Source organism: Cantharellus anzutake (assembly GCF_015039405.1).
Source record: "Cantharellus anzutake strain C23 chromosome Unknown EI90scaffold_7, whole genome shotgun sequence".
NCBI classification, from domain to species: domain Eukaryota; kingdom Fungi; phylum Basidiomycota; class Agaricomycetes; order Cantharellales; family Hydnaceae; genus Cantharellus; species Cantharellus anzutake.
In genome coordinates, this window is record NW_024066957.1 from 1,619,473 (window position 1) to 1,745,236 (window position 125,764).

Below are 125,764 nucleotides of genomic sequence, written 5' to 3' on the forward strand. Positions count from 1 at the left end.
GGTCGGTCGTGTAGTTGTAGGCATTGAGCCAGACTTGGTCGCCCTCTCGATACTTAGGGGCCGGGTCACGGTCCCGGTCGTAATATCGTGCCATCTCGTCCGCTGCGTGCTCTAGGGCTGCCTTTGCCTCCTCTTGCATTTTCATCATCCTTGACGAGAATGCATCGGCGGCTTCCACCTCGGATGTGCGCGTGGGTTCTGTCCCCATCCTGGGGTGTTGGCCGGTGTCGAGTTCAAAGGGGGTTCGGTGAGTGGAGGAGTGAACGCGGTTGTTGTAGGAGAATTCTGCTAGCGGGAGCCAGTCCGCCCAGTCGTCTTGGCGGTGGTTGACGAACACCCGGAGGTAGGCCTCGATCTCTTGGTTGACCCGCTCCGTCTGTCCATCCGTCTGGGGGTGGTAGGGCGTTGAAGGGGTCAGCTTGACACCTAGGAGGTCTGCCAGCTCCTTCGAGAAGCGGGAGACAAAGGCGCTCCCTCTATCGCTGAGGATCTCTTCCGGGAGCCCATGGTGTCTCCAGACATGCTCCAAGAAGAGTCGTGCGATACCCTCCGAGTCCACAGTCGTCACGGTGGGGACCGCGTGGATGCGTTTGGACAGCCGGTCTACTACGACCAAGATGGCATTATATCCTCTGGACTCTGGGAGCTCCCCTATCATGTCCACTGAGATGACCTGCCAACGATGGGTGGGGATCTTATTCGGGGTAAGTTTCCCAACCTTTCGTGAGGGGAAGGGTTTGACGCGATTGCAGGTGTCGCATCCGCGTACATATCGTCCGACATACTCAGCCATCCGGGGCCACCAGTAGTCACGGGAGACGAGTTCCAGGGTTTTCCATCGCCCTGGGTGCCCCGTCGCCCGTGAGTCGTGGTGTAGCCGTACCAGATCATGGCGGAGCTGGGGATCTTTTGGGACATACACCCTTCCCCGGTACAGGATCAGGTCACCCTGCTTCTCCCATTCGTCCGACCTTAACGTCCCTTCACCCAGTTCTCGCATGGCCTTCACTACCTTCTCATCATGGTCCCTTGCCTCACGTATCCTTCCCAGAATACCCGCCTCTTCACCTTCTACCGAAACTGCCTCTGTCGCGTGGGCTTCAAACCAGGCGGGTTGGAGAAGAGTTAGCCCCTCGTTGTCGTCTCTCCCCTTCGGGTGGTCAGCACGACGGGAGAGTGCATCCGGCTTCCCCATGAGCTTCCCAGGACGGTGGACAAGGGTGAAGTGGAAGCGGGAGAGGAAGAGGGTCCATCTGGCTTGGCGTCGATTCAGCCTTTGGGCCGTCCGGAAATAGCTCAGGTTGCGGTGATCGGTGTAGATCTCAACCCTCTCTTCAACGCCTTCTAGGAAGTGCCGCCACTCTTCAAGGGCTCGGACGATCGCCAGCATTTCCTTGTCGTACACTTCGTAGTTGCGTTCTACGTCCGTGAAGCTTTTGGACATGAACGCTACCGGGTGAAACTCCCCATCCGACTGGAGCTGGGAGAGGACTGCACCGGTTGCGAAGTTCGAAGCGTCGCATTCGAGCTTGAAGCGGCCGGAGTCTGAAGGGAAGGAGAGGACGGGTGCAGTAGTGATGGCTTCTTTAAGGGCTAGGAAGGCACCGTCCTCATCCGGGCCCCAATTCCAGGCTTGGGTTTTCCGGGTCAGCTTGTGGAGGGGGCGTGCTTTCTCTGAGAAGTCCTTGATGAACCGGCGATAGAAGTTCACGAACCCTAGGAAGGACTGCACCTCCTTCACTTTGGTTGGGACCGGCCAGTCAAGAACTCCACGGACTTTCACAGGATCCATCGCCACGTTGCCCTCCGAGATGACGAGGCCCAAGTACTCAATCCGTGTCCGCTCAAATTTACATTTTTCGGGCTTCAGGAAGAGCTTCCTCCTTCGCAGTGTCTCCAGGACCTCCCGTACTACCCTCCGGTGTTCCTCTAGGGTCGCGGTGAAGATGAGGATGTCGTCCATGTAGCAAATGACGACTTCCCGGTCGATGAAATCCCGAAGGATGTCGTTCATCATGGTCTGGAAGGTCGCGGGGGAGTTGCACAGGCCGAAAAACATCACCATGGGTTCAAATAACCCCCGGTTGGTCGCGAACGCTGCCTTCCACTCGTCCCCATCTTTGATCCGGACGTTGTTGAACCCCCAACGTAGGTCCAGGGCCGAAAAGTACTTGGCGTTGCGAAGGCAGGCGAGAACGTCTGAGATGAGGGGGAGCGGGTACGAGTTCTTGACCGTGATTTCGTTCAGTTTCCGATAGTCTTGGACTAAGCGCAACGACCCGTCCTTCTTCTTGACGAAGAAGACTGGCGCCCCCATCGGGGATTTGGACGGGCGTATACGCCCGTTCTGCAGGTTTTCCCGTAAGAACTCGTCCAGTTCTTTCTGCTCGGGTCGCGAGAGAGGGAAGGTCTTTCCTCTGGGTAGCTTCGCGTCTGGCACCAGGTCTATGGCGTGGTCCCAGGGCTTCCGGGGGGGTAGCTGGTCAAAGGCTTCCTTAGAGAACACGTCCCGGAAGTCCTGGTAGTGCTCTGGTACCAACATCTCGAAGGGCACGGGCTCTGCCCCCGGGTCGTGGGCCTCCTGGGCCATCCGCTGGGATGGCGTCGTGGTTGCTCTCAGGTCATGTCCCCACCCCGGGGGGAGGATCGCAGCATAGATCCCGTCCCCGGGCTCTACCGTGAGGTCTTGGTCGTCTCCCACTCGCGACCCCCTGCAGGAGGATGGGCAGCGGGACATGACGACCTTCTGTCGTGCCCAGTCCACCTCTGGGTTGTGATGCAGCAACCACGAGTGCCCTATGATGAGGGATTGGCGTCCCAGGTTTGCAACTGCAAAGCAGGCCCGTTCTGTATGTCGTCCGAACGTCAGGAGGGCTTCTAGTTCTTCCGTTATGGCCCCATTCTCGTTCGGGGTGCCATCGACATTGCGGACGGGTATGGGCTGTGGGAGCGGGGTGGTCTCGAGCCTGTGCTTCCGGATGAACTCAGGGCTCACGAAGTTCCCGGTGGCCCCTGAATCCAGGAGGGCTGACACTGATACGGGGGCGAGAGAGGTCAGGGCGGTCAACGTCACCGTGAGGTTGAGTGACCTGGGGGATTGTTTGGAAAGGACGTAAATGGCGGGTGGAGACACCGCTACTTCGGGTGTTAGCTCTGGGCGTCTCTCACTTCTGTGGGTAGAGGATGCGCTTTTCCTCTTTTTCTTTGCGATAACTCGATGGAATTTCTGCAGTGGCTTTGACTCGCGCACGTTGCGGTATTTACACGGGTTATCTTCTACAGGCGGCCGGGGCGCATCCCTCACCGGTCGCCTTCCTGAAAATCCTCTTCCTGGGGGTCTGGCCCCATCTCTCCCTCTTCTGCCTCTGGTCCCTCACCCAATTGCCTCTTCAGCCCTTCCATCAACGCTCGTAGGTCCTCTGGATGCAGGCGTCGGACTCGGTGGACCTTAGGGTGCGGGCACTCTCGTGCGACATGGCCTGGGGCGTTGCAATTGTAGCACAACCCCTTCCGTCTTTGGTCAGTCCTCGATCGGTCGAGGTCCATTGGCTGTGGACCTGTTCCTGGCGTGGGACGGGTTGTGGGCGTTGGGGGTGCGGGTGCGGGCGTAGGTCGCGAGGTGGTGGGTGTGGGCCGCGCGTAGGGGGGGTGGTGGCTAGAGGGGGTCTGGTTGGTGGGAGTGGGGGTCTAGGTGGGGGTGCTCGTGGCTGGGTGGCCTGGAAACGTCGCCACTGGTTGTCGAGGAGGGTGGCCTCGCGTTTCCATTCAGCCCAGGTGGTGGGCATGGGGCGGAGACGGTAAATGCTCTCGCGGAGCCGGGTGTTGATCGCTTGCTCAAAGCGGTCGACCAGCCCTACGTCACCCAGTCTTGAGGCAGGCCCTAATATCTCGAACTCCTGGATGACCTTGTCCACGGAGTCGCTCCCCTGTCGGATGGCCGCCAGCTTCTGCCGGGCGGTGGCTTCCCGATTTGGGTCCTGGAACATGTCGTCGAGTTCCGTGTTGAACTCGTCCATGGTGAGTGCCGGGGACCCTGCCGTCAACAGCGAGATCGTGCGTTGCGTTGCCCATGCTCCTGCCGGCCCTCCCTTCATGTAGGACAACACGAAGAGAATCTGGGAGAGGGCGGTGGGGAACTCGGACGCGCGGACGTGGAAGTAGATTCCACATTCGGCTTTGAAACGGTCCAGGTCCTCACTGGCTCCCGAGAAGGGCGTGGGGGGGGCGACCTTAGGTGGCTTGGGTCTGGGGGCAGGTGTGGGAGCGGGTGCGGGGATAGGCGCGGGTGCAGGCGCAGGAGCAGGTGGGGGGTGGTTAAGGACTTGGTTTTCCACAATAGCCTGCAGTTCCTGGAACCGGGCTAGGAGGTCATCGTACTGTTCTTCCGTCACCATGGCAGGGGAGGCAGGGGAGGCGGGGGAGATGAAGTTGAAGCCTTCTTCTGCTGTCAGGGACTCGTCCAGGGTCGAGGGGGTCCGGGTATAATGTCCGGGACCGAGAGCCTGGCGGGGGGCGGATCGGGCGTGCGTACTGACAGGCCCGATGTGGGACAGCGGTCCCTGGCCACTTAGACTGAAGTGGAAAGTTGTTATTATTATTAAAGGAGAAATATTGTACTACTTACCTGAAGTGGAAAGTTGAGAAGAAGGCTACTTCTTCGGTTCCCACTTCAGGTTCGTTTATATACATGCGGCTTGGATCACATGACGGGTGCCACGTCACCCTCGCACACAGCCGTAACCACCCGGGTGTCTCCGTGGGAGATCCCGAGGGGATCCGGTGCAGGCGCGCGTGCTGGGCACAGCGGGAAGTCGCCTGAGGTGCCCGGGCCGGGTACATGGTGGGCGCGCTGCAGATGGGTCAGTTGTACATTGATACAGAGAAAGTCGTCCGTGTAGAATAAAGAGAGAATAAAGGAGAAGTAAGATAAGGAGAAACTGAGGAGGGGAGGATGAGGGGGAAGAAGGGAAAGGGGGAGGAGGTAAGGAGGGGTGGACCGGCGGGGTACCGGGTCAGGTTGGGCCGGGTGGAGCCGGGTCAGGCGGGTGTGCCCTGACACAAAGACAGAATGGGCTGTGCTATAACTGCAATGCACCGGGGCACGTCGCGCGAGACTGCCTGCAACCGAAAATCCGCCGAGCCAGGTGAATGCACCCAGAGGACCTTAGGGCACTCATGGAAGGGCTGAGAAGGCAGCTGGTAGACGAACCAGAAGCGGATGGAGGAGATGGGCAAGAGACAGAGCCCCAAGAGGATTTTCAGGAAGGTGACCGGTGAGGGACGCGCCCCAGCTGCCTGTAGGCGATAGTAGTAGCTTGTGTAGATACCGTGAGGCACCTAAGCCAGTGCCGACGTCCAAATTCCACCAAGTCATTGCCAAGAAAAAGAGGAAAATTGCGTCCTCGAGTAGTAAGGGCAAAGAAGCCCCAAGTACAGCGCCGAAGGTAGCGGTCCCACCACCCGCCATCTACATGCTGTCCAAGCAACCCCCCAGATCCCTCAACATGGCTGTAAAGCTGACCACCCTAACCTCCCTCGCCACCGTCTCCGTGTCAGCGCTCCTAGACTCGGGAGCCACTGGGAACTTTGTAAGCCCCGAGTTCATTAGGAAGCATAAGCTCGAGACGACCCCGCTCCCCCAGCCCATCCCCGTTCGCAACGTCGACGGAACCCCAAACGAGAACGGAGCCATAACTGAGGAACTGGAGGCCCTCTTGACATTCAGGCGGCACACAGAGCGGGCCCGCTTCGCCGTCGCGAACCTTGGGTGGCAGTCCCTCATCATAGGACACTCGTGGTTGCTGCACCACAACCCAGAGGTAGACTGGACACGGCAAAAGGTCAGTATGTCCCGGGGCCCATCCTCCTGCCAGTCGGTGCGAGGACAGGCTGACCCAGACCCTGTGGTGGAACCTGGGGACGGGATTTACGCTGCTATCATCCCTCCAGGGTGGGGACACGAGCTAAGAGCGACCACGACGCCATCCCAGCGGATGGCCCAGGAGGCACGCGAGCCAGGAGCGGACCCGTGTCAGGGCACACCCGCCTGACCCGGCCCCACCCAGCCCCACTTCACCCGGTACCCCGCCACCCAGTCCTCCCCTACCTCCTTCCCCCCTTCTTCTTTCTTTCTTCCTCCATTCCACTCTCTCTTTACTTATCTCACCTTCTCTTTATTTTCTCTTTATTCTACACGGATGACCTTTCCTTGTATCAATGTACCATTGACCCACCTGCAGCGCGCTCACGACACGCCCAGCCCGGGCGCCTCGGGCGATCCCCGCTATGTCCAGCTCACACGCCCACAGCGGACGCCCTCGGGATCCCCCATGGGGACACCTGGGTGACTACGGCTGTATGCGAGGATGACGTGGCACCCGTCATGTGACCTAAGCCGCATGTATATAAACATACCTGAAGTGGGAACCGAAGAAGTAGCCTTCTTCTCACCCTTTTCCACTTCAGTCTAAGTGGCCAGGGACTGCCTCCTGAGCCGGGCCCGCCAGTACGCGCGCCCGCTCCACACCTCGCGAGGCTTCTAGTGTCGGGCGTCTCACCTGGGCCTCCTCTACCCTGGACGCGTCCCTGACAACCCGGCACCGTTCGAAGTGCTAGTCCCAGAACAGTACCAGGACTTCAGAGACGTATTCTCTAAAGAGGCCTTCGACCAGCTACCTCCGCAGAAGCCCTGGGACCATGCAATAGACCTAGTGCCGGATGCCAAGCTCCCAAGAGGGAGGACCTTCCCCCTGTCACGGCCAGAGCAGAAGGAACTAGACGAGTTCCTGTGTGAGAACCTGCAGAACGGGCGCATATGGGCGTCCAATATTACCGAAAGCTCAACGAGATCATGGTCAAAAACTGATATCCCCTCCCACTCATTTCGGACGTCCTCACATGCCTCCAAAACGCCAAATACTTCTCGGTGCTAGATCTGCGCTGGGGATTTAACAATGTCCGCATCAAGGACGGCGATGAGTGGAAAGCAGCGTTTTCGACCAACAGGGGATTGTTTGAGCCCACCGTCATGTTCTTCGGCCTGTGCAACTCCCCAGCGACATTCCAGACAATGATGAACAACATCCTCCGAGACTTCATCGATCGAGAGGTCGTCATCTGCTACATGGACGACATCTTGATCTTCACAGCCACCCTAGAGGAGCACTGGAGGGTCGTCCAAGAGGTCCTAGAGATGCTGCGGAAGCGGAGACTCTTCTTAAAGCTGGAGAAGTGTAAGTTCGAGCAGAAGTGGATCGAGTATCTCGGCCTTATCATCTCCGAGGGAAACATCGCGATGGATCCCATGAAAGTCCACGGAGTTCTTGACTGGCCAACCCCAACCAAGGTCAAAGAAGTACAACCCTTCCTGGGATTCATCAACTTCTATCGCCAATTTATCAAGGACTTCTCCGAGACAGCCCACCCCCTCCACGCGCTGACCCGCAAAACCAAAGCGTGGGCCTGGGGACCAGACGAGGACCGTGCTTTCCGCACCCTTAAAGACGCTGTAGGCGGGCACAGCCGGTACTGCATAAACAAACCGAATATCGCGATTTCCCCATCCCTGCACATCCCCACTTCACGAAACACATCACACACGTCCTCATATACCATTCCTACTCTTCCATGATTTTTTCCTATTTTTCCAGACCAAATTCCCACGCCCACCCAGCAGCGCGGCCACACTCAGACTGGATTTCACTTATCTCAGCAACCACTGCACCGATTTGGACGATATTGGTACCGCTGGAAACGCGTCATTTAGGAGTATTAGGATCCGTGATTAGCGGGAGTTCATTGGCGATGGATAGAGTTGGGTATTTTTTGGCTGGAAATCATTTATTGCTTTATTGTTTTCTTGATTATTGTTTTCCCTTCTTTTTTCCGATATTGTTTGTTACCCATATGATCCACCTAAGCACATGGGGCACATCGGATATTTTTTATCATTTTTATTTGATCATTTCTCATATATACCTGTACATGAGGATGTATCTACTTTTCCCCTTGGATTAGAAACCACCGAGTTTGCCCCTCCCAAGCTAGTAGGGAGTATTACGACGAAGAACATCAGTAAGAAGACCTCTAGATCAGTCCTCGCCTTAGTGTCACCCAGAGAGGTGGGGTGAGAGACTAACTGGAGTACACCACGCACCGTGAAGAAATTTCACGTTGCCCCGCGGGACTTACTCCGTGAGATCCAACTGAATGATACAGTTAAGGTCACAAGACAAGGACATAAAATCATGGACAAGCCTGGCATCGAAACCAGGACCTCTCAGTGTGCTACCATTACACAACTCGCCCATTTGACCATGCCGGTATAGGCTGTTAAACTCTATACCGATGGGAACAGATATCCGTTCTCCAACACACCGTACCACACCGGACCATACCATATCACCATTACCATTACCCCTTTTCCCTGACCTGTTGGATACCAATTCGGTCCCCGTCCTTTCCTGTTTTCCTAGTGGGTTAGATCCCGAGCCCGCTTACAACGCCGTCACCTCCACCCCGGTCCTCGCCTTCCCCACTGATACAGGCCGCTTCAAGCTTGAGTGCGACGCCTCTAACTTTGCAACTGGCGCGGTCCTATCCCAGCTCCAAACAGACAGGGAGTTCCACCCTGTAGCTTTCATGTCCAAGAGTTTCACAGATGTAGAGCGCAACTACGAGGTGTATGACAAGGAAATGCTCACAATAGTGCGCGCCCTCAAGGAATGGCGGCACTTCCTACAAGGAGCAGAGGAGAAAGTGGATGTCTACACTGACCACCGCAACCTAGGGTATTTCCACACCGCGCAACGGCTGAATTGGCGCCAAGTGCGGTGGTCACTCTTCCTCTCCCAGTTCCACTTCACCCTCATCCACCGCCCCGGGAAACTCATGGGAAAACCCGATGCGCTCACATGCCACGCTGACCACCCAAAGGGTAAAGACGACAACGAAGGGCTGACTCTCCTCCAACCCGCCTGGTTCGAGGCCCGCACGGTGGAGGCGGTGAAGGAGTGGAGCTGGATCACCTTATGTAACCAGTTTCCTACGTCCAATAACGATATTAGAGTTTGTGCTGATTTGCGTACTGACCGTGTTTTGGTTGCCAAATATATGATTGTTCACTGTCTAAACAACAATAAACACCCCCCAACGATCTCACCTGACGTATAGATCGTCTATGGATAAAATTCTATATTGACTTTACTATGATTTCTAGTCAATATTACACCTATATTTACCACTTTTCAGTAGGACGTGATTTTCCTGATAATTTACTGAAGGAAAACTGCTAATAAAATAATTCCGCAATAAATGTTACTCAATACAGGAGTGACCAAACTGCTCTTTCTATCGCTTAGAGTGCATGCTAGTTATCTAGCAGGTTCAGGATCGCTCACTTTTCTCCTGTGGTGTGATAACCAAGTATTGCTGAGAGATTATTCAATTAAGAAGTCCCTCCACCAAATTCTCATTAATTCTCACTATGACACTTTTGTTCAGCGGCGTCTAACTGACCCTAACTCACGCTTAGAGTGACGTGTTAGTTTTATATTAGCTAACAACTAATATTTGCTTTTATCTTTTGGAGCAAACGAACCAACCACTGGTGAGGAGAATTAAACTTTTATTTCTACCTGAGGTTTGAGAGGGGGCAGAAGCGGTGGCCTTTTATGCTTTTCAGAGGCCTCTCTACTCCCACGCCTTGCACTAGTTACATGTGCTACATTTGTATTATAGATAGTTCTAGAATGATATAGGGGCTTGGGCTGTGTAAGCTTAATAATGGACTTAGGACATGACTCAGCAATAAGTAATTCATTTCTTTGTCTTTTGGGCCGATCTCAGCGGGATCTTGTAGCGCTGAAGCTATGCTCTACACCGCCTTAATTACGAACGGTTATCTTTAGAAATGACTCGGCTATAAAGGAACTTTCTAGACTGTTCTCTAATTGACCCCCTTTTGTGAAGCCGCATCATTACTAATGTTCTAGAGCCTTCCCAATTAATTAACTGATCCGCGGACTTCTGAATCACTTCATGCTTATGATCCGAGATCCAGATCATCAATCATTCCTTTGTTCCGATTTATTTGAGCTTAAAATCAAAAAGTTTTGATGAATCATGGGAAAATATACAAGATCCGTTTTTTTAGCATTTTCTCCTCTTCTGATGCGATCAAAAACTGTCCGCCCGCGCCGGGGAATACTCTATCATATGGTATTCGGTCCGCCAGACTTCCGGGCGCCAATATATTTCCCTTGAGTCACATTACTTTTTGTAAGAATTAGCAAATAAATATATATGAATTATAAGGTGTTTCGCCTTTTGAGCGATATCTCCGTCAGTTTTGAAGCTTTTAGAATGAAACAAAACCGTGTATAAAGTTAAGAAACAGTCCTTTCAGATGGTAAAAAGATTACAGTCAAAAGTTTACTGGTTCCCGAGATATTCACATTTCTTTCCCAATGTTCCTTCTTATTCTGCCATCTATGTGCTATTTTCTTGTTGTAGGGTTATATTCTTTGAATATTACACCTATGCCAAGTTCTAGGCATGATTGTAGTAGATTAAATCTCATACTACATGGGTGTAGATAATTTATAATGATCTAATGTCTGTCCAGTCTCATAAAGATCATGAGATCTGTTAAACGTCTGAACTTGTCACCTGTTCGTTGACTATTCTGATAGATCATTGTTTTATTCTTTGAATATTATTTCTCCTACAGCGGTCTTAGTGGAAGGCGAAGAGATGACTATCCTTGAGAGGATCAGCAGGGCAAAAGACCTAGATGAGAAGGTGGTGAAGGCGATGCGAGAACTTGGGGAAGGCACGCTGAGGTCGGATGAGTGGGAGAGGCAAGGAGAGCTGGTTCTGTACAGAGGAAAGGTATACGTACCGAAAGACCCACAACTCCGCCATGACTTGGTGCGGTTCCACCATGACACGCGGGAGATGGGGCACCCAGGGTGGTGGAAAACCCTGGAACTCATCTCCCGCAACTACTGGTGGCCACGGATGGCGGAGTATGTCGGGCAGTACGTACGCGGATGCGACATCTGCAACTGTGTCAAATCCTTCCCCTCCCGTAAAGTGGGGAAGCTCACCCCGAACAAGATCCCCGCTCGCTGCTGGCAAGTGATCTTGGTGGACATGATTGGAGAACTCCCCAAGTCAAAGGGTTACAATGCCGTGCTGGTCGTAGTGGATCGCCTATCCAAACGCATCCACACAATCCCAACAGTGACAACGGTGGACTTGGTGGGAATCGCACAGCTCTTCCTCGAACACGTCTGGAAGCACCACGGCCTCCCGGAAGAGATCCTCAGTGACAGAGGGAGCGCCTTTGTCTCATGCTTCTCGAAAGAACTCACGGACCTCCTCAGCATCAAGCTCACCCCTTCGACCCCCTATCACCCCCAAACAGATGGGCAGACGGAACGAGTAAACCAAGAAGTGGAAGCCTACCTTAGGGTATTTGTCAACCACCGCCAAGATGATTGGGCAGACTGGCTCCCGCTAGCGGAGTTCACCTATAACAACCGCATCCACTCCTCTACTCGCTGTACCCCTTTCGAGCTCGATACTGGCCAACACCCCAGGATGGGGACAGAGCCCACATGCACATCCGAGGTAGAAGCCACTGATGCCTTCTCATCGAGGATGATGAAGATGCAGGAAGAGGCGAAGGCAGCGCTAGAGCATGCAGCGGACGAGATGGCCCGCTACTATGACCGGAACTGCGAGGCGGCCCCTACGTACCAAGAAGGCGACCGGGTCTGGCTCAGCACCCAGAACTATACAACTGATTGCCCAACCAAGAAGCTAGACCATAAATGGACTGGCCCCTTCACGATCGTTAAAGTCATCTCCCCCGCTGCCGTCAAACTCCGGCTCACTGCCCGACAGAGAGGGATCCACCCAGTTGTATCCGTGACGAACATCAGACCGCACCGCCCTGATGAAATCGCGGAATGCTGTAACGGGGATTTTCTGGTGTACCATAAACAAGCCAAATCCCGTGATTCTACCACCCTTAGCCAATGTTCCCTCCTACACATTTCTTATTTTTCCTGATTTTTCTGACTCCATTTCCACCTGATGTTTCCCCTTCTTATTGTTCTTTCCTTATTTGTCATTACCGGACTCTTCCGTGATACCGTGACCAGCTGTATAGTTAGCTAGACAGTGAGGAGTAGCGGAATCCACACCCAGTTAACAAACCTGTGCATGCGACCACTCCAACCCTCCCCCTCTCTTCTGTCTCGAGTCTAGTGGTGATAGACCCGTTACAACGCCCCGCTGACCCCCGCCCGGGCCCAGACCTCATAAATGGAGAAGAGGAGTATGAGGTCGAGAAAATCCTGGACTCTAAGTGGCTATGCCAAAAACTCCGGTACCTGGTAAAGTATACGGTGAAGGAGGAGAACAGAAATCCTATAAAAGGCTGTTCTTTCTTCTGATACTTATATGTTAGTATTGGTACTTTAACTCAACCACTGTAGCGTTTTGGTTGCTTTGTGTATTGATATTTGTATGTGTTACTAATTGTTTGTGTGTCTATGTAACTCTCAGGGTTCAATTCACTTGTCTACCTGATTGTTCCACACGAAAATCGCGCTATAGACCTACTATTTTTAGTCGTTTCACCTCTGTCTTGTCACTTTTAACTCGGAGCGACTCCAACCGTCTTGACTCAACGTCACTATTTCTTAACTTCTTCTTAACTTTTTACTGAGGGTTGATCACTTTTACTCAGATGTGATCTGAACTGCACACTTATACTAATAAAACTTAATTTTTATTAGGACGCCTTATGACCTATGAGCCAGAGCACGTAGGGGAGAGGAGTAAAGAAGGAAGAGGGGTCAGACCAGAAAATGCGGTCTTTTATACCTTTCCTAAGGGCTCTGTTTTCACATGTCACTTTACTATTTACATTGCTGAGTAATCTTATATTGAGCTTAGCAATCCTCTTATGTAAGTGATCAGCATCCCATTCTGCTTCTAGAACTTTCTGGAAGTTTTGGTGTGGGAATTAGCCAATTGCATTGCCTAACACCCATCATGACCTTGTTTACCCTTGTTTACTCACTTTATTCTAGGTCACATGTCATGGGGTTATTTGTTAGCTTAAGGGTGTAGCTTTCCGTCGGTATAAACAACAGTAAACTACGAGGATTATTTATGAAGATATGAATTTTTCAAGATTTAATTTTGAGGTTCTCCAGATTGCTTTGGCATTAGCTCATCCATTTTCTTACAATTAATTCTGGATAAATTATGCCTCGTTCCTGGACTCAAACTATTTAATTTCGCATTTCTAGCTCATCCGTTTTAACCACAAACTCAGGATGTTTGAGCCAGTCTTCTCTGCAAGTGTGTTTTAATCTTGTTAAATCCATTTCTCCCTCAATTCTTCAGATTTTAACATGAAATCTTTTCGTACACAGACCTATACTTCAACTCTTTAAGACCGACAAAGATTCATATTTTTTTCCTATTTTCCCCGTATAGATATTTCCAATTCTTTCATCTTTTCCTCGTACCCGACCATTTTTCATTATATGAATGCCTTGATTTCCTTCCGATTTCTCTTTGTCATTCGTTTCGTACGTTCGTAAAACTATTTTCCCACGTTACCACGAATTTCTAATATTTTATTTGATACAGGAAACCTTGTTTTTGTTTTCATGTGAGTTTATTTGCTGTTTTTCTTCATTTTCTGAACCATCTTTTAATCCCTAGACTTGAAAGTTCGCGTAGATACTCAATCCATCGACTCTGTTCTTCATTATTTTTCCGATATTTTATTTCAATTCATTTTGTTGAGTTATGATTTTATTCCTATTTTTATTTCTGGTCCGTGGAGGTTGTATGATTTTTATCCAATTTTTTGTGATGGTTTCTGGTTGTTTTAGTGTTGTAACTTTTATATTCCTACACCGTGCGTCCGTCGATCTATAGCATAGCCCCAATGTAGTATAAATACACAATTAGCTAGGCTTAATAAAGATCATCTTTTGGTCTTACCTCAGGTCCCTTCGTTATAGCACGAGTGTAGCTGCAAGCACTACGTCACTAACTGACTAGTCTTTACAACAGAACCCCAACCTCAGAAACTTCCTGTGGAAACTTGTCCATGGAGCCCACAAAGATGGCACCTACTGGAGCAAAATCCCAGGCTATGAAGACAGAGGTCAATGCGTTAAGTGTAACGCTGTAACAGGGATTTGCCGGTGTACCCTAAACGAGCCAAATCCCGCGATTCTACCACCCTCAGCAAGCACCTCACATCCATCACATGTAGCCTATATCCCCTCACACTCTTTACACACATTTCCTATTTTTCCTAATTTTTCTGTTTCCATTTCCGATGTCTAGAGGCCGATGTTTCCATTTTCTTATTGTCATGTGATATTCTTTCCTATTTTGTCTATCAGACTCTTCCATGACCCGCTGTACAGTTTGGTAGAGAGTATCAGCACCACACCCGAGAGGACCAATATACCCCACTTCAGACCTGACTTGTAGTGAGATCCTTATCCCCCCTCTTTTCTGTTGTGAGTCTAGTTGGATAGACCCGTTACAATGCCCTAGAATCGATGAACCACATTATCTTCAAGTGCCCACACAACCAGGGCCCAAAACTCTGGTGTTATAAAAATGGGGCCTAATTGGCCCATTTCTATAGCGTTCGGGTGCAGGAGGGGGCCGTGACATTGAGAAGATGTTACAATTAATGTAACAGATGTTGTAACAGTGGTGTTTACAATAACATGGACATCGGGTGTTTTGGGTGATAATAGTTGGTTATCTTGTTCTTATTTACATGTCACGTGATATTGTACTGCATAGAGCCCATAAGAGGCTAAAAATGGGAAAATCCCATTTCCATAACATCGCCCCCCAGGCTCTTATGGGTCTCTGTGCAGGACATCAACAAGAGAAAAGAAAAGAAAAGAAAAGAAAGAAAAGTTGTGAGAAGCCCCACAATACAGAAAAATTCCCTTGGCCAGCACCAAAACCCGGTGGGAAAGCTTGGCACAAGGTTTAGATTAAGAAATAAATTTTATGAAAAATTTTAAGAAAATATAATAAAAAAAAAAGGGGTCCCAGCCCCCCCAGACTCCAATGGGCCACACAGCAGCCCCCCACAGTCCAGCCTCCAGGGCTCTGAGAGTGGCAAACGCGGACTCGGGGGTGGTGGCTCACCCGGTGGACGCAGACGGCTTGGAAGGCTGGGAGGGGGAAGTGGTACCGGGTCCGTGCGTGGCTGGATGGGCGTCAGACTCGCCCATTTTGACGGTGGGCACGGCTGAGGGGCTCCAGGACGCGTCTGTCGTGGTACTGGACGCGTCAGAGTCGATAGACGCGCCAGATTTGGCGCGGGAGGGGGCGTGGAGGGGGACGGGGACGATGACGACGGGGACGACGACGACGACGGCAACGCGTTTGCCGGGCGCGCTGGAGTCGAAGATGGATGTGGGGGAGGGGCCAGACGTGGTTGGAGGGGCGAATGACGCGTTGTGAACGACGCGCACATCGTGATCGGGCGCGAATTCCATGGGATTGAGGGTGGAATGGCCAGGCGCGGTTGGATCGGGCGCGAATGCCATGGAATCGACGGTGGGATGGCCGGACACGGTCGTGGTGAGGTCGTTGGACGATGCAGAGAGGTGGTGGGAGAGGGGGGTGGGGCTACCGGGCGCGAATGCCATGGAATCGGTGGTGGGATGGCTGGACACGGTTGGGCAAGAGCCAGTCGTGTTGACTCAGGAAAGGCACACGTCGCAACGAGCTGACGTGGCATTTCTTGGGTGCTACACGACGCAGGGGCGGCTACGGCTACTTGGCGCTCAACGGGCGAGCGTACCGTGCGCGTGGACGATTGACGCTTGCTGAGGGAGCGGTCCATGGCTGAGTCACCGGTGACTTGGCGCTCGCGAGAGCGTACCGGCAGCGTGGGCGTTTGAGGTTCCACCAGGGAGTGGCCCAAGTGCAGGCTAGCGGGTACTTGGCGCTCGAATGAGCGTACCGGTAGCGAGGGTGGTTGGCGCTCTCTGAGCGTGCGACCCGGGGGACAAGAGTCCACCCCGTTAAGGAAAACGCCAGGTGGCAGACCTGGGTCAGGAAGGGTGGGGTGTAGGAGGGAGACGGCCTTGCTGACGCGTTCGAAATGTAAATAAAATTCAGCGAATTTCCTGATCAAACATTCCAAACCCAGTCGAAAGGTACTTAGCTTCGACAGCCCCAGAGTCGCCAAACGGCTGCAGAACTTCCTGCCTGGGTCTATCTCGAAAGAACCCGACATATACCCAAATAACGATGCGGTTCGGGTAAAATCGCGCGATGCTTGCAAAATCGCGTTGAACTCTCGGGCAGCCTCCAGGGTAAGGCGGTATTTGGGTAGAAACTCAGTGGTCCAGTCGATAACCAACTGAGCCTCGATGTTTCCCGGACCCAGTCGCCTCCATTCTTGCAGTAGGTCGAGAGAGGGACAGGCGTGGTAGAAGGACAGGCGTGAGAACTCGTCCACTGCGCGCCGCATTTCCTTCACCATGTAACGATACTCGGCAGCCTTGAGGGCCTCAGCTGCTGAGTTGGATGGGGTTAACTCCTGCACAGAAGCCCGCATTGTCGGTTGCTGGTCAGAAGCGGAAGCGGCTGCGACACCATTGTTATAAAAATGGGGCCTAATTGGCCCATTTCTATAGCGTTCGGGTGCAGGAGGGGGCCGTGACATTGAGAAGATGTTACAATTAATGTAACAGATGTTGTAACAGTGGTGTTTACAATAACATGGACATCGGGTGTTTTGGGTGATAATAGTTGGTTATCTTGTTCTTATTTACATGTCACGTGATATTGTGCTGCATAGAGCCCATAAGAGGCTAAAAATGGGAAAATCCCATTTCCATAACATCTGGGCTGCCATAAAAACCATGAGCCTAATAAAAGGTATAGACTGGCCCGTTAATATGGGAATATACCACATAATGGCTGCCCCACTAACCGTTATCAAAAATCGTAACGGCACTATAAACCACGGCGCATCCAGATTCCTCGGGATCGCCATCACCGAATGCACCTGGCAAATATGGAAACTGAGATGCAAGAGAGTCCTCAGTGACAATGAGACCGGGCAACCAAAGATCTCACTGAACGAAGCCATGAACACCTATAAAGCTGCCATAAACGAAAAACTAAATCAGGACAGGAACCTCACGAATATAAAGAAATACCGCAACAGAGCCCTCCCCGAATGGCTCATTCTACACACTTGGTGCGGCACCCTAGAGAACGAACTAAGCCTCCCTGAGAATTGGCTGAAGTGCAATGGGGTTTTAGTGGGTATACTGGACTAGAGTGCGTGCCTTCGCACACGCTGACCTGCACTGCTTTTCAACACCCTAGTCAGTTGTACAGAAAAAAGTGAACCATGATTAAATCATTATTCCACACAAAAAGAGTGCGTAGATGTTCTATGCTCAGGAGAGATCCCGAATCATGGCATCAGGCTATGTCAAGTGTGTGGAGACAATAGCGGAAGTGTTCCGGATAATAGGAAACAAATAGGAAAATGGGGAGCAGAAAGAGGACATCAGAACAGCGACTTGGGGGGGGGACAAGTGTACAAATGAGGATAAGACAAGTGCACTGAAAATTGGTCAATAGTATCGACTAATAAATCTCCTTCCCTTGCCCAAAGCGCCCATGCGGCAGGGCAAGTGGGGGTGCAGCAACAGTGGGGGGGTCAGACCAAGAGCTGTGCAGTTGGGCATGTTGTTAGATACTGATCCAGGGTCGGGCACCGAAGGTCGCCGATGCGGACCGCTAAGGGCCGCGATGGCCGCGATGCCTCAGACAAGGCCCGAGGGTAGGGCATTTGGCCTCAGCAACTCTAAAGGGAGTGCTGTGCCCCCTAGTTGTCTCTTGGCCCTCATTTCGAACTTACTGGGGCTGCCTTGTTGGGGTCAGGGCTTGGGGTCGTGGTCAAGTCGATATTAGAGCTAAGGTACTATAATGTAGTATACAGGATATATATATGAAGGTGAAATGAATAGAAGCGGACCCGGGCCGAAGGCCGAAGGGTCCGGAAGCAAATAGGAACAAAGAGCGGGGTTGGCCGCACCGCGGCCGGCAATGACCGAGGGTCAAAACAAACAATAACAGATAAATAAACGAAGGGGTGTAGGGCCGCGATAGCGGCGATGGTATCATAGCGGAGTAGGCGATGTCGCGGAGTCACGCTAGGTCGGTACCAGAGGCGGACTCGGGGCAGGGAGGTCGGCGTGGCTGTGGGGGAGTCGGCCAGGTGCAGGGGAGCCTAGGGGCAAGCGGGGAAGTGAGCAGGGGGTCCTCAGGGAGGATAGGGCTGAGGTCGGGGCTCGCGCTCACGCTCGCATAGCGGTAACGGGCTCGGGCGGCATTGGGACGGGCGGCTAACGGGCCGGAATGCACGGCCGTGACACATGTGTCTGCTGCATCCCTTCAAGAATGGGCTACATCGCAGGCTGACATGCCAATTCATGAGTACAACACAGGATTTTAGCAGATGCAGGCTGTGGCTGTGTCATCGGACGCAGCCTAGCACGATGAGTAAGGCAGGTAGGGGTGCAGATATGTCAGGGAACACACCCTGACTAGCCCGGACCCGGACCCGCGTCCGGACCCGCTTCCACCCGCCATGCTTCCCACACGTGCGCATGCTCCACGCGCCGCATGCTCTGGGCCCGGTTCCTACCCCTTCATGTGACTTCCGGGTATCCCCAGAAGTTTTCCTGATATGGTGGCCACTGTGGGAAGATGAGGAGTTAGCTTCCTTCTCATCTCCTTACCCACAGTAGGATTGTGCCCTGGATAGGGCTGGCCAGACCAGAGACTGTGGACCATAGGGGAGGGTCATGGGGACCCAGGAGTCATCCCCTGACAAGATACAAGTAAGGGGAATTTTGGCCAGGTAAGCACTGGGCATGCATTCAGGTGTGCTTGGACTAAGCACTGACATTGCGAAGGGCAGAGTTCTTCATATTAACTCCTGAAGTAGTTGGGCATTCACCCCTAAACTCGGTACATGGATAGATCTACTGTACATACATGACCAACTACTGGATGGGGTTGGAGCATCACACCGGGAGAGTAAACCGGCTGCTCCTGATGAGGTGTGACAGACAACCGGTGATAGCGGTGCATGTGTGACATCTGCAACAGCGGTATGTGTGTGAGAGTGACAGTCTCCAATGGTGAAGTCAGTCTTAAATGCAAATGAATTTCCCAAAAATTGAATCAAATGCACAGCCACACCTTGGCTCCCAAAAAAAAGCGTGACAATGGGACAACAAACCGGATCCCCGGTGTCATGCATCACAAACACGGACTTACACCCGGACCGCAAGGCTCGCGTCACGCGTCACCGGTAGTTGGTCATGTACATACAGTAATTCTCCTCTACCAAAAGAGCCCAAAATCAAGCCTCAGAGATTTGTAGGTGACGCTCACGTTGGGTTTTGCCAATCTCACTGGATTTTCAGCGTGACTCACTTGATTTGTCTACCAATTGTACGTTATAAATATAAAAGTCACAAGGTCATGAAACCTAAATGGAAAATGACAAGTGGCAGAAAATGGCGTAATTTCACCCGAACGGCTGTGCAGGTAATACAATGCGGAATACAACACGTAAGCAAAAGTGGCACGTTTTACATAATTATGGGGGAGGCAGAGTGACCTGCAGTGCAGGTAACCCCCCGCGGTCACGGGAGCCCCACACAGAGCGATAACCACTTCGCCAAGTGCGGAAACGCATTTCCCCGTGGTGGCAATTCCCGTCATACAGAGGTACCCATCATCACTGCCCTCTGGAAGGCCCCGCCCTTCCCTACAAACCTTCAGGCATCCTGCCCGCAAAAGCTACCGAAGGTTCCACCAAAAAAAAAAAAAAGAAACGAAACGAAATAGGAAGAAACAACGGGAATTGCCGAGGAAAGTGGGTTGTTGACGCGTGATTAGGGAGACAACAGTGCACGCGATTCAGTTCTCACGACCAATTTCAGTTGTTTGGGCCAGTGCCTGGCGCTTTATCCCGCGTCGCCGCTTCATGGAGGCCCTCCCGTTTGGTTCTCACTGATCGCTTCGGATGCTGTAAGCACCTCACTCCTTGGTGGCCTCCCTGCCGAAGAATTTGGAGGTCAAGGTTTCACCTCTCTGTTGGCTTGTTCGTTTTTTGCCACAAATCAAGAGGCGGATCTCTCGCGGGTTGACTTACCATCTACGCTTCGCCTTTCGACTCTATGAATCCCCATTATTGTATCTTTCCGTCCTTTCTATTTCTATCAACGTGCTCTCATCCACACACTCTTGGGATCCTTATTCGCAGCTACCTCTCAAAATCTGTTCCATCTGCCAACTCCGCCCCGCGTGAAAAGGGCATTCTTTATACACCGTTTTGATTCTTCGCGACCACTGCAATTCGGACTCCCAGGATTATGGACACCAGGCCCGCTTACATGCAGGCCCTCTGAGATGAGACGAACATACCATTAAACCGAGTCCATAGCCACGTGTGATCAAACTCCCAGCGACGGAAATGAATGGTTCGCGTTCCGGACTGGCGCCAATTCCTGAAGCTCGAAATCCTCTGAACATTCACCACTCCACAACAACCCTCCATGTCACTTGCAATATGGCATGGTCTGACTTACGCACTGCGACACTTCATCCAAATTTAAGATCCGTGGACACAAGTATGTCTGTCTTGCCCCATTCGGCGCTTCTGTGATTCAGAGGCTAACCAGACCGATGCGTACTGGATACGGTCTCACCACACTTTCTGAATCTAAGTATCGTTTTGCCGCTGAATGTCTATATCTCCCTTTTTCCGTCTGCCACAAGTACTCGGATCAGACATGAAGATCAAGAATATGGCTGATCTTGAGACGCCTTACTGACTACCTGTTTGTATCCTCCCGCACACACGGTATCGAGTGTCTAATCTGGATCTTCGGTTCATGCCGGATGCTGTGGAAAGCGGCGCTGGCGCATTCTACTATCACTTACTTGGGCAAAACTTGCGCCACCAGGCGGTCAATGAAACCTTGCATTTCTGAACTCCTCGCGACTTTGCCGCTGAACTAACTCCCCAGCTGACCAAACACACACGTGCCATGCGGGTATGCATTTTGGGTTGCTGGTGATAATATTAACGCTTGACGATATCGATAGTAGCATCGAGTTCCTGTATCACGGCAGCCGCTGCTATCAGGCTGTTCCTGGTTGCTACAATATGTACAATTACCACCGAGGAGGGATGTGAACAGTGAGACCCGGGTGTTTTCGATACAGGCCGGAGGAAGGCGCCGCTGGGTCGGAGAAGGACCCGAAGATGTTTTCTCTCATCCTTAGCTTATCTCAGGACGGAAGTTGTGTCTGAAGCAATGGTATTTGGCATTTCCACGAGCAGGGATGCGATATAGTTTTTAAGGTCGTGCGTACTGCACCCCGCACTTCAGAGGCATCGCTTTTGTACTCAGGCCAAGAAATGCGAATAAGTCTTAGGTGCAGAAAGCTGCTTAGCCACGCTCTTCGGTTGTCTACGTTTGAAGAGTTATGCTTATCATCGACCGTTGGGGCACTGTGCTAACATTAGCCTTGAATTACACCAACATCTATGTGTCTGGCAATCCAAGCTCCAAGTTGTCCAGGGGCGTTGTTCCACTGTCAAACCAACCCACGTACTCCGGCAAGGGCGCGTTTGAAACGTTCCGTCCCAAATCCGTTGTTCCGTTCAAAACAACCCCGCAACGTGAAAGTAGCGTGCCCCAATTGTACCAGCACCTACGGATCCTCTCTTCTATACAGAGCATGAGATGTGGTAGGACACTAGACTGATCCTGCAAAGCTGTATCCTGCGGCCAAGCTAAGCTACGTCGACAAGCAGCTGCACATATCACTTTGATCATAACGCATACTTGTATTCGAACCAGAAACAGGTGCTCCATCACTTTTGGATCATTACGATACCTTCACCCACTAGCCACTAGCCACTTGGGCCCCTTCGTGGAATCGATACTGGTTGTGAGCCTATAGTTAGTCCCTGTGGTTGCTCGTTTAATTTGACGTTAACACGATAAGCTTATCGGGATATGTACCACTGAGAGGATAGCGCCAGATATAGTTACGAGCTGTGTGCCATCATGCATTAATGACACCAAGTTCTCGGCCGTCTGCTTGCAAATATATGCATTCAAACCAGGTGTTATAGGGGCGTATGACGTTATGACTTCAGCGCGAAAGCTGGCGTTGGTCTCCCAAGTTGCACTAGGTTTTCCCATAATATTACTAGGGACTCTATGGTCTGCATCAACTCGAGAGTGCGTGAGATTAGCAGGAGAGGACGACCAATGTGAAACACATAGCCTCAGCCGAGAGAAATTGTTATCCGATGCGAAACGACCCGAGAAGTAATGTTGTCACACGGTGATCCGGGTGCAATCAGTGAGCTTTTAAAGCCCATCCTCCAGAAATTAAAGCAAGGGTCCCTCTTGGTTAACGACCATGTCACCATGAGAGCTACGGACACGAAAAGATATATTAGGTTAGTACCCGTACAAAGTCGGAGCCAGCTCTTGCACTTCAATGAAGATGCCCCGATATCGGCAACACATACTAAGTATCACAAAGATTACAAGAGGAAGAAACGACTAGGAAGACGCCACAGTTACAATATGGATGGGCGATTCATTTGTTGCACCGACGGAATGCATGGACTTTCGCTTGGTGGTCGGTACCAAGCTTGCGCGCGCTCATAGGTTCCTCCTTGTGGGGAGGTGCGAACCTATCGCGCCAAAGGGGTTTGGGCTCCGGTCGCGAACGGCCGGAAAGTACGCATCACCCTGACCGATGCAACCCAGTGTCATTTCAGAGATCCTTGCTATGATAGCTAGACAAGATTTAACTCACAGAGAGGTGATGAGTCCATGTTCTATATTCGACCACATGAGGGGTTTGGATTGGAGGGTCGGCAGAGGTCGTGTTGGCGGTTGTAGTAACGGCAGCGGTGGTGGTGGAATGGGAAAGGGTTGTAGCAGCGCAGGCCTCGTCCATGGTGCAGCAGGGCCTGGCTGGACCCAGGAAATTGGTGTGCTTGCGTGCATTCCATGCTGCCCATGGACGTGCAGTGGCACTGTTACCGCTCCGGGGAGGGGCTTGGGAATCGGAGGGTCTGGTCGGAGGGGGACAGCAAACGTTGTGGAGGGGCCAGCATGGCATCCTACCACTGGCCGGTGGCCCTCGATGGCAGCCTTGACCGCCTCCCTCGAGTGAAGGCCCATAGGGTGTTCACTGCGGGTGACCGTGAGTGTTGGCCCTTTCACCCGCTTCGAGCGTCCTTGCACTCTTGCCTAGATCCATCAATTTGATAGCCGTTCAGCTTTCCCGCATCGAATCGAAGCGTCACTCACTCTAGCGGCAACGTTGAAATCCCACAAAAGAGGGAAGGGCCCGTGTTCTTCTACAAGCTGCTCTAAGAACTCGGGATTCTGTTTCATACATTGATTTATCAGTTGCTTTTGCTTGTTCAGCTCCTTTCGTGATAGTTCTTCGACTGGAATCCATTTGAGCTTGTGCATTGTGAAAGGACGGGTGGAACGCAGTTGCAGCCAGAGAAAATTTTCTCAGTTGCTCACTCGCTCATCCGCTTCCTCTCAGTCTTGGGGCGTTAGACGGAAGGAGCCGCCAGCAATAAGCATGTAATCAATAAATGAATCAATGTTCGAGTTCGAAGTGTAAACAAACAGTCGGCACCTTCCTTGTCCTGTTGGTGTCGATTGCACTGACCTTCTTACAGTCCATGATGCCCTTCTCGAGTCTCCGTCAGCATAATCTGTCAGTTCACTTGTCATAAAGATGCAGAGCACACCTACGACGATATGGGTGAAGGAAAGAAACTCATTGAAGAAGCCACTGTCCAAGCGCTCACGCCATCTTCTATTCCCTTGCCTCTGCGATTTGACAGGATCGTGGAGACCAGGCCCACTGACATGTAAGCCTTTTTTCATGAAATGGCACACTATCTAAGTCGAATATGTACGAGCCCACTCTTGAGTGCACTCTCAATTGCGGCTCTTCCAGCTGCAGAAATGAATGGCCTCGAATCCCAATATTCGCTTTGATGCTTAAGTGAACTGACGTCAATGCCATGAATCCCTAAAGCTCGAAATCCTTTGGACATTTGTCATTCCACAACAACCCTTCACGCCACCGTCAAAATGGCCTGACCCACCACGGCAACACTCCACCCAAACTTGAGACCTGCAAATGCAAGGGCCTGTCTCACCACATCCATTGTACATAGACCTCTCCGAGTCCAGGTATGGTCTTGTTACACTTTCCGGATCTGAGTGTGGTTTTGCCGCTGAAGGTCCGCATCTCCCTTCTTCGGCCTACGACAGCGGCTGCATTCCAAACACTACTATGACGTGGACGACCACGAGCCATACTTGATAGCTAATATCGGGCCCCCCTATTAGCTACCTCTCGCCTCGATTGTATCCTCTCGCACTCACGATATCGAGTGTCTAATCTGGATTTCCGACTCGTGCCCGACGCTGTGGCAAGCGTCACCATCCTTGCTTAATTGATGTAGGGATCTCAAGCTATATATAATCGAGAAGCACCATTGAGATATATACTTTACCTGCTTAGGCAAGGCTGGAGGCCAATTTGGATTCTATAGCTATTGGATGATCTCGTACTGGTCAACGGGCTGCAGCAAGCCCTTGCATTCGTGAACTCCTCGCAACTTAGCCACTGAAATAATGGACTTTCCCAGCTGATTAGCCATGCATGGTACCACTGTTGTCATGCGGGCACGCGTTCTGGGTTCCTGGTAATAATCTCGACACTCGACGGTATCGATACCGGCACCGGCCTCTCTTTGACTTCCCGCGGTGCTGCTATCGGGCTGTTCCTGATTGCCACAATGCATACAATTATCACCGTGGAGGGACGCGAATGTATTGAACAGTGAGGATCGCATGTTTTTGATGCAGGCCGGAGGAAGGCGCCGCTGGTATGGAGAAGATTGTTGTAGCGGAGGGACAGGGTGGTTGGAATGGTGCGGGAGGGCGGACGAGTGCAGGTGGGAGGGATATGAACAAGGCGGTCAAGTTTATATTTCGTAGGGGAATAGGGCGAGGTTGAGTATTTATCCTCAGTAAGCCTTGTTGTTCGTTCTTATGGAGGGGCTAATGATGCCGATTTTGGTTAGGTTGGCCCAAGCGACTGATACAAGAAATGAGTGTGCTTTTTTTTTTATCACTTACCGTTCGCTGAATGCCTCTGAATCCAGGTTGAATGTTCCACATGCTATAGAGCCAATTAAGGTACCCAGATGCCTGGCCCCTCGCTGACCAATGGTCTTCTCGAAGGGATCGTCGACAAGGGTCCATTCCTTCAAAGGCTGGTATACCCTCCTAGTCTCCGTATCGAAATTTTAGCGCCTCATCTTCTAGCCACACGTCGAAGAAAAGGTATGTATAGCTACGGATCAATCGAAGCGCTGGTTTGGGGATTCTCTCATTCTAGAAGTCGCGCCATCGATACAGTGAGAGATTACTGTCAAGCGGGGATCGAATCTGTCACGCTCAACCCCATTGTATTCTCATGCTGCGGCACGGATCGGAAGAACCAAGGGAGTTCTCCAAAGGAGCAGTCTATATTTTACTTGGTGGATTCATGGTAACCACTCGCAGGGCTGCATATATCCCCAATGCCTCGTTTTCGAGATGCATTTATGCAAACTCTGAGGGTTCAACTAGGCGAATGAACTGCCGACTCGCAGCTTGTGCCGCTTAACGCATCTAGGCACCGCTAGCTATGTCAGGCTGACTCATATTCCATGATTGGGTTGAATTCTCCCCTCAAAGCAATGCTGCTTGTTCTAAACTGCGCAGGGATGCGATTTCGTGTAATTGGTTTTCGCGACAATCTTAGCGGGCCGACACTCCTACTCATCGTTTGGACATTGGGGGAGCTGTGACCAAAGGGAAAGTGGATGACTGTGTCACAAGGACGACTGAGGCTGCCGCCATTAATCAGTCCCTTGTGCGAAAACTAATGACGGGTTCGAAGACAGGTGAACAAGAAGGTTTGAAACGGGTTCAAGTTACACAAATGATATGCAACAGCTGGCAGCATCTTTACAGCATTCACGGCGCAAGGTACGATGGGGGCAATGCTCATGGATGAGTCAACCTCGCACACATGCCTGGATCTATGGCCTGGATCTTGATACTTTGTCCCTTGGTTCTTTGAGGGGTGGGATAGGTGAAAGCGGTTCAGGCTAGTCGCGAGTTCACAGATATCATTGGGCCGGGCGGCTATGACACAAGGTCAATCTTACCTATGTCCCTTGTTTGGATCGAAACTTGGGCTATAACTGGAGTGAACTACAATTAGAGTCACCAGGTTTATGATGCTATCACTAAATAGTTTCATTCGTCATTCGTTTGTTTGCCACCTGTTGAACTGCAACAACAACACGTCGAATGGAACATATCCGCTTCAAACTTTTAGAACTCAAAAAAGAATACTAGCAGATATGTCGCCCAGTTCCGTAGTACGCGATCAATTGAGGAAAGATATGAAAGAGAATTTTCTCGCTTTATAAGGGACGCGCTCTGAATAGCGCACAAGCATGGTAATGAGTTTACCAAGAAAGGTAACCGCCTCAACTCCGTGTCGAGTCGGGTCACAGTGTACGTCGATATCCACAAATTGCACCCGACACAATCCGGATAGGTTGTTGCCGCAAGGACTCGGGAAGTAGTCTGCACACATTCTGGTTAACGGTGGTCTGGCTCGCTGTGTTGCAGTTTTAACTTTGCGCCCTGCCAAGCTAGTGGCTTCATACGATTACGTCTTGAGCCAAGTAACACAGATATTTCATCGCCTTCGGAGATGATGCTTATTCGGAAAAAACGGATGCATTCTGGTGGTCTACCTTTGAATTAACGGTCATTCTATAATATAAGCCTATCTCCTTTTAACACATGTTTCCCCCCCAACTCCAGTTTCCGCAATAGTTCCCTTCGCGCTCAGTTTGCTGGTCATCTTGTTCGTCCGGGATAGCCTCCTCATCCGTATCATGGCAATTCCACATCCCTCCCGTTCTTCAAGTCATGTTCGCAAACGATGGTATCATGAACAAGATCACCGTTCACGTGTAGTACACCCTCTCATTATCTGTCCGTTGGTGAGTTATTGAAAATGAGGAAGTGCCTAACCGCATCCAGTTGTTGTGAGAGCGGAAGGATGGGCTAGTTTCTTCCGTGCTTGTGGTACAACTGGTGGCTTCATGCTGTACGTTGTCGAGACGTCTTCCTGGGCTATCGGCCATTTATCAATATAGGTATTTGTTGCGTGCATATATCTTTGTGTTGGATTCAATCTGGCCATTGCAAGGCCCACGATCAGTTCTACGGATCCTTGCAAGCTGAGTTGTAAGGTTTGCTTGTTAGACTTATAAGCAATGTGCGTCATACAATTGTGATTCTACACACACCCTCCGCTCCTGCCCTTTCCAATGACTCCATTTCTCGAGGTGGCCCAATGCCAACCAGTTAATTTACCTGCCATGTATACAACTGGCTGCGTTTGCGAAGTTGAGTCCGACGTGCTCAAGCCCGCCGCTCTTGATGGCATCACAACCTATCGATCTCACACATACCGGACTTCTGGCTCCCTTCGAACACCCATAGTAGTAATTCATTCGATAGGAGTGTATATTGTTTGTCCTCGAATCGAAGCTTGTTGTGTCTCTTACATATTGGAGCCCAAGTCACCCCACAATTGTCAACGTCCACATGCCCCTCATGGTACATCGGACGATGTGGACCTGTCGATTGGGTCTTTTCGTTGCACCAGCATTCATCACCCATCAAACCTTAATATGATGATATGCACAAACAGTACATCGGCGATGAGCGACGGGAAGAAAAATTGTAGATAAGGTACATATGAGTATCGCTGTTAGTGTTCTCCATGAGCAGGTAGCAAGGAAACGCAATGACAAGGGGAAATGAGTGGAACCGCGGGACTTGGGTGGCTCAACTGTGAACCACCTGCGCCTCAGAATGACGTCCGAGACCGGAAAGAGCGTTGCGAAGATGCTTGAGTGAAATGGCCAGTTGTGGGGTGTACGCTCCTGGGTTGATTTCGACCAGCTGGCGCCAGAGTTTCACGCTCTCTTCGATGAATGGGAGTGCCTCCGAGTGCCGTCCGAGTTCGGAAAGAGCAAAATATAGATTGTTGAGTGACGTGGCCAAATTCGGGGTGTATGATCCCGGATGAACTGTAACTAGCTGGCGCCGGAGTGTGACGCTTTCTTCGATGAATGGGAGTGCCTCCGAGTGCCGTCCGAGTTCGGCAAGAGCAAAATATAGATTGTTGAGTGAGATGGCCAAATCTGGGGTGTATGATCCGGGTGGACAACAACCAGCTGGCGGTAGAGGCTGACGCTTTGTTCGATGAATGGGAGCGCCTCTGAGTGCCGTGCGAGATTGGAAAGCGCATCACATAGATTGTTGAGTGACATGGCCAAATCCGGGGTGTATGATTCCGGGTGGACAGCAACCAGCTGGCGGTAGAGGCTGATGCTCTCTTCGATGAATGGGAGCGCCTCCGAGTGCCGTCCAAGATAGGAAAGAGCAAAATATAGATTGTTGAGTGACATGGCCAAATCTGGGGTGTATGATCCCGGGTGGACAGCAACCAGCTGGCGGTAGAGGCTGACACTTTCTTCGATGAATAGGAGCGCCTCCGAGTGCCGTCCGAGTTTGGAAAGAGCCCCATATAGATTGTTGAGTGATATGGCCAAATCTGGGGTGTATGATCCTGGGTGGACAGCAACCAGCCGGCGGTAGAGGCTGACGCTTTCTTCGATGAATGGTAGCGCCTCCGAGTGCCGTCCGAGTTTGGAAAAAGCGCCACGCAGATTGTTGAGTGAGATGGCCAAATTTGGGGTGTGTGATCCCGGGTGGACAGCAACCAGCTGGCGGTAGAGGTTGACACTTTCTTCGATGAATGGGAGCGCCTCCGAGTGCCGTCCGAGATTGGAAAGAGCAAGATATAGATTGTTGAGTGAGATGGCCAAATCTGGGGTGCAAAATCCTGGGTGGACAGCAACCAGCTGGCGGTGGAGGCTAACGCTTTCTTCAATGAATGGGAGTGCCTCCGAGTGCCGTCCGAGATTGGAAAGAGCTGAATAAAGAGCCCCAAGTGACTTGGCCAAATCCAGGGAGTAGGACCCCGGGTTGACAGAAACAAGGTAACGGCAGAGTACAACAGAATCGGTTGCTGCCTCATATGCTTCCTTGAATCTTGCAAAAAATTCCAAATTCCATACAAGCCGGACAAGCACACTGACCAGTGTGCAGACAGCACCTTTTGCTCTGTGGCCAACAGCCAACTGAAAGATCATGAGTCAATTAGGTAGTTTCATTAACACAACTGATAATCCACACCTTAGCCCACTCAGGGAGTGATGAGATGCTGATATAGCCCTCCATTCTCACACAGGCTTCCACCCAGCGAGTTGCTTGCTGACTGAGAAACACGCAAACTGACCCATCAAGCTCCTGTGATGGTTCCTGGACTCCACTGAGGTGATGGACAATATGGCGACATGCGTAATGAGAGTGCTCGGATAACCCTTCCGGGCAAATGAGCGGCAGCTCGTCTTTTTTGGACACGTTTTCAATCAGTCCTAAGCCCTTGACAGAGCAAAGATCCTGATTCAGAATCTCGGTACATCGCAGGGCAACTCTCGCATTCTCCGTCCCTACATCTACTGGGATGCAACAAGGGCTGATTGATGGGGGATCGATCCGATCGACAATGAAGTCGCGGAAAGATTGGTGTAAGATGCGAACTGGAAAGTGAGAATCCTCGACCCCTGAGAGTAGAGAAGCAAGTTCAGCCAATGAATATCGAACAGGGGACTTGAGGAAAGGTGACAAAATTGCATCCCAGGCTGTGATGGACAGAGGCTGCTGTGCGACAAAGATTGCTCCCATCACAATTGGGTAGTCATGGGAAAAATCTTCATCCTCCCAATCGCACTTCTTCAGAATGCTTGTATATAAGCGGTCCATCATTCCCTCGGCAGGAACCTTTGATCGTTTCGTGCCAGTGTTTAGCAAGCCCTCTAACGTCCTCATCGGATCTTTGTTGGCTGTCTTCATGTGGCGAAAGATGGTGCTGATCCAAATAAACAAGCCACTTGCAAGTTCCAAGATCCCCTGAACTGTTTTATCCTCATCCTGAAGATGACGCCGTAAATCAGGATGCCAATTCTTCAGCGTTTGCAGCTCGAAACGTATATATGTAGCACAGTCCTGCACATTTGGGTCATCCAAAAGGTCAATAGTGAGACGTCTAACAGGGAATTGGGGTGAGAGGGAGCGTCTAACAAGATCAGTATGTCTCGATGTGATAAAGAATTTTATGGAAGATGGCAGCCTGGGCACTTCCTCCCGAAGAATATTGGCAAAGGACTCGAACACTCCTTTGTCACATTCATCTAAGGCATCGATGATGACCACCATGGGACGGTCGGGAGGTGGAGGTTTATGGAGGAGAGGCAAAGCCACTAAATTCCTGAATTGCTTTGCAAGTGGGGCCGTTGAGAGGGAAGGGTCTTTTCGAAGGGAAGAGATTATAAAAGTGCGGTAAACCGGGTCATGGTCTGCTAGAGTTCGAGCTATACCACTGAATAGAAAATCGGGCCGCGACCGTTCTCCCGCTTTGAAGAAGAAGTGAAGTAACAGCGTAACGTCCCCTTCACTGGCACATCGTTCTGCTACAGTGAGTGCAATTGAAGTCTTGCCAGCACCAGCCACAGCAGTCAGGAGCATTAGCCGGTTCTCATTCTCCCCAGTGTTGCGACACCATGTCATGATACGCTCCGTGAGATCAATCCTAGTCCCTTCTAGGCACGCGTGAGTGAAATCATCGTAGGCGATATGAGGGTATTGGAGACTATCGAGGATTTTGTCGTCCTGTAGACGACGTTCTATGGCCGCTAATTTGGCACCACCGATCAGATTCGTCCTAAGCTGCATCGGCCGGAAATCAGGATGGCCATGAAACGTATACTGTAAGGAAAGCTACCTGAAACGACGCCAATGCCTTGTCAAAGTCTTTCTTGAGGCCATCAATTCTTCCTGGGTCTCTCAAGTAGGACACAACATTTAGGACAGCCGGTCGCTTCTCTATTTTTTTCAGCCTTCGTTCGATTTCGGACTTAATCTTCTGTAGCGCGCTGAGACTGGATGTAAGTAACGATATCAAAAATGAATATAACTTACCTATCGAGCTTTGTGACGCTCTCAACCCACGGCTTTGCCTCTTCCGCCGACGCATCATAGGATTTTATAGCTGAAACCACCTCGGCTACAGTGTCGACCACGTATTCCCCAAAACCAGACCATTCCTGCTTGTTGTCCTTGAACTTCTACATAGCGCAAACTAGGGTAAGCTTTTATTCACGGCCAGGCAAACATTATGGCCAACCTTAACCTCGTCGAGGATGGAGAGTGCACTGCCAGTCGCCATCTTTAGAGGGGGACACCAATCAGCCGTAGCATTGACGACCTTGAGAATTGGGACGGCGATGTCAACTCCCTCCACGAGGAGATCGTCGATCTTTTGCCTGAGAGCGCCAGCCTTTTGCTGCACCGACATGGTCGATAGCGGACAAGGTGATGGAGGAGAGGAGCTTTGGGCACGTGTGGGCGCCTACATGCTCAGAGCCACAAGGCCGTCTGATTATGGAAGGATGAGGAAGGGCATAGCATATACATTTGGTCAATATAATCCAATATCAGCGGCGAATTCAATGGACTCCGCGCGGTGACACGACCCAGGCGATGACATTACTTAAGTCCTGGCTTATCTATTGCGAGAGAGAACAGGATGAGTGACGATGACGAACTTCATACCGAAGGCCGGCGGTAAGCGCCGGTGTGGCATGGAATCTCTATCTTCTATAGGGGCTGGGGCCCTGCCTGGCTGGAATCATGCCCACGGTTTTATCATGGAAGCGCAATCAGATTCAAGTTTTCTGGATGCAAGGCAGTAATCGTCGGCTGTGCGTCAAAACCTATCGGAGCGTATAATGGCTTAGCTATTATTAAAAACCGTTCTCTGCAACCCAATTTTCCTTTCTCTATGGTCAAGCACCGCGCCGACAGCAGCCTGAAATTCTAGAAGGCTCATGACCCCAGTGCGCTGCACACTCAAGCGTCTCGCAGTGCCTCATCCTATTCAGTTAGGAGCATGATCTAGGCTCTAGACTGATTTTTATTACCTCTTTATCTATTCCGCCTGCCTTTGGCACTCCCAGGAGCAGCTTGAAGTCTGTGAGGCAAATATCCAGAACACACAAACACTCCAATCAGTTTGGCCGTGGGGCTGTTCCAGTGCTGACCGGCGTGGCGCCAACACCGATTCACTTGCTTGCACTGGATAAAATGATGTTTGAGGAATCATCTCCCTAATTCGACTGATGTGTTGAGGGCGAGGGGTAAGATGGGGATGGGACGAAGTTTAGTCTGGGTCAGTTGAATATCCGGTACATTTTCTTTTTCTCCCTCCCATTGGCGTATGCCAAATGCTGAACTCCCCTTTTTTTTCCTTCACCTGTCATATTTGACGGGGGCGGTCAACGCTCCAAGCGTAAAAATTGGATTCACTGTTCCGAATTCGTCACCTTCATCATCTTTTTGCGTCGCGCTATTGGAATACGATCTACCATTGATCGAGAATCCTACTCAGAATTAGATTGCCGGGAAGGCTGTAGCGGAGGGACAGGATGCGGGAGCGGGAGGAGTGTGGGTAGGAGTGTAAGTGCGAGCGGAGCGTGAGAGGTTTAGGAGAGCTGTTAGAGAGTATCTCCCCGGAATATACGGGCGGGAGGGGTATGAACAAGGCGACCAAGGAAAGTTTTCGCAGGCGAATAGGGTATTTATCCTCACCAGGTTTTGTTGTTCGTTCTTATTGAAGGGCCAATAGTGCCGATTTTGTTTGGTCCTTCTAGCTTGACCCAAGCGACTGATACAAAAATGTGCGTACTTTTTTTATCGCTTGTTGTTCGCTGAATGCCGATGAATATCGGTTGAACAGGGTATTGAGCTAATTGAGAATAGCGAGAGTACCGACATTGCCCCAGATGACTCCCCTCCTCTTGCGCTGACCTCTTTTACCCGTTTTGCCTTCTAGCTAAAACTGCTTCGCCTCTCGACTGTCTCCAACAGTTCGATCCTATCTATCGGGTTTCTCCAGGAGGCACTTTCCCGACGGTCTCGAAGGGATCGTCGACAAGGGTCTAAGGCTGGTATATCTTCCCGTTCTAGCTACACGTTGAGGAAAAGGTATGTAGAGCTACGGATCAATCGAAGGGCTGGTTTGGGAATTCTCTCATTCTAGAAGTCGCGCCATCGATACAGCGAGAGATCGCCGTCGATCGGGTGTCGAATCTGTCCCGTTGTATTCTCGTCTGATGGTTCGATGGTATTCTTATCATGCTGCGGCACGAATCGGAAGAACCAAAGTTCTCCAAAGGATCAGGCTCACTCAGTCCATTTTTTTACTTGGTGGACTCAAAGTAACCTCGCCATCCTATGGCAAAACAGCAAGAATCTGTGATGTTGCGACCGGAGAAGAATCGAGGGCCTTCCAAGGACACTTTAATGGCGTCAACACAGTCTCATTCTCACCTGATGGATTTAGGATGGCTTGAGCGTCCCATGATCAGATATGAGATTCGGTGACCGGGAAGCACTCAAGATTCCCAGAGACGCATGCACTGGGCACAATTATACGATCTACCTGGGGGTTCGGTAACCCGGAACTCAATGGCAAGTGGGCCTCCGGCCATCCTGCCTCTGTAAGAACTCATTTTCCGACCTAATTGCCAACCCCCCCATGATTATTCATTCGCCAAAGTCAAATGCGACAAGCTTAACCTCATCCACATTTTTCATTTCCCAAGAAAAGTAGAACCCTTCATTTCATTGAACCACTCCTCAAGGACTAACCCGCGGGGGCTGTATATATCTTCAATCCCTCGTTTCGAGATTCATTTATGCAAACTCTGAGAATTCAACTAGGCGAATACATAACCTGTCGACTCCCAGCTTGTGCCGCTCAACGCATTCAGGCTAGCTATGTCAGGCTGACTTCATCCAATGATTGGGCTCCCTTCGAAGCAATCCTGCTTGTTCTAAGTTGCGCGGGGATGTGATTTTGTGTAATTGGTTTTCGCGACATTAATCTTAGCGGGGCCGACATTCCTGCTCATCGTTTGGACGTTGGGCTCGCTGTGATCAAAGGGACGGTTACAAGAAGTCGATCACTATGTCACGAGGACGACCCAAACTGTTAATCAGTACCTTGCACGAAAACTAATAACGGGTTCGAGGACAGATGAACAAAGAAGGGTCGAAACGGGCCCCAAGATGCACACATGATATATATGTATCAGCATGCGCTCTGGCAGCATCTTTTCAGCATTCACGGCGCAAGGCACAATAGGCGCGCGATGCCCCATGGGCGAGTCGTCCCACACATCGTACATGCCTGGATCTTGATACTTTGTCCCTTGGTTCTTTGCGGGGCGCTTGCCTCCTCCTGACCAACCAAATGGATTCTAGGATAGGTGGACACGGTTTAAGCGCCAGCGGCTGCCGGCCGCGAGCCCGACGACTCGGTAATGGTATATATAACATACTCACACGATCATTATTACCTATGCATGGCGTTTGACTATAAACAGAGCGAACTAAAATTAGGGTCACCCAGATTTATCGCATCAGTAAGCAGCTTTTGCCTTACTGTAAATGTCGACAGTTTTCCGTGGTCGGGAATATCCCTCATCATCTCCAAATTCCTCTGAAACTAGAGTTGTCGTTGCTGTTTCCCCTGTGTTGGGGTAGAATTTCCATCATAGCTTTTCCAATGTGTTATTCCCCTTATTGTCTTAGATTACATCTTTGTGTTGATTAATTATTTTGAGGGGTCGGAAAGCGCTGATAACTGGGGAATGCCGAATTGCCAAGTTCAGGGGAACAAAATGAAATTTCATCCGTTTTGTTGTCGCGTGACACAGCCACGGCGCCTGTCGAAATGCAAGACAACACGACGAACGGAACAACGCCGCTCCAGATTACACTCAACACAGTTCGGGATAAGGTTGGGGGGGGTGGGTTGCCACAAAGTCGCAGGGAGTAGTTCGCGCGCACATTCTGGTTAGTAGTGGGTTTTTCAGCTTACCCTGCCAAGTGGCTTCACAAGATTACGTCTTTAGCCCAAGGTGTATTCCAATCGCCCTATGGAGATGCTCGCTTCCCGGATTCAATTCGGCAGACTGAATACGTTCTGGTTGTTCACCCTACTTTAGGAACGTCACTCTTTCAATGGGTTGAATGACCACTTATAAGCCTCTCCTCGGACTAAGCTTAACACAGGTCTCCCCTCCCTATCCCCCCCCAACCCAGCTCCGGTTCCCGCAATGCTTCCCTTTGCGCTCGGTTGGCTGGTCACCTTGTTCCTCTGGGATAGTAGCCTCCTCATCGGTGTCGTGGCACTTCCACATGCCTCCCGTTCTTCGAGTCATCTTCGCAAACGATGGTATCACGACCAAGATCATCCTGTTCACGCTTTGTTCAAAAGGCAAGATCCGAATTCTTATCCCCCGGTTGGCTCTTCAGGTGCGTCGGGGGAATGTTACGCATGTGTCTTGTTTGATAGGTTTCGAACGCTGATCGTCTCACGGAGCAGAATGGAAGTCCTCCTTTCCGGACCCTTCCAATTTCCCACCGCGAACTCTCCCAAAAGCCTGGACAGACGCTCTGAACGCATCCATCGCAGCTGGGAAGATCCCTCATATACCTATATCTACGTTAAGTACGAGCCAACTGAGTCCTATCTGTTCACTCGTTTCAGCGCTCATCCGGGTTGTCGGATTGAATTAGCCGGGGGAGGATCGATAACGTACCCCAGTGGTAGTGGCAGTCCCACTGGTCCAACCATCTGTTCAGCGTACTATGAATGCCGTGCAAAGGGTGATTTATGGGATGCGCCAACTGGACAAGTCGCTCTTGCATTCGACGACGGCCCACTACCTACCAGTCCACCGTTGTATAACTTCACAAGTCAAAGCAACAACCCGTCACGCACTTTTTCATTGGGGGCAACATTTATCTCAATTGGAAGATCTTCCTTCAAGCGTTCCAGGATAACCAGGATGATATCGCTGTCGTAAGTAATAATTGTTTGGGACACGTGTGTGTCGTGCAGGGTTCGATCATTTCATCTCTCAGCATACGTATACCCACCCACACATGTCAACACTGTCGAATGAGCGGGTGAGTTGTAATTTGCGATCCAACCCGGTTTATCATATCGAACTCTCCTGTCCACATGATGGTAGGTCCTGGCAGAACTGGGGTACACAATGCAGATTATACACGACTCGACGGGTGGCCGGGTACCGAGGTTCTGGAGGTAAGATTCTTCTATCTATGATGCCCATTGCAATGTGGAATGGCTTATAATCGCCCTTTGTCTAATCTATATCCCTTCTTTGCAAGGCCCCCTTACGGAGGTATGTTTTTCCCCCTAAACCTTTATTTATATCGAAGAAGGGTTTTACTTATCTCATTACGTCTTTAGATTGCGATAACAGAGTGAGGGCAATTGCACGTGAGATATTTGGTCTCACGACCGTAGTATGGAATCACGACACATCAGGCAAGTGGTGCGGTCAAGCCTCATGCACATTTCAATGGCTGATGAGCAGCCATTTCATGGTATGATCTTTAGATTGGCAGCTCACAGATGGCACTATCTCCTACACCCAAGTCCAGAACAGTCTAAAATCGTTCTATAGTTCCCCCAAATCGCCAGGATTGGTCATCTTGGAACATGAGCTCTCGGCTCTATCCGTTCAGGCGTTCATCTGGTCTTGGCCGCTTATAGGGAAGAATGGATGGACGCCTGTCACGATCGCTGACGCTGCAGGGACGGATTGGTATCAAAATTCACATAACGATACGGCGAGCCTTACGCAGATGGGTATTCTCCCTGGGACGACCGTATCGGGTGGGGGGACGAGTACGGCGATTTCAGGCAGTACGACGGGTAATGGTGGTGGTTCTCTTACTACGGGGCCGGAGGTACAAGTGGAGTCCCTTCGACGACGGCGGCAACAAGGTCCACTTCGCGGCCCTCTGGTGCAGCTACGACTATCCGACCTTTCATGTATACTACTATGTCGGTCCATCCCGTTTTATTCGTCTTCTTCTCGGCTGCTTTTGGAGGACTTTTGGCTTGTTGGTCTCTGTGATGTAGTAGGGTGGGACACATGCACCTTGACGATTTTTTTGTTGTGTACTGCTGTTGGACGGGCTCTCGAAAATTGTCTATTTCCTTCTGGGAGAAGGTGGACAAGTAGAGCCTCTTAGATACACGGACACGAAGACGATGCCCTTTTTTCATGACATGACATTGCGACACCTGTTTTTTTTTGGGACCATTTACGAACATTAATGTTTTCGGACTTTTTAGAAAGTACTTTTGATGAATTCACTAGCTGTTCTAGGTGGTAAGGATGACTTTTTTGTGTCGTCCGGTAATGATGATGGATATCGAGTTTGTTGGGCACAAGGGATTTGCGGCAGCGAGGCAGGCAAAAAAAAAAGAAGTGATGAGTTGTTGCAGTTGTTGAAGTGGAATCGAAAAATGAAATCATTCTTTATGTAATGTCGAGGTCCAACGTATGGCATGTCAAGGTGATTTAAAGTAAATGTAGGTAGGTAGGTAGGTAGTAGGATCGAAATCCCAGTGTAAGGAAAGGATTAATCGTCGAACAAACAACGAAAGAAAAAAAAAAAAAAAAACAAAACAAAAAAAAAGCGAAAACGAAAACGAAAACGAAAAGAAAAGAAAAATCAGTAGAACTTTCACCGAATCCTCTGTGCCAAAGTTCTTCCTTCTCCACCACCTAGCCCTGAACTACGACTACGATCCCTATCCCTATTATCCCTCACTGGACCACCTCCACCCCCACCACCAGACTTTCGTCCATTCGAGCCTCGTACCCGAGGATTATTGGTAGAAGAGGAGGAGGGGAAATCTCTATCCCTATCTCTATCCCTATCCCTCTCATCGCGAGGACGGTCCCTTCCATCCCTAAGCCGATCTCTTTCAAGGGAAGAGGCGATCTTGAATGGTCTCTATCCCCTCTTTGTCTCCCACCACACCACCACCGCAGTACCAGCTACCAGCTCCACCACGTTGATAGTGATTTACATTTCTGCCACTTGCATCTCTCCTCCAATCGCGAGTTCGTGTCCCCCTGGTTGGTGCATTATTGTTATTATTGTTATTATCATTATTTTTATCGTCCCGTTCGTCCGCTCGAGAATTAGGATTATCGTTGGTATTTCGTGAACGGGGTCCGCTGGGTGGTTCTATGGAAGCGGTAGCAACATGAGGATGAGAAGTGGATGTTGGTTTTTCTTGTTGTTCTTCGGTGGGTGAAAGTCCTGTTCGTGGACGCTTGTGGGCTCGTGGAGCTGTTGGAATGGGTTTTAGGGTGGAGGAGGAGGATGTGGAGTTGGTAAGGACGCCTCTGCTACGGGGCGGTGAACGGGAGTGTTGGTGTTGGAGTTGGTGGACGGGAATGATGAGGTGTCCGTGAGGGGGGACGGGAGAAGGAGCGGGAGCGAGGACGAGAAGGAGAGGGAGAAAGGGCGGGCGAGCGTGAATGTGAGCGTGGGGAGGACCGGGGGGACGGGAACGGGAACGAGAACGGGAGGGTGAAGGGGAACGAGAGTGAGTGATATTTTGCGAATAGGAGGGCGCGGAGGAAATACGACGGGCGCGTCTCGGGGAGAACTTGGGGAGGCCAGCAGAGATGGTCTTGTATGCCGCTTCTAGTTCGGAGCTGTAGACGAGTGTGCAAAGTATAGAAGGATTTTTTTTTGGTGGTTTAGCCAGCGCACTGCTCCTTGGAAAAAGGCGGTGTTTATGACACGTACGATAAGGATTCTATGATCTTATGTGACTCTAATCGTGGCATAGAGGAGGAGATTGTGATGTAAACGATTGTGCACGCGAAGTTCTGGCAGCACTGTGTACACACCTCGAAGGGCGGTCTCTAATTTCGTCGAGGAATGTCGAAGAATTTTTACTTCTTCATCGAGTTTCGAGACAACAGAGGAGCTCATCATAGCGTACAACTCATCGTTCTCCTGTTGGAGCGTCGCTACTCGCGCTTTCAGAGCTGCAGTCACGGATGCAGAAGCGACGCTGGATTGAGGTAACGGATTGCGCACCGCCAATGGCGCTAGGACGGAGAGAACTGAGTACGGTATTTCAAACTTTTGATTTGGATCTGAGATGGCTGTCGTAGGAAGATAAGCCCTCAAGGCTTTAATATCGTTCTAGCGGCGTTTTCATTAGGTGAATAAAACCCGAACTCAGTTGAGTTTAATTGGAGTTGTTTTAAAGCAAAAAGTGTTTCAAAGTACTCACGGTGAGGTCTACAATGAGAAGATCGCGTTCACGTAGTTTTAGTTCAAGATCTAGCTCCCGCGTTGTTGGGACATGGTCTGCCATCGTGGCGTTTGTGACGAGCGCCCTTAAGGTCCTTGACTTTCAAGGTTCAATTCAACTTAATATCGCACGTGTCATTGTGTTGTGTTCGCGCAAGGACAACTGCAACGTATATTTCGTTTCTTTGGCCCTCAGTCCGCACTGTTCGCTGTTTCTAAAAGCTACTTGCGGAACAAAACGTCCTTTCAAGTTTATTTCACGGAGACTCCTAGGGAGCCGGATTTTGGAACACACTAAGCACAAGGATTGCTCTTGGATCTTGCGTGATAGCAATCACTTTTGACAACTTCAAGCCCCCCCCCCCTACGGTTTTTTTTTTGGATACGAGTACACATGCGCACACGACATACACTTCACACTCTGCCCACGTTTCCTGTTTGGTCGGCTGGTTTCATATCTGACACGCGTCTCGTCCTTGGTGGCGGTGGTGGGACTGGGAGAACGGGTGTGAAAAACAAACTTGTTGAGTGTAGAAGTTTAGAATAGTGTCTTTTTTTTTAGTTTTGCTGACGTGTCATTTCGCGTCCGAAATGCATGAATTTGTGATGGGTGCATTTAATGATTTTTTGTAGAGGCTATACGACGTTCAAGATGGGGGCGAAAAAATCGAGCTACTCAATGAAAGCCTGATGGAGAAGGATGAAGATGCTCCGATGACTCTAGCTGTCAATCCGCAGGTAAGCGCCAAAATGGGATCTCGCACCCTTCGTCCCAGTGGTTATCCAAGTGGATTTGGATCTAGGACGGGTCGCTTGTGTGTGGTGTAAATGCAAGCTCCGAGTCGATTGAGAAGGGTGTCAATGAGCACTGTCGCCTCTACAGAATGAAGGGAAACGAGTTGAGTCAAATCTGCGTGATATTTTCCCCTGCCTTGATTGTATTTATGCGGGGTTTGTCGTTCGTCAGGCTTTCGTTGGAGAATCAAAAGCAGTTTATCTCGACGAATGACGTTGAAGTGTACCAGGTAGGGTCTGGATCCATGTGGCGTTTTTGATTCGGTATTTTGGTGCTCAATGAACTAGACGCTACTGCGTTTTCACCGGATCGTTCGTTGGTGGCTGTTGGGACGACGGATAATGTGGTAAATATATCAGACAATGTCGGTTATGATACTGTCCTCAGGTTTCCTCTTGGTTAGGTGTCCATCGCATCGTATCCTTCTCTTGCTGCTATTGCCGCTCCTTTTCAAATACCGGAGGGCAAGCTTTATGCCTTGGACTTCTCTGACGACACCGTTGGTTCCTTTCTTCCCTTAAACATTCAATGATGAAAAACTGATCGGCTTCTAGCTACTTATTACGACTGATACTGCCCTCTATCTGTACCACTCCCACTGGCGAATGGCAAGGAGAAAGCAGAAGAGACTGATGAGGAGGGCACGCTCCCTGAGCTTGAAGCCTCACAGACCATGCCAGTACCGACATCCGACCTGCGGGAAAAGTCACCATATGATAAGGTTGCATGGACGTTCCGCTCTGCCAAGTAAGTCACCCCTGTCCAGAATTCCCATTGTTGGGATGGAAGCTTGACGAACGGATATTCCGTGGCTAGATTCAATCCGAAGAATCCCAGAGTGTTTTGGCAGTCGTTAATAGTGCACCGTACCGTAAGGGGAAGATGAAGCTGGATCGAAGATCTTACTTGATCCGTTGGGAGCTTCCTGGTGCCACTGTCAAGGGGGCCGCTCTGACAGCTGGGGAGATGCTGTTCCAACAATTTCCCGTAAAATAGACGAGAAATGGACAATACGGAAAGTGCGCAAGATAGGAAACAGAGCTATCACTGTGTTTGAGATCAGGTCCGTTCATACCTTTTGACATCCTTCGTGTTAAGTATATATGGAATGTAACAAACGTATTTTTTTGATTTTTTTTTAGCGAGGGTGGTAATCTGGCCGCATATGGAGCGTCGGACTCTTCGGTGGGGATTGTGGATGCCCATGTCCTATCGGTGCGTCGTGGAAGCGAGGTTCAGCCCGGGGAAGTTATGCTGACTTACTACGTACGCATGATAGCCGATAGTCACATTCTGAAGGCGCACGATTTCCCGCCGACAACGCTCCAGTTCAACCCGTCATCGACGTTATTAGTGTCAGGAAGCGCGGACGCGAGCATCCGCGCTATCGTTGTACCTCCCTCGTTTACATCATGTGCGTCTGTTTCTCGGGTGTTGGCACGATCCGGCTGATTGCTGATATTGCAATTCTTCAGCTTCTACTCTTCAGATATGCCTCCTTCTAATAGCCTTGTTCATTCTGGTAGCTGCCATCCTCATCCAACGGTGAAGGTAGCCCGTGCTTCTCTACTCCAGTTTCTTCTGTTGTGTGTTATCGTGCATGTACCGTATCTGCCGATTGAACGAATTGAGTTTGCATCCGGTGGAGACTTCAAGGAACGTCATACTCTCGGGTTCATGAGACTCCGGTCTGCAACCTCGCCCCATTTACCTTGCCACATTTCTCCTATATGCCAATAGCCTCGGCAGCTATGGACGCTTTCAAGAGTGAGTCCATTCCATCCGTTTCCGTGGATATTTCGGCCGTAATGAACAACATGCCGTCGGTGACGTAGATCTAATCCGACATGGGAAACATGCGCGAACGGCCCCCGATCCATCATCATCCAAGCCTCCGCAGCACCAACAGCAACAGCAACCTCAACCCCAACAGCAGCAACAATATCGTGAGCATGCAAGGCAAATAGAACAAGAAGCTCAGCATCGAGCGGAAGAATTAGCGCTCCAACAGAGTGCTCAACAGAGGCAGTACCGTGATAATCAGTTTTATCAGCCTCCAGCTGCTATACTTTCGCCGCCAGCATCCACAAAGGAGGCAGCTGAGTATATCGTGCAGGAGGAGCGCCAGGCAAAGAACAGAATGCCTCAATACCCCGGTCTGGAGCAGTTCAGGTTGATTGACAAGATGGGAGAGTACGTTTTTATGTCATTTTTTTTGGGGCGATCTCTATATTTTTATCATTGCTGTCTCCTTTAGTGGTGCATTTTCCAATGTCTACAAGGCGATCGATCTCAGAACGGGTCAGAAAGTTGCAGGTGCGCTGATTTCTTTGTCAACTTGATTGGTCGTTTATAAATGGACGATGGCAGTCAAGGTTGTCCACAAGTTTGAACTCAATTCGTCTCAGGTAAGGGAATTACCTCAATCTTCCTAGGCGCTCATGCCGTTGGCCCTGGCGATTCCGGATGTCGATGCGGCATCAGGCATTATTTTCTATTTCATATTTATACACAATGGACATCTCTCACGTCTTCTTTGGTGCTCTTGGCTTGCTCGATTCTTCGTCGCGGCCCTATCCTTATAGGCGGGCAACAAGCACTTGAATGAAAAGTTCAAGAAGAAACCGCGTGCGACAGAGGTGAGGGCTGCGACGTTTCCTCTTTTCTGCCAATTCCTTTTATCTATGTGGGACGTCCCTTACATCGTTTTGAACACCTCCCGCCCGGCTTCTTCGCAGGGTGTCCATGAACGAGGAGCTGACATGTTCTCTCCTAGCGTGCGAATATCTTGAAAGAAGTTCAAATTATGCGGGGGTTACACCATTCATCCATAGTCAAACTACTGCTATTTTCCGAATCTGAGGAATTTTTCTTTCTTATACTAGAACGTGCGTATTGTTTTACTCAGTCTATCTTGACCGAGTTTCGCTAATCATGACGCAGTCATGGAAGGCGGAGAGTTGTTCCATCAGATGTGAGTATCGGTGACTGTTAGCTCTTGATGGTGGTTGCTAAGGGTTGTCATTAATTTCCTGACTCCTAAGTGTAAAATTAACTTATTTCAGCGAAAACCTTGCGCGGCACGTCATTCTTCAAGTCGCACAAGGGATTAGATATTTGCACAAAGAACGCGGCGTAGTTCATCGGTGCGCCTGCGGCCATTTCGTTCACTGCAGTTGAAGTGCTTATTGTTCCCTCCAGTGATATTAAACCGGAGAACCTGCTATTCGAACGAATACCCTTAATTCCGTCCAAGTACCCCGTCCATCGTCAGTTTGATGAAGGCAAAGCGGACGAGGGTGAATTCATACTCGGAGTGGGAGGGGGAGAGATCGGTCGCGTGAAGATTGCCGATTTTGGCCTCAGCAAGGTCGTATGGAGCGAGGAGACAGCTACACCTTGTGGGACGGTTGGGTATACAGCCCCAGAGATTGTCAAGGACGAGCGGTATAGCAAAAGTGTCGATATGTGGGCGCTTGGATGCGTGTTGTATACTCTGCTTTGCGGTTTCCCTCCCTTCTACGATGAGAGTATTAACGCACTCACAGAGAAGGTGGCGAAAGGACAATATACATTCCTCGAGCCATGGTGGAATGACATCAGCGTTTCTGGTATGTGTTTTATCCGTTTTAGTCTTTACTTGGATTATTCTGAACCCACGCGCAGCAAAGGACTTGATTACTCACCTCTTATCTGTTAACCCCGCCGAACGATACACTATCGACGAATTCCTAGCCCACCCATGGTGCCACGCTGTGGCCGCTCCCCCACCACCGCCTACTCCGGCCCAAGAGCTGCTGGCCATGGATTCACCACTCCTTAGAGATGTACGTGGACGGCCGGAAGTTCGATCGCCTGGCCTAGCAACGCTCAAGGAAGCCTTTGACGTCACCTATGCCGTGCATCGCATGGAAGAAGAGGGAGCGCGAAGACGAGCCTACGCTGGCCCTCGTGGTGCTGGTGCCCGAGGATTTCTACTTGGGTTGAACGAAGATGATGAAGAAGAAGAAGAGGCACAAGAGCGTGATGTCATCGACAGTGCAAGAAGACGGCATCAACAAGAGACAGTGACAAACATTAACGCACCGGCATCGATTATTCAGTTTGATGGACGAGCTGGTGCTAGGGACGTGGGAACTGCGACTGGACGATCTCAAGGTGTGAGCGGGGGGCGAGGCCGGCGCACAGGGCAAGTAAATGGCGGATTTGAACTGGACATTGGGGGCGCGACACTCCTTGGGAGGAGACATCGGCGAGATGAGGTTGAGCCGAGTCTGCTAGGACAGGCGACTCTATTGGCCGGAGGCGAGCCGGCTTATGGCAACTTTCCCGGAAGTCCTATGCGGGGTCTTGATGGCACCCGTTAGGGTGGGATGGATACTCACGCTTACAGGCACTCAATACGAGACGAAACGATCACTATCAGTCTCCTTACCGGGCCCCGGTCACGTCTTGTGGTGAATCCCGATGTGATCCCCTTGTGTGTCGTCACCTCTGAGGCCTTGCGCTGGGAAGAGTGCATTATCAATATTGTCCCTCGTAAAGTAAATTTGTACTCCACGCCGCAGAATACTTGCACCTTTTTTCCCCCTCACAATCCCAAGTTTTGGGCTTTCTTTCCCTGTTCAAAAGCGAAACGCGCATGATACGCATGGAACCTTCATGGAACCATTCCACACCCTCTATTGCACCTTTTCAATTGTTTGTATTAGCAGTGTTGCTGTTGTTCATTCCTACCACAGGAATCTTAGCTTGCATTGATGATGATATATACTATTGGCTTGTCATTCTCCTCGTGATGGGCCTATGCATATTTGTTCTTCAAGTCATTTGGGATGGGTGCGAGCTGTTTCTCAATCTACCGTGCACCTCAGACCCAAGAATGGATTTACCAACGAACACATTAATCGGGTGTGGTAAATTGATGCACGCCCATTAAAAATTGGATCGGCTCTAACCGTATTGCAGTGAGAGTTCGGTTCGCATCTTGGGTGGAAACATTCAGCGAAGGTAGAGATTCGGACCGGGCCTGCGCGCGTTGGCCTTGCTCGCCGAATGGAATGTGGCTTTTGATCGTAGCTAGTCGCAGGGCACGGGAGTGTGGAGAGGTTGCGAGGGGTATTATGGGCTGTGATAAGTAATTGGGCGAGGTTCGCGAGAGATCCGAGCGGCAAGCGTGGATTGGGAGGGGGCTTGAACCAAAACCATCATTGATGTGTTGAAGGGTGGACAACTCCCTGAACGTTATTTCATGTCAGTCCCGTCTCCAGGGGTTTCTTCCCATATTTGGTTGGTTGGCGATAATGCATCACATTCAAGGGTTCTGACTTTGTCCAATATGCACCGCCACTGGAAGGATGCGCATTTTTGCTGCGCCACATTCAGGCGGCGCTTCGTTTGGATGCGGCTATTGTACAGCCATATCACCAGCTCTGTGATCCCGCATCCGAGAGTCCGATGTGTCTCAGCACAACCTCAAATGCTCAAATGAGAGCCCGAAATGAGAATTGGCACATGTTGTTATTTGATCGGGGTTTTTGCAAATTACCATTTGTATTGTGGTGAGAATTAAATTGATGACTGATTTAGGGAAAAAGTGCATTTGCATCCGAAACTCCAGCCGGCGAGTGAAAGAGGTTTCTCTCTTTGGTTACGGACTGAGCTCCTCTTTCTCTCTCCCTCTCTCCCCTCTCTCCCTTACTGCATTACACTTTCTCCTCCTTCCACGGGCACTATCACATCTCCCTCTGCTCATCTCTGTTGCATTGGCGGTTCTCCCACACCGACAACGCGACAACGACAGGCACAGACCATACCCCACAAAGTATAATCCATAAAAACTTAACCCTCACGATTCCTCATCACGAACTGGCTGGTCTTGAATACCACGCATTTTGACACAATTTGCTAGCCCCCCCCTTCTCCCGACCCCCCAGGATCAATCATGTCCCGCAGCAAAGCCCCTGTCATTTTCCTCACTATTCTCGCACTTTTCCTCCTTGGGACTGTCATCGTTCTCAGTACAGTTTCATATCATCTCGCTATCGACCCCACCGCGTATCTCACAGATATTGAAGTCCCCCCCTCGGCGGGCGCCGATAACTCGATTGAAGCTCTTGAAAAGGAGAGGATACCGAGGATCATACACCAGACTTGGAAGACCGACGTCCTGCCGGACAGATGGAACGCCGTGTCTAACACATGCCGCAAGTTGATGCCTGACTAGTGAGTCTTGTCTTGTTCTTGATTATGCGGGCCAGCCTCGTTTTTGTCTTATCTGAAATACGAATTTCTTTTACTGATCCATGTGCAAATTTCCTGTTTTTCTATCGTTGTTTTCCATCCGCTGGTTGCAAATCTCGTGCGCGTGTGTTCGGGCTGCGCATGGCATTGTGTTTCATCCTGGCCTGGATTTCAACCCTCCTCACGGTGGTTGGATGCGCAACATCAACGTGTGTGCTCATGTGAAATTTCACACCTTTAGCGAGTACATGCTTTGGACGGATGAATCCTCTCGGGACTTCATCGCTCGGGAATACTCCTGGTTCCTCCCTACCTTCGACGGCTACAAGTACCCCATTCAACGTGCAGACGCCATTCGGTATTTCGTCCTGCATCACTATGGAGGGATTTATCTGGATCTCGATGTGGGATGTTTGCGGCCTTTGGATTCTCTGCTTGTCTACCCCGTTATCTTACCCAGAACGATTCCCGTTGGAGTTTCGAACGACCTCATGTTTGCCGCCAAGGGCCATCCATTCATGGCCCAGACGATTCATAACCTCGTTACCTTTGATCATGACTATATCTTGAATTATCCGACCGTCATGTTCAGCACTGGGCCGATGTTCATTAGCGCTCAGTATGGTATTTACACGGCCAGTCATCCGTCCGGGTCGAATGCGGCTTACCCTGGAGGGGAGGTTAGGATTCTGAGCAAGGCACTTTATGGAAAGAACGCCAAGCCGGGGGAAGCGCCTCATGCCTTCTTCAGCCATCACTACGGAAGCAGTTGGCACGCCGATGACGCTTGGTTCGTCACCTTCCTAGGCAAATGGGGTACGATACTTATGCGTTTGGGGTGTGTCGTTCTCGTTGTTGGATTGGTGCGAGTTTATTGGAGAAAGAAGACGAGCAAAGGACAGTCGAGTCTTAGGAGGAGGTTGCTTAGCATTCGGTATGATTTCTTGTTACCGAGGGGATACTTTTGGGATTCGACAGTGTTGCCCACCACTGCTACTGCTGGTGCTCCAACTTCATCATCGACTTCGACGAGCCATCATCGTCGTCATGGGCATAGTCCTTCAGATTTGGAATACTTTTCGTATCCTCCACGACCGGTTCACGTCCCGATCCACGATTCATCCCGTTCGTCATCCCCAAGTGCGTCTTGTGGTTCAATGACGCCATCATCATCAGCGCCTTCGGACCCACCCTCACCCTCGTCAGATGATTCGGCACCAAGTCATCACGCCGCTGCCGGTTTCTTGTTCCCACTACCATTTGATATTCGAGCTACCGCCGCCTCTTCTTCGTCCACTGTCAGTCTTCCGAATGGCACCGAGAGAAGTAGGACGGAGAGAGCCAGAAATAGCGTGGTGGGTGCATTCAGGAGAGCTGGGACGTGGGTTGTTGGTGTTCCTACGTACTTGTTTGCTTCCACTTCTTCCTCTCCTCGGGGTGTTGGAGCGACGGTGACGAGAACGAGGACAGGTACTATCGTCCGCTTACCGGCTATTTTGGCGACTACTCATGGTGGTACCGCTGCGGGTGTCTCGTCCAGGAATAGTGGCCATGGTGGGATTGGAGTCGGAGTTGGCGCGGCTGCTACCGCGATTGGTGCTTCAGCTGAAGCGATAAGTGCTGCTGCGTTGGCGAAGGCTCGTGAGGCCGGGTTTATCTTGCCTCTTTTGAATAATGCTGGGCTTGGGGTGGGGTTTGGAGTGGGTGGTGGTGGCCGGTCGTCACGCTGGCACCCACATACAGATTCGGACGTGGAGTCCAGTTCAGAAGGTTCAAGTACACCTGTTTTGGAGGCTCGTCCGTCAGCGCCGGCTGGGGGTATTGCGGACGTCGAAGCTGGGCATGGTATCGGTAGCGGTGCGGGCGTTTTGGGGGTTAGTGATACTGGTGGTGGAGGGGGGAGTGGAAGTGCGCTTGAGGTTGTTGGAAGTGATGCGTTGGGTGTCGGAGGCGAGGCGAGGCGCACGAGGAGGATAAGCACATGTGCTGGGACGGATTCTCCGCCTCCTTATGGGTCGCCTTGAAGTTTTTTCTTGGATCCTACTCGTGGGGTTATCCTATCATTAATTCTTGACGGTGATCCTCTTATCCGACTTTCCTCTTCTCTCTTTTCACACCTGATATCATCATTGCGGCTTGCGACTTCTGCCCCTTGCCGCGTGCACATTTATACGCTTTGCATAATCTAACGGCGCGCATTTCTCTTTCTTTTCCCTTTCTCCCGCCTTCCCATCCATCCATCCATCCCCTCCCCTCCTCTCTCTCCCCCGTTCTCTCCAGCTGACAGGACTACATACTGGATTTGAGAGTCCAGGGGGCAATCCGGATCCGCTTTTCAACGCTTGCACTAATGCATTTCAACGTCTAATACTTGCATTGCTTACATTAGATACGCATCCATTAACACGCGTGCTCACGAACCTACAATCCTCCGTCATCGTCAGCTCAAAAAAAAAAAGACAAACAGAAACGTTGCCCTTTTGCTTTCCGCTTCCCCCATCTTCATTTATTTGCAACCATACTCCCCCCCCCCCCCCTTTTTTTTTTGATTGGATTTTATCGAACACTTAATTCCAAGGAAGAGATAGTAGAGTTTATTATGAGTCGCGAGCTGCGAGTTGGGGAATCTTTTTTTTAAACTCTTGTTTTTTCCATCCTTTCATCATCCTTTCATCTCGGCGTCTAATTCCAGGAGATCCACACGATCACCCCTTCACGTTTATTCATCACATCTACATCGTATAAATTGTTCATTCAATTCTCCTTCGTCACCCATCTCAGTTCTCTCACATGTCCGTTTGTTATCTTGGTTTCGCCGAGTATGATTTTTTTTTTCTTTTTGGTGTTTTTGGGCATTGATGTTGCCTATGCCTTTTTTCTCTTTTCTCTTTTTGTCTCGACCAAACGCTTTTAACATTCTTAACTCTACAATACTCGTAGTTCCCCCTCGCTCGGTTGTCTCTTCTGATTTGGTTGTTGTCGATGAATCGATCTTGATTGATGTTTATTTCTAACCTCGGACGTTTGTTTTTATTTTCCCCTCCTTGGTTTTTTCTTTTTCTTCTTCTACACATACGCTTTACGCCTTTTGGAGGAGGATACCAAGGGTGGGCAGACCTATGACCTTTACATGTGGCCTTGCATAGTGGTTAGCGAAAAATGAAAAATTCTTTAATGTGGTGGTGATTAGCCCAAAGGCCACTCCGAGCTCATCATTATATGGGTGGGATGCAAATATATGATACAGCATGAGAACATGTATGTGAGGGGCCATGTATACGAGGAAGGTCCTCAAGGAAAGTGAGATCGATCGAACGCTGGAACAGCGCTCACTATGGTAAAGGAGGTGGAGGTGGGATGTTTGAGTATAAAGATGCGGTTTTAAGTGCTGCGGCTGCTGCTTGCGCCTGCGCCTGCGCCTGTTGGGCTTGTCTACGTTTCTTGTGCTCTGCGAGACGCATGGCGAATATTTGGCGGTGGAGTGTGAATCGTGGATGGGAGGGAGAAGAAGATCGTTGTTGTTGTGCGCTTGTGCCTGCCGTAGTGGCAGCGGCAGTGGCACTAGTGGTGGCGGAAGAAGAGGATGGGGGAGGAGATTTCCCGCCGGTATTCGAGGTCTCCTTTTTCTCCATTTCCTTCTCCTTCTCCTTCTCCTTCCCCTTCTCTTTCGTTAGCTTTTGTTTGGCCTCCCATTCTTCTTTGATCTTTTGGATGTCTTGCTGGGATACTTTAGGTATTGTCGATACCTGTGGTTCAGGAGTCATGGGGGTCGCGAAACCTGGGTCTGTCAAATGTGTGGCGCAGGTGTAGAGGAAATCCGTTGTGTTTATTGTTGCAAGGACGATAGTAGTTTGGCGACGGCATATGTAGCTTGAATTTAATTTAATTTAATTTTTTTTCATGGTGAGGAGTGGCCGCACAAGGGATGAATATGAGTCGTTCCAAACATGCCAGAAAGAATCAAGATGTCGTTGTAGCTAGATTGTCGTAGAGGCAGGAGAAGAACGTTACCATGGCTTGGCCGTCCCTACTGCCTAGACAACATTGGGAAAGCCTCAGCACCGAAACCAATAGACGAAGGTGAGGGATCACTTGCGCGCTGATGATAGAGATTCTGAAAAGGCTGAGCCATTGTGAAGCTCTCTTGGATGTTTAGACGCTATATAATGGTCCCCGGGCCCTCTCCAAGCTTATGGACCAGTAAGAATGCTCAATCTGTTTGCGAACGACGCCGCACGGTCTCGGATAGTGTAACTGATTCAATTCAGTTCTCACGACCAATTTCAATTATATATTTGGGCTTCCGGATTTCGCGTCTATCTATCATAGCAATGACCTCTGAAATGATACTGGGTTGCATCGGTCAGGGTGATGCATACTTTCCGGCCATTCAGAGCCGGACTCCAAACCCATGTGGTACGATAGGCTCGCACCTCCCCACAAGGAGGAACCTGTGAGCGCGCGCAAGCTTGGTACTGACCTCCATGCATTCCGTTGGTGCAACAAATGAACCACCCATCCGTATTGTAAGTGTGACATCTTTCTACATAATCATTTCTTCCTATTGTGATACTTAGTATTTGTTGCCGATCTCCGGGCATCTTTGTTGAAGTGCAAGAGCTGGCTCCAACTTTCTACGGGATTTTGTACCGGTACGAACCTAATTATCTTTCGTGTACGTAGTCCGGCCGCGGGTACGTGAGCAGCTCTCATGATGAAGTGTGGTGCGATGACCGTCAAACAAGGGGGACCCTTGCTTTGGTCTCTGGAGGATAGCGTTAAATCAAAGTTCACCGGGTTGTTTCATGTCAGATAACAATTCCTCTCGGGATGGATGAATAGTATTAGCTTCGGCTGTGTGTTTCACGTTGTCCTCTCCTGTTGATCTCACGTACTCTCGAGATATGAGTGAGGCAGACGCACAGAGTTCCTAGCCGTATTATGGGAAAACCTAGTGCAGCTTGGGAGATCAACGCGCTGCTTTCCCGAAGTCATAATGTCAAAGCCCCTATAACACCTAGTTTGGATGCATATGTTTGCAAACAGACTGCCGCTTGATGCCATTAATGCATGATCGCACGCAACTATATCTAGCGCTATCCTCTCAGTAGTACATATCCTGATAAGCCTATCGTGTCAGCCTACCGTGCCAACGTCAAATTAAACGAGCGACCACAGGGATTGATACCGTGCATGTTTGATCAGCTGGGAAATCGGTTCAGCGGCAAAGTCGCGAGGAGTTCAGAAATGCAAGGGTTTGCTCCAAGCCCGTTGACATGACCAGCACGAGATCGCCTGGTATACGACTTGAGGTCCCTAAACCAATTAGGCGGGGATACGGCATAGTACGCCAGTGCTGCTTTCCACAGCATCAGGCACGAACCGAAAAATCCAGATTATGCACTCGATACCGTGTGCCCCAAGATCAGCCATATTCTTGATCTTCATGTCTGATCCGACATGAGCAAGTACTTGTGGCAGGCGGAAAAAGGGAGATATGGACCTTCAGCGGCAAAACTATACGTAGATTCAGAAAGTGTGGTGAGCCCGTATCCCAACTCGAAGAGTACGGATCTCAAACTTGGGTGAAGTGTCGCAGTGCGTAAGTCGGACCATACCATGTTGCAAGTGGCATGAAGGGTTATTAGAACACGAGCCATTCATCTCAAGGGCTTCCACGTAAGTGGGCATGGTGTCCATGACCCTGGGATTGTAGTGGTCGTGAAGAATAATAATCTATCAAGAATGGGCACCCTTTTTAGAGCTGGAGGATGAAACAGATTTTGAGAGGTAGCTGCGAATGGATGTTGATAGAACTAGAAAGGACGGGAAGATACAATATAAGGGATTAATAGAGTCAAAAGGCGAAGTGTAGACGGTGAGTTAACCCGGGAGAGATGTCTCTCGATTATGTGGCAAAAAACGAACAAGTCAACAGAGAGGTGAAACCTTGACCTCCAAATTTTTCGCCGCAGGGAGGCCACCAAAGAGTGAGGGGTCCTTATATACTTCTAGCATCCGAAGCGATTAGTGAAAACCCGAACCTGAGCGGGAGGGCCTCCATGAAACAGCGACGCTATCCGGAAAGGCTGAGGACACTTACAACAGCATTTCCATCAAGTTTACAACATGTCATACGGTACGGCAGTGAACAGACTATCGTCGAAGTCCAGATTAGTCTTGTCTTCGCGCTCGGGACAAAGTGATGTACGCGTTAAATGGTCAGCCGGCCAGCCAGTATTTTGACCCTTCGCTCGAAGTAGGTAAAAGCACTATCCAACGTCGCTTGTCGGCGCTGAACTTTTCGTGTGATCGGAAACAAGGGAATGAACCCACTCTGCAGTCCATCGAGGTTGGTGTTGCTCCGACTGAGCTCGGGAAGCACACAGCATGGTGGTTCCATATCTGGAACTGTGTTCTCCGTCCTTTTAGCCTGCTCAGCCCAAATCTGTATATACTGGACATATCCATGTCCGTATCGATATTGGTGGTGGCGTAGTACGCAGATTGATAATGTTTGCTCAACGCGACACCGTTCTAACGAACTCTTAATTCTCTTTCATCTGAACTGACCCGGAGACGTGGGACGTTGTCCATTGACGACAGGGCCATCTTGGCTATAGGACTTGGGAAGCACTGCATCCCGTTCGATCTGTGAAGTTAAGTTCGAAAGCCGCTTAAGTAATTCGATGTCCTTTGCAAAACTTCATGAAGAGAGTGAACAAATGTGAACGAGGAGAAGACGAGGCGTGTACACGTAGATTTCTTACGCTAGAGTTTTAAGCTCCGGGGGGATTTCTCCAGTCCACTTCCGAAGGGGCTCAAGCACCGAGTCTTGTACTTTCTGAATCACAGCGCACAACTGGTTGAGTTCCTCTATCATTATGTTGCCGCTGACATTATACATACATGTAGTTTGAGAAACGGCCATGATCATGGTCGTTGTGACGATTCACAGACCTCAGATTTTAATCCATGCCAGAAGAGTGTTTGGGATCCGATCAAGATTGGCGATGGGGACAAGTTTGAAAGCAGTGGCCCCTATTTGGAGGAAGGTTTTGGTGCACCTTCTTCCGATCGCCGTCGGATCAACGAGGTGCCAGTGAAACTGGCACCGATAGACTGAGACTGACGGCCCGATATCTGCAGGTTCTTGCTGCGTGCCGACGCCATTCGTGGGAAATCGGTACTCAGTTTGGTAGGGAGGAAAGGTAGTAGTGGTCGTAGATCGTTCGGGGGTCAGCATATGACATTTGGAATGGAATGCACTTGATTGGTTGAAACGATTGGGACCGGGACTGGGGCTTCTCTGGGATAAACTACATATCTCGTCTCGAAAAGACGTCCGTTGCTCATGTGAAGTGCCACTGGAATGTGCGCTGTAGCAGCAACTGCAAGGGTACCAGGTTGTCCTGCGGGGCCGTCGTGATTCTACAGGTCGTCTCATAATCTGCGGTCGATCTGGATGTTGGAAGCAGGGGGTTGGGACCTGGGGCCGATCCGGCCGTAGCTAGTGATCACAAAGACGTAGGAAGATGACCAGTCTCTATACCAGTATAGACCGAAGGGGGCGGGTGGCAGCTACTTTCGCGTAAATGTGGTTGCTCGCCCTTAGTGGCGTAACAAGCAAGACAACGTTGAGAAGCTTAGTAAATGAGTGGACTTCCTGCGACCAGTGAATTGATCGTTCAGGGCTTCCTTGCTCGGGAGTCACCGGAGATATCCGGGGCGTGGAGGACTTTACCGGCAGTCGGCAACAGGTGTTGCTTTTTTTTTAGTGGAACCCCAGTAGCTTTCGCGATACAGGTGTATTTGGGAGACATGTTCCCAAATGATAGGGCTTTTCCGGGCTGCCACTGTGTCTTACATAATGCATTCCTTTGCGTTGACCCAAATCACTAGTTATATTTCCCGCTTCTATCTTACCTCTGGGCTTCGAGTGACGCGCTGCCTTATCCGGAATGCCGTTTGCAAAACGGTATGCACGTTCGTGCCCGCCAGGCATTGGAGCTAGCCCAATTAAATGACAGGAATTCTCGTGGAATCCCATCATTTCCTGCGTTAAATCTATATTCTCTGGAGGATGCGGCAGGCTGGTATCCTGCCTAGCTCCGCGGTAGATATTGGTCGTACAAGGTGAGTTAAGACCGATCCATGGCCATCGGTCAATGAGAAAGCAGGTTTTTCTCGTTTTACTCTGATTCTTATTTCCCTTTCAGATATGCGCTCCCAAAAATACAGAGTCATTGTGGGGAATTCTTAGTCCGAAAGTATTGCGACTCACCACGAGATATTACCACAGGCGACGTTAGGGATGAATCGCGGACATTCCCTCGTGGCCCGCAGGGACAGAAAGGGATAAGAACGGGCCTCTCACTGGTAGTCGCCCCCTGCATCTGCTTGTTACGGCGCCTCCTCCTCTTTCAAGCCAAAATGAGGTTCACCACACCTCTCATCGCTGCTTCTCTACCTTTCCTGGTGCTTTCCTGTCCCACCCGCATCCGCCTTAATGAAAAAGGTCGTTCAATCCCGATTAGCAAGAGGGGTTCCACCTTCGCCAATGATGGCGTTGTCAACATAACAGCTCTTCAGGCCCACCTTGCTTATGTCGGCGCGTAAGATTGGGATTCCGATGGGGCTTCCGTGAATTTTCAATATCTCTACTTCTCCTAGCAAATACGACGTTGGCATGAAAAATTACGAGAGGAATACCGGCTCAGTCCATCCCCTCGCCCGGGACAGAGTGACCCGCCCCTCGAAAAGAAGTACCGGCACCAGTGCCTTGACAAACCATGAGGGATTTTGGTGCGGCAACATCTCAGTCGGGAAACCTCCTGTTACATTTTCCGTCGGTCTCGATACGTGAGTTTCCTCTGGATATTCAATGAGAGGAGGTTGGAAGTGACTGCTCCAATTCGACATAGCGGAAGCAGTGACTTCTTCATTCCCGATGTCACTTGCAAGAATTGTGGAGCACGTAGTGCACATTACGACTCTAGGTATGTTCGTCCATTCACAATTTGTGATGCTGCATTACATTTATTATATTCAGCTTGAGCTCCACTTCCTCGCGGATGGGGAAAACCTTTTTTATCCGTGATGCCGATGGTTCTCTCACCACCGGACACCAATATACTGACGCTGTCACTGTGACCGGGCTCACCGCCAGGGGTCAAACCCTCGGATCTGCCGACAGCTTCAGCCGGTTCGTCTCCAATCATATCCAATGCTGATCATGGTTCTCATTCATCAGTTGACTCGACAGGGCACTCCAGACTGGGCCGGATGGCTTGATGGGCCTGGCCTGGCCAGCCCTTTCTAAGTTCGGTGCTACGCCTTTCTTCAACACCCTCATGCAACAGGGAACCGTTAGCCAGGGTGTCTTCGCTTTCTACTTCTCAGAGTCCGGCTCGGAACTCCAACTCGGCGGAACCGATGAATTGCTCTACATTCCTCCTCTTAACTGGATCTCTGTGACCCAACAGCGTTGGTGGCGGGTTGGCCTCGATAGCGTCAATGTTGGAGGAACGAAGGCGGTCAGCGGTGGATCAGCCATTATCGATTCAGGTACCGCTGTTATTATCGGTGATTCAGATACAGTTTCGCGGTTCTATCGACATATTCCCGGAAGTGCTGTGTTTAGGACCAGTCGTGATAGTACCACCTACTCTTGTACGTCCCCATTCGTACCTCTACCTTGTCTGTGAAAACCTGACCAACTATTTCATTTTCCCACAGACCCCTGCAGCTATGATCCTCAAATCTCCTTCACGTTTAACGGAATTCCGTATCCCATTGCTTCCAAATACTTCAACCACGGTCCAGTCTCCGGTGGGTCGAGCAGCTGTGTTGGTGCCATTTCCAGTCGAGGTGAATCCGACTTCTGGATCCTTGGTGATCCTTTCATGCGGAGTGTTTATACTGGTGAGCCCTCTTTTTATTCTTCCCGACGATATGAGTTGAGCAGATCTTGGTTTCTCCAGCCTTCGACGTCAACAACTCTAGTGTTGGATTTGCTAAACCTAGATCCCCGTGTAATCCATGATGGAAGGCATTAGTCAACACTCAGGAATGGTGTCCACACCTGGCTGCCCATCGTCAAGGCTTTCATCCCTTTGGGTTGAACCGTGTATATCTCCGTAACATTCCTGAATCCTGATGATGGACAGTTGTTGAGTGAGATGAAGGTCAATTCGGTTTTCCATGTTTCAGTTTGTATTTGCCTTGAACATTATTCGCTATGAAAATGGCATGAAAGTGAAAATTTTGGGACTTTTGGGGAGGATATGTTGAATGTAGGCTACCGGTGTCTTCCCTGGTTGATGGTGCTAGGGTGTGAGAGCTGTGTGTTACAGAGGAAGTTTGTTGTGTTGATTGTCATAGCATGCAGTTTGGGCAAAGGAGCAGCGCCAGATGGGTTGAATAATGGATAGGTCATCATATCAGGAAGATGAAATCTTGATTTCGGAGGCTCTCGCAGCGAATGGTCGATCTGATAGGTCACCGATGACCAATTGCAAGGAGCTCCAAGTCGCTCTTGGTGAGATCAGCCAAAATCTGACGTCATAAAGCCGTAACTGGAAATGATCGTGAGAATTACAAATTCGTCAGTCGGCACATCGCCATTTGGAGGGATCATGTCTGACACTTCCGGCAAGGTTAGTACAAGGATTTCTTTTTTTTCATAGAATTGTCATATCCACAAGTTGAAATAAATCGCATCCCCGGATTGAAGCCTATCAAGTGCAAGGCCGCCATTGTTTGGGTGGGTACATCAGTATACACCAGGGGCCGATATGTGACTTCCGATCCAACGGCATGCGGCGAAATCTAGGCTGCGAAGGAACCCCCAGTTGTCGAGGATGTTGAGGTTGACCCACCAAAAGCGAATGAAGTAAGAATCAAAATCTTATACACTGGGATTTGTCACACGTATGTTGCAGCATCTGGCCCACTTATCAGACATGAGTTCATAGCAGGATGGGTTTACAGGGACGAGTACACTCGAAGTGGGAAGGATCCTGAAGGTGTCTTCCCTGCGATTCTGGGTCATGAAGGGGGAGGAATTGTAGGTTAAAACGTCTCTTATCTTACTGGAACCCTGGAAATATTATGCCCCTAGGTAGAATCCGTTGGACAAGGCGTAACAGACGTTCAACCGGTGAGGATATGTTGGTACCACAGGATCGACGTCATTCTGACTGCTATCTCAGGGAGATCATGTCATTCCTCTTTACACTGCTGGTACGCGTCGATATCTTGGTTGTTCGCGAGTTTCCGCTAATATCACTCGTTAGAATGCAAAGAGTGCAAGTTCTGCACAAGCGGGAAAACAAACCTCTGCAGCAGCGGTATGCGTCAAGTCCCCAAGCCTCTCCAAGTTTAGTTTACCCATTCGAGTACTCCATTGTGCCAGTACGTGCGACTCAAGGAAAAGGCTTGATGCCAGATGGGACAGTTCGTTTCCATTCCAAAGGCAAAGATATATTCCATTTTGTAAGTCGCGTAATGGCTTTCGCCACAGGAATTTGACGGTACTGGATCACGTCGCATAGATGGGCACGTCCACTTTCTCTCAATATACCGTCGTTAGCAAATACTCCGTCGTCAAAGTCAACCCTCAGGCTCCCCTCGAGAAGGTATGCTTACTCGGTTGTGGGATTACAACTGCTTGGGGAGCGGTCACAAAACTTCCCAGTGTTGGTGCGCCTTCTCCAAACCTGAATAACCCCCTTTCCAGCTCTTTACCATTTTCCGGATCTATCAGTGAACTCTTCAGTGGCCGTCTTCGGGTGCGGTTGTATCGGTTTAGGTGTTATCAACGGCGCTGCTCACCTCAAAGCCTCTCGTATTATCGCAATCGACACGAACCCTAACAAAGAATCATGGGCAAAGAAGTTTGGCGCTCACGAGTTCATAAACCCTAATGATTTGGGCGCAAAGAGGATTCAGGATCATCTCGTCGAGATTACGGATGGCGGTCTAGACTTCACGTTCGATGGCACAGGAAATGTGCGTCTCTCTTATGTAGATGAGTATTCATAGCATCCTCAGTCGGCTTCGACAGGTGGATGTAATGCGTGTTGCCCTCGAGGCGTGTCATAAAGGCTGGGGCATCTCGACCATAATTGGCGTGGCGCCTGCCGGGGCGGAGATATCTACTCGTCCTTTCCAGCTCGTCACTGGTCGTACTTGGCGTGGTACCGCTTTCGGTGGCATCAAGGGCCGTACGGAGCTTCCTGGTTTGGTCGAAGACTATCTTGCGGGAAAGATGAAGGTCGACGAATACATTACACATCAGCGAACTCTGAAGGATATCAATGAGGGGTTCCATGATATGCATGTGAGTGTTCAGGCCTTCTGGTGCAGGTGCGAATTTGATTTGTTTTCCTTCTCAGACCGGAGATTGTATCCGCTGTGTTGTTGATATGTGGGTGGTATGAATATTTCACCAAGAACGATTTGTACATTATTCCGACGTTACGCCAAACGAATCCACTTGTGCCCTGCCAAGAAGTCCATCGGTTTGTGGCTATCTAGGAGTAGAATTCACCATTGATATGTAGCATACTATACGAGAACCCATGGTGCACAGTATCCATGGGGCCGTTATGTGATCCGACGCAATGATTCCCGCTTCTCCGACGGTGAGGAATTTATGTTTTCTTTCGAAGGTTCTGTGGCGTATGTGCTTATTGTAGAGGGAATAACGTACTATGTCGCCTGCGTTGTCGGGGCAGGTGTGACGGGTGTCCGATCAGCTAGCTCAGATGAGGTCATTTCCCTCCAACGCCATTTAAGCCCTCCTCTTATCAGTTCATCTCTCTGACTAATGGGCTTGCCTAGTGGAATATCATGAAGAGTAAATTCAAAGAGTATTTTTCATGAGCGCCAATATGTCCTACGATTTTTGACGCTGCATGCAGCACACACACCTTTGTATACAAACATGCCCCATGCTTTCCCATGCCTTCCATCGTTCTTTAGTTTGACTCGCGTGATCATCCAATACGTGTCGTGTCGGTTGAGTCTGTCCCATCGGACCTGACGGAGGTGAGAGCCGACACCATCTTGTGGCAGGCGGGATAAAGTTTGGTAAAGCGTTTGGGTCTGCTTGAGATGGACAGAACCAGGGAGAATTTGGTTCAGAAGCTTTTGTGAGAAGGAAGACATGGTGGGGAAATGGAAAGTGTTGACGCGCTTGCAAGCGCTAGCGCAGTGGTGGTGGTGGTATATTACCCCGCAGCCTCGTGATTACGTGGCACCACGGCTATATGCAGAGGGATTATCTGGCGTGTAACTTCCGAAGTGTGGTCCTCGAGATTGTGTCGAGCTAAAGCGGAGCGAATGATTCAATAGAGACTTTTTGACGTTGTTTACTGTACAATTGTTTCCGTCGAGGCTGCAGAAGCTCAGTCGATGCGATACCCGGTTTCGCCTCTTACGAATGCATCAAGCCGCCAGTGCTCATGGCGTCTTGGTGGAATTTCATTGAGAAATACTCATTTTCTGAGAAACTCCGCAACTCCTCTTTCGGATGTGGTTGATGCACGAGATGATACCCTGAAGCGCTGCATTCGCCCCACATGGTCTGTTCACGAACTATTGTCCACCTATCCAGCACCCAAGATATCGGATGCGACGCTGGTAAAGCTTCACCGGGTTTCTGCACTCATTCCACCCCCTCTCGATTCGCACGCCTATTCTGAGCGCAAACACCAACTGGAGGAACTCATTCGTCTCGTAGAAGCGGTGAAGCTTGTGGACGTAAGCTCCACCCGGGGCACTAGCATTCCTGATGGACGTGTATGGACACAAGGCCGGCCAATCGATGCCCCAGACTTGAATAACGAGTCGTCTGCACCACAAGTATCGGAGGAACGAAATATATTACAACATGCTTCTAAGTCTGTAGACGGGTACTACGTTGTTGAGTCGCCTTCATTTAGGGCATGAGGGGGGCTTCGTTTGTTCGCTGGATTGTGGCTTGCGTGGTATGTACTTTTCCCCAGTCTAAATTGTGTGCTCGTTGTCGACTAACTAGCCTATGGTATTGTAAGGAATCCGTGGTGGATGCAGGAATGTTCATTCTTACTGTAATGTACATAAAACAACTGTATTTACTTTGAAATGAATACATCCATTCATCCATCCGACGCGAACGGACAGATTTACACAAGTAGCCCGCCGCGGAGGCCTCTCCGTGGCGCGCCCGAGCCATTCCAGTTGACCCAGAAACACTAATGGAAGAAGAACCTGTGCACATCGGAGGTTTGTCGGTGGAAGCCACCTTCGCGGAACTGGGAGTACCTGACGCCGAAGCAGCGACGCACGGCGTGGTACAAGTACAAGACCACGATGGATTTTCAGGAGACCCCCCCCAATTGACGCCTCCCCAGCAACATCCGCACGGTAGTCGCAAAATTCAAGTCTCGCTCTCAAGTAACGTATCTGTGGATCAGACGAAATCCAATTTGGAGGTTGGGCCGCCAATGGGTGAGCCCTCCTCTAAATATGCACCCATGGCGACTCTCGCGGTTCGTCCCAATGTCCTGGACGAAGCTACCCACGAAATGCTTGACGCACGTGTCGTCGAGTTCGTGGGCGATTTTGTCAAACTTCCCCGCGAAGACTTTCGTCTTCTTCTTCTCAAACAATTGTCAACCAATCAGCCGGACTACTCAACTCGAAAACGTTACCGACAGTTTCAATCACACATCCGGAGTTGGGTCCTAAGTTAGATGATGCATGGAACGCTCAATCGTTCAAGGAGATACGAAACTTGGGTATGAACCAGAAGGTTTGGCTGTTATTGGATGGTTCTGATAAACTGTGATCGTTACAGAAATTCTTCGTCCAACTGTCCAGCCTGTGGGTTCTGCCAACCCTGATGCGATACTTGATTCTCAATCATCTGAAGATGGTGGGTGGAGCGTTGCTTGCTTGTGTTATTCTTTTCCGAACCCGTTCCAGCGTCGGTCAAGTCGTGGTCTTCCAGTTACAGAGGAAACGCCGCCGACATTCTTTACCAGTACATGACGGGACAAAATATTCCTCATGCATATGCTCCCCTCTTACCAATCGTACAGTCCTCTGGCATGGGAAAATCGCGAATGGTCGACGAGTTCTCCAAGCACAACTTTGTTGTCCCTTTCAATCTCCGTGTGGGATATGGAGGTGATATTCTCTTCTTGTATTCTTCATTTGTGTGATTATAATGTTTCAATTTAGGATATCCGGCTCCTGACGAAAATATCTTGCTTTGGTTCTTAGCCCCTGGCTTCAAAGAACATGAAAACGATGCTCGTTTCAGCGCATTTCTCACTGCGTTGTTCGAGAAATTATCCGACGTCATTGGAACACTGCAATCAAGTATCCGCGACTCTTCTGAGCTCTCGGAGGCCGAGAAGTCGGCCGCATTATTGGAGTATCCTAGTTCCCTTGCCGGGCAGTTTCGACTTTTTATGACAGTTGGACAGCGGTTTAGTAAACAAGCTCCTCTACGTGTAAAATTTTACGACGACGTGGTGGCGAGAGCGAACGAGGCAAGTCTCTGTTCTGTGTCGCCACTATGTCACTCACCATCGAGGCAGCTATATAACAGGCCGATGACTCCTACAGAAAAGAAAACACCGCCCGGGAAGTTCACAAGCACAGACGGTCTTTCCCGGCAGGTTGAACTTGATTCTGTCGTCAAAACAGTATTAGCGAAGATCGACGGTGAATTCGAGCTCAAAGCGCAGCGTACTCCCATATTGAGTTTGGCGTTCGATGAAGCCCACACCTTGGCGCTTTCATATACTGGTAGAGGGCCGACCCAATTCACATCGTTGAGACGCGCATTGCGGGGTTTATGGTCGTTCCCTATCTGGAGCCTCTTCTTATCTACAACAGGAAAATCTGACCAGTTCTCCCCTCCACATTCCCATGATCCATCGAGCCGCATCCTCCGAGGTCAACTTGCCAGTGTCAAACCGTTCAGCGCACTGGGTTTCGATCACATGGCGATGGAATTTCATGAGGGCATGACTCTGAATGATGTCACTGCGTTACCTTGTACGTTCTCCCAGATCTTTCTTCGCTATCATGGCTTCATGTCATCGTAGATGGATAACACGTTACCAAGAGGGCGGAAAACACGTCAAAGACACGATCACCGTATTTGCTATCGAAAAACTTCTCTGTCGTGCATGGAAAAGGGACGACTTGGCCCCTGAGGAACGGTTTGCCGTGATGTCTCGTCGTCTTGTGCTGGACTTCGATACGAGCATTTACGTTGGTCAGCATCGACCGTTGGCAAACAGGAACCAGATGACTCAAGTCGAGAAGCACATGCGCGTATGCTTGAGTGTCAAGGAAGGGTTTGAGTCTGTCGTCACGGTTGCAGCGTCGGAGCCGATCCTCACTGAGGCCGCGGCTACCATCTTGTGCACCATCCGAAATAAGGTCCCGTCCTGTCAGATGTTACGAGACATATTGCAGTGGCCTGGACTGAGTGAGGGAGATCGGGGAGAACTCGTTATCTGCAACATTATTATCGACACCCTAGATGGCCTTATGTCTAGGGAAGGGGAATGGAAGCCAGGGGGGGTCCCAGTGACCTCGTTGTTCAAGGCTCTCTTTGCCCGCGGGATCTACGACAGGTCGATCAAGGATTCTTTGCCCTCAATGACATACAGTCGCAAAAAAACATTTGCTGCGACATTCAAGAACTCACGCATCTACGTTACGTATTTTATCAAGGTTCATGATTTCAAGGTACTCTCTGTTCAGTATCTCTTTAAGCTTGCTGTTCGGGGCGTCGGAGTTGTCTGTGCGGATAATCAACGTGGCGTTGATGTGGTCATCCCAATTCTCTACAAAGGCACGGTACTGCAAAAGGACAATATGACTGTCTTCATGATACAGTCGAAGAATGATCGCTCTTACAACACCAGACCGTTGCAAGACCTATTTGACAAGATGGACCCGTTCAAGCTTGGAATTTTCACCAAATCAATAAAACCACCCCCAGTGATTTGAATGGTGACTGCACTGGCATCGAAGGAATCCAGTGTCTCTACTATAGCGCCACCCGGACGGATGCAGCCATCAAGGCAGTTCCGGATGAGTGCCTTCACCTCATTTGATATCTGGTGTACCGGGGCTTCTTCAAAGACTTTTCACACCATTCGGTCCCAGGATGAGGGAACATACAATAGGGAGTTTCACAGTTCGCTGAAGTGGGTCTAAACTGGATTATGAATTGGATCTAAAATGGACAAAATTTGACTCACGTGCGACCCAAGTTTAGAGCGACTTTGGGTCCAGTTTAGATGCTCCAGTTGGGCGTTCACAGTACAAGCCTCTAAAGTGCATCCAAAGTGGGTTGGGTAAGTCCGTCACCCATATCCTCTATGTTCCTATTATGTAATTAGCCACTCTAATGCCCGTTCCTTCTGATCGCAAGCGACTCATCCATTCTACCATCCAGCATGCCCACCGGCTCCGTGCATGTTACTATCAACAATGCCGAACTCTCAGACTAAAGGGTACCGACTCTGTTAACTCCAGCACATCCTCTGACAACACTAGTAACCCGGATACCAGTTCAACCTCCACATCAACAATGACCAACAGCAGCAGCAGCAGCAGCAGCAGCGACGACAACACTGACACTGGCAATGGTAACACCGGCAACATCTCCCAGCCATCCAACTTGTCATCGGTTGCTGAATGCAACCAAGCACTGCAGTCCCTACATCGCTCATTCAGGCGGTCCATGTTTCGGGTGCGACTTTTCCTCTCCACTCTCCTTTCCACCCGAGTCCTTTTTCCACATGATGTCCCGAAATGCAGCCAGTTAGCGCTTATTCTTTTGTGCTATAAAGAAGATGACCCCCCCCGCTTCCGTCAAAATCTACGTGTCTCACCTCACACATTCAACATCCTCGTCTCCCTCATCCAGGCCCACCCATGTTTCCAAAACAGCTCCAGGAATGACCAGTGGCCTGTTGATTGCCAGCTTGCAATTGCTCTCTATCGGTTTGGCCATTTCGGCAATGCAGCATCTGTTGATGCCGTTGCACAGTGGGCAGGCTGCAGTGCAGGCATGGTTGTCAAGGCCACACATCGTGTTATCATGGCCTTTTTGCCGCTGCATAACCAGGCCATTCAATGGCCAAATGCAGCTGAGAAGCGGGAGGCATCGGACTGGGTGGAGAGTGTGTCTTGTCATGCATGGAGGCCGGGTTTTTGTATGGTGGATGGTACTCTTCTCCCTCTCGCATCCAAACCAGGACATTTTGGGGAGCAGTTTTTTGACCGGAAGTCCAACTATTCTCTCAGTCTTACGGTATGTGGATTACTATCAATTTATATATATATGTGGAACACCGGTATTAATATCCTTTTAGCTTGTAACATTACCAAACCTATGCATCATCGACTATGTGCTTGGCCCCCCTGGCAGTATGCACGACTCAACAGCATTCAAGGAATCCCGTGCATTCAAAGAATCTGACCAGCTTTTCCGCAACGGTGAATGGTTGTGGGCCGACTCTGCATATGCACTTTCCCCATGGTGTATGGTGCCTTACAAGCGGCACAATCACTTGCAGCATCAAACCGCCAATTCAACTATCATTTATCTATGGTGAGTTATTTCCAAGACCTCTCATGATCATTCATGATTCAAACGCCCCCCTTTACAGGTGCGCATAAGGTCAGAACATGCTGTGGGGTACCTCAAAGGTCACTTCCAGTCACTTTGTGGACTCCGTCAACAGATCAATTCAGAGCGCGATTATGTACTTTCGCTTGCATGGGTCCGCACATGTTTGATCATCCACTCTTTTGCAGCGCATGTTGAAGATGAGGAGTATGAAAGTGATTTCTGGGAATGGGTTGAGGAGGGCAGGAGTGGTGAAGATGATAGTGAGGATGATGAACCAGTTGCAGGTTTCACCTGGGGTGGAGCAGGGTCGTCACTGCCCCGAGAATCGGAAGGGCACCGGAAGCGCCGTCTTGTACAGGCAGCTCTTTTTGATGCTCTCTACTAAAATTTTCATATTCAAATATTTGTACTACGTGTGTATGAGTATGAAGATGAATTTTTTGTGGTTTTTTCACACTGAGCATAAAGAAATCTAAAAATTGAGACTCCCAAAATCAAATGTGGGATCATGCTGTTGTTGTGGCTGTTGCTGCTGCTTTGTTGCTGCTGTTTGTTGCTGCTGCTGTGGCTGTGACTGGACCTGCGCAAGTTGTAACTGAAGCCTGAGCGACTCAATTTCAAATTTACGGTGCATCTTTTCTCTCTTGAGCTCAAGCCGTGCCATCTGCTGTACATGATGGTATTCAGCCTCTTGTTGAGCTTGAACCTGATCAACCCGTGCTGCCTCATGGAAATCAGCAATAAAATCTTTGCAGCCCTTTGACCCTGATGTGCGTGAAGCCGTGAGCGTCAAGTCAACCTTGGACTTGAGTGTGGCAGGCCCTGGGGTTGACCTTGCCAGTGTATGAGATGAAGACACACTTGAGTCTTCTGCATTAATCCCTGGCTTGACATCAGGGAGCTGCGAGTCTGGAAGGGAGAGTGGAAAACCAGTGGGCGACTCCATGCGAAAAAGGGTGGTGTCTGTATTAAGAAGTCCCATGTCAACCTGAGGTGGTGGTTCGGCCCAAGAAATTGGTGAGTTGACATGGGAAAGCGGTGCATTTACGATGGCTGGTGGTGAAGGTGGACGGGAGGTATTGGTCTCAATGGGTGCAGCAACTTGCTCTGGAGGCACAAAGACGGCTTGTTCAAAATCACTTACCATCTTCCCAGTGCCGCTTGTTGAGTTTGTTACCATCTGGAATGCGTATTTTGGATGCTCTGACCACCATCCATGCAGTGTGTTCCACCACGGGAAAGATGCACGAATCATCTCTTCAAAAATGAGAAAATAAGCAGTGTACCAAGTAATTGACATGTACGCTACCTAGCTGGTTTCTGTGCATTTCATTCTTATCCTCATCCTCATCTTTGAGGCCCTCACCGGTCTGCTGTAGCATTTTGCGATATCCGGTGTATGTCTTCTGTAAACTACAATTGGGAGAATACTAGATGAGCTACAGTGACCTCAGCAACTAATAAACTTACTAAGTGATCCGACCTAAGACAGAGGTTGCATAGCGCTCAGGTTCCATTAAATAAGCGCCGTGATCCGGTTCCCCTTCAACATCAAAGACAGCCTTTGCTATCTCACGGTAATATTCAACTTTGGGTTTGCTACCGACAACCTAGGTGATAGTGAGTGGTGAGAGTTGAAAGGCATCATATTAGATGCTCACCTTTTTCCGTGACTCCTTCCTTGCATCCTTGACAGAATCACTGAACATTTTCAGTCGAACATCAAGGTGGTTTGTGAGATATTCAATTAGGCGCTCTGTCCAGCGTTCATTGGTGTCCCATTGAACCTTTGGAGTGCGAGGCTCAGACTTAATTTCAGCCTTGATGGCAACCATGGGTGGGGTGGCACTGGCAGACTCATTGTCCGTTGTTGTACGTGAGCGGCGCCCTGATCGTAGCTGAGGGACCGAACCCTCAGGGTTTTTTCGTTTGGCTGGCATGGTTTGGGAAGTGAGATGGTGGTGACGGTGATGGGGTGGGGTGATGAGGGGTGAGGGAAAACGTGCAAAGGGACAGGTGACCTAAAGCGGAGAACTGTACAGCAAGATTTGCGGACTTATGTATAAGGCCGAATTTAGACTGACTTTAGAAAATCGACTTTAGGCCAGTTGGGGGACTTGAGCCCCAAGTCAAAGTCGTCAGTTTAGAATGAGTTAAGATCGAGTTTTGTCACTCACGTGTCACTTTAGGAATTTCACTTCAGATGCAATTCAGCTGACTTCAGTCAACCGTGAAACGCCCTAATGAATTGCTGAAGATGTCACAGGGTGTCCCTGATATGTTTGAGCCTGATGAAGGATTTATGTGGGACTCTGTAAGGAGTATGTACCCTGGTGGAGCATGTGATTCTAGCCATTGGTCATTTTGTGGTAATGAATGAAAAGGGCATCTTTGGTCAATAGGGTGATTCATGAAGGCAAAACTAGGACAAAACTAATGCAAAACTAGCACACAACTCCATCACGTGCGGATGCAGTTGCGCCTCAACTGTCTGGACAGTTTTGGGTTAGTTTCAGGGTAGTGCAGGGGTGGGTCACACCCACTTTGAACCCTTCTGGTAATTCTCCAGTGGGCCAGGTTTCCATTTGGCTGCTGCGGGGGCAGGGGCTGCAGCTGCAGGAGTGGGAGTGGCAGGAGCAGCGGGAGCAGTTGGAGGAGCAGCGGTTGGAGGAGCAGCGGTTGGAGGAGCAGCGGTTGGAGGAGCAGCGGTTGGAGGAGCAGCGGTTGGAGGAGCAGTGGCAGGAGCGGGAGCAGCAGGAGAGGTGGGAGCAGCAGGCATGGGAGCAGCAGATGCGGCAGGAGCGGTGGGTGCAGGAGCAGCAGGAGCAGCAGGAGCAGCAGGAGCAGCAGGAGCAGCGGAAGCAGCAGTGACGGTTGTGGGAGCGGCAGGAGCGGCAGGAGCAGCAGTGAGGGTAGCACCTTGTGGGCTTGGGGCTATAGCTGGTGAGTGTCAGAAACTGTATTCGAGGTGATCGCGGGAAGCGGAGCGGAGTACGGTGGCGTGAGTGGTCACTTAGCTAATGAGCTACTCCGTTGCAAGGCGTCGTGGGGGTTGGGACTTCGGCTTCAACGACTTGGCTAGAGCGTTGCGCCACGCGTTCTAGGCTGTCCCATATTTCACGTTAGTGGGAGAGACCTTGCGGTGATGTTGACTTAAGCAGGGATGAAGTTGAGAGGTGAACTTAGGATGAGAGTACTGGGGGGGGAATTCTAGTCGATATTCGAACTAAGGTACAACGACAGTAAACTACAAGTATAAATACAAAAGGAGAACAGAGAAGGGGCCAGTCAGTCCGCATGGGATGGGAGTGGGATGGTAAGTACGACAGAACTAAAAGAGCGATGAGGACCAGGGAAATGGAACAGAAGAAATGAATGGAACAGAGGACGGCAAAGTTGGGAGGCAGAATGAATAGGCCGATAATCTAGACGCCAATATGGTGGCAGATCAGAATGTCAATATACGAATAAATCAAATGTCAATAAAGGAATAACCAATTGTCAATAAAGGAATAAACCAAATGTCAATAAGGAGCAGATCAGCAGCGACCATATCGCCGCTAGTTAGTTACGAATGAGTAAGAATAAAATGGTATCGGCTGAATGGCTGAGGAACTCAAGTGGTGGCGGGGAATGAAGGAGGCACTGCTACAGGGCCGTAGAACGGGAACCACTATCGGCACCGCTAAGTGATGGGCAATGGTGAGATTAACGGGCGTGAGTAATGGGCACAAGAATGGGGGTGCAGAAAGTGGTAGAAGGGTGGAGACTTTGCGGGGCCATGACAGTGAGTGTCAATATAGCAGGTGGACAAGCAACAGTAGTGGGATGACTTATGGTGTGGCAGTGCAGCACTTGGTCACTGATTTGAGGTGATTGGCTTGTCAATGGCCAAGAGATGTCTATGACTGGGACTTTGATGATCCAATTTGGCCAGTGTGACCTGTTGGATGAACAAGCCATGATGATGTGCCAGTACATGTATCATGCTCACATCCATTACTGATGTGTTAGATGTTTCAATGTTGCCTGCATTCCTGTTAGATACTGATCTGGGGCCAGTGCCGAGGTTGTGCAGGCTGGCCATGTGGGGCTGTGCAGGCTGCTACTTGGCTGCAGATACTGTTATGGTTAAGCTGTAACCCCAAATGGACTTGATGGATGTCTCACATGTCTTGCCTATTTCAGTTCCATCTCAATTCATGTGGCTTTGCAATTACCTGTATGACTTGGATGTCTCTCTTGTTTTCTTGTTTCATCTCACATGTCTTAGCCTGTTTTCATGCATATAAGGAGTTGACCAGTGAAGATGGATTCTTCAACTGGTCAACACCCGTTGCCAACCTGAATTGACTTCTTGTGATCTTGTGACTTGTGACTTGTGACTTGTGATCTCACAACTCTTGCTTTGCTCCATTCTGTTCCCATGCTTGTTAGCGCTGAGAGGTCCATGACAGATACCGGTATTGAGGGGACAAGGCCCAAGGGTAGGGCATTTGGCCTCAGCAATTCTAAAGGAGCACTGTGCCCCCTAGTTGTCTCCTGGCCCTCATTTCATGTTATTTAGCTTGCCTTGTCAGGGTCCAGAGCAAGAGGTTGTTGTCATATCCATCCCCGGCCATCGACTTCCGGTCCCTCCGATCCCTCTGGTCTAACTCCACTCCTTCCTCACTAACCTCGGAGCTCCCGTATTCCGCAACCCTCTCGGTACCCCTCGATGGTCACCACCCCCTCATTTCAATTTATTACCTACGCCTCCCTAAGTATGGAGCCCCGAAGACTTCCGGACAGCTCCGACGTCTGCTAGCGCACTCCCGCCTCTGCTGGGCAATACACTCGCCTGCCCTGCAGAGCCCACCTTCAGGCCTATCCCTCTTTCCGTTTCTGGGTTATTGCCTGCCTTTCCACTAACCCCACGACCCGACTCGTCGGTAATATTCAGTCAGCTAATGTTTAACCCCGTTAGCTCCGCTCCGTTCGGCTCCGCCAATTGCGGACCCGTCTTCACTGTAACCATATATATATCCAACTTGTACATAGGTTACACTCCAGTAATAAAATCAACTAGAGTTACCCCCCTTCAGTTCTGATTGCCAGTCAGTAAGTTAGGGCACGGACGTGTCACTAGGCACAGTGCTCTTGGCATAAGTCGCTGAGGCCAAAGCCCTCCATCACAGAGACTCTCCCTCGTCTCAAATCTGGTCTCTGACAGTTGTGATGAAATCAATATCAGAGCTGAAGTACAATAAAGGATATATATAGGGAGAAAGAATGGGTAGAAGCAGACCCAGGCTGAAGGCCAAAGGGTCCAGAAGCTACTGGAAGCAAAGAGCAGGGTTGGCTGCATAGCAGCCAGCAATAACTGTGGGTCAGAACAAACAACAATGGATAAATAACAAAGGAGCATAGGGTGTCTGTAAGGGATGGGTGGTAGAGCGGTGATGTGTGCAAAGCGTGCTTTCTTTATTTGATCTTTATTCTTTGTATACAATGTAAAACAACTGTATTTACATATGTATGGCTCATGTTAGAATGGGCAGACTTGGACGACTCTGGAGTGGAATTGGAGACTTAGCGTGGAAGGACCTCAGCCTCAGCGACTCATGCGGAGCGCTGTGCCATTGCTGGTTGTCCTAGGGGTCCCTAATTTCGGATCTAGCAGAGGGAAAGTCTCTTGGGGGGAATTCATGTCGATTTCGGACTGAGGTTACAATTTACTATGTACATTGTATATAAGGAGGGGTCCGGAATCAAAAGGAGCGAGGGTAGGATGAAAGGAGACAAAGGGAGATGGAAAGAGGAACAACACCGAGGGTCAAGGGTTTGTCAGGGACAGCTCCGAGAGCGGCGAGGTCCCGGCGCGAGGGACTCGATGGGACAGATGTCGGCTATGCGTAGCGGCGGTCCCGTCGCGGGGTGAGCGTCCCCGACCACTTGGTCTGAAGTGGGAAGTTGGTTTATCATTAAAAGGAAGAAGCTATGGTATTTACCTGAAGTGGGAAGTTGAGAAGAAGGCTGCTTCTTCTGTTCCCACCCCAGGCACTATTATATACATGCGGTCAGGGTCACGTGGAGGAGGCCACGTCATCTCCGCGCACAGCCGCACCTCCCCGGGTGTCTCCGCGGGAGATCCCGGAGGTGGCCGCTGTCAGGAACGTGCCAGAAGCGTATCCGGGTGACCCGCGAGGCACGCGAGGTCATCCGGGCTCGTAAGGTCGGAGGGGCGGGACTTTAGCTTCAGCGACTCAGGTGGAGCGCTGCGCTTCGTTCTTACGTTGGTGTCCCAATTTCAGACAGAAGCCTTACGATGAGGATAAGAGTTAGAGGGGGAATCCAAGTCGATATACGAACTGAGGTACATCCGGTGTAACCTACATGCGTTATAAACACAAGTAACTAAATGAGAGCGGCCCGGAAGGAGTGGCGGATCAAGCGCGATATTAATGAATGAAGAAAGGAACAAATAATCAATATCGGCAAACTTGGTCAACAAAAGGAAAGCAAGGAACAATAGGAGGAACAATAGTCCGCAAGTGGACAAAAGAGAAAAGGCCATCCGGCCGTCTAGCAAGCCGTCCGGCTGGGGGCGGACAACAATGAAGCGGGCAACCTAGGTTGGGAGGTACGCGCGCGAGGGAGGAAGTGCGGATGAGGGTGACGGGTGGACGGATGGGTGGACGGATGATGATGATAGCGGGAGGGATGGGCCAAGTGACACTAGGACGCGTAGAGGGAAGTGTCGGATATGTCGGGTCATGACAGCCGCTCGGTAGGCAGGAGTGTGTGCGGCGCGTGCGGCGATCGGGGGAAAGGGGTTAGGTGTGTAGTGGTACATTGTCAGGGACCGACCCGGGGTCGAGAGCGCCCGGGTGTATCGCCCGAGGCTGAGGGTCCGGTAGGTATGACGCGGGCGCGCATAGCAGCAGGCCCGAAGCAGACAAGGGTCCCTGGCCACTAAGACTAAAGTGGGAAATGTGTTATTGTCATTATCAAGGAAGTGTAAGCTACTTGCCTAAAGTGGGAAATGTGAGAAGAAGGTTGCTTCTCAGTTCCCACTTAGGCTGTGTTTATATACATGTGGTTGAAGGCCACGTGGGAAGCGCCACGTCATCCGAGCACACAGCCACCTCTGTCTGGGTACCTCCGTAAGAGGTCCTAGGAGCGTCCGGTGTGCGGGGGGTCGTCCGGTGTGTCCGGGTTCGGGCGCGTTACGCTGTGGCCGGGTCAATGGTACATTGATACAAAGGAAGTCGTCCGTGTGATAAGAAAGGAATAAAGAGGAGAGAGAATAGAAAAGAAGGAGAGGAAGGAAGGGAAGGGAGAAAAGGGGAAGAGGGGGGAGGTTGGGAGGAGTGGATGGTGGGGCACCGGGTTAGGTGGGGCCGGGTCAGGCGGGCGTGCCCTGACATACATAGAGAAAAGGGAAATTGACCGTAGAATAAAAAGAGAGAGAAAGGGGAAAAGTGAGGAAAGAGACTCGGGGGGTGATATCGGGGGAGCGGAGTAGGGTAGTGCGGCGCGGGGTGCGGGGTCGGGCGGGTGTGCCCTGACAGGGTTTGACTCAATGGTGTTTCTCAAAGGAGGAATGAAGGGCCAAGGCCAAGGAGGAAGGAAGGGGGTTGGGAGTGGGGAATGGCTAGCTGACTGAATAGAAAGGAAGCAGCAGCCCAAATAGGAATGAGGGAGAATAGCGGAATTGAATAGGACAATGCAATAGTTGCAAGGTCCGAGGTAAGTCTGGAAAGTCTGAACTCGGAAGTTAAACTCCGGAATATTGGCAAACGTAATTAAATGGAATGAGCTAACCAATACAATGGGTATAAGCGGAGGTGGGGTCAAAGTCCGAGGTCGGAGCTAAGACCGGAGGTTCCGGAGACGGAGACGCGAACGGGATTCCGGAGTGGAGGTCCGGAGTCGGGAGCATAGGTTTTGCGTACTCGTCTGGAAGGTGTCGAGGTTGGGGTTGGACCTGGAATGTCCCGGAGTCGGACCGAAGGTGGTGTCAGAGCCAGAGGTGGGATAACCTCTTGGGAGTCGGCAAGGAGGAGGTGACGGAAGGGAAGTAGGACTCCAGAAGTCAGGTTCAGAGTTCTGGGAGCCCAGAGCGGAGGTCGGGATTGTATGGATATGACAGCTCAGGCTTGGGTAAAGGGTTCTTTACTCTTTACTGTCATGGCCATGCATTCCATCCCATTAACCGCCCATCCCAATGCTGCCCAAGCCCATTCCCACTGTGCTCGCGTGAGCGCTTGCCCTGACCTCAGCCCTATCCTCCCTGAGGACTCCCTGCTCACTTCCCCACTTGCCCCTAGGCTCCCCTACACTTGGCCGACTGTCAGGGCACACACCCTGACTAGCCCGGACCTGGACCCGCATCTGGACCCACTACACTTCCCATGTGCATTCCTGTGCTGCATGCTCTGTGCGCTGCATGCTCTGTGCGCTGCATGCTCCAGCCCTGGATCCTGCCTTCATGTGACTTCTGGATATTCCTGGAAGTTTTCCTGATATGGTGGCCACTGTGGGAAGATGAGAAGTTAGCTTCCTTCTCATCTCCTTACCCACAGTAGTAGGTTGTGCCCTGGATAGGGCTGGTTACACATAGGGCTGTGGACCATAGGGGAGGGTCATGGGGACCTGTCATATCCATACAATCCCGACCTCCACTCCGGGCTCCTGGAACTCCGAACCTGACTTCCAGAGTCCTACTTCCCTTCCGTCACCTTCTCCTTGCCGACTCCCAAGAGGTTATCCCACCTCCGGCTCCGACACCACCTTCGGTCCGACTCTGGAACATTCCAGGTCCGACCCCAACCTTGACATCTTCCAGACGAGTACGCAAAACCTATGCTCCCGACTCCGGACCTCTGCTCCAGAATCCCGTTTGCATCTCCATCTCCAGAACCTCCGGTCTTAGCTCCAACCTCGGACTTTGACCCCACCTCCGCTTATACCCATTGTATTGGTTAGCTCATTCCATTTAATTACGTTTGCCAATATTCCGGAGTTTAACTTCCGAGTTCAGACTTTCCAGACTTACCTCGGACCTTGCAACTATTGCATTGTCCTATTCAATTCCGCTATTCTCCCTCATTCCTATTTGGGCTGCTGCTTCCTTTCTATTCAGTCAGCTAGCCATTCCCCACTCCCGACCCCCTTCCTTCCTCCTTGGGCCTTGGCCCTTCATTCCTCCTTTGGGAAACACCATTGAGTCAAACCCTTGACCCTCGGTGTTGTTCCTCTTTCCATCTCCCTTTGTCTCCTTTCGTCCTACCCTTGTTCCTTTTGATTCCGGACCCCTCCTTATATACAATGTACCTAGTAACTTGTAACCTCAGTCTGAAATCGACCTGAATTCCCCCAAGAGACTTTCCCTCTGCTAGATCCAAAATTAGGGACCCCTAGGACAACCAGCAATGGCACAGTGCTCCGCCTGAGTTGCTGAGGCCGAAGTCCTTCCATGCTAAGTCTCTGATTCCATTCCGGAGTCGTCCAAATCCGCCTGGTTCTAACAGGACCCAGGAGTCGTCCCCTGACACTGACTCCCCCCACAGCCACACCAGCCTCCCTGCCCTGAGTCTGCCTCCAGCCACTGCACCTAGTGTGACTCCATGACATTGCCTACTCTGCCCACTTGGCCCTCACTGGGCTGCTACCATTTACATGCTCAACTCTGGCCCAACTCCGAGTCCAGCATTGATACCATTGTCATCGCTGCTATCGCAGCCCTACACCCCTTCGTTTATTTATCTGTTATTGTTTGTTTTGACCCTTGGTCATTGCTGGCCACTGTGTGTCCAACCCCACTCTTTGTTCCCTTTTGCTTCCAGACCCTTTGGCCTTCGGCCTGGGTCCGCTTCTATTCATTTCCTCTTCCTATATATATCCTGTATGATACATTATAGTACTGTCACAACCCAGTGTTCCCTGGAGTCAGACGACCTCCTCCCCAACCTTTTCCCATGCCTGAACACTCCCTGCACACTCCACTCGCCACTGAAGGAGAGAATGAAGGAAGGTCAGTTGGGAGGTTCAAACAAGACCACCACCAAGCTGTTCCCTGGTTCTTTAGTTAGGATGGGGAAGTGTACTAGTAAAATTTGTTGTAATTATAGTACCAATCCGAGTGTTTTGGCTAATTCTATTTTATGGGTTAGTCTAAAAGTTTCTGAGAAATGACTTACAGATAAACAAAGCCCTGTGGAGCTGTTCCTCTATTGTAATCCTAATTGCTGCCTTTTACTACAGTGGCAATATTAACTGTATATCACTTTTTTGCGCTGGAGTGACAACTAGAAATGCTTGAGAAAAATAATACTCTATTTTCTTACTTCTCTGAGGGGGGGCGAAAAGTTGCAGAAAGGATCTCCCTTTTATACTCCTTGGGTTGCCTTCCTTTTTCATGCTCTACCTTGTATTTACAGGATTTATTTACAGTGTATTTTCCTCAAACTGAATAAAAATAAAATTTTCATGCTATAGTTCTACTGTGCTCAGCTGTGCTGAACTGCGACTCTACTGCAGTCAGACTGCGCCTAGAATCCTTATTGTCCTTCCTCGCCTAAGCTATTTTAATGGTTTAATTAGAACTTGACTGCGCTGTCAGGGACGCATCCAGGGTCGAGGCAGCCCGAGGGTAATGCCTGGCACTGAGGCCGTCGCTGGGTGTGGAGCGGGCATGCATACTGGCGAGCCCAGTCTGGGACGATGGTCCCTGGCCACTCAGACTGAGGTGGGAACTGTGAGTTGTTATTAAAAGGGGAGGCTATGCTACTTACCTGAAGTGGGAACTGTGAGAAGAAGGTTACTTCTTCGGTTCCCACCCCAGGTACCTTTATGTACATGCGGCTTGGGTCACATGAGGTTTGCCACGTCACCCCACATACAGCTGCAGTCATCCAGGTGTCCCCATGGGGGATCCTGAGGGCATGTGCTGCATGCGTGCATGCTGGGTTGCACCGTGAGGCCGTCTGGGGCTGGGTGTGTTGTGCATGCATCGTGGGCGGGTCAATAATACATAGGTATGAGGAAAGGTCATCCGTGTAGATAAAGATAGAAGAAAGAACGAAGGAATAAAAGAACAAAAGGATAGAAAGGAGAACAAGAGTTGATGTTACAAAAATGGGGCCGGAGGTGCCCATTTTTGTCCATTCTGGCACAGGAATAGGGAAGGGGGTTGGACATAAGGGTTTACAGGTTGTTTCACAGATGGTTTAACATGCAGTTGAACAGGTAGTGTGGCAGTGGGTTTTTGTTGATTATTGATTCGATAAACTTAATTACTATACAAATCATGTGATACAGAACCCATAAGAGTCTAAAATGGGAAATTCCCATTTCCATAACATCGCCCCCCAGACTCTTATGGGATTCTGTGCAGAAGGCCCCAAAATGGAGGAAAGGAACAGAAGAGAAAGGTTGTGAGAAGTCTCACAATAAAGAAAAAGTCCCTCAGCCAGCACCAAAACCCAGTGGGAAAGCTTGGCATGAGGTTTAAATTACGAAACAAAACATCAAAATTATAAGAAATTATAAGAAATAATGTAAATGAGGCCTCAGCCCCCCAGACCTCTATGGTCCCACAGGGAGGTGGCTCACCAGGTGGTCGCATAGGCCCTAAAAGATTTGGGGCAGACAGAAAGGGTGCCCCAGAATGGACTCGGAGCTGAGTCGAGTCCGCGCTACAAATAGCAGAGCAGAGCCAACCCAAAGGTGTTGGAGTGCGGTGGAGAGGAGGCCGCACTGAAGGAAGTGGGGGAGAATGGTGGGAGAGAGGGAGTGGATGTGGATGTGGATTTGTCGGAATCGGCAGAGGTGTCGGAGTGGGAAGTGGAGGAGAAAGAGAGAGGGGATGCGGCGTTTCTGGGGGTGGCACAGGGATGAGGGGATCCAGAGAGGGTGTGGGGCGCGTGGAAATGGGCCGGGTGTGCCAGGGAATCGGTGGTGGAGCAACCGGGTGTGATGGAGGGAGCGGCAGATGCGGCGAAATCGACATTTGCGTCGGATTTGGCAGATGCGACGGCGTTGAAAGGCGCTGAGGGGCTGGAGGGGGAATTGGAACAACCAAACGCGACGAAATCGCCGGTTTGGGTGTCGATTTTGACCCAAAATCCATCAACTCGTGAACTGGACGCGTCTGCGCAAGCGGACACGCAATTGCACAAGAATGACGCGAATTGGGGGGGTTGGACAGCGTTAGAGTGGTCGTTTGAGGGAGGGAACTGGCTGGGGAGCGCTGGGATCGCGTCAGAGCGGCGCTAGAAGGCTGCATTTCCAGCGAATATGAGGCAACAGCCTCCTTGACGCGTTTGAAATGTAAATAGAAGTCAGCCAGTCGCCTAACCAAAAAGTCCCAAGCTATATGCGAGCTACTCAGCTGGGATCCACCCAGTATCAAACTACAATCTCCCCGGGGGTCCACCTCAAAATCGTGCGGCATAAGTCCCAGTGCTGCTGCTGCCTGGGTGAATTTTCGCGCTTCTTGGACAAGAAAGCGCAGTTGGTGATGGCGCGAGCGTATGAGGCGATAGAGGGCTGATCCTGTGGCCCAATCGCGCTTGCTTTCCATCCCAATCTTCTCCAGATTCAGCTGTCTCCATTCCAATAACAGATCCAGCGGTGCGTGCGCGCTGTAGGAGAAATAACGGCCACACTATGGAAACCCATTATGGAAATATGCCAGATAAATCACAAAAACCTCATACGACAAGTAGATATGAGAACATAGAAGGACCTGAATTTTAACGAATTTTACGAATTTTTACGAATTATTACGACTATACACGATAAATCGAAAGAAAGAAAAATAACAAAAATACTTCAAGCTTACCATCAACGAGACGGAATTCTCGGGGGAATTTATAGCAAATATTAAACCAAGAATTAGGACAATCGACCAAGATTTGACTATAAAAATAATCAGAGAACCTCCACGGAAACTACTTTCCCACGTTCGAACACGTAGCAAGGATGGAAGTACCACGGAACAAAGATTCCTCAGGAACTAATGCAAAAGTCAAAGTCGTGTTTATAATAGGAAATGTAGATGTCACCCAAACGGAACCAATGAGAGTAATTACAGGGAAACTACCCATAAACGACGGAGATATGACTAAAACTCCTGCAAAACGAGGACAATGTCTAAAACGCAAGCGCGAAGATTAACTAGTAACGACCGAGACAAGCTTGATAGCCCATTAGAAAGGAAAGGATCTACTCTTAATCCTCCCAAATTTTCATAATAAAAGGATCATGCGTTAATGAGAAATCCAATAACGGGAATAGCGACATCAAAAGTCCGAGCTCAGGGACAAGACGATGATTGCGTAGGATCCATAATTAAAATATACAACGAAATTTACACGGAAATTATGAAAAATAGGAAACTATAGTTATGCAAATTCTCAGCCCAAACGGTCCAGCCGTTGTGAAGTTATACCCATGACGGGAATATAGGAATCTGCATCATGTGTAATGACACGTGAGGGTGGCGATGCGCAGGGAACCGGCCGTCGGAACCGAGATCCGCACTTCGGCAGATCGCGAAGACCAATTTCCGTCCAAATAAGGAAGAGCCCGGTCAAAACAAAGCACGAAAAGTGCAAAACAACCTTAGATCATGAGGGAAAAATCTGAAATAAATCACAGAAGCCTATATGAAAGAAATAAACACCCGCGCATATCATAAATCCCGAACAACTAAACGAAAACGGCTCCCGCATACGAACAACTATGGGAACGACGCACGTGATTACCGAATGTGCGTGCGAAACTTTGCTAACTCAACGAATACAGGGAAATAGGACACAACCTTAGTACCATTGGAAAGGTGGGAATAAATGAAAATTTATGATACCAAGAACGTGAGAAAACATCCAGAAATGAATGAGATACAAGGACATGAAGTTAGAAACCTGAAAACACGCGGGAAGACAGCTTCAAGAGGTCTAGAGCCCTAAATAAAATACATAAAAATATGATATCTTCGAGGACGACCTACTATAACAACGAACAATACATATGGAGGATTAGGATGTGATAATACAAAGGGGAATCAGGGAATATGAACGAAATTCACAAAAACTACTAAACTACGACGGACCATGGCGGGAATTTTAGGGAACAATGTTCTAATGAAGTAGAGAGCTATAACACATTCGTTTGAGTAATTCTTGATTACTAGCAACTTTTTCTTTCAGTTTTAAACCTGAATAATTCACTCATTTATCATTTCAGTCTCATTTTAACTAAATGTCACTAAATAAAATTGGAATAAATCAGCTGAAGGTCTCAGCACAGTCGCACGCATAGTAATGCGAGGTTTGAATTCAGTATGACCGAGTCATAGCGAACTTAATGGGAAATATGGGGAATTTGAAATAGGGAACTGCGGCAAATGCGGCGCAGACAAATTCTAATTAACCATTAAAATAGCTTAGGCGAGGAAGGACAATAAGGATTCCAGGCGCAGTCTGACCGCAGTAGAACCGCAGTTCAGCGCAGCAAAAGCACAGTAGAACTATAGCATGAAAATTTCATTTTTATTCAGTTTGAGAAAAATACACTGTAAATAAATCCTGTAAATAGAAGGTAGAGCGTGAAAAAGGAAGGCGACCCAAGGAGTATAAAAGGGAGACCCTTTCTGCGACTTTTCGCCCCCCTTAGAGAAGTAAGAAAATAGAGTATTATTTTTCTCAAGCATTTCTGGTTGTCACTCCAGTGCGAAAAAGTGATATACAGTTAAGATTGCCACTGTAGTAAAAGGCAGCAATTAAGGAGAGAAATATTAAGTAGATATTTCAACAGGAGAGCTGGTTAACACTCCAGATTTCAAAGTGTAAACACAAAACAGTTATTTTGCTACTGTTAAAACAAGCGATAAAATAAAGACAAAAATAAAACGAACTCAAGGGACACTCCAGACACCATCCAAATTCATTAACTGAATAGAATCTTTGAAACTTCACCAAGTAGAAGATTAAATTCAAGTTTAAATCCAAATTAAACAACGCTACACAGAATTACACCTAGACAAATTAATAAATTTCAATAAAGAAACAGCTCCGCAGGGCTCGGTTTATCTGTAAGTCAATTCCCAGGAACTTTAAAACTAACCCATAAAAATAGAATTAGCCAAAACACTCGGATTGGTACTATATTTACAATAAACAACACTAGTACACTTCCCCATCCTAACTAAAGAACCAGGGAACAGCTTGGTGGTGGTCTCGTTTGAACCTCCCAACTGACCTTCCTTCGTTCTCTCCTTCAGCGCCTGGAAGCGTTCCACTAGAGAACTCCTCCAGGACTTGCTGCAGAACAGAAATCGCCCTCTGGCGATTGTCTGGGGGCCTCAATGCGGGGTATCGATGCGGTATTTCCTGTGCAGGGTGTTGCATCTCTGGATTCCTGAGTGCAACCGGGGTTGGGGCACCAATGTTACAAAAATGGGGCTGGAGGCACCCATTTTCGTCTGTTCTGGTGCAGGAATAGGGAAGGGGGTTGGACATAAGGGTTTACAGGTTGTTTCACAGATGGTTTAACATGTAGTTGAACAGGTAGTGTGGCAGCAGGTTTTTGTTGATTATTGATTCGATAAACTTAATTACTATACAAATCATGTGATACAGAACCCATAAGAGTCTAAAATGGGAAATTCCCATTTCCATAACAGTTGAGGAAACGTGATGAAGGGTGGGGGGTAGAGGTGAGTGGGATACTGGGTCAGGGTGGGTGGAGCCAGGTTGGGCAGGTGTGCCCTGACATGTGCTGCATTTGTCGCAGTTTTCTATTTCAAATTCCTCTTATTTACCATTAAGTTTGCTATGACTCGGTGTCAGGGGACATAGCGTAAGTGGTTCTCTGTTACCCTATCGATATCGCATAAGACTATATCACCACATGTAGCCACATTGGCCCTCATATATTGTAAATCCCTCACCTTCTCCTGATCTGGCTCTGCCCCTTTGATCCGAGTGTTCCTTCATTTCTATTCACTTTGTTTTCTATCAGATCACTGTTTAGTTCCTTTGATCCTATCTCTCCCAATTGATTGATGTCACTTGTGTATATAGCTCTATGTGCCGCTGAGGGTTGGAACCTCAGCTTTGTCTACGACTAGGTTTTCAGGCGATATTCAACTCGGACTGACGAGCGATCCCTGACACTTGGTCATTCTGAATTCAAACTTTGCATTACTATGTGTACAGCTGTGCTGAGACCTTGTCAGGGCACGCCACACTGCACCCCTCTCTGCCCTCTCTTTCTCCTTTCCTCCTTTCCTTCTTTCTCTTCTCTCTCTCTCCTTTCTATCCTTATACAGATGACCCCTCCCTTTTCCATATTTGTAGCACGGATGCGTCCGATGTCAAGCACCACCCTACACGGGTACTGCGACGCTGAACGCACTGCACATCCTTACTTGTATTTCTCTTCTCTTACACCTGGGATAGGCTGCAGAGTTGCCCACAATGACCTGGCTTTGTCCGAGGTTGACGTGGCACCTCCATGTGACCCACATGTATAAACCTAGCTGAAGCAGGACCGAAGAAGCAGCCTTCTTCTCATTCCCGCTTCAGGCAAGTGTTTCAACCTAGTTTGGCTTTTCACCTTAATAACAATACATTCTCGCTTCAGCCTAAGAAGCTGCTGAAGGAGCAGAGCTGGATCACCTTATGTAACCAGTTTCCTACATCCAATAACGATATTAGAGTTTGTGCTGATTTGCATACTGACCGTGTTTTGGTTGCCAAATATATAATTGTTCACTGTCTAAACAATAAACACCCCCCAACAATCTCACCTGATGTATAGATCGTCTATGGATAAAATTTTATATTGACTTTACTATAATTTCTAGTCAATATTACACCTAGATATTCCACTTTTCAGTAGAATGTGATTTTCCTGATAATTTACTGAAGAAAAACTACTAATAAAATAATTCTGTAATAAATGTTACTCAATACAGGAGTGACCAAACTGCTCTTTCTATCACTTAGAGTGCGTGCTAGTTATCTAGCAGGTTCAGGATTGCTCACTTTTCTCCTGTGGTGTGATAACCAAATATTACTGAGAGATTATTCAATTAAGAAGTCCCTCCACCAAATTCTCACTAATTCTCACTATGACACTTTTGTTCAGCTGTGTCTAATTGACCCTAACTCACACTTAGAGTGATGTGTTAGTTTTATATTAGCTAACAACTAATATTTGCTTTTATCTTTTGGAGCAAACAAACCAACCACTGGTGAGGAGAATTAAACTATATTTCTACCTGAGGTTTGAGAGGGGGCAGAAGCGGCGGCCTTTTATGCTTTTCAGAGACCTCTCTACTCCCACACCTTGCACTAGTTACATGTGCTACATTTGTATTATAGATAGTTCTAGAATGATATAGGGGCTTGGGCTGGGTAAGCTTAATAATGGACCTAGGACATGACTCAGCAATAAGTAATTCAGTTCTTTGTCTTTTGGGCCGATTTTAGCGGGGTCTTGCAGCACTAAAGCTATACTCTACACCGCCTTAATTACGAATGGTTATCTTTAGAAATGACTCAGCTATAAAGGAACTTTCTAGACTGTTCTCTAATTCACCCCTTTTTGTGAAGCCGCATCATTACTAATGTTCTAGAGCTTTCCCAATTAATTAACTGATCCACGGACTTCTGAATCACTTTACGCCCATGATCCGAGATCTAGATTATCAGTCATTCCTTTGTTCCGATTTATTTGAGCTTAAAATCAAAAAGTTTTGATGAATCATGGGAAAATCTACAAGATCCGGTTTTTTAGCATTTTCTCCTCTTCTGATGCGATCAAAAAAAAAAAAAAAAAAAACTGTCTGCGCCGGGGAATACTCTGCCATATGGTATTTGGTCCGCCAGACTTCCGGGCGTCAATATATTTCCCTTGAGTCACATTACTTTTTGAAAGAATTAGCAAACAAATATATATGAATTATAAGGTGTTTCGCCGTTTGAGTGATATCTCCATCAGCTTTGAAGCTTTTAGAATGAAACAAAACCGTGGATAAAGTTTAGAAATAGTCCCTTCAGATGGTAAAAAGATTACAGTCAAAGGTTCTCTGGTTCCCAAGATATTCACATTTATTTCCCAATGTTCCCTCTTATTCTGCTGTCTATGTGCTCTTTTTTTTTTCTTGTTGTAGGGATATATTCTTTGAATATTATATTCTCCTTCACCTATGCCAGGTTCTAGGCATGCTTATAGTAGCTTAAATCTCATGCTACATGGGTGTGGATAATTATAATGATCTTCTAATGTCCGTCCAATCTCATAAAGATCATGAGATCTGTTAGACTTTTGAACTTGTCACCTGATTGTTGACTATTCTGATAGATCATTGTTTTATTCTTTGAATATTATTTCTCCTACAAACAGGCACAGCAGGATAATTGCAGTCCCTTGCAATTTCACACTAATTCTTGAGCATGTTGTTGCAACCATTCTTCCTGTTAGTCAATTGTCCCTTGATTTTTCCCTGTTGTTCATGCCAATTCTCTTGTTTCTGAGTTTTTGGTGTCACTGGAGTAGTTTTTGAATCGGTTATCGGGGTGGAAATAAGTCACTAGAGAAATTTTGGCTGTCTTTCAGATCAGTGGTATATGGAGAGGTAGGTTCCATAGTTTTCCTAACACAAGAAGTACACATATGTTGCTTAACCATGTGTTGCCGCTTTATAGTCCCTGATTGTCAATCAGTCCAAAGTTGCATAAAGATAAAAATAAGGAATAGCATATTGGATTGCAGAGGAACACGCACGCATTTATGGTCATTCATTCTGCAATGTTTTTGTTTCTGTTTTCGAGGTTTAATTTTATTCGGGGTTGAATTTGTCCAGTACACTAACCATTCATTCCTTGAATTTTCTATGTTTTCATCAGATAAAAGAAAGTCATAAAAAAAGATTGCATAAGGAAACATAGATTTGCAGCTATACAGGTTTTCGACCTTTGATACTTGTGATCGGGAATACCAGGAGTAGCTTCAGGTCTGACACTATTCCTTGGTATTATACTCCTCCCTCCACCATTCCTCTTCAGGCCATATTTCTTCCACATACATACAATACCCTATTATCCAACCGATAAGTTTCCATCGCCACTTGCAGTTCCTCCAATGTATCCATGTTGAGTTGCTGGACTCTTCCATAGATTTGATCTTGAAATTCGTGATAGAATGCCAGTGGGTTATTTTTCTGTGGAATAGTCAGATGCATCGTTGCATGGTACAAATGTTCCCGGAGTATTTGCCAAGAATTCCATAAATGGAACTCCATTGACTTTACCACATGATACTCAGAGCAAATCATGGCTTCCAAGAGAATCCTTCCAAAGATCAATTCCATTACCTCTTCAAGATCTTTGATCATTGGCATGACTTTATATGGTTTAAACAGACTTCCTAATCAATGCAGATTTGCTCGGAGATCCATTTCGTCTTGGACTAGATTGAGACAGTCCCGGGTTGTCTTCCAAGTTCTATCCAGGTCGGATTCTAACTGAGTTAGATGGTTGTTTAAGACCACATTAATAAATGTTACCCCTTTTGGATATCCCTGATTATAATCACTCCGCATCTTTTCTTTAAGTAAAGCAGAAAATGCAGGGGATACTCCTACTTGAGTACATGGGCAGACTCCTTCCCAGTCGCTCACATGATTTCTCTGAGGTTTAGCCGCAACTTACGTTGCCTCCGAAATCTGTCGAGCGACTGGTAAGGTAGGGAGCATACATAAGTGATCACTATCCCGGCAAGGTCCGGTGTGGCTGTACGCGGCAAACATTTGTGGCTCGACTGATTAATGTGAAGTATATACAACCTGCTTTCTTACTATCATGAGTTCCTGTATCATTTCCTGCATTGCCTCGGCTGGAATTTGGCGATGTCCCCGATATTTTTTCACTGCCCATGCTGCTTCTCGCCCATCAAGACCCTTTCGATATGTGTCCATATAGCGGAGTGAGCGGTTTGCAAACCTGAGAATAATCAGCAATTTTAATCCTGAAATTCCACCGAGTACATACCTCCGGATTGAGAGTAAAGACACCGAGTCCAACACATTTTTGGCATTAATCTCCACATCTCCGATCTTTGATGATGGGGAAGATTCACAATAAACCCGCTTTGCATATCCCCAGACTTGTTCAATAAAATTCAGTTCACAGTGGAACTTAGGGAGAAAAAGCACATCAAAACCAGCTGCTTCGCAATGGGTTTCAAGAAGGGTTTTGATGTTGATGAAATCATCGGAGTGAAAAAGAATATTGCGGCAGCAGCATTGGCTTGCACTGGCTCGGCACTTGAATTTCTCGCATTGGGCACGCAAGTGAGTTGTGTCATAGCCCCGCTCAGTAAGAATCTGGGCCATGCCTTTGAAATACCCAGGATACTGTGGGTGGTCATCAGGGTAATAAAGTTGCTGTGATTGCCCATTGAACATCGTATCAGCCATGTGCTTGGTAGTCATGTGGGGCTTTCCATCTGGACCATAAATGATTGAGCCACTATCGTCGCGCAAGGCAACAGGAACTCCCCATGGCTTGGGATTTCTTGGGATTTTGACAGCTGATAATGCATCGTCAGCACGCTTAGAATGAGTCCGAGCATTGTCAAAGACAAAAACATGTTTGTCGTTCGGGTAGCGTGCCTGTAATATCTCCATGGCCTGCGATGCTTGCTGAATCACATCATCATTAGTGAAATATCCATCTTTGTTCTTTCCCGGCTTCAGAGTAACACGCGCATCACACCCATCACCTCTCAGCCAACCATAATCCGCAGAGATGAAGTCAGCAACCATAAGTGAAACACCTTCACCCTTTGGATGTGGCTTTGCTGACTCAGAACTGTGAACCCAGCGCAGTTTCTGGCGATCATGAGCATAGAATATTGACTCATCGTGGTACCAGACAACAGTGTGGCGTTCCGGTGAGTTGTCAGATATTTCTTGTTCACCTTGACTATTCCACTTCCTCATAGAATTGTCATACTCTGCCATGGCAGGGAGGAAGACCCTCTGGCGGTACTGGACAACATCTTCCCGCTCATGCCCATCTGAATATTGACCCTTCTTCTCCTGTTGCCACCGGTAACCCATTGTTTGAAGCCAACGCCGTGCCGTGTGAACCGAAATTGGCTTATCGCGATTGAGCCGGACACGCATTTCTGGAGTGCTCAAGAAATGGACTATGTCCATAGCTGAGATGTATGGGCCAATACTGCGCAGGTGAGCCTTGATTTCACTCCTAAGGTCCTCATCGGTTGTCAGAACTGACTCCTTCCACCGTCCATATGGATTGACTGGAATTGTTTCGTAATCCCACATAAATACTCGACACCACCTTTGCAGCTGTGAAGCATATGATGAACCACGATCCCATGATCTTGCAACCCACAATGATGCTGTGATCCATCCCATTTCCCCACTCGGATCCAAGCGCGCTGAGCTGAATGTCCGGTATACTTGGAGCATCTGCTCCAGTCGCATCCGCATAAAATCGTCGAATTTCGAATGCTTATGGCCAGCACCTGTTGCTCGAGGTGGCCTTATGAGTGCATCAAGTTTCTCTGCCGCCTCGATCACTTGAGCTTTGGTTGGTGCTGCAACATGGGGACGCGAATGGAACTGGACCCGCGCGAATAGTTCCTCCCCACTTGTGCATTGGCCACTGGTTGGAGGAGTCACCGGGTTTGATATGCCAGCTGAGGGAAGTGTGGGTGGTGGATTATAAGTGGATGGGGACACAGGCCCAGGTTCAGGTGTGGATAGGGGTGTGGGTGCAAGCGTGCGTGTTCGCGTTGTTGAAATTTGCGGTGTTGTCTGACTCTCAGTGTCCGAGGCTCCAGCAGTAGTGGCCGCTCTCCCACTACTAGAGCAACTGGGTGATCCAGGTTGGGAGCCAGGATAGTTAAGGGAATTGGAAGGGGGGGATAGGTTGTCGTTGTTGTTGTCAATGTCAACAGGGAAGCGGGATTGGTTGTCAGCAGGAATGTGGGATTGGCGACTCTGGAAAAAGTCAGTAATTGTCCGCTTCTTTTGGTCAACTGCTGTCTTGTTGCTCATCTCCTGCAATTTTCCCCTGGTAGCTCTCCACTTGGCTGCATGATGCCGCTGTGTACGCTCTGCCTGAATCCCATTAATTGTGTTTCCAGGGTAGTGAACTTTGTTTCTGGGGATTGCGCCCCGCTGGTTGATCAGTGCTGAGAGGGCTTTCTGCAATTCAGACAGCCGCTCCCAAAGGGGAGGGATTGGCGGAATATTGGGGTATGTGTCTGGTTCATGCTCATCAATTTCACTGAAATCGGAATCAGACTCGCTCTCCAGTGCCAAATCAAAGTTCTCTGTATCAGAGGGAACATCGGCATCACTGGTAGTCATGTCCATAGTTGGTGATGATGGTTTAGTCTGTTTATGTGTGCATGATTTCTGCATGAGTATGTGAGTTTCGGGTTGAATAAAAAATGTGAAAAAAGGACCTTCTGTGCATACAGTCCCAAATTATTTGCACGCTTGCGTTTTTTCCCCAGAGGCATGCTTAGAACTCCGTTCCGCCGAGTTTTGGAGGGAAAAGGGTACGGGGAGAATTTCCTTTTTCGTTCTCGGCAGTTACCGCCATTCATTTCGATGGTGTTTAGTGTGGCAAACTTGACGGAACTTCAATTTTTATTATTGCGCCCTTGGATTAATAATGCTCATAGAAGTAGTCTCCTGACACCAGAATGTAATTCACTCGTTACTTGATCAATATGATATTTATTGAAGAAGCGAATCCAAAGACTTGTTAAGGAAGGTCTATCCTACAGGTTTTTGGTGCTCATTTGAGCAGCAGAGCATTGCGCCGAGAATAAGAAGTGATGCAAGTTTTGAAATATTTGCATCCGGAGAGTCGTTACTTATGTATGCTCCCTACCTTACAACTTGCAACACATGATGTTCCCATGCTAAGTTGTAATGAGTTGTACATAGGTTACGGAATATAATTTTTAGTATTTACGCATGCGGTCATTGTACCCAACCCAACCCGTGGAGACTAAGGGAGCACATCCAAGGGTGTGAAGTTAATATCCGGGTGTGCGCGAAGATTAACAGTTTATATATTACTTGGTTGCCAGTCACTTGTTTGTGCCCGGTGGCATAAGTGGTATAGCGCTAGCTGGGGCTATGCAGTTTTTTTGAGTGGCACATGTTCGATTCTCACTTAGGAAAACCTTTTTCGGGCCCTCCCATGGAATAATTGTGTGAAATGGTTGTTTTCTGTACACTAAGGAGTGGAGGGTATGAAAAAAAAAAGTTTCCTAAGTGAGAATCGAACATGTGCCACTCAAAAAAACTGCATAGCCCCAGCTAGCGCTATACCACTTATGCCACCGGGCACAAACAAGTGACTGGCAACCAAGTAATATATAAACTGTTAATCTTTGCGCACACCCAGATATTAACTTCACAACCTTGGATGTGCTCCCTTATTCTCCACGGGTTGGGTTGGGTACAATGACCGCATGCGTAAATACTAAAAATTATATTCCGTAACCTATGTACAACTCATTACAACTTAGCATGGGAACATCACGTGTTGCATGTTGTACCAGTCGCTCGACAGATCCGGAGGCAACGTAAGTTGCGGCTAAACCTCAGAGAAATCATGTGAGCGACTGGGAAGGAGTCTGGTACATGGGGTGAATTCAAAAACGGGTTCAGCATTGTTGTGATTGAGTATGGGTGATGCCGGTTTTAAATTGGGAAGTGGGAATTCAGGTTTATCCGGAATGGGAGTGGAAATGGACTGGTTTCAGTAATTCCATTTAGCAGCAGCACTACCCATGGGCTGATCACTTGAAGAAGTTGTGGGTAGGTCTGAGCTGGAATCACTTGGACATCCATAGGCCAGGTCAAATACTTCTTTCCCACGCATTAAAATATCCAATCTAATTCTGTCATGTTTCTGGAATCCTTGCTGGGCTTTCTCCAAAAGGAAATCTAATTCAGAATCCATTTCCCATTGAACTGAATTCATAGGTGAGTCGGATCCAAAAGTAGTACTTTCTTCGTCGACTTCGCTTTCCTCAGGATTTCCCATTCCTTCATTCTCTTTTGTCAGTTCCTTCTCGCATCATGTTAAGCAGATGACTACACACCGAGGAAAAGGGTCTTGTGTCAGGGAACGACCTGGGGTCGAGAGCGCCTGGATGTGTCACCTGGCACTGAGGACCCGATAGGGTGTATCATGGGCGCGCGTACTAATGAACCCGGCACAGAAGGGCGTCCCTGGCCACTTAGGCTAAAGTGGGAAGTGTGAGAAGAAGGTTACTTCTCAGTTCCCACTTAGGCTGTGTTTATGTACATGCGGTCGAAGGTCAGGTGGGGAGCGCCATGTCATCTACAGGCACAGCTGTATCCGCCCAGGTATCTCCATAAGAGATCTCAGGAGCGTCTGGTGTGTAGGGTGTCACCCGGTGTGCCCGGGTCCGGGCGTGTTGTGCAGCCTGGTTAATGGTACATCGAGCAAGGAAGTCGTCTGTGTAGTAGAAAAGGAAAGAAGAAAGAAGAAGAGAAAGGAAGAAGGAGAGAGGAAGGAGGAGAGAAGGGAGGAGGGAGGACAGGGGCACCGGGTGAGGGTAGTGGGATCGGGTGGGGTCAGACCGGGTGGAGTGGGGTCAGGTGGGTGTGCCCTGACAGAAAGGAGCCCCTCCCCCTCTCCCAGTGGCACCCAGCCTCAGAGTGCAGGTGTTAGACACTGGTCCGGGGTCGGCACCGAAGGTTGCCTATGTGGGCCGCTATAGGCCACGATGGCCGTGATGCCGCGAACAAGGCCCGGGGGTAGGGCATTTGGCCTCAGCAACTCTAAAGGGAGTGCTGTGCCCCCTAGCTGTCTCTTGGCCTCATTTCGGACTCACTGGGGTTGCCTTGTTGGGGTCAGGACTTAGGGGTCGTGGTCACATCGATATTAGAGCTGAGGTACTATAATGTAGTATACACGATATATATATGAAGATAGAATGAATAGAAGCGGACCCGGGCCGAAGGCCGAAGGGTCCGGAAGCAAATAGGAAAAAAGAGCGGGTTTGGCTGCACAGCGGCCGGCAATGACCGAGGGTCAAAACAAACAATAACAGATAAATAAACGAAGGGGTGTAGGGCTGCGATAGCGGCGATGGTATCGTAGCGGAGTAGGCGATGTCGTGGAGTCACACTAGGTTGGTGCCAGAGGCGGACTCGGCGCAGGGAGGTCGGTGTGGCTGTGGGGGAGTCGGCCAGGTGCAGGGGAGCCTAGGGGCAAGCGGGGAGTGAGCAGGGAATCCTCATGGAGGATAGGGCTGAGGTCGGGGCTTGCGCTCGCGCTCGCATAGCGGGAATGGGCTCGGGCGGCATCGGGACGGGCGGCTAACGGGCCAGGATGCATGGTTGTGACAGCAGGGTACAATGTGCCCGACCCCCACATGGCCCCCCTCAACCTCGGTATGGACTCTTCTCAGAACAACTCTACCTTCTTTGGAAAAATATGCAAACACCTCATATCCATCTGTGACCTCATCAGCATAGACTATCGCCTCTCAGACACCCACATAAAAGCTGGAATTCCCAAACACGTCAAAACCCTGTTAGCCACTATTATAGGGGAACTCAGCATTGATGCCTGGGACATCTTAGCCAAAGGCCTCCTCCCCTCTCAACCCCCCATCAATACAGAACAACGACAAACCCTGGAAGATGCCCTTGCAGTTGCTAGAACCTTAGCTGACACCAACACAAACTTGGCAAAACAACTTGAACTCTCCAACCTAGCAAATACCAACCGCCTGACCACCTCATTGACTGGAAACCTGCCTCCGGCCCTCGGCCAAGCAAACTCATATGCCCAAGCCGTGAAAACCAACTTGGGCTATGCCCAACCAAGAAGAGCAACCAAGAAGCCCATCCAACCCCCCTGCGAGCCATCACTCCCCATGCAGAGAAACCACCCAGCCCATCTGATAATCCGGTTGACAAATAAAATCCTGCTTGACCAACGCAAGTTCAGACTGGAAAAAACCAAGGCCGTCAATGAAGCCCTACATCAGGATGGACTGGACCCTAGCCTCAGTGTCATGGACATCTCCATGTCCGCAGCTGACAATATTATAGTTACAGGGGCTGGATCGACTCTAGCGTCTAATCTGATGGGACACACCAAAGTGATCATGTCCGTTCTTGACCCAAATAACACAGTGGAACACTATGTAGGCCTCCCAGACAAACAGCTCTTCAAGGTCAAGCTGGACAACGTCCCAATGCGATCAACCATAAATGGATCTACCCGGACCCATACCCCCAAAGAGATACTGACCACCCTCTGCAACAATTACACAGACTGGGACAACCTCTACTCCCCTGAAAGAGCACCAACTTGGCTAGTCAGATTGTAGGGAATGGATGTGTGGTGATGCGTGCTGTGCACGCTTTCTTTATTCATTGTTTATTACTCTTTATTTCTCGATGTAAACAATGTATATAAATTGCGGGGAAGGGTGAAACAGGTTTTCACTCTTCTCCTCCCCTGTCGAAATTACAGCTCTATACTGCCTAATTCCTGACAGCTTGAGGATAGCAGGAGTCAACACCAAGGTCGGAACCTCAACCGACCTTACACTGATCCCAGTACAAGGACAGCTCCACCCTGATCTTCATGTTCGATTCACACAAAAAAGCACAATGACTACTGGATGCCAACAGCTTCCTCTGCCTAGGCAACCGCTGCACAACATCAGCCTTCGAAGAAAGAAGGGCCTTCTATTGCGGCCTTTGCAGATCCCTAAACCATAGAACAACGGCTTGCCCTACACCCAAATGCCTCAAATGCACCAGCGAGGAACACACCACTGGGGCCCACCCAGACAATGCACCAGCCAAGTGCATCAACTGCAGACAAACACATGAGTACTATGACAGGAACTGTATGGTCTACAGGAAGAAGCTTGGACTTGCCCCCCCTAAACTAACTATTAGAGTCCCAGGCCGATTCCAATCAACCGGCCTTGGGCCCTCAGCAACCTCCCCTGCCCCTCAACCCCCTCTCCCCCCTCATGCAAGGCCACAGGGAATCCCCAACATGGAAATAGACGGTACGCTCCAATCATCAACCAAGGTGTGCCCCAATGAATGGCAATACTAACCAAGTCAGGATCTTCAGCCTCAACGTGGCCAGATCACCTGTCATCCACACAACAGCCCTTCATGTTGCAGCCACCCACCCCCTCTCCCCCTTTGACATCATCCTCATCCAAGAACCGTGGTGGGGCTGCCCCAACAACACCTGGATCTCCTGCAACCTCACTGGCTGGATGCCAATCCTCCCTGTAGCCAAAGGAATTAAAGGAGACAGACCAAGAGTACTTGCCTATTTAAGACAAGACTCAGATATCTTGGTCACCACTAGAACAGATATCCTCGAACACCTTGATATCCAAATCCTGGACATATTCACCTGACACACAGAAGATACCATACAGATTTACAACATATACAACCAATCTGTACAAAATACCAACTCACACTCTATTGATGCGCTCTGTGCTACTCGCATTGACCCACTAATCCCCTCAATCCTCACAGGTGACTGGAACACCCACCACCCCAACTTTAACCATATACCCAACAACCATGCCACAAACCAAAGAGACTTGCAGACAGCTGTGTGGACCCATGAGAACAGCCTCCATCTGATCAACAGCTGGGACCAGATCACCAGGGTCACCCCAGATGGCAACTCTGAATCAGCCCTAGATCTCACATTCGCAAACAACCTTGCCCTACAACAAGACCGCATAGCCCACTGAGAGATTGACTCAGAAAACAATTGTGGATCAGACCACTTCGCCATGGTGATCAAATTAACCCTTAACAGCAACTCACCGGCCCAATGCGATCCTCAGCCCAAATTCATGTGGAGGAAACTTGACCAAATAGGATTCACCAATCACATCGAACTTGAAATCAAGGCAGACCCCATTTCATACCATAACACCTTCTCCCTGATCCTCAGCTGGTGCACCACCCCTCCAAATCACTCTCAAATTGACACAGCCATAGAAAGAATTCAAGGCCTCATCATGGCAGTGGCTGAAAGGCACTGTCCCCACAGGAAACCCTACAAACAGGCCAAACCATTCTGGACAATTGAACTTACCAACACCAGAATGGACATAGTAAACACTAGGGAAACCACTCGAGTCGAAAAGTCCATCACCAGCACTATCTCAGAGCACTCCAGAAACTGCACGAACCATGCTGCTGCCCAATTCAAAAGACTCTTCAAGAAAACCAAAAAGGCGTTCTTTACTAACATCGGTAAGAACACTGACAACTCTAACTTTTGGCCCCTAGTCTGCTGGTCTGCAGGCACGAGGAACTACCTAACTCCGCATATATCCCAAGGCGCCAACCTCCCCCCTGCAACCACCTTTCAGGACAAGTGTGGGATCCTGTCAGAGTCCGCGCGTCAGTTCGCGCGTAAGAATCTCCCGGGAAACTAGTCGTTGTAAAAGCTGGGGGGCCAACCCAGCTGGCGATAAGGCCTTATATACATGAGTTCCGCAACTCATAAGAGCGTGGCTACATTGGGAACACATGGTAGCCGATAGAGAAGCGACATGAAATAGGAGAATAGATCATGCGGATAAGGGGGCGATAACGGGTGAGGGATGACGCGATAGCGGAAATAGCGCATTGAATACAGCCTGCGTTCTAACTACGGCAAATCACACGCAGATATCAGCTTACGGGTACTCAACCTATCCGGATAGGGGTCCGGGCCGGCCGGATAACCGTCCATGCCCTGACAGATCCTACATGCCCACCTCCTCCCCGCCCCACCATCCATCCCCAACCCCCTGACAATCGACCTTCAGCACAGCAACACCAACCTAGAATGGAACCCCATCACAAGGGGTGAAGTTAAGCGAGCCCTTTTTAAGGCAGCCTCATTCAATGCGCCTGGACCAAGCGAACTCAGCGGAATCGCCTATAAACTGGCATGGAGCGTAGTCAGGAAAGAACTAACCTCTATCATACAGGCAGCCATAGAGACAGGCTTCCACCCCACTCCCTTCCATGATGCCCTAGTAATAACCCTCCACAAACCAAATAAAATGGATTATACCCAACCCCATTCATACAGACCAATCCAGCTTCTCAAAGTCCTGGGCAAAGTTATTGAACCTATCACTGCTAACCACCTTTTGTACTATGCCAGCAAGCATGGCCTCCTGCTGCCCACCCAGTTTGGGGGTATGAAAGGCCACTCAGCAGATGACGCCACACTCACAGCAGTACATGACATAGAAGCTGCCCTCAACCGCAAACTGATAGCAACCTCCCTCACCTTCGACATAACCGGCTTCTTCGACTTCGTCTCACACCCCCACCTCCTAAACACCCTACGGGATAAGAGAATCCCCCTCCCAATTGTCAAATGGGTCAAATCCTTCCTAAGTCAGCAACAGACCGCCCTCATCCTTGATGGCACCAGGGAAGAAATGAGACCCACACAAACTGGTATCCCACAAGGGAGTTGCATATTGCCAGTGCTGGCAGCATACTTCTCTGCTCCCCTCATTGACTCCATCAACTCTGCTACTAACACTGACAACATACCACATGACCAGCTAACATCTATCCTTTCTGACACTCCATGCCTCACAAACACCTTCCTTTACGTTGATGACAGAAACATCATGACCATGTCAAAATCAATCACCACTAACATTGAACTAGCCAGACTCAGCTACCTAGCTGCAGAAAGGTGGACAAGGGATAGAGGCCTCTCTCTCGACCCAGCCAAAACCAACCTTATCCACTTCACACAATCCAGACAACGCCACCTTGACCTCACTCTGTCCCCATGCGCCAACCGCCCTAGCTTCACAATCAAACACTCGAACAAAATCAAGTGGCTTGGCATCACGTGGGACTCCAAACTTTCCTTTACCCCCCACATCCGAAAAATCTGCACCACAGCCTCCAAGGCCACAAATGCCTTACCGATCCTCGAAAACTCTATAGCCAGAATGCACCAACAACAACGCAACTAATCTACTTAGGAGCTATAGTCCCAATGCTGTCCTATGGGGCCCCAACCTGGTGGCATAACAAAAAATCTCACACCCAACTATTAACCCACATCCAGAATGTAGCACTAAGATTCATTGCAGGAGCCTTCCACACCACTCCAGTATACTCATTGGAAGTAGAGTGCAGCATACCCCTGATCAATATCACTCTAAACTACATTGTCTGCCACGCCACCCTCCACTTCCCCAGACTCGACCTGAACAATCCCATCACCTCAAGAATCCCACCTGACAAACGAATCACCCCCCCCTCCAACTCAAACATTCCCCCCACCCCAAAAGAAGAAAACTCATGAACCAAGAAAAACAGAGAACCATAATAGAAAAAGACAAGAACAGCACCCAAATCTGGAGAATGGTGAAAGAAATAGATGTTGGCATGGAACCGACCAGCCTCTGGCCAGAACTGCTGTGGGCAAGAATGACAGAAGACCTAGAAGATAGACTGAAAATATCGATCCCAGAGAATAACCCAGGAGTTTCAGCGAAAAAGAGCTGGGTGAAGGAGCATAAAGACAGTTGGAGGAAGAACTCCAGGGATGAGTCCCACATTTATCTGTATACTGACAGATCACTTTTGCTCAACCAGGGAATCTGCAGAGCTGGGTACGGATTTGCAGCCTTTCACCATGGCACGGACATCTTTAAAGGGAAGGGCGGTCTAGGAGCGAGAGTCGAGGTTTACGATGCAGAGATGGAAGGCCTTGCCCAAGGCACAGCCCACCTCACCGCATGGATCGACAAGAACATCCCAACCCATAACAAGCTAACACTATCCACCTTCTTGTCACGACTGACAAATCCCGGGGCTCCATCAGCGGCAATCAATGCCGACAGGCGATTCCGCCGACCCAAACCCATCCTTACCAGCCCCAACCCGATGTCTGTTCTATCGACCATGCACCGCTTCCGCACCTTCCGCAACCTCTGTCCATTTCTGGTTGTCCTTGACACCTCTGGTCAGGTCAACACTCCCCTCCGTATCTTGCTGGCCATCATGCTGTCCTTTTGTGACAGCACTGACAGACCACCCTCTGTTGTGGACTCATCAGCACCATGCTGATTCCCGCATCCCTTTGTGGACTTGTGTCGGCATTGCACCGACCCTGCATCCTGATTTGCGGACTTGTATCGGTGCCGCACGCTGACCTCCTCTGGCCATTTGTCACTTGGCAGCTTATCATTCATTCCTTGCCGAGTGCCATTATTGTTTGCTTCCCTGCCAATATCGGCATTTGATCCCCTCTTTATTGGCACTAGGTTATTGATCTCATTCAGTTATTCATCAATAACCCTTGCCACTTATTGTTTATTGATCTGTTCCTCGTTTCCAGTTCCCGGGCTCTTGTCCTTATTTAGTTTGACAATCCCCGCTTATCTCCGCGCCAGACCGTGCCGGACTGACCGGCCTTTCTATATTCCCTCTTGCCTATTTATATACCTTGTAAATACTTTTGGGGACCCCAGTCTGAAATCAACTAGAGTACCCCCCTGTCTGGTCTGAGTCTCTCCTTCTGCAACGGGGGCTTCCCCCCCTCTGAGTCCGTGCTCGCGGAGTCTGCGCTCCTCCTATAGGTCCGCTCCGCCCGCAAGTCTTGTTTGAAGTCCGCTGTAAGTGTCAGTCCGTAAATATGGGATCTCCCCCAAACGTCAAGCTCAGGGCACAGCGCTCCACCTGAGTCGCTGAGGCCGCGATCCCACTCTGCTAACCTTGAACAGCACTTCTGGACGCGCCGCATATTTCCGCCCGCATATCCGCGTGTGCGCTCCAACAGACCTCTGCATCAACTCCGACCTCAACTCAGACAGAACCCAATCCGTCTTCTATCTGTCTTCTGACAGTCTGCCAGACTCTAACAATATTCCCAGTCTCTGACAGCATTCCAGATCTCTGACAGTATTCCGACTCCGACAATAATCCAGCCTCTGACAATAATCCCATCTCTGACACTTCTCCGATAACACCGGGGCCCTCCAGCATATCATGGCCAACACACCAGGACTAGACATCCAGCAGTCCCTCCACTTCCGCAAATCCGTCCTCAAAATACTTGATGAGCACCCCCTGTGCAAAATCAAAATCAAATGGGTTCCAGGACATGAGAACATCAAAGGAAACGACCTAGCAGACTCCCTAGCAAAAGAAGGAACCTCTCTCCCCCCCTCCTACCCTTTTGACACCTCAGCAGCATTCATGCACAACACAAACAGACGCTGGTACAGAACCGAGTGGATCAAACATTGGAACAGAGACCCCGCTCCCCATAGACCATCAGAATACCTGGCCTGTAACACTACAGAGCCAAACCTAAGTACCACCAAACGCTTCAAATCCCTTGGGCGTAAAAACTTTAGCCACCTTGTTCAACTGCGCATGGGCCACGCCTTCATCGGCCAATATTACAAATGTTTCCTCCCAATTGAGAACCCGAGCTGCAGATGCAGTGAATCCACAGAAACACACGACCACATCCTGATGGAATGCCCGCCTTACGCTGCGCACCGAGACCTCCTTCACGACAAAGACGGAGACCTAAACCTAGCCGACCTTCTTGGAACAGAAGAGGGTAGCATAAGATCAGCGAGCTTCCTCAATGTGAGTGGAGCATACGAAAAGAAAACCTTAACTGAATAGACCCCCAACCCCAAGAGATAATGCCTGCCCTGAAAGGCGGAATCCCCCTACCTTTACGATAACCGGCAGCATAACATCCGATCACATGTAAGTGGAAACTCCCCAGAGGAAATGGTTAGGGAACTACTCAGTCATAGGATGAGACTCCCCAGATGGAACGCATCCCTTATATCTACTTTATTTTCGTGTATTTATTTCGAGACCCCTGCCCTTGGCGCTCTCACGAGCAGCCTGTAGTCTGCAGGATAAATATCCAGAACTACACACACACACACCCAAATCAGCGGCAAATCAAATTTGATGGTTTGGCACCTGTGCCCTTATATGGCAACCACATTGACATATTTGTCATGAGCTTTCTAAATCGAGATGCCCCGGAGGTGTTCAATCAAATCAAAGCGCCGTTTGCTCCTTGTTCCTCCGGAGAAACCAACTCGGCCAGCGGCCTGAATTGGATCAAATTTAATTGGTGTAAGGGCACTGGTTGACATGTTCTTCAGGTTTTAGGCTGCAGAATCAGTCACTCGTTTGTTTTGCTGATGTACATGCAGTGGTTCAAACTTTATGGATATAAAAAGCCAGCGGTTAGCCACTCTCCTCACCCTCGGTCAGCTTACCACCACGTTCTGAGTTCTCCTGTGTTACGCCGGCACAATGCTCTCCTCTCTCATTTTTGCTCTCGCTCTTTTCAGCTCTGCCCTCGCGGCCCCTACCCCTGACTTCGCTGCCACAAGGCCCCTCCGCAGTACTCAGCGCGTGCACTAATCACCATCTCCATTCTCTGGCACGTCAGCTCCCAAAGCCCTGGTACCGTGAGCTAGTCGCTTGTCGTATGACGGGATTATTGCGTTCCTCCCCTGCTATTACCACTACGCGAAATGCCCTTCTGGGGGTAATATCAGACGTCCAGATCCTCCCGCCATTAATGCGCTCAACCAGACTTCGCAGGCTCGGGATTTAGCGGCTCTCTCGCTAACGTCTCTCGCACCTACAATCCCAATTGGTTCAACACTGGTCCCAGCACGTCAGATACATCAAAATTTGTCTCGTCCTAAAAATCACCCATCAACCACTTAGCCCGAACCAACATGCGATGAAAAATGGACTTCGCCAGGGTAGTGCCATGGTCCTGAATGTCTATAGCGTTGGAAACATCCAGAATGATCTCTTCGAATTTGCCCGCCTTCCCTTTCTCGTACACTTCCAACCCTAAGAACGAGGGTATCGTCATCATTTATTCGACACTTCCCGGTGGTTCTGCGCTCGGCTACAGCACAAGCTGAAGCTAGACGTAAGTTCGATTCAGTCATCAAATGGCTCCCAATTGGACTTCCCCCCTTTCCCTCCCTCTCTTCGGTTACGAATGAATCAGACTGTGTTAGCCTGTATCATGCTTTCCAAGGAGGATGTGTTCCGCCTGGTGACTACGTCTTTGACTCCTCCTGAGGCTACTGCAGCACAAGGGTGCCCTGCTGGCCGTCGCACCTGCTCGGGTGGTGGTGCCGACCCTATTCACTACCGGTGCATCCACCTTGATGTTTATCAAGCTTTCCGGCTCCAACCTGACACTATCCCCCCCTTTTTTTTCCCTCTCATTAGCATGGATTACAGCTCTGACAGCTGCAGGTCCCAGTTCACGCAATGGCCTTGCAAGAACAGATGTCGGTTACCGTTTAGGACGTTGAATCAGAGCGGGATTAGATTTCGTTTTCGGAGAAAAAGCGTTGGGCGCCAGTTGTGAGACCCTAATCACAACCAGTGCGTCGCTTTGGTGCTCCCCATGCTGTTCCTCATTCCGACTTGACACTTTCCTCACCGGCCCAGATCCCACCTGTGACAGCCACAGGAACCAGTTCACGACAGGGTCATATTGACTTGCCCTGGCGTTTAAAGCTTTGAATCAGAGAGTACATGCATTTTGCTCTAGGAAGATCCAAATTCCGGAAAATGAGGCGTCAAAAATAACTGCCTACACTGTGGTTTTCTCCAGTTCAAGACCCAATCACCCTATTCTTGCGTCCTTATGCTGTATTGTCGTGGCGAATATGATTTGAGTAACGTTACACAGATGACTATATTTTTGCACTGATTCTAATGCATTGATTCGGAATGCCCATGACTGCCAAATTCAACCCATTCCCGAATTTCCTCGAGGGTTGACCGCTTCTCTGGGGAAGTGTTCAAGCAACCGAGGATCTCTGAGCTCTTAATGTATTGGAGAATATCAGTCGTGTAGGCTTGAGCCTCAGTCCCAAGAATCTCAGTTTCATCTTGGATGGTGCGGTATGGTCGCTCGCCCCTCATGATCTCATGAAACAGAACCCTCAGATATAATATCAACGCTACAAGAAACCGTCCCTGCTCACTTTTATCGAAACACAGCCGAACGCCCAAATGTCGCCCTCATAGCTGCACTGGAATACGCCATTGTCATTCTGACGAAGTTCAGGCGCGATATACCGGATACTTTGGAATGGGATACGTATATCATGCAGAAGAGTTTGCAATCCGTAGTCACATAGCACCGCTGTACCGTCAAAATCGACTAAGATGTTCGTCTGCGAGAAATTAGTGGGACTACAAATTAATCCGTGAGAGGTACCATATGAGCGTACTGGTTTGATATTGCCGTGCACAATTTCCTCATCATGTAGGTAGTGTAGGCCATAGAACATATCGGATATCTGGAAACAAGTGAGAGGACGACTCAGCAGTGGCAGGCGCTAGAACGCACCAATTTATTGTGATCCGCCCACGGATCGTCCGCCAGATAGGACTTGACATCTCCCCTCGGATACCAAGGAGAAACAAGGCCGACGTTGAGGGTCCCATCATCAGCTAAATCCATCATCCATCCTTGCATTGGCGCGAGATTGCGCCCGTCGAGCGTCTTCCATTTCTTCCCCTGGGTGAAGAAACGCTTGGGGAATATTTGATCATGCTTAGGCAAAAAAAAAAATTGGCAGCCCAACGCGTACGTACCCGCATAAAATTTCTGCATTGCGACGTGTCTGATATGGGGACATTGAAAGTCTTTATTCGCATATCCTTTTGATTCTGGTGGATATTCGTCCGCAGGTCTCGCAGCAGGCAGAGAAAGTGAAACGTACCCCTTCCTGCAACCTATGGCGCAACGCCCAGGGAAAGCTCTTACGTACCAGGTCATCTTGGCCGTTCCTTCTAACATTCAGTTCTCTCGCCCAACGTCCACTGGGTTGCTGCAATTCAAGATTGAGTAGCTCCAAGAAAGGTGTGGGTGCTTCCCCCGAAAGGTTCCTGATCGACATAAGTAATGTGCATAAAGTCCGGGATATTCATACTCACTCGAGACGTTGGAGGAGAGTCACTATGTCAGGACGAAGTTGAGGGTCGCAATTAAGGCAAGTGCTGAGCTCTTTCTCTATTGGGGATGAAGAGATTGGCTCGAAGGGCGGTCTTTTCTCAATAACCGAAGCAATCGCAACTTCCGAGATATCCTTGTATGGGACCCTGTCGCGGAGAATCTCAAGGTGAATGTCAGTTCAGTAAACTACACATGATTGGTTTATCTGTACCTGCATGGCCGAACACCCGTAAGCCCAGACGTCGCTGGCCGCAGCACGAGAAGACGACCCGAACTCGAATAACTCTGGGGCCGCATACCGCCATGTCTTCGCGCTTGTCTGCCTAGCTATAGTGGGTTGAGATAGAACGAAGGACGTCCCAAAATCACACAGTTGTGGGACCCCATTTCCGTCGACTACAACATTGGGCTACAGAGGTTAGGGAATAGGTGATTAGTCCTGGGCGAAGCTAAATAGCTCACTGGTTTGATGTCTCCGTGCACTACGGACTCCGAATGCAGATATGCAAGGCCTTTCGCAATGCCTCGAATCTTCATCCCACCCAGTGAGCACATTGAAGGACACAGTGATTGACACTCACCAGGGACGAACGATTAGCATCGGGCCGTCTGTCGAGAAAAACTAGTATGTTTCCACCCTTGCACCAGTTTGACACTAAGCTCGGAGTTGGTTGTTCCGTTGTCGGCGGGTCATAGAGAAGCCATCCGTGAAACTGCACAACATGTTGGTGCTTTAACGGGCCCCAAACTTTAATCTCGTGAACAAATCGCTTCGCGCGAAATCAGTCGCCAACATCTACCTACGACGTGCCAACATACCGAGACGAAATCGCTTTCGATACATGAAAAATCCACCTGTTCTCGTCTGAAGACCTTTATGCACACTACGGTACTCTAGTAATATGCATGAACGTTAACTGCAACATGCAGAGCAACTTAGAAAAGCGAACGTTTGCATGAATCCCTCTGTAAACATCTCCGTAACCACCTCGCGCTCTTACAGGACCAGTTCTTGTCGCTCGACCGTCAAGTCTGGGATACTCCCCCAGCATTTCAGTCACTTGTTGGAGTACGGACTGTGCTATCATGCCTGCCAAATAGCAGTCATTGATTGGAAGTAGTACACGAAATATCCCAGCTCAGGATCGGAGATGGTAGACAGCTGAACAGCGTCCTGGTACGGACAGCATATAAAGCGACTATTTGATACAACTCAACATCCACTAGAAGGCTAACGTAAGATCGATACGATAAGGAATCGATATAACAATATAACGAACGCTAAGGAAATACAGCAACTAAAACCTAGGCCTCGTGTTGCACGCTCACCCATGCCGCTCGGCCATACCTGTTCTGGCACTTGTTCTTGATTAATTTGATTATGGGAAAGGGGTATTACTGCATCGCCGAAACGGGCTGTTATAACTTACTGTGTCGTTTTACGACCTCATGATGCAACACACATCTCTACACGACACATCATGGTTTTCGGATCTCGCACAACGCTTAGCATTGGAAGCTGACATCCAACCTTTCAATCCCGGCCAAATGACGCACGCTATTGTGAGTCGCCCTCATGTCTTGTTTGACTCCCGCTGAGATATCTCGGATCAGAGTGAAGGGCAGATGGAAGTCTTATACGAGGTCTACTCCTTGAAATCAGCTGAGGTGGACCATTTTGTTCAGGTTTGTCGGGCAAGTGCGAACGACAGTACCGGCATCTCACGTGGCCGCTGACAGCGAGTTGGACAACAACTGCGCATTTTAACCAACTTGAAGCATGACAATATCTTGGAGTTTCTGGGATGGATATCACCGGAAGATGAAGGTCCGCTTCGTGTGATCGCCGTCTCATCGAAATGCGAGGGTGGCGAGATCATGACTTTTCTCCGGGCACTCGACCTGAAGGATGAAAATCGGCGACAATTGGCACGTTCTATTTTAGAAACAATGAGACACTCGGGTTTACATCAAATGTAGGTTTTGGGTGTTTCTCAGGGCCTGGCCTACCTTCATTCTGAGGACGTAGTTCATGGTAACCTTAATCCTGTTCGTTCGATGCTGTCTTAAGCCTTCATGGGAGCCTCTCTAATTGTGTTGGTCTCCAGGGGAAAATTTTCGTTGATTGGAATTCTGGGCATCCTGTCGCTAAGATCGGCGGGTTTGACCTGTGCTATCTTTTGAGCGAAACACCTATCCATCCCAAGCCAGAATACAGGACATCCAGGATTGTACGTTACACTGCACCCGAGGTGCTAACAGGACACAAGGCCGAGTGCGATATGGGCGGTGATGTTTGGTCCTTTGCATGCATATCGCTGGAGGTAGTCTGATTTCTTCTTATCATGCGACTTGATGTCTGATCCTTCCCAGATACTTCGCGGGAAGCCGCCTTACGAGACTACTAGGGACGATTTTCTTATCCCACACATAGCCATGAAACATGTTTCTCCATATGAGTGGGCGGACTCAAATGATTTCGAGCGAGTCCTGATGGGTTGTCTGGATTATGAACCCAGTAGACGACCTCCAATCCACGAAGTTGATGGACGGCTAAGGTATTTAGATTACTTTGCCTATTTGATGGCAAGACTTACGTTCAGTAGGCAAGCAGCTGCCGGGATATTTAATCTCCCCATTCACGCAGACATTGAACGTGAATTTATGCAAGAGGATAAACGGAACCTTGCTGGGAAAATACCATCTGAACAACTCCGTGCACCCGAAGGGCATCCCTTGTCCCCGTACAAGGGGACCTATAAAGGCGTGCGTTCGTTCATGCTGAGTATGGCACCGGTGACGGGTCAATGCCATCCCAACAGAAGCTAGTCTGCATCCAACAGATCAGCATTCCGGACCCACGAGCCCTCAGTGATTCTATACGTGTATGTTAACGTTACTTTCTTCGGAGTCGTCCTGAACTGACGCATGTGGCGTTTGAAAGTCTTTGAAGAGACAAATACGCTTGTGGCGTCGATTGGTACACCCCAACATAGAGACGCTCTACGGATGGGTGCTGTCTCCAGGAACTGAGCCAGTAGTCAGCTTTATTTCCGCTTGGCATGCTCATCGCGATGTGGTGGGGTATCTGCACCAACATCCAGCTACAAATCGCCGCAGGATGGTAAGATACTTATGTACCTGCGAGAAACAGGGCAACAAGCGACTGATCCTTTCTCTTCAAGGTGTATAATATTGCACTAGGTCTCTGTTATCTTCATTCGAAAGGGATCGTTCATGCCGATATTAGGCCGGTATGCCAGCTGTGATGGGAGCACTTTGTGATGTTTAATATTGTCATTTTGTGGTTTAGGGAAACATCGTGATAGGGGATGGAGGCAATCCCCGCTTACGTGGATTCCAGTTCTCATACGATCGATTGGATGAGCCACTTCTCTTTGACATCCATCATGACCTCAATCCCCGTTTTGGATCACCAGAGCTTGTCAATGGCCTTATCAAGATCCCTAATCGAGCAAGCGATGTTTGGGCTTTCGGTTGTGTCACTGTAGAAGTAATTTCGATTCAATTATTATCGCTAAGCGAAGACGTTTACCCCTTCCCGCAGATACTCGTTGGTGAACCTCCTTATTCCTGCTTTCCTGGTGTCCAAGTTCGTGCCATTATTGCAACTTTTCGAAAGCCCTATGAATGGGTAGATCTTGATGAATTTGAGAGCGTTATTGCCAAATGCTTTACTTATCCTTCGGATCATCGAATAAGCGTTAACGAAGTTCGTGATACTTTCAAGTGAGTCCATGGCAAGTATTAGATGATTTGGTATTGACACCAGTTAGATCATGGCTAGCGGCTGAGTGGGAGGTTTCCTATGAAGGTATGGTTACCGATCTGCCGATTCCTTAGCCTACGTTTGATGGTATAACATATAGGCTATCCTGAGAGACCCATTGACCGGAGTGGATTTGTGGCCTTACGGGAACCGAGTAGCCCGCTCTTAGAAGCACATACCCGTCATGCACAGGGGCGGTCCACACTCACTTTGAACCCTTCTAATAATTCTCTGAAGAGCCAGATTTCTGTCCATCGGACCCGGCAGAGGCGACGTCGAGTGCTGGGGGGGCTGCTATGGTGGATGTGGGAGCGTGTGCGGGAGTGGGAGCGTGTGTGGGAGTGGGTGCAAGTGCAAGTGTGGGTGTGGGTGTGGATACAGGTGTGGGTGTGGGTGTGGATATGGGTGTGGGTATGGGAATGGGAGGAGCGGGAGCAGGAGCGGCGGCGGCGGGAGCTGCGGGAGCTGGAGTGGGGGCAGGAGTGGTTGAAGCGGGAGCAGGAGAGGAGGTGGGAGCAGGAGCAGAAGCTGGAGGAGCTGGAGGTGGAGGAGCCATAGAGATAGCTGCAATCAAACCCAATATATTGATGTTTTGGCACTGTGCCCCTGTGCCCTTATATGGCAACCAGATTGACATAGTTGTCATGAGCCTCCTAAATCGAGATGGCTCGTTAGGTAAATCAAAGCACCGTTTACGAATATTTACATCGAAGTTGTTGTTGTTGTTTTGCTACCCGTCGCGGCCGCGTTAGCACGTGACAGAGCGGCATATCCTGAGTGTCGTCGGGTCAACATCGAAGTTTGTGGGTATAGTCGACGTCGATGCAATACTTGCCTCTTATGTAAGATGCACCGCATGTTATCTTTCAGCGAAAACTTCTTCGAGAATGCTCCCGTTCTTCCTGAGAAGCCCATCGGTCAGCGGCCTCCGAAATGTGAATTGGATTTAGGTTGACAGGTTCTTTCGGTTTTGGGCCACAGAATAAGTCACTGCGTTTTTGCTGATGCAGCAGTTCAAATTTTATGGATATAAAAAGCCAGTGATTAAGCCACTCTCCTCACCCTCGCTCAGCTCAACCACCACGTTCTGAGTTACGCCGGCGCAATGCTCTCGTCTCTCATTTTTGCTCTCGCTCTTTTCTGCTCTGCCCTCGCGGCCCCTACCGATATCAATATCACGGATACGCCCTTTGTTTGCGGAACTGAACCGTCCGACGCGTTCGTCAGCGCTGCCGAATCTGACTTCGCTGCCCACAGCGTCACTCCGCAATACTCAGCGCGTGCACTGATCACCATCTCCGTTGTCTGGCACGTCATCTTCCAAAGTCCTGGTGAGTCGTTCGTCGTATGACGGGATTATTGCCTTACCTCCCCCCGCTATCACCACCACGCGAAAAGGCCTTCCTGGGGGTAATATACCGGATGGCCAAATCCTTGACACCATTAATGTGCTCAACCAGAACTTCGCCAGCTCGGAATTAGGCTTCTCTCTTGCCAGGATCACCCGCACCCACAGTCCCAATTGGTTCAACACTGGTCCCAACACGTGAGTAGACACTTCAAAACAAACGCCTCGCAAGCTCGGCCAAAACTTTTCTCGTCTTAAAATCGTTCATCCACCACCCCTAGCCCGAACCAACATCAGATGAAAAATGCACTTCACCAGGGTGGTGCCATGGTCCTGAACATTTATAGCGTTGGAAACATCCAGAATGATCTCTTCGGATATGCCACCTTCCCTGTCTCGTACGCTTCCAACCCTAACGACGACGGTATCGTCATCGTTTATACGACACTTCCCCGTGGCTCTGCGTCCGGCTTCAACACGGGCAAAGTTTTAGTTCACGAAGTTGGACGTAAGTCTGATTCAGTCATCAAATGGCTCCCAATCTGACTTCCTCACTCACACACACACACTCTCTCCTCTTTGGTTACGAACGAATCAGACTGGGTTGGTTTGTATCATACTTTCCAAGGAGGATGTGCTCCACCTGGTGACTCCGTCTTTGATACTCCTCCTGAGGCTACTGCAGCGCATGGGTGCCCTGTTGGCCGTGACACCTGCTCTGGTGGTGGTGCCGACCCTATTCACAACCAGTACGTCCGCCTGATTCTCACCAAGCTTCTCTGACACTATCACTCCCTCTTTCTTTTTAGCATGGATTACACCTCAGACAGCTGCAGGACCCAGTTCACGCAAGGGCAGGTTCTCCGCTTGCGAGAACAGATGTCGGTTTACCGATTAGGACGTTAAATCAGAGAGGGATTTTATTTCATTTTCGGGAAAAAGGCGCTGGGCTGCAAGTATTTTGTAGTCCTTCATGTATGCGATCTTCCCCTAATGATAGCAGCACGCATGGTTCGGCTAAGAGTATTGCATTGAAGACAGCAGGCAGGGATGAAGGGCTTCAGATCAGTATCGGGAATGATTTTGCTTCACTCGGAGCCGCCAAGACCAACCTACAGTTGTACCCCGCTTGTCCGAAGTACCAACGATGGCTGCAGCCAATGAAGGGCAATCTCTAGTCTGCTCGCCGCCGTGACGTTCGATAATTTATTGCGTGCTTGCCGTCACTATCTATCAGGGCAGACCAACTTACCTACCAGTATCATCGATCTGTTTTTTTTTTCTCATCTTCCTTCCCATCGAAGCTGAATTTGGTCCGGCTCACTGGCACGGCCTGAAATCTACGAGTGCATTATGCAAGATGTCAAGCACCCATGATATCTCTTGGCGAAGCATCTTCGAAGCATGCTCCCCTCCCCCTCAGCACTCCGTTCTGAGTTCTCTGTGTTGCGTCAACCCAATATTCTCATCTCTTGCTTTCGCTTCCGCTCTTTTCTCCCCAGGCTCTGCCGTCGCAGCCCCCCCGCCAGCACCACAGCTATTACATCCCGACTTCGCGGAACTGAACCGTCCACCACGGTATTCATCAGCGCTGCAGAATCTCATCCCAACTTGAAACCCGCTTGCTTCGCAGCACTTAGTGGATCCACCAGTACTCGCCATCTCCGTTTACTAGCACGCCATCAGCGGTAGCTTGTCGTACGACGAACCTTTACTATCACCACGCGAGAAGATCTATCTGGGGCTAACATACCTTACCCCTCTTACAAATGAATCAGACTGGGTTAGTTTGTACTATAGCTTCCAACTTGAAGTAGGATGCGCTCCGCCTGGTGGCTCTATCATCGATACAGCCCCGAGGCTTCTCCTGCAATATGGTGCCCTGCTTTTGGCCTTCTGACTCCTGTTTGCGACCAGTTCGTTAGCTCATCCCCTCAGCAAGGATTACACTGGTGACGGTTGCAGGAACCACGACAGATCGTCCGGTTTCAAGGACAGATGTCGACTTACTGTTTAGGACGTTGAATTTGTCCCGCCTTAGGAAAGCGTCGGGCTATGTATTTCTTGGTACTGCGTGGAAGCAGTCATTGTAGACTAATCATAGGCGCATAACTGGTTGAGCTGACAATATCGCGAAATCAAAGGCAGCAATGTCGTGATAACTCCGATCGAAATCGGGACGAGTTAGCAGTACAGTACGAACCGTATACAAGAAGGCAAACCAAAAATCCACCATCAGCGTCCCCCTTACCAAGCAAGGAATCCATCGACAAACGTAGTGAAAAGATTTGATGAACATATATGTTCGGTGTAAATAGCAGTGAATCCGGGTAGCAGTCGAAAGCGAGAAAGAGAATATCGGAAGATTAGATGATGGGTCGTAATCCTGAAGATACGGAAAGCGACATGGCCAGAAACGGAGAATAAATCCGGATAAGATGTGATAAATTTGGGAGCAGATTTGCAGTGTCACAGGGCTTTACGCTGAGGCCCGAGGTCTGGAATGAGGTAGTGAGAATCATTCAGAGCCACCAGCACCAACCATAGGACTTGTACTCTGTTCGTCGGAAGCACTGACGGTGGCTGCAGACGTTAGGCCAGCTCGATGTTGTCTTGTGCCACCGCTCAAACTCTTCGTCAGTTGGCTTAACGCAGTGGAAGAAATGATTGGGCGGGTGGCTGAATGGGCACGTCTCTCCGCCCGTGAGGCATCGCCGAACCCGCCGGCTCGTCGGCGATTTGTTGAACCGAGGTCATGATTATCCTTTGCTGAAGGGGGTCGTAAAGGTGAAGGAGTTTTCGTGCGGTCGGCTAGGCCTGCGCCACGTCTCCACGAGGGAAGTGAGACTTCCTCACTCAAAGGTCGGGGAGGAAGCGAAGCCGGTGGTGATTCAGGTTGCATGATGGGTTGTTCTTCGGGTCTTAGGTTTCCCGTTGTCCCCACAGAGAGGTTGGATTTACTGTTCTCGTGCGGATTTTCCACATTCGGGGGAACGGATATGACTTGAGGTGGATCTCTCGATTCCATCAAAGCTTTTTGGGCCGCCGGAGCATCGTTTGAAGCACTGAGAGCAGCAGTAGCTCTCTCCCGAACCCTTCTCTCTTTCGCCCTTGGGTCCCTTGACTGCTTCCTCGCGGGCTCTCGGGTGGAATACCCTTTCCCTTTCCCCTGGACCGGAACACGCGACTCTGATGGAGTCGAGGGAGAATCGAGGATAAAGAGTCCACTTGAGCTGTCACAATTTCAAGCACGGGGATTTGTACACTTCCGGTAGCTTCGGTGGAGAGCGATTGCTTCGTCGGTGGCGCAGGAGAGTTCAGTGACTTTGTAGCACTCGAACGACGTCGAGGTACTGGGCGAGCTGGCTGCACATTCCACTCATCGAGGTCGGGAAGTTCTTCCTCATCATCATCTGCCCAATTTAAGTGAGAATGCGTCGACGGAGTGTTAGGACGAACACCCTCGTCCGCAACCGTGAGTGCTTGCGGCACATGTTTGGGCGATACTACGATAGCGGTCGGGGATGGTTCCCCTGCATCAGTCACTGTGACTTTTGGCTCCCCACCTGGCATTGCGTGAGGGACGGCAGGTGCCAGTGTAGGGGTAACAGGAAGGGAAGCGCTAGAGGAAGACAGAGACTCGCTTTCTACTTTCGTGTCCAGCTGAGGTCCACGGAAAGCATTCGAGGGAGACAACAAAGCATGTTGAACTTTCTTAGAAAATGTTCTGTTACGCCCCTTCCGTTGTGATGTGCGTGGATTGGAAGAAGTTACGGGATTTGCAGGGTTGGCTTCGCTAGGTGTGGCAACTGTGGAAACCGAAGATCTTGAGCGTTTCAGGGAGTGGCGTGCAGGAGGAGGAACAGATGATACACCATTTGATGTCCCATTGGTCGGGGCAGACCCTTCTTGTGGGCCGGGGCCTCTCGTTGGGTTCAAAGGAGTTGAACTTTCGGGTATGTCATCCAGATTCGAAGTAATAGATGGTACATCCTCCTTTCCTTTTGCTCTCTTGCGATGGGTTCCCCGATTCGATCCAGGTGTGCCACGGCTGGGCTTCCCCCGTCTCGGACCGCGAGACTCCAACGGTTTACTGGGCAGTGAAGGGGCAGATGCCGTAGTTGACCATACAGAAGCCATGGTCCCAGCTTCGGCCGCCATATGTACAATTAGGATGTGGCTATAACACGAAGTTAGATCTGGTCATATGCTAGGGTAGGTCGCCACTGATCAGACCTTTTGTCGAGGCCGATGGATATTGCAGTTGGAGAAAATAAGTTATTTCGGGGCTCTATGACACTTGAGCTCTGATCCCGAATATGTGGGTTCACAACAGATTCAGCCGATTGAGAACCAAGCAATAAGACTTCAAGACAGTCTGAGTTTGACGCACTAGATGTGGCTTCGGCGAATCGCGGAAGCAAAGTCACGGGACCTCAGCGACTCTGTTCGTCTACTTAAAATCTCAAGATGTCGAAAGCCTCGCAGCCTGAGCTGAAGAAGGTGAATTTCTCCCCTATCCCTCATCTAGGATTGCCAAGTCACTGACGAGCTTTAGTTTATGGACAAGCGACTCTCTGTTATTCTTCAGGGAGGAAGAAAAGTATCTGGTGTTTTACGGGGCTTCGATATCTTCCTTAATCTGGTGCTTGACGAGGCTCGGGAAGAATCTGGCCTCGTAGCGGCCAGTGGTGGCCCCAAGAACCAGTTGGGGCAGATCGTACGTCAGCCTATTATACACGCATTCTTCTCACTGACTCATTTCGTCTCCCCAGGTTATACGCGGAAATAGTGTCACATCTATGGAAACGCTGGAAGCTGTTCGAGGATAAGAGATTGTAGTATTTGTTTGGCGCTCTAGGCGCTTCACCACGACCCCCCCTTGTACCGATGATTTGGACGAATGCCTGTGGCCGATGTCTATATGGTGCGCCGCGCTGTCTTCTTGTACCAGCACGATTTCAATGCCAATGGAAGTATTGCTTGCTAGTACAACTGGTACTGCGGGGGTATCAAGGTTTGCCTTTAGGGCATGAAGTTCTGCGGGTCAGCCCTCTCGGCACCTCTTGACATCTTGAGTAGCTCTGCGTGCCAATATAGTCATGATCGTGATGAATATCTACTCGAATCCCCTTTTAAGCCTTTCATCTTTGCATTAGATGCCCTGATCATTGATCTGGGCTTGAATGCTCACTACTCGTCATCATGCTTGCTCAAAAAATATCGACTACCCTTTGAGCCGGGAGTAGTGATGGACATACAGCCCTGGGCAGTTTGTCGGTCAAACAGAATGACCCCATGTTGGCCAAACGTTAGATCTGTACCAAACATCGGTGATGTCAAGCGCGCGCTTCCTCACCGTGACACAGCCACATGTGAATTTTTTATGCTCCGCAACTGGAATGCACTGGCAGCCATAGCTCGTATCTACACAATCCCTACGCAATGCAGTAGGAAGCTATCCTTTCAGGCTTGTCACAATGTCCGTAATATTGCCTTACTTGCCCACATAGGTATTTCCGAATTGGTCGCTGACAGGAAGCATGCTCACTGTTATTCTACGAACGTTCATTAGATTCTGGAAAGACTACCCTCACTGAATCAATTTTATTTGCGTCATCTTTCACCTCGTCACCTGGGACGGTTGATACTGGCAGCACAACAACAGATTTCCTCCCTGCAGAGCGGGAGCGAGGAATCACGATTCAGTCCGCTAGCATTCCAGTGAAATGGCGTAACTGGACATTGAACCTCATTGATACTCCAGGCCACGTTGATTTTGGAATGGAAGTAGAAGCTGCCAGCAGAGTGGTGGATGGTGCTGTTCTCTTGCTAGACTCCGTTGAAGGTGTGGAAGGACAAACCCTTGGCGTTTGGGGGCAATTGAATCGGTAACTGAATTATCCTCCTCCATGGCGAGATGCTGGATTCGTCCTAATGTTGTCCGGTTAAAGGCACGAGGTCCCCACTCGGATGGTATTCCTGAATAAATTGGATCGACCGGGGGCATCGGTGAGATCCTCAATCAAGTCTATCCTCGCACATAGGTTGCATCCTTGTCCGATTGTTATGTGCCTCCCGATTGCTTCGTTTGATTCATCCCGTTATATCTCTGGAGAACCAGGAGTATGCGGCATCGTAGACCTTGTCAAGTGGGAAGTGTGGAAATGGAGCAGCACTTCTAATACTTCTGACGCGAAGCCGTCATGTCATCCCCTTCTTCGCGAGGGGACTACCGAAGGTTCTGCCCTTTTTTCGGAGGGACACCCATTGCTAAAAGAGCTTATGATTGCTCGGGAGGCAGTCATCGATTCCCTCTGTGTTCGTTCTCCTGACCTCATGAACAGTTTCCTCTCTCTTGATTCGCACTACCCTTATCTCGCGCTCCCTAACAATGAAATCATTAAAACTTTACGCCAGCTCACCCAAAGTCGGGATATTCTGCCAGTATTGTGTGGCTCCGCTCTTAGACATGTCGGAACCGACCTTCTTCTGGACTACATCGGAGAATTATTGGCCTCTCCACTTGATACGATGAGACTAGAGACTGGAGATTATCAGATAGTTTCGAATGGGATGCAACAACCTGTGACTCCATCGCTTTCCGAGGTTGAGCTGCAAGCGCTCGCTTGGAAGGTCGCATGGGACAGTCAGCGAGGCTGGATGACTTTCGTTCGGATCTACTCCGGTGAGAAACAAATCCCGTCGCCCAATATCCGTGAAGTATCTAAGTGTCGACTAGGCACATTGACTCGACAGACAATACTGTTCAATACTTCATCTCTCCAGAGAGAACGACCCTCCAAGCTCCTCCTCATGTACGCCTCAGATCCTCGGCCCGTTGAGCAGCTCAGCTTCGGGTCCGTAGGGGTTATCCTGGGTTTGAAGCATACTAGAACGGGGGACACGCTTGTATCTACAACTTGGCAGAATCGAAGGTCAAAGCGCCAGGGGAACGAAAATGGGGAGCATCAGACCAAATTGAGGAATATCACTCCTCCAACCGCCGTCATATCCGCATCCGTTCTGCCCCACTCTCAGAGTGATGTAAAACCTGTCCAGCAAGCCCTTGAAGCTCTCATTCGCACTGATCCTTCTGTTCGAGTAACAGACGAGAAATCGAGAAATGATGAATCTGGTGGCCTATCTGCAGCGTCAAGTGATGGTCAGACCCTCATTCACGGTCTTGGTGCTCTCCATCTGGAAATTGTTGAGCGTAGACTGAAGGAAGAATGGGGTGTGCGCTGTTCTTTTGGGAAACGTCAGGTCAGTTATCGAGAAGCTCTTGGCATGGCAAACGGAGAGGAGGGTGACGAGGTTGATGAAATATTCGAGCGGGAGATCAATGGTCAACCCGTCAATGCTGCCGTTAAGCTTCACGTTCGACCTCTGAATGCCAAAGAAGTTGACTTCATACGAGGTTACAACGAATGGGGAGGAAACGTAGTAGTAGATCACAGAGGGAGGCTCTTGTCTAATCCAGCGAACGCAGGACAACCCGACGGCTCCCACATAATTTCAAGTGTCCTTCCAACTCAATCCAGCGCCCCCTTGTTGACGCCCGTTCTTCAAGGAATTGCGAATGCTCTCGCTACTAGCCCTCATTCCTATCTACCCTTGTCCCATGTGCATATTCAGATACTGAAAATCGGCTCCTCAAGTTCCGCTGCGCCGGCCCAGTCACCGAAAGCGGCTTCTTCCGCGAGCAGTGCACCCACCCTTCCACCTCCTGCCATTCTCATGGCAGCCGCGTCGCATGCCCTTCGTACAGCCATCCGGCGTTGCGGCCCTGGAGACTTCCTTGAACCTTTCATACAAGTGAAAGTAAACGTGGCAGATGAGCATCTAGGGAAAGTCATCAGGGACCTTATCGAAGGTGGCGGTGAAGTTGTGGACATGGCAATGGGTGAGCAAGAAGCTGTGGCAGGCTACGAAGAGGATGGTGTCTATATTCCGCCTGCGTGGGTAACACCGACGAGTGGTTCCCTTAATCAAGCATCGAGTTCTGAGCATGGAGGTGCACAAGTAATGCTTAAACGTTCTGTGCATGCCTTTGCTCCTCTGAGTTCCATGCTTGATTATTCGACACGCCTTAGGGCTCTAAGTGGCGGTATGGGTGCATTTGAGATGAACGTGGAAGGTTTCAGAGTTGTCTCACACGAGACGAGGAAGCAGGAGATTCTAAGGGAGCTAGGAAGAGCCTAAACTATTGGTACATGACGGGTCTACGTCGATCGGATTATTCCAGTCGTTCTTTCGCTTACAAATCGTTAGTTCCACCAGACGGGGAAAACCGAAGAACGTGTCGAACAGACGAGCTTAGGTGACACCACCCGATGTAAGTGCACGTCCGGAAAGTAATGTAGCTGGTGGGGAGGATGGGGTGCTGCCAATGACAAGAGGCTGCTCGAGGCATCCGCTTGGTTCACCGGTGCAGATGCTGGGAATGCCTTTGTTCATGGCAATAATAATGGCAGTCCAGTGCCCAAGATTTATGAAAAGACACTCACTAAGCATATTACATCTAAAAACCGCATGATGAATGGGGACGTAAGGAAAGAGGAAACTGAATGCAGTGACCATCTCAGTGGAGACCTGGGAGGAAATGCCTGTGTCTCCCACAACTCGACCATCGGCGAGCGCTATAAAAGCTCTATATTATTGCCTAAGTGACTTACTTCCGCAGGACGGCTTTCCTGGCCATGATAAACCAAGAACGAAACCAGTAGCATTTATGTTATAATTATATTCGGCGATGCTAGCAAGATTACATCCTATAAACTGTCTGGCAATGGAGACAGACAATTAGTCAAAAATTTCACCTACCGCTAGCACGATCTTGAAAGAGTCGCTCATCTGGATAGTAATACGAGAAGTGAATTTCGGAAGATTCTCATCAGGTTCCACCTGCCTGGTGATCTTGATTGTGTCGTTTGCATGACCAATCTCGATTCGCTTGCTGCAAACACTTCCGGCGCATTTCGTCATCCACTTTGAGTGGGACAACTTGAAGACAGTCGAGGTGCAATTACCTCAAGGAACGGATGAGAAACCATTGCTCATGGGGAAGCACAGGGGAAAGTCTCCATCATGGTTAAATAAGAACGAACAGAAATCTCAAGGATTCATACGTCCGTTTGACACCCAGCCTTCTATGCTCTGGGTAACCCGAATTCCCGCATCTTTTTTTTGGGCTTTTCGACCGTTGGAAAATTCAGGCTTGGAATTTGGGTCTCGGGCACAATTCTGGAGGTTCATCTCAGCTTGTAATTGGTGTCAAAGGCTTTGTATGGATGCATTCCCCGGAGATTGGTTGAGATGATGATGATAAATCTATCTTAATACCCCGCGGCCTCGTGATGACGTGGCAGTGCGGCTATCCCGTCGTAACACCGTAGCGTACATGAGGGGATCGTCTTTACATGGAGGGGGAATCTGGTTGGTGTCGTCGGGAGTTAGTGGTCCTCGGGATTTGTAGTGTCTGTGGGTATTGTCTTGGTATCGATGTAAAAGTGATAAAGGAAAATAAAATCGAGACTGCTCCTCTCGTCCGCTATGGCCGCTTTCATCTTCTCCTCCTCGAGCGATTGGTTGAGAATTGAGTATAAACTCGGAAGCACGATTTTTTGAATTACGGAGTTTGCCTGGAATTTTGGAATGACGTTTGGCACAGCCACAATATGTTGCACAAAACGAATCATCCAACCTCTCAATCCCTTTCAAACAGCGCCTCTCATTACAGGCCATGGCAGCACCCCAACAGAGTGTCAGCGAAGACATGGGCCAACGGAAAACTCCCAGTCCCAGCGCGTCCTCATCTACCACTTATTATCAACCTGAAAATCCAATGGAAACCATCCCAACGGACGGTTTCAACGTGCATCGAGGGGAGTATATCCCCAACACGCCATTGGCGGCGTCTCTCGTCTCGGTGCTTCTTGGTATAACCTTTTCGCTGGGATGTATGCTGTTCTTCAACCCGAATGGCTTTCTCGAAAGTCTGGTCAGCAGCCGCGAGTTGCAAGATCGGTGGAGCCTGCTTGGGTTCTTCTTCGCAGCTTGGGCAGCGTTTCATTGGGGAGAGTATGCAGTAACTGCAGGATGGAACAGGAAAAGATGTAGTGTTGACTGTAAGTCGCTTTCCAAGCCAGTGTTGGGCTAAACATCTCACCCTTCGCGAGCAGCTTTTCTGTTGGAAAACGGGAGAGAGTATCACATCGCTCATGGTGCAGCAGTAATAGAATTCATTCTCACTATGCTGCTAGCTCCGGGCTGCAAAAGACATACAATCATTTCATACTTTGGTATAGTTCTGGATGTCCGGTGTGGGGATTTCGCTGAGCCATTTTCAAAGGGATACTTCTTACCCTGTTCGGGCAGTGGTTACGCTCAGCATCAATGATTCACGCCGCATCAAATTTCTCGCACCAAGTGGCGACACGCAAAGAGGAAACACATCGTCTCGTTACAGATGGCGTATATGCGTACGTCTATACCTGGTGGCAGTTCGAATGACTGAAAAAATTTCAATACCACCAGATACTTCCGGCACCCTTCGTATGCGGGGTTCTTTTACTGGAGCCTTGGAACGCAAATGGCTCTCCAAAACCCTATTGCATTTACTGGATATGCCATGGTCACCTGGCGTTTCTTCAATCATCGTATAAGAGGTGAGGGATTTTCACGCAACCCATGATGTTGTCCCATGACACGCGTTTCCGTTCAGTTGAGGAGCGATACCTCCTGAAATTTTTCGGAAAGGAGTATGAAGAATACAGTGGCTCGATATGGTCTGGGATACCCTTCATTTCAGGGTTTGTTCGAACGTAACGGATCTCAGTCCTTGATATGGTCGGAGTAGGCAAAATAGTTTACGTGCGCGTAATGTGTAGGTACCATATTAATGCATATGACTTGAACATCAATGAGCATAAAGCGAAAGCGACCATGGGGAAGAGCAAAAAGAGCAGATCCTATTCTTCCTTCTCTTCTTCGACGACTGTCCCCTTGTCCGAGACATAGATACCGTCCAAGAACCTAACGGATCCTTGTAAATAAGAATATTAACCTGTGGACAATCCAAGAGAAACGCACTTCCGGATATCCTTTTTTCGTACACGGCAAATACCCTGGATAGAAGCAGCCGACTGCGATACATTCTGGACATCGTTGCCTTCGATGAACAGCTCATCCTTCATGGCCTTCGACTCTACAATAGTGACGCCTTCTAACATATCGACATGTCGAACCCGCTAAACATTGATGTGTGGTGTGAGGAGATGTTTCACGAAGTAATGAGTTTGGTAGGCACACCTTCTCACCCAAGAAGTTACGAATTTCGACGGATTTGCCTTCTTCACCTATTATGCAATTGATGGGGAAATGGGCATAAACGGCGCGCATCTTATATTTGAAGCCCTATTCCGACCAAAAAAATTAGCTCTGTGTTAAAAGCATGATGATAAGCTAACCTTGGTGACACCAATAATCATGTTGTTAATCAAGCTGCGGACCGTCCGTATGGCAGCGATGTGCTTACGCCCCCCATGCCAGATAGCGAACGTGACGACAGATTTCTCTTCAGTCTTAACGACCTGGAGGTCAATGGCGATGTGGTGTAAATCCTTCTTGAGGGTTCCGCGAGGGCCCTTAACCTCAATTATACGGGACTTGATGACGACAGTAACGCCATCTGGGATGGGGAGATCCTCGGAGGTGAGAATTGGGCGCATCTAAAAGAACAAGGCACCAAGTCAGCCAACTATGTGTCAATTACATCCAAACATCAATTTAAGCATCCAGGTGAAAAAACATGGATTCTAGCCGTATTTTGGAGTGATATGGACATAATGGAAGCTGGAGAGTCGATTGAACGCATGATTGGAGCATACTCTCACCTGTAATGGGTGGGGTCAGTACGGGGAAAAAGAGTCTGGTCGATACCTGAGCTAGTCACCTGACCCGGCGTTGATCATATTGAATTGAGTCAGTTGAATTGTGCTGAGGTTATTTAGTTTAGGCCATAAAACTCGTAAGCGCCCCCAGTCGCTCGATCCTCCTACTTGGTGTCGAAGCGGCTTATATCCGTCATATGCGTCCCCTCTGACATGTCTACCGACCCTTCCTCCGACCCGATCATATTACCACAGGTAGCATTGCAGCATGACTTCACCAGCGTTTTCGCTGACATACGAGACAATACGGTGTTCTCTGAGGACATCTTCCTCTCCTGCTATCAGCTTGGGCTACGCCCCGTTCATGGGAAAGTAAATGCATCCCACGACGAAAGTGTGGCCTCACCCGATGGAATACTTCTTGAATCAAGAGATGGTGTCGAGCTGACGCGTCTCGACAGTCACACATTCACTGCATCGTGTCCCGCCCTCTCCATTGTCAACACAATATTGCGTGCACCGCGCCAAGGGTTTAGCATTAATCCAATAGAGAATACTACTAATGTCCGACGGATCTCTGCGTTTGACGTCACCTCAAACGCCGCCCTTATAGCTATAGGCCATTATGATGGGACTATTACCATTCAATCCGTATCTACACCCTCTGACCCCGAAGCACAGAAATTCCCGTTAACGACCAAGAAACTGCATTTGTCCTCCGTTCTCTCACTGCGCTTCTTCCCTTCCAACAAAGTTCTGCTTTCCGCTTCCTCAGATTTGTCGCTGAATATCATATCCGCAACTCCACCATCAGATTCAAATTCACTTGAGCTATTAGCTGTGCCGCGAGTGCTCAAGGGACACAAAGCAGGTATCACGGACACTGCCATAATCGGTGTTGGGCGAAGGGTACTGTCATGCGCAAAAGATGGCACCGTTCGCTTGTGGGATGTCGGCAAAGGAGAGAAAATCAGCACGCTGGCCTCAGAGCGGTTTGCTCCGATTGTGAAAATGGCCATGAGTGGACGCAGTGTGTTGTCCAGCGGAAACGGGAGCTGGAAGGGGTACGCACCCCCGGATGGAGTCCCATCCTCAGCGATACCCCCTGAGCCAGTCGAAACCGCAGATAGCCAAACCGACGTCGATGAAAATGTAATTTATGCTGCGCTTCAAAATGGCGCGTTCAATGTTTTCGATCTCCGCACACGAAATCTCATTTATGCCTCACCCACCTCGCGCATCTCATCATCCTCCAAAGCAGCTTTAGGTGCTATAGCAGTGGACGATAGTTCATACTTCCTCGCCACCGGTTCGCAAGGCGGCTTCATCAGGGTCTACGATTCGCGTTATCTACCGTCAGAATCCTCTTCGACCCCTTCATCTCCTAGTCCACAATCGCTGTTCACCTTCCAACGTAGTAACTCTTCTATTGAGGATTTACACTTTGTACCGTCGAAAGATGGGGAAGGTGCGCCGCAACTTCTGGTTGCGACTGGCGATGGATTCCCGTTCTGCGCGAGTTTACACCCTGATGGGCCAAAAGTAGCAGAGGAACTGGTTGGTTTTGCGGATGAGAGCGTCACAGTGATAAGAACGGATGGGAAGGGGGCTGTTTGGGCAGCCGGCCATGACGGAATTGTAAGGAAGTATTGACCGACGCGAAAATGGGCTGTATGATGTTGTGCGATCTTTCACCGCCTTTTGTCACTGCTGTCCAACCAAACTTTTGTTTGTTGAGCCGTTTGTTGTATCAATAGGAAAACTAAAAAGAATTTATTCGACCATTCACACTTCTGACCAAAGATGGTCTGCGCTTACTTTCTCTTTCCGCACTTTCCAAGCCTTCACGAAATTCCTTGGCATTCCCGGTGGGTTCTCCAGATCGGCCCGCTGCACTGCCAGCAGTCACAGAGGCAAACCCAAAGTGTTGCGCTTGATCCACGATCTCCACGAGACGTTCGCGGAAGGCCTAAGAAAGTTGAAAGCCAAAGAAGTTAGATATACTCCCCTGCAGAATGCACATGATGATCGATGCCTTCTGAAGGATTTCACAAAGCTCTGACGCCCCTGTATCATCGAGGCTGAAAGCCAGAAAGTCTAACGTCTATTTTCGCGAAGGGATTTTAAAACACCCACAGGTCGCTGTAGGCCTTTCCAAACCCATACCACGAACTGCCCACACCAACAAGCCCCGCAAGTTTTACGCTCCGAGCATCAGCGTTGAGGGCCTTACGAATCCGTAAAGAGAACGGTTGAGGAATTCGATATTCTGCAAACCCGCTATAACGTAATGAAGGGTCAACTGGGTATTAATCGTGTAGCGTTCACTCACTTGTCAATCAGAACGGAAGCCATCCAGAAAGGCAGCTGCATTTTCAGGGGTGCAGTGATCTTGAGGGTGGGGATTTCTTGAGCATGGGACGTGGAAGGGTAATGAGCAGGTCCAATTGCTCACGTTTTGCTGATCGCCTCCATCAAGGTGGCCGAGATTTGGTACATCAACGATGAATGTACAGTCCATTTTCTGCGATTTAATGGTCGTCAAAGGCCTTGAAAAGCACCCTCATGCAGCCTCTCACTGGATATTGGGCATAAATCGCGTCAATGGACCAGTAATCGTTGTCCATTGTAAGTCCGATCGCGTCCCGTGTTGGTGTCAACAACTCGCTTTCAATTCACACGCTTCATTGATGGTTCGTCATTGCCGAACACATAGTTTGCAGAATTGGGGGGTCAAACGCGCGGATTTCCAATCCCTTTCGCCGGATCCCTGTGAACCTTTTCTGGACCCTTTCTCAGTAGATTCTCGGTACCTTTGGGATGCAGAAACGTGAATATCGTAATGCGCGAAGCTTGGGTACGCTGGGAACTGGAAGTAACTTGGCCGGCGTAGGGACCATGTCTGTACCTCTTTGACATGCATGTAAAGTGTCCGGGAATGGTGTCTTCCAACTTCAGCAGCCCCCCAATTTTGGGCGAATAATGTTCTCAAGGGTTCTTCAAGAGAACCCCCGAACTTGGGGTTCCCTATCTCATGGCCGATTGCACCGAGGGCAACCCCCCTCGCGTAAAATGGGGGCGTATATAGTGTCTCCCGTGTTGGGGTGAATAACTCCAGAAAGTACTCCCCGTTCGTTTTCGTGCACTGGCAGCGTCCCTCCTACTACTCAAACGCTTCACTATGAACAAGTTCCGCTCTCTCCTTCTTACCCCAAGCACAATCTCGATATTATTTATTTCCCTGGTTCTCCTCGTCGCGTCCCCCGCCCTCGGTGCTCCATTGTTCGACGGGAAGTCAGAACACTTGGCTAAGGTCCGGCTGGCCAGGCCAAAGCCTCACCACTAGTCGCGCCGTCACATTCGATCGCGCATAGACCGTTTCGCTTATATCTATATCCATGTGCGCAAGCTCAACTCCCTGACTCCTTGCGTATAACTGACTACTCTATTGTGATAGGACTCAATAGGCGACCCCTCTACCAACCGTATATGTATTTTGACGTGTAACAGTGTTCGTGCTGGTCTGAGTTTGTCCAACTTGCCACATCATGTAGAGCGATGAAACTAGTACTTCTCCGAGTCCTAATCGTGCCGGCGTCGAGCCTGGCATGATAGTTTGTATATATCATCACAACTGCTTTCCCAAATGTCAGTCACCATGATTCGACGTCAACAGTAATGGCTGCACTCAAGTGGGCCAGGCCCAGTCCCTAGTTATTATCGCGATTTGAGGTGATGCGTAAGCAATACAGCCATCATCAGCTCACAAACAAACTGGTCACAACACAATTTCGAACTTCAAGGTGCTAAATGAGATGGGTCGCCTTGCTTAGTGTCATGGGTCTCCTTCTATGCATGCATACGTGTGTTCCGGGCTAGTCGTTCGTCGAACATTCTGGAACTCGGTGGAAGGTCCACGTCATTTTCCAGAGATTTCGAGCGCTTACTGCGGGGTGAGCGAGTAATACGTAAGTTAATCCTGATGGCGCATAAAAGGCCTTCTGGGAAGCTGCTCTCGACTCCTCAGTTGAGGAATTAAGCACACGTTACACCACCATTGGAAAATACCTTCAGACGCTTGCATCTCATCATCACGCCTCGCAACAATGTCGTTGTTTTACGAACCTTTCTATATCTTCGATGACATGAACTGCTTCTTTGACGAAGCGTTTGGAATGCCCTCCGCGATTGTGGCACCTGTCTCTCATCGACATCGTGGCTCTTCGTCTGCTCAACGCCTCTTCAAGCCCAAGTAAGTATCGCACCTCAAGTCAGCACGCAAGACTTGTAAGGCTACTCACCACTGCTCCTCTCCATTACAGGCTCGATTTGTACGAGAACGCTGACGGAACTGTTAGCGCAACGTTCGAAGTTCCAGGCTTGAAGCGTGAAGATATATCCATCGATCTTCACGATGACCGCTTGACCATCTCTGGGGAGCGTACCTCTTCCTTCGAGACCAAGCCCAACGATGACCTTACGTCCGAACGTACGTCGGACTCGACCGATCAGGAGAAGCAAGACAACGTTACATCTTCCTCTCCATCATACATCATTCGCGAACGATCGATTGGCAAGTTCTCTCGTTCGGTAGACATACCAAAAGGAACGAAGCCAGAATCGATCAAGGCTTCGATGGCTAATGGGCTTTTGACGATCACATTTCCAAAGAAGGCGCCTGAAACCGAACCGAAGAGCATTCAAATTGCATAAACGCGTTAACATATCAAATGGGTTGTTGTTGATTCGTATTCGGTGCCAGGCATGCTAGCTGCCCAGTCACGAATGTATAGTTTAAATGCACACTCCTAATATGATTCTCCGGACTTCCAATCGTTCCCTTCAGATGCAGAAGGGATTTATTTGAGGATTTCAGCATGTGGAAGACGGACACAGCTAGCTAGCCCCGAATGCAGTTTGAGTACAGTGAGGAAACCGTTCGTGCTAACGGTGGAGAGACTGGCTTACTAAATGGCGAACTACCGTCAGCCGCGCAAGTAGAGATTGCAAGCACGATGGAATGGGTTGGAATATATGCGCGGGCTCCCGGCCGAAGACATCTGCCTTTCAGAATCGACAAGAGCCATATATTCATCGCTCTTCTGCCCTGTGATATATACAACCTATTATTTACGAATCCATGAATCCAAAAATTGATAGTTAACCGTGAATATCATCGCACACTGATCCATATTTGCGTATCCATTCCAACGTTCGGGCGGACGTTCAAACAGAGGGCCTCAACTCCGCAAACACCCTCACCCGAGCTGCGTTATTCGAACAATCAATTGAAACACGATGTTCAGATCCTTGTGTGATAGGGACGCGTAATGGATCGGCGACGTATCCGAATATACCATCTTCACATCCTCCTTGCCAAGGCGCATTAGGATCTAGTTTGTACTTTCCAACCTGCCATCGACGATGAACATCCATGTCAGTACATCACTAGTATAAAGGAGGAAAAGAGGGCGAGATGGAGGGGAAGAGATAAAAGGAGACTGACCCAGTAAAGTAGTTTCCTAGACGTGTCCTGAGTGAAAGTACTGTGCATGAAGTTAAAAGGAATGGATTTCTTCGTTTTCATCTCTCCGGCAACACTATTTGGGCATCTGAGTGCTTTCACGTAGTAAGGGCCTTTGCTATTATCTGCATTCTGTACGGAAAAAAGTGTTAACTTAAAAATGGGAAAATTACGAACATACCCCCGAACGTACCGGCACACCGAGACAGAGGCTCAACTTGGGAATGTAAACCCGGCCTTATGTGAGCAGAGATTCAGCGCAGCAACCGAACAGATGGAAGAGGCCAACAATACCATAATATTGTGCCTCGTTCGGAAAAATAGGATCAGGGATATTCGTCGCACCCGCCCAATTCGGTGTACACTTTTGGAATTGAACCCATAATTTTTCGTGTCCATGACCCGTATTATTCCAATATGCAAGTTCGTTCTTTGAGTTCAACGAGAACGGCTTCCATACGTCTAAGAGAATATGTAAGGCAATAACGTCTCGTTACCATGTGTGGATGAATGGGTGCGAAGCTAAAACGTACGAGTGGGCCTCTCATCTCCCTTTCGGTATAATAACTCGTTCGTCGTCAAGTAACCTGAGGCATAAGCCACGCATTTTGAGCTCGAGGCTGGAGGTGCGGAGAACACTCCGCTGGCCTGAAGCAAGAAGGTGATGACGAGGACAGAGAGGTAGCTGTACCATGAGGCAGCGACCCTAGACTGAGAGGTCGCGAAGAGCATAGTTTTCTTTTTTCTCTCCCCTGGGTTTTGACTGTGTAAGTGAAACGAAGTGGATCAGAAAAAAATTAGTTCAACATCCAAGTCGCGGCGATGTAAACGACGAATGGCGACCAAAGCCCCGAGCGACCCACTTACGAGGGCTGCCTGGCTTTATATTGCTGAGGCAATCACTTACATAACTAGGCGAACACGACACTGTCACATAGAATTGACTTGGTGTGACTGACCAAGCAAACGCCAAGAAAATCACACAACTAAATTGTAAGGCACCGAAAGGAACAAGCTGATATTACGTAGCCAACATGAATTTCTATTTATGTCGGGGGACGACCTTGTCCGAAGCTCGCACTCAACCTTCTCGGAGTTTAACGAGTAGCGGCGTGATAGGTCTTCCTTGAGGTGACATATCCTCATTGGCCTAATGCCATCTATTCCAGGACAGTTGCTCCGGCCGGGGATAGACCTTTTCGAGGACGAGGAAATTGGCTTGGGACGAGTTCCACGGCATGGATTATCCTTCTTACCCAACTCCATGCAACATTTGTCGCTTGTCTTCAGCTGATCGTCGCTGGCTTTCTACGGGTATATGGGTGAACTTCAATTGTAACTGAGTCCATCGAACTTGGAGTATTATTGACATGCATAGATACCGATGGATTTCCCTCAGGAGGCAGTTATTATCAGCCGTCGGTGAAAGTCGTCAAAGCGCGCAGAATCCAATGAGACATTGGGTCACGCGTTGAGAGTCAGATACGGGCCTTTTGCACCGCAACACACGCCAAAAAATGTTCAGGGAGTTTCACCCAATGACTGACGCGTTCATTCGGATGAAATAACAAGGTTTTGTGGTCAAGGACAAAACAGATGGGGAATCTGAGCCGCGGTTCGGTTCGGCGTACTCCAAATTTGAGGCATCGGATATGGGAATTGTGTCTAGAGGGTGGCAAACAAAGTTGCAACATCTGACACATTTAACTCAATTCAGTCCGACACGGGACGACTGACGAAGTCAAACCAGACCCCATAGACTACCAAACGGATTCCAGGCCACCCGG

At 49.5% G+C, this 125,764-nt stretch overlaps 42 protein-coding genes across 42 annotated transcripts; 23 read left to right on the plus strand and 19 right to left on the minus strand.

The window, feature by feature from the left end:
* Positions 1–15,212: 15,212 nt before the first annotated feature.
* On the minus strand, positions 15,213–16,747 carry EI90DRAFT_3118231 (uncharacterized protein; the record flags this gene model as incomplete). Its single annotated transcript, XM_039063077.1, has 2 exons — positions 15,213–15,741; positions 15,792–16,747. The coding sequence occupies 2 exons, from the start codon at positions 16,745–16,747 to the stop codon at positions 15,213–15,215; spliced, it is 1,485 nt and encodes a 494-aa protein (XP_038921012.1).
* A 3,739-nt stretch (positions 16,748–20,486) lies between these two features.
* Positions 20,487–20,782, plus strand: EI90DRAFT_3040587 (uncharacterized protein; the record flags this gene model as incomplete). The annotated part of the gene is made up of 1 exon (XM_039059020.1): positions 20,487–20,782. The coding sequence occupies exon 1, from the start codon at positions 20,591–20,593 to the stop codon at positions 20,780–20,782; it is 192 nt and encodes a 63-aa protein (XP_038921013.1). The 5' UTR covers positions 20,487–20,590.
* Positions 20,783–21,572: 790 nt separating this feature from the next.
* EI90DRAFT_3040589 (uncharacterized protein) lies at positions 21,573–22,559 on the minus strand (the record flags this gene model as incomplete). The annotated part of the gene is made up of 3 exons (XM_039059021.1): positions 21,573–21,593; positions 21,667–21,995; positions 22,554–22,559. The coding sequence occupies 2 exons, from the start codon at positions 22,557–22,559 to the stop codon at positions 21,669–21,671; spliced, it is 333 nt and encodes a 110-aa protein (XP_038921014.1). The 3' UTR covers positions 21,573–21,593; positions 21,667–21,668.
* On the plus strand, positions 22,425–23,651 carry EI90DRAFT_3040592 (uncharacterized protein). Its single transcript, XM_039059022.1, has 5 exons — positions 22,425–22,576; positions 22,653–22,782; positions 22,812–22,912; positions 22,952–23,019; positions 23,049–23,651. The coding sequence occupies exons 2-5, from the start codon at positions 22,732–22,734 to the stop codon at positions 23,306–23,308; spliced, it is 480 nt and encodes a 159-aa protein (XP_038921015.1). The 5' UTR covers positions 22,425–22,576; positions 22,653–22,731; the 3' UTR covers positions 23,309–23,651.
* Positions 23,369–23,760, minus strand: EI90DRAFT_2464846 (uncharacterized protein). Its single transcript, XM_039053065.1, has one exon. It carries the CDS (start codon positions 23,628–23,630, stop codon positions 23,412–23,414), a length of 219 nt encoding a protein of 72 aa, XP_038921016.1. The 5' UTR covers positions 23,631–23,760; the 3' UTR covers positions 23,369–23,411.
* Positions 23,761–24,382: 622 nt separating this feature from the next.
* On the minus strand, positions 24,383–25,451 carry EI90DRAFT_3013194 (uncharacterized protein; the record flags this gene model as incomplete). The annotated part of the gene is made up of 4 exons (XM_039056640.1): positions 24,383–24,443; positions 24,567–24,656; positions 24,756–24,970; positions 25,326–25,451. The coding sequence occupies 4 exons, from the start codon at positions 25,449–25,451 to the stop codon at positions 24,383–24,385; spliced, it is 492 nt and encodes a 163-aa protein (XP_038921017.1).
* Positions 25,452–28,621: 3,170 nt separating this feature from the next.
* EI90DRAFT_3040610 (uncharacterized protein) lies at positions 28,622–31,763 on the minus strand (the record flags this gene model as incomplete). Its single annotated transcript, XM_039059023.1, is given in 6 exon segments — positions 28,622–29,470; positions 29,526–31,118; positions 31,174–31,325; positions 31,345–31,346; positions 31,374–31,516; positions 31,576–31,763. Coding segments are annotated over 6 exon segments (2,910 nt in total), but the record flags the coding sequence as incomplete, so codon positions are not given.
* A 3,397-nt stretch (positions 31,764–35,160) lies between these two features.
* Positions 35,161–37,862, plus strand: EI90DRAFT_3279504 (uncharacterized protein; the record flags this gene model as incomplete). Its single annotated transcript, XM_039066680.1, has 11 exons — positions 35,161–35,309; positions 35,369–35,771; positions 35,842–35,967; positions 36,036–36,154; positions 36,223–36,321; positions 36,384–36,428; positions 36,494–36,567; positions 36,654–36,667; positions 36,736–36,813; positions 36,886–37,093; positions 37,832–37,862. The coding sequence occupies exons 2-11, from the start codon at positions 35,573–35,575 to the stop codon at positions 37,860–37,862; spliced, it is 993 nt and encodes a 330-aa protein (XP_038921019.1). The 5' UTR covers positions 35,161–35,309; positions 35,369–35,572.
* A 406-nt stretch (positions 37,863–38,268) lies between these two features.
* On the minus strand, positions 38,269–39,684 carry EI90DRAFT_3118235 (uncharacterized protein; the record flags this gene model as incomplete). The annotated part of the gene is made up of 4 exons (XM_039063078.1): positions 38,269–39,010; positions 39,105–39,132; positions 39,209–39,509; positions 39,601–39,684. The coding sequence occupies 4 exons, from the start codon at positions 39,682–39,684 to the stop codon at positions 38,269–38,271; spliced, it is 1,155 nt and encodes a 384-aa protein (XP_038921020.1).
* A 93-nt stretch (positions 39,685–39,777) lies between these two features.
* Positions 39,778–41,411, plus strand: EI90DRAFT_2465460 (uncharacterized protein). Its single transcript, XM_039053066.1, has 8 exons — positions 39,778–40,143; positions 40,254–40,358; positions 40,424–40,518; positions 40,588–40,645; positions 40,704–40,762; positions 40,820–40,915; positions 40,971–41,163; positions 41,233–41,411. The coding sequence occupies exons 1-7, from the start codon at positions 40,015–40,017 to the stop codon at positions 41,047–41,049; spliced, it is 621 nt and encodes a 206-aa protein (XP_038921021.1). The 5' UTR covers positions 39,778–40,014; the 3' UTR covers positions 41,050–41,163; positions 41,233–41,411.
* Positions 41,090–41,965, plus strand: EI90DRAFT_3118236 (uncharacterized protein; the record flags this gene model as incomplete). The annotated part of the gene is made up of 3 exons (XM_039063079.1): positions 41,090–41,163; positions 41,559–41,830; positions 41,892–41,965. The coding sequence occupies 3 exons, from the start codon at positions 41,090–41,092 to the stop codon at positions 41,963–41,965; spliced, it is 420 nt and encodes a 139-aa protein (XP_038921022.1).
* A 181-nt stretch (positions 41,966–42,146) lies between these two features.
* Positions 42,147–44,783, plus strand: EI90DRAFT_3144278 (kinase-like domain-containing protein; the record flags this gene model as incomplete). The annotated part of the gene is made up of 10 exons (XM_039065126.1): positions 42,147–42,183; positions 42,252–42,609; positions 42,674–42,732; positions 42,787–42,824; positions 43,002–43,055; positions 43,193–43,304; positions 43,360–43,390; positions 43,461–43,562; positions 43,618–44,027; positions 44,083–44,783. The coding sequence occupies 10 exons, from the start codon at positions 42,147–42,149 to the stop codon at positions 44,781–44,783; spliced, it is 1,902 nt and encodes a 633-aa protein (XP_038921023.1).
* A 1,577-nt stretch (positions 44,784–46,360) lies between these two features.
* Positions 46,361–48,683, plus strand: EI90DRAFT_3118238 (uncharacterized protein; the record flags this gene model as incomplete). The annotated part of the gene is made up of 2 exons (XM_039063080.1): positions 46,361–46,641; positions 46,901–48,683. 2 exons carry the CDS (start codon positions 46,361–46,363, stop codon positions 48,681–48,683), a joined length of 2,064 nt encoding a protein of 687 aa, XP_038921024.1.
* Positions 48,684–49,182: 499 nt separating this feature from the next.
* EI90DRAFT_3040651 (uncharacterized protein) lies at positions 49,183–49,845 on the minus strand (the record flags this gene model as incomplete). The annotated part of the gene is made up of 1 exon (XM_039059024.1): positions 49,183–49,845. A coding segment is annotated over exon 1 (209 nt), but the record flags the coding sequence as incomplete, so codon positions are not given.
* EI90DRAFT_3040652 (uncharacterized protein) lies at positions 49,820–50,852 on the minus strand. The gene has a single exon (XM_039059025.1). It carries the CDS (start codon positions 50,421–50,423, stop codon positions 49,992–49,994), a length of 432 nt encoding a protein of 143 aa, XP_038921026.1. The 5' UTR covers positions 50,424–50,852; the 3' UTR covers positions 49,820–49,991.
* A 1,536-nt stretch (positions 50,853–52,388) lies between these two features.
* EI90DRAFT_3040653 (uncharacterized protein) lies at positions 52,389–53,421 on the plus strand. The gene is made up of 2 exons (XM_039059026.1): positions 52,389–52,703; positions 52,763–53,421. Exon 2 carries the CDS (start codon positions 52,865–52,867, stop codon positions 53,156–53,158), a length of 294 nt encoding a protein of 97 aa, XP_038921027.1. The 5' UTR covers positions 52,389–52,703; positions 52,763–52,864; the 3' UTR covers positions 53,159–53,421.
* A 4-nt stretch (positions 53,422–53,425) lies between these two features.
* Positions 53,426–54,269, minus strand: EI90DRAFT_2466530 (uncharacterized protein). The gene is made up of 2 exons (XM_039053067.1): positions 53,569–54,269; positions 53,426–53,503 (listed from the first exon to the last, which is right to left on the minus strand). Exon 1 carries the CDS (start codon positions 54,104–54,106, stop codon positions 53,621–53,623), a length of 486 nt encoding a protein of 161 aa, XP_038921028.1. The 5' UTR covers positions 54,107–54,269; the 3' UTR covers positions 53,426–53,503; positions 53,569–53,620.
* A 128-nt stretch (positions 54,270–54,397) lies between these two features.
* On the plus strand, positions 54,398–56,935 carry EI90DRAFT_2967624 (aspartic peptidase domain-containing protein). Its single transcript, XM_039055602.1, has 8 exons — positions 54,398–54,795; positions 54,879–55,274; positions 55,333–55,521; positions 55,584–55,658; positions 55,712–55,864; positions 55,925–56,331; positions 56,398–56,583; positions 56,643–56,935. Exons 1-8 carry the CDS (start codon positions 54,743–54,745, stop codon positions 56,702–56,704), a joined length of 1,521 nt encoding a protein of 506 aa, XP_038921029.1. The 5' UTR covers positions 54,398–54,742; the 3' UTR covers positions 56,705–56,935.
* A 361-nt stretch (positions 56,936–57,296) lies between these two features.
* On the plus strand, positions 57,297–59,412 carry EI90DRAFT_3279508 (formaldehyde dehydrogenase; the record flags this gene model as incomplete). The annotated part of the gene is made up of 12 exons (XM_039066681.1): positions 57,297–57,317; positions 57,395–57,424; positions 57,494–57,591; positions 57,652–57,727; positions 57,782–57,820; positions 57,873–57,903; positions 57,957–58,010; positions 58,076–58,155; positions 58,215–58,362; positions 58,427–58,671; positions 58,727–59,002; positions 59,058–59,412. 12 exons carry the CDS (start codon positions 57,297–57,299, stop codon positions 59,100–59,102), a joined length of 1,143 nt encoding a protein of 380 aa, XP_038921030.1. The 3' UTR covers positions 59,103–59,412.
* Positions 59,374–59,832, minus strand: EI90DRAFT_2908107 (uncharacterized protein; the record flags this gene model as incomplete). Its single annotated transcript, XM_039054309.1, has 2 exons — positions 59,374–59,501; positions 59,595–59,832. The coding sequence occupies 2 exons, from the start codon at positions 59,830–59,832 to the stop codon at positions 59,374–59,376; spliced, it is 366 nt and encodes a 121-aa protein (XP_038921031.1).
* Positions 59,833–60,054: 222 nt separating this feature from the next.
* EI90DRAFT_3040676 (uncharacterized protein) lies at positions 60,055–60,791 on the plus strand. Its single transcript, XM_039059027.1, has one exon. It carries the CDS (start codon positions 60,079–60,081, stop codon positions 60,613–60,615), a length of 537 nt encoding a protein of 178 aa, XP_038921032.1. The 5' UTR covers positions 60,055–60,078; the 3' UTR covers positions 60,616–60,791.
* A 111-nt stretch (positions 60,792–60,902) lies between these two features.
* Positions 60,903–63,681, plus strand: EI90DRAFT_3118241 (uncharacterized protein; the record flags this gene model as incomplete). The annotated part of the gene is made up of 6 exons (XM_039063081.1): positions 60,903–61,296; positions 61,365–61,445; positions 61,505–61,582; positions 61,633–61,836; positions 61,891–62,707; positions 62,766–63,681. The coding sequence occupies 6 exons, from the start codon at positions 60,903–60,905 to the stop codon at positions 63,679–63,681; spliced, it is 2,490 nt and encodes an 829-aa protein (XP_038921033.1).
* Positions 63,682–66,358: 2,677 nt separating this feature from the next.
* EI90DRAFT_3013203 (uncharacterized protein) lies at positions 66,359–67,254 on the minus strand (the record flags this gene model as incomplete). Its single annotated transcript, XM_039056641.1, has 5 exons — positions 66,359–66,421; positions 66,459–66,571; positions 66,624–66,727; positions 66,785–66,924; positions 66,976–67,254. The coding sequence occupies 5 exons, from the start codon at positions 67,252–67,254 to the stop codon at positions 66,359–66,361; spliced, it is 699 nt and encodes a 232-aa protein (XP_038921034.1).
* A 317-nt stretch (positions 67,255–67,571) lies between these two features.
* On the plus strand, positions 67,572–68,185 carry EI90DRAFT_3013204 (uncharacterized protein; the record flags this gene model as incomplete). Its single annotated transcript, XM_039056642.1, has 2 exons — positions 67,572–67,635; positions 67,791–68,185. The coding sequence occupies 2 exons, from the start codon at positions 67,572–67,574 to the stop codon at positions 68,183–68,185; spliced, it is 459 nt and encodes a 152-aa protein (XP_038921035.1).
* A 27,679-nt stretch (positions 68,186–95,864) lies between these two features.
* EI90DRAFT_3118247 (uncharacterized protein) lies at positions 95,865–96,506 on the plus strand (the record flags this gene model as incomplete). The annotated part of the gene is made up of 1 exon (XM_039063082.1): positions 95,865–96,506. One exon carries the CDS (start codon positions 95,865–95,867, stop codon positions 96,504–96,506), a length of 642 nt encoding a protein of 213 aa, XP_038921036.1.
* A 2,755-nt stretch (positions 96,507–99,261) lies between these two features.
* On the plus strand, positions 99,262–100,022 carry EI90DRAFT_3040687 (uncharacterized protein). Its single transcript, XM_039059028.1, has 3 exons — positions 99,262–99,599; positions 99,678–99,836; positions 99,903–100,022. The coding sequence occupies exons 1-2, from the start codon at positions 99,442–99,444 to the stop codon at positions 99,817–99,819; spliced, it is 300 nt and encodes a 99-aa protein (XP_038921037.1). The 5' UTR covers positions 99,262–99,441; the 3' UTR covers positions 99,820–99,836; positions 99,903–100,022.
* Positions 100,023–100,083: 61 nt separating this feature from the next.
* On the minus strand, positions 100,084–100,875 carry EI90DRAFT_3040688 (kinase-like domain-containing protein). The gene is made up of 3 exons (XM_039059029.1): positions 100,813–100,875; positions 100,445–100,762; positions 100,084–100,385 (listed from the first exon to the last, which is right to left on the minus strand). The coding sequence occupies exons 2-3, from the start codon at positions 100,751–100,753 to the stop codon at positions 100,170–100,172; spliced, it is 525 nt and encodes a 174-aa protein (XP_038921038.1). The 5' UTR covers positions 100,754–100,762; positions 100,813–100,875; the 3' UTR covers positions 100,084–100,169.
* On the minus strand, positions 100,439–101,394 carry EI90DRAFT_2467496 (uncharacterized protein). Its single transcript, XM_039053070.1, has one exon. It carries the CDS (start codon positions 101,263–101,265, stop codon positions 100,786–100,788), a length of 480 nt encoding a protein of 159 aa, XP_038921039.1. The 5' UTR covers positions 101,266–101,394; the 3' UTR covers positions 100,439–100,785.
* A 1-nt stretch (position 101,395) lies between these two features.
* Positions 101,396–102,760, minus strand: EI90DRAFT_3248935 (kinase-like domain-containing protein). The gene is made up of 5 exons (XM_039066571.1): positions 102,372–102,760; positions 102,241–102,315; positions 102,003–102,191; positions 101,884–101,952; positions 101,396–101,830 (listed from the first exon to the last, which is right to left on the minus strand). The coding sequence occupies exons 1-5, from the start codon at positions 102,507–102,509 to the stop codon at positions 101,600–101,602; spliced, it is 702 nt and encodes a 233-aa protein (XP_038921040.1). The 5' UTR covers positions 102,510–102,760; the 3' UTR covers positions 101,396–101,599.
* Positions 102,761–102,803: 43 nt separating this feature from the next.
* EI90DRAFT_2467441 (kinase-like domain-containing protein) lies at positions 102,804–103,967 on the plus strand. Its single transcript, XM_039053068.1, has 4 exons — positions 102,804–103,107; positions 103,162–103,350; positions 103,402–103,470; positions 103,530–103,967. The coding sequence occupies exons 1-4, from the start codon at positions 103,048–103,050 to the stop codon at positions 103,752–103,754; spliced, it is 543 nt and encodes a 180-aa protein (XP_038921041.1). The 5' UTR covers positions 102,804–103,047; the 3' UTR covers positions 103,755–103,967.
* EI90DRAFT_2467461 (kinase-like domain-containing protein) lies at positions 103,692–105,358 on the plus strand. Its single transcript, XM_039053069.1, has 9 exons — positions 103,692–103,979; positions 104,028–104,187; positions 104,247–104,306; positions 104,366–104,545; positions 104,607–104,675; positions 104,735–104,935; positions 104,990–105,034; positions 105,098–105,171; positions 105,219–105,358. The coding sequence occupies exons 1-9, from the start codon at positions 103,777–103,779 to the stop codon at positions 105,283–105,285; spliced, it is 1,059 nt and encodes a 352-aa protein (XP_038921042.1). The 5' UTR covers positions 103,692–103,776; the 3' UTR covers positions 105,286–105,358.
* Positions 105,359–105,431: 73 nt separating this feature from the next.
* EI90DRAFT_3118250 (uncharacterized protein) lies at positions 105,432–105,848 on the minus strand (the record flags this gene model as incomplete). The annotated part of the gene is made up of 1 exon (XM_039063083.1): positions 105,432–105,848. One exon carries the CDS (start codon positions 105,846–105,848, stop codon positions 105,432–105,434), a length of 417 nt encoding a protein of 138 aa, XP_038921043.1.
* Positions 105,849–106,022: 174 nt separating this feature from the next.
* EI90DRAFT_3040695 (Metalloprotease) lies at positions 106,023–107,595 on the plus strand. Its single transcript, XM_039059030.1, has 6 exons — positions 106,023–106,128; positions 106,193–106,542; positions 106,610–106,757; positions 106,841–107,067; positions 107,158–107,308; positions 107,369–107,595. Exons 2-6 carry the CDS (start codon positions 106,317–106,319, stop codon positions 107,463–107,465), a joined length of 849 nt encoding a protein of 282 aa, XP_038921044.1. The 5' UTR covers positions 106,023–106,128; positions 106,193–106,316; the 3' UTR covers positions 107,466–107,595.
* Positions 107,596–109,251: 1,656 nt separating this feature from the next.
* Positions 109,252–110,975, minus strand: EI90DRAFT_2467791 (uncharacterized protein). Its single transcript, XM_039053072.1, has 3 exons — positions 110,796–110,975; positions 110,435–110,739; positions 109,252–110,368 (listed from the first exon to the last, which is right to left on the minus strand). Exons 2-3 carry the CDS (start codon positions 110,718–110,720, stop codon positions 109,587–109,589), a joined length of 1,068 nt encoding a protein of 355 aa, XP_038921045.1. The 5' UTR covers positions 110,721–110,739; positions 110,796–110,975; the 3' UTR covers positions 109,252–109,586.
* On the plus strand, positions 110,748–111,491 carry EI90DRAFT_2467707 (uncharacterized protein). Its single transcript, XM_039053071.1, has 3 exons — positions 110,748–111,062; positions 111,118–111,279; positions 111,335–111,491. The coding sequence occupies exons 1-3, from the start codon at positions 111,030–111,032 to the stop codon at positions 111,389–111,391; spliced, it is 252 nt and encodes an 83-aa protein (XP_038921046.1). The 5' UTR covers positions 110,748–111,029; the 3' UTR covers positions 111,392–111,491.
* Positions 111,492–111,925: 434 nt separating this feature from the next.
* Positions 111,926–114,961, plus strand: EI90DRAFT_3040699 (P-loop containing nucleoside triphosphate hydrolase protein). Its single transcript, XM_039059031.1, has 4 exons — positions 111,926–112,072; positions 112,135–112,450; positions 112,514–113,247; positions 113,302–114,961. Exons 1-4 carry the CDS (start codon positions 111,946–111,948, stop codon positions 114,762–114,764), a joined length of 2,640 nt encoding a protein of 879 aa, XP_038921047.1. The 5' UTR covers positions 111,926–111,945; the 3' UTR covers positions 114,765–114,961.
* A 1,254-nt stretch (positions 114,962–116,215) lies between these two features.
* Positions 116,216–117,497, plus strand: EI90DRAFT_3040701 (Isoprenylcysteine carboxyl methyltransferase family-domain-containing protein). The gene is made up of 5 exons (XM_039059032.1): positions 116,216–116,689; positions 116,744–116,863; positions 116,914–117,043; positions 117,099–117,229; positions 117,286–117,497. The coding sequence occupies exons 1-5, from the start codon at positions 116,305–116,307 to the stop codon at positions 117,387–117,389; spliced, it is 870 nt and encodes a 289-aa protein (XP_038921048.1). The 5' UTR covers positions 116,216–116,304; the 3' UTR covers positions 117,390–117,497.
* EI90DRAFT_3040704 (ribosomal protein L6, alpha-beta domain-containing protein) lies at positions 117,307–118,505 on the minus strand. Its single transcript, XM_039059033.1, has 5 exons — positions 118,457–118,505; positions 118,031–118,291; positions 117,873–117,977; positions 117,654–117,811; positions 117,307–117,596 (listed from the first exon to the last, which is right to left on the minus strand). Exons 2-5 carry the CDS (start codon positions 118,289–118,291, stop codon positions 117,533–117,535), a joined length of 588 nt encoding a protein of 195 aa, XP_038921049.1. The 5' UTR covers positions 118,457–118,505; the 3' UTR covers positions 117,307–117,532.
* A 55-nt stretch (positions 118,506–118,560) lies between these two features.
* EI90DRAFT_2967648 (WD40-repeat-containing domain protein) lies at positions 118,561–120,106 on the plus strand (the record flags this gene model as incomplete). The annotated part of the gene is made up of 3 exons (XM_039055603.1): positions 118,561–119,483; positions 119,538–119,808; positions 119,842–120,106. Exons 1-3 carry the CDS (start codon positions 118,667–118,669, stop codon positions 120,104–120,106), a joined length of 1,353 nt encoding a protein of 450 aa, XP_038921050.1. The 5' UTR covers positions 118,561–118,666.
* Positions 120,107–120,144: 38 nt separating this feature from the next.
* On the minus strand, positions 120,145–121,080 carry EI90DRAFT_2908798 (GINS complex, Psf3 component; the record flags this gene model as incomplete). Its single annotated transcript, XM_039054345.1, has 6 exons — positions 120,145–120,215; positions 120,272–120,422; positions 120,586–120,733; positions 120,786–120,844; positions 120,909–120,977; positions 121,033–121,080. The coding sequence occupies 6 exons, from the start codon at positions 121,078–121,080 to the stop codon at positions 120,145–120,147; spliced, it is 546 nt and encodes a 181-aa protein (XP_038921051.1).
* A 1,147-nt stretch (positions 121,081–122,227) lies between these two features.
* Positions 122,228–123,278, plus strand: EI90DRAFT_3040714 (HSP20-like chaperone). The gene is made up of 3 exons (XM_039059034.1): positions 122,228–122,421; positions 122,481–122,705; positions 122,776–123,278. The coding sequence occupies exons 2-3, from the start codon at positions 122,560–122,562 to the stop codon at positions 123,164–123,166; spliced, it is 537 nt and encodes a 178-aa protein (XP_038921052.1). The 5' UTR covers positions 122,228–122,421; positions 122,481–122,559; the 3' UTR covers positions 123,167–123,278.
* A 268-nt stretch (positions 123,279–123,546) lies between these two features.
* Positions 123,547–124,858, minus strand: EI90DRAFT_3040717 (uncharacterized protein). The gene is made up of 5 exons (XM_039059035.1): positions 124,511–124,858; positions 124,272–124,439; positions 124,171–124,214; positions 123,960–124,109; positions 123,547–123,865 (listed from the first exon to the last, which is right to left on the minus strand). Exons 1-5 carry the CDS (start codon positions 124,707–124,709, stop codon positions 123,680–123,682), a joined length of 747 nt encoding a protein of 248 aa, XP_038921053.1. The 5' UTR covers positions 124,710–124,858; the 3' UTR covers positions 123,547–123,679.
* Between the last annotated feature and the right edge of the window lie 906 nt (positions 124,859–125,764).

Bases quoted from the DNA above. Each gene is read 5' to 3' on its own strand.
- EI90DRAFT_3040592 (XM_039059022.1), top strand. From the start codon at position 22,732: ATGGGCGATTCATTTGTTGCACCGACGGAATGCATGGACTTTCGCTTG. The intron at 22,783-22,811 runs GTCGGTACCAAG...GCGCGCTCATAG, and splicing joins GCATGGACTTTCGCTTGGTG to GTTCCTCCTTGTGGGGAGGT. The intron at 22,913-22,951 runs GTGTCATTTCAG...TAGCTAGACAAG, and splicing joins ACCCTGACCGATGCAACCCA to ATTTAACTCACAGAGAGGTG.
- EI90DRAFT_2464846 (XM_039053065.1), bottom strand. From the start codon at position 23,630: ATGCACAAGCTCAAATGGATTCCAGTCGAAGAACTATCACGAAAGGAG.
- EI90DRAFT_2465460 (XM_039053066.1), top strand. From the start codon at position 40,015: ATGCGCACACGACATACACTTCACACTCTGCCCACGTTTCCTGTTTGG. The intron at 40,646-40,703 runs GTAGGGTCTGGA...TCAATGAACTAG, and splicing joins ATGACGTTGAAGTGTACCAG to ACGCTACTGCGTTTTCACCG. The intron at 40,763-40,819 runs GTAAATATATCA...CCTCTTGGTTAG, and splicing joins TTGGGACGACGGATAATGTG to GTGTCCATCGCATCGTATCC.
- EI90DRAFT_3040652 (XM_039059025.1), bottom strand. From the start codon at position 50,423: ATGACTCCTGAACCACAGGTATCGACAATACCTAAAGTATCCCAGCAA.
- EI90DRAFT_3040653 (XM_039059026.1), top strand. From the start codon at position 52,865: ATGTACGCGTTAAATGGTCAGCCGGCCAGCCAGTATTTTGACCCTTCG.
- EI90DRAFT_2466530 (XM_039053067.1), bottom strand. From the start codon at position 54,106: ATGAGACGACCTGTAGAATCACGACGGCCCCGCAGGACAACCTGGTAC.
- EI90DRAFT_2967624 (XM_039055602.1), top strand. From the start codon at position 54,743: ATGCGGCAGGCTGGTATCCTGCCTAGCTCCGCGGTAGATATTGGTCGT. The intron at 55,275-55,332 runs GTAAGATTGGGA...TACTTCTCCTAG, and splicing joins CACCTTGCTTATGTCGGCGC to CAAATACGACGTTGGCATGA. The intron at 55,865-55,924 runs GTTCGTCTCCAA...TTGACTCGACAG, and splicing joins TCTGCCGACAGCTTCAGCCG to GGCACTCCAGACTGGGCCGG.
- EI90DRAFT_3040676 (XM_039059027.1), top strand. From the start codon at position 60,079: ATGCGATACCCGGTTTCGCCTCTTACGAATGCATCAAGCCGCCAGTGC.
- EI90DRAFT_3040687 (XM_039059028.1), top strand. From the start codon at position 99,442: ATGAATCAGACTGTGTTAGCCTGTATCATGCTTTCCAAGGAGGATGTG. The intron at 99,600-99,677 runs GTGCATCCACCT...CCCTCTCATTAG, and splicing joins GCCGACCCTATTCACTACCG to CATGGATTACAGCTCTGACA.
- EI90DRAFT_3040688 (XM_039059029.1), bottom strand. From the start codon at position 100,753: ATGTTCTATGGCCTACACTACCTACATGATGAGGAAATTGTGCACGGC. The intron at 100,386-100,444 runs GTGAGCAGGGAC...CTGTTTCATGAG, and splicing joins TCGGCTGTGTTTCGATAAAA to ATCATGAGGGGCGAGCGACC.
- EI90DRAFT_2467496 (XM_039053070.1), bottom strand. From the start codon at position 101,265: ATGTTAGAAGGAACGGCCAAGATGACCTGGTACGTAAGAGCTTTCCCT.
- EI90DRAFT_3248935 (XM_039066571.1), bottom strand. From the start codon at position 102,509: ATGATAGCACAGTCCGTACTCCAACAAGTGACTGAAATGCTGGGGGAG. The intron at 101,953-102,002 runs GTGAGTGTCAAT...GGTGGGATGAAG, and splicing joins ATGCTAATCGTTCGTCCCTG to ATTCGAGGCATTGCGAAAGG. The intron at 101,831-101,883 runs GTGAGCTATTTA...TAACCTCTGTAG, and splicing joins TGCACGGAGACATCAAACCA to CCCAATGTTGTAGTCGACGG.
- EI90DRAFT_2467441 (XM_039053068.1), top strand. From the start codon at position 103,048: ATGGAAGTCTTATACGAGGTCTACTCCTTGAAATCAGCTGAGGTGGAC. The intron at 103,351-103,401 runs GCACGTTCTATT...CATCAAATGTAG, and splicing joins ATGAAAATCGGCGACAATTG to GTTTTGGGTGTTTCTCAGGG. The intron at 103,471-103,529 runs GTTCGTTCGATG...GTTGGTCTCCAG, and splicing joins TTCATGGTAACCTTAATCCT to GGGAAAATTTTCGTTGATTG.
- EI90DRAFT_2467461 (XM_039053069.1), top strand. From the start codon at position 103,777: ATGTCTGATCCTTCCCAGATACTTCGCGGGAAGCCGCCTTACGAGACT. The intron at 104,546-104,606 runs GTAAGATACTTA...TTTCTCTTCAAG, and splicing joins CTACAAATCGCCGCAGGATG to GTGTATAATATTGCACTAGG. The intron at 105,172-105,218 runs GTGAGTCCATGG...GACACCAGTTAG, and splicing joins GAAGTTCGTGATACTTTCAA to ATCATGGCTAGCGGCTGAGT.
- EI90DRAFT_3040695 (XM_039059030.1), top strand. From the start codon at position 106,317: ATGCTCTCGTCTCTCATTTTTGCTCTCGCTCTTTTCTGCTCTGCCCTC. The intron at 107,068-107,157 runs GTAAGTCTGATT...CGAACGAATCAG, and splicing joins TTTAGTTCACGAAGTTGGAC to ACTGGGTTGGTTTGTATCAT. The intron at 107,309-107,368 runs GTACGTCCGCCT...CTTTCTTTTTAG, and splicing joins GCCGACCCTATTCACAACCA to CATGGATTACACCTCAGACA.
- EI90DRAFT_2467791 (XM_039053072.1), bottom strand. From the start codon at position 110,720: ATGGCGGCCGAAGCTGGGACCATGGCTTCTGTATGGTCAACTACGGCA. The intron at 110,369-110,434 runs GTGTATCATCTG...CGGTTTCCACAG, and splicing joins GACCAATGGGACATCAAATG to TTGCCACACCTAGCGAAGCC.
- EI90DRAFT_2467707 (XM_039053071.1), top strand. From the start codon at position 111,030: ATGTCGAAAGCCTCGCAGCCTGAGCTGAAGAAG. The intron at 111,063-111,117 runs GTGAATTTCTCC...GACGAGCTTTAG, and splicing joins CGCAGCCTGAGCTGAAGAAG to TTTATGGACAAGCGACTCTC. The intron at 111,280-111,334 runs GTACGTCAGCCT...TCGTCTCCCCAG, and splicing joins AGAACCAGTTGGGGCAGATC to GTTATACGCGGAAATAGTGT.
- EI90DRAFT_3040699 (XM_039059031.1), top strand. From the start codon at position 111,946: ATGCTCCGCAACTGGAATGCACTGGCAGCCATAGCTCGTATCTACACA. The intron at 112,073-112,134 runs GTATTTCCGAAT...AACGTTCATTAG, and splicing joins TGCCTTACTTGCCCACATAG to ATTCTGGAAAGACTACCCTC. The intron at 112,451-112,513 runs GTAACTGAATTA...GTCCGGTTAAAG, and splicing joins GTTTGGGGGCAATTGAATCG to GCACGAGGTCCCCACTCGGA.
- EI90DRAFT_3040701 (XM_039059032.1), top strand. From the start codon at position 116,305: ATGGCAGCACCCCAACAGAGTGTCAGCGAAGACATGGGCCAACGGAAA. The intron at 116,690-116,743 runs GTAAGTCGCTTT...CTTCGCGAGCAG, and splicing joins GAAAAGATGTAGTGTTGACT to CTTTTCTGTTGGAAAACGGG. The intron at 117,230-117,285 runs GTGAGGGATTTT...GTTTCCGTTCAG, and splicing joins CTTCAATCATCGTATAAGAG to TTGAGGAGCGATACCTCCTG.
- EI90DRAFT_3040704 (XM_039059033.1), bottom strand. From the start codon at position 118,291: ATGCGCCCAATTCTCACCTCCGAGGATCTCCCCATCCCAGATGGCGTT. The intron at 117,978-118,030 runs GTTAGCTTATCA...TGGTCGGAATAG, and splicing joins TGATTATTGGTGTCACCAAG to GGCTTCAAATATAAGATGCG. The intron at 117,812-117,872 runs GTGTGCCTACCA...ATCAATGTTTAG, and splicing joins GTAACTTCTTGGGTGAGAAG to CGGGTTCGACATGTCGATAT.
- EI90DRAFT_3040714 (XM_039059034.1), top strand. From the start codon at position 122,560: ATGTCGTTGTTTTACGAACCTTTCTATATCTTCGATGACATGAACTGC. The intron at 122,706-122,775 runs GTAAGTATCGCA...TCTCCATTACAG, and splicing joins CAACGCCTCTTCAAGCCCAA to GCTCGATTTGTACGAGAACG.
- EI90DRAFT_3040717 (XM_039059035.1), bottom strand. From the start codon at position 124,709: ATGCTCTTCGCGACCTCTCAGTCTAGGGTCGCTGCCTCATGGTACAGC. The intron at 124,215-124,271 runs GTATTGTTGGCC...TGCTCACATAAG, and splicing joins GAACGAGGCACAATATTATG to GCCGGGTTTACATTCCCAAG. The intron at 124,110-124,170 runs GTACGTTCGGGG...TTTTCCGTACAG, and splicing joins GCCTCTGTCTCGGTGTGCCG to AATGCAGATAATAGCAAAGG.